Below are 140,140 nucleotides of genomic sequence, written 5' to 3' on the forward strand. Positions count from 1 at the left end.
CAAGATAAAGATACCCTTATTACTTATCGTAGCTGCACATACAATATAGCCGATTAAAGCTGAGACTCCACTGATTATTTAGGTATAGTATCATCACTGAGCGATCCGAACTTGCGACAGGGGAAGCAAACACAGACATCACAACACGTACCTTTACGGAGCTTTTACGGCAGATCGTCTCACCGTAGCTGTCAATTAGGTCAAAAGACGTGTTCAATGGCATTAAAACGAAAAAAAAAAATGCTACAACTGTTGATCCATAGGTTGATAATGTACCTGTGCCTTTGAAGAAATTATTTATAATCCATAATTCCATCTTTTATGTAAAAATCGGAGCGGAAAAGTTAGCTGCTAATGGTAGCCACCAGAGTGTATGCAGCTTCCGGTTTTGGTAACGCGTCACTCTCACTCCTTATTTGTTAACGTTTTGGTGTGTATATAACTTTCCCTCGATTCCATTGGCTCTAGCGGTTATAAAGAGATTTCATTCATCAAAATCGAGCAAGGGGGGCCAGAGATAGGTCAAATCCACCCAAATGACCCCAGAAGTGGGGGTTTTTGGCTAAATCTCTCTAAAAAGGTCAAATTTCACTTGTTTTGCATCAATCTTGATACAGGGTACTTATTATATGTTGTACTTTGGATTCCTAAAGCTTTTAGTCTACTAACCCATCATCCAAGGGTAGTTTTCACTATAAGTAAAAAATAATTTTTGGACGGACACTATAATTTACAGTTTTTTACTATGTAAAATCTGAATTTTCTTTAAAATAAAAAACATCTATATTGATTCTGACTTTTCTACATCCAACTCACAGGTTTATCATTACTTTGAGAATAAAGATTATTAATTTAACCCTTTTAGAAGGGAAGATATGGTCATTTGTTCTGGGAATGTCATTTTCGAGCCTGAGACCTGAAAAACAGGCTCAGGGCTTAATGCTGCGTTCACACCGGACTAGGGATGCCAGCGATTATTCGATTATTCGAATATTCGTTACAGTCTCCATAATCGAAGATTATTTTTTAAATTCGATTTTATTTATATATTTTTTTATTAATATTTATGTTTTTCTTTTTATTTTCCTGGTTTGGTTTCAACCAAAATATAGACTAATGCTAATAATAGTAATAGTATTAATAATTGTAAATGACCATTGATCACACCACCAGTTTGTTTTACTGTAAACTTGGAGGAAGCCAGCAGCGCAGAGTGCAGACTGCTGCTGCAGCCTGCTCCACACCGACCCCGCCCCCCCCCCCCCCCCCCCTCTCCGTCACCCGTGCGATTGATTTATTGGTGACAGAACAGTGAGAACACAACTAAAGATGAACAGAGCGGCACATCCACAGAAGTTCGAAGAGTACTTCCAACTGACAAGTGCAAATGAAGTCAAATGCAAGCTCTGCGAAAATACTTTTTTTTTTTTCTCTCCCGCGCGGGGGGGGGGGGGTTGAATAATCGATTAATATTCGCCAGGGCTGTCCGATTTTCGATTTTGATCATGGTCAGTTTCTGGCATCCCTACACCGGACGCGATGCGAATATTCGCTTCGCTCTAATCGCTCCTATCGCATCGCTCTAAACGCTGGAGGTTCACCGCGGCTGCCAGCTGTGTTTACTCGCATCATTCAAACAAGACGCGCTGGCTTGGGAGCTACAACTACAACAAAATGAACATATTTTACCGTGATTAAATTGTAATATACGTTTCTAAATGATGCCGAAGTAACAACATACTGATACCGGTTAGTAAAAACCATGAATTAATGCTTTGACAAGTCTGCAGACAAGACGGCAGGCGAAACATCTTTTAAAATGCTTGTTTTCTGAATGAAGATCGGGTCGACCAGGCTAAGCTAACGTTGTATATGCTCATTCCACACTCACAACAACGGCCTACAGACATAAATAAAGCAGCGACTGTATTCGCCATGACACAGACAGTCTGTGGTTTGTACTTGTTTCACTTTTGTCCAGTTTCTGAACAGATATGAGGAGCTGTGAGCTCTGTGTGCTAAATGCTAACAGCTAACGGCTGATGTTGTGTGGTTGAACGTCAGTAACGGCGGCTGAGACAGTAGGTAAATCCTCTGGAGATATGTATGTGATAAATGCCGTCTGTCCTGCATTATGTCATCAACAGGCTTTAAGACGAACAGTCATTTTTTATCAGATTTGAGTTTCTCATATGAGCTCATTGTTTATCCATTTATCTGCGTCTCCGCTCGGGGCAATATCGTGCATTTCAAATGTTTCACATTCCCAGCTGGAATAATATTATTACCATGTATCTGCACCACAGCTGTAATTAAACACAGGGTTTACAGCAGTAGATCTGTGACCAGGAAGTGCAGATTAAAGCATGAAATGATAACTCCATGTCTGCGGTGACGGAGTGTGTCACACTGAAGATGCTTGCAGTGTGCATGTTTGTGTGTGTAAACATAATAAACGATGCCACTGGCCACTCTTATGTAACAGCCCTGTCGACCCTGATGCTAAATCGTCACCATGGAAACAAAATTAGCTGCTGCAAAGCCCCCCCCCCTCCCTCCTCAGCTTTATTATCCTCCGTCCTCACTTTGTCACCTCTCTAAGTTTGAATTCAATATACGAGCTTCGATTACACTCAACATGCAAGTCCACTCTGCCTCTCTCTCTCCCCCATTATCGTCTACTTTCCTCACTTCCAACTGGTTTCTCTCTCCTCACCCCTCCTCCCCTGTGTCCTACTCCCTCAGGTCTGTTTCATCACATCTCTCTCTCTCTCGCCCGCCCACCAGGTCTCTCCACCGCTCATGTCTGCTCCTCTCCTTCCCTATTCACTATTCACCTGTCAATCCATCTCCCTTTGAACAACATCTTAATTAATGGATTCATTATAATTGTTAACAGTTTTCAGACTCCTCTCCCCTTGCCCCCCCTTTACCTGTCAATCCTGCTCTCAATCTCCCTGACTGACTATGTGATAGATTTAATTAACGGGAGATAAAACGCCAAATATTTCTCTGCATGCTTTCCATTCTTTCTCCACTTCCTTCCCTCTCCCTCTGTCTCACACTTCCACCCACCATCCTTTTCTCGTTTTTGTCTCACTATTAGTCTCCGGCAGCTCTAATCTCTCTGAACACACTTTGTCATTCCCCTTTTCCATTACAATCGCAGGCAGATTTATGTATAAGAGATTTGATTCCTTCTCCTAATTTGCGTTCCCTCAACCTGAGACCTGTCAATCTCATTATATCGCAGACTGACAGCTAATTACCGTTACATTTAATTTGTCATTATCGCCCTCACTTTTGTCCTTCTCCTTCATGCCAGCTTAACAGTTAGGCATCAGGACATGCTGTCAGAGAGAGAACGAGCAGTATTGAACAGTGTGTGCTCTAATGTATGTGCGAGGGGAACATTGGACTCATTTCCTCTTTCTGTCTCTCTCTGCTCGTCTTTGTCTGACCGCTCATTCTCCTCGGTGTGCTTTCTACGCTTTTCAAGCCTGGATTTTTGCTCTGCTCTTTCCTTATTCATGCTCTGCTGAAAACTGGCAGAAACAGCCAAAGGGCAAACTGTGTAAACAGAACGGATTGAAGAGTGAGATGTCATGAAAGAGAACCAACATAGACGTATATGTACTACAGTAAAAGAAAATACAACTTATCATTGAAGATTAAGTATTCTGATCACTTTCCAATACGCTAACATGCGGCTGGGCAATACATCCATATTATATTGATGTCGGGTTATGAGACTAGATATTGAAATCGTTGATATCTTAAGTGTAGTCTTTTCCTGGTTTTAAATAATGCATTAAAGGGGACCTATCATGCAAAATGCACTTTTGTACGTCTTTTATACATGAATATGTGTCCCCGGTGTTCCAGGGAACTCACCAAGTGTCAGAAAACACAACCCTCTCTATTTTCCTCCATACCCAAATCTAAAAAAAAAGGGGCTGCAACGGATCTGATAAAAACTGATCCAGATTTGAACACTGTCCTGACGTCAGGACAGTGGCGCTACGGCTATTGGGCCAACTCCACCAATCAGGAGGAGACAGCCAAGGCCATTGCCGTTCGAAAGCGCTGGAGACGCTGTAGTACATATGCCAGGCCTGTAGGTGGTGCTGTTCTCACTAAATCAGCCCTTGCAAAAACAGGGATAAAAAAGTGAAAATTGAGCGAAATGAGGCATGGCTAAAATGCATGATCTGTTTGGTATTTTGAAAAAAAAAAAGTATAAATATGCCTTATATAGGTATGGTCCTACACTATATTATTCAAATATAGCATGATAGGTCCACTTTAAAGTACAACGATTTTCAGAATTGACTAGACTCTTCTAGCTGTATACTATTCATTACTTCACAAGCGAGTCTTTAAATCCACAGAACTGTGATCATGTATCAAACTCTCAGTGTGTAAATATTCTGTCAAAGCATTGATGGTCAACACTATGATATTGTTACATAACCAATATTGATGTAATTAGTAAAAAATAACATGATATATCATTTTCTTCATATTGCCCAGCCCTAGATTAATATGTAAATAAGTGAAAAGGAGGTTTAGAGACGAAGAGGTGTGATTTGTATCTGTTGCAGTACTTACATTTAGATGGAGGATTCAAATCAAATAAACTTTTATTCATCCCACATGCACACATTACCGCACACATGGTGACATTTGGTGGTGTGGGGGTCCGGTGCATTGCTAAAGGGCACCTCGGCAGGTGTCAAACTTGTATCTCTCAAAGTATCGGTCAACACTACATACATGGTCCGTTCGGAGACTTGAACTGGCAAGCGTTTGGTTTCCAAGCTCAGTCTGTACGGACTGAGCTACTACTGCATAGATCAAAGTAACAGTTGTCTAAACACAAGGAGATCAAAGAAGAAGCATCTTTATATGACTTAATGATGTAAAACACATCATAAATATCAGCAACCAGGAGGAGTTGCATCAACACTGACAAAACAACACTTTTTTTACTGAGCTAATTACCGCAGAGATTGACAGATAAGTCTGGCTTATATAGAACATTTCATCATCTCTAAGTGCTGAAGTGAATATACCTTCTTTCATGTAGTTTGATGGCGTGACAACAAGAAACCAACACTCAGTACATTTCAGAGCGGCTGTTTGTTCACACGCCACTCAAAGCTCTGCAGTTACACTGGAGCTGTTGAGTTCATCAAACAGTCTCATGGTAACACCGAGATAACACAGAGACAATAACTGTGATCAATCAGGGAGGGAAGCTTATTTTGTTTTACATTTCTGATGCCAGTAGAGACAGTAGGAGGATTTAATTTCATATTGCAATAGTTATATGCATGTTGTTGAGGATCAACTTGTTAAGGATAACATAACAGACAGGAATTCTGGTTGAACCAACAATAAAAACCTGGATAATCAGGGCACTTCATATTGATGCAACAATTTTTAAAGTGATATGCAACCTTTCCCACAATAACACAACAAGACAAGCGTTTCTGTTCAACGGTCATCCGGGAAGATTTCAATGTCGGGTTGATTATTTTATAATTGAGCTTGAAAACAATTGATAGGAGGACTGTATAACGAATTCAATCTCCATCAATAGAATTATGCATAACACAAAAACACTGAACCCAACATACATTATGGCAAATCTGTGATTGGTTCACAACTTTATATCGATGCAGAAAGAATCATCACTCTATGCAGCATGCTGAAGAGAAATATATTATCTCTGATGTAAGAGCAAGTGAATACACTAATGTATAAAAGTAATTACTCGAGATATATGACGTCAAATCTGGCAGAGGCAATCCATCAATTAGCATGTTAAATCCCACCCTGAACGATAAATCAGTTCCTGCGCTGGAGGCTTCTTCAGAGAGAGAGAGAGAGAGAGCAAATGAATGTTAAACCCTTGAGGCATTCACTGACAGCAGCTATACTGTAGGGAATATGAATGTGCTCCTGTGTGTGTGTGTGTGTGTGTGTGTGTGTGTGTGTGTGTGTGTGTGTGTGTGTGTGTGTGTGTGTGTGTGTGTGTGTCAATACCCATCAATACATTAGTGGGCACACACTCCAGCTGAGTGTCTGTGATTGTAGGTAAATGTCACATCTCTTACATAATGCCGGAAGCTCCAAATCTCATTAACAAAGCCCCGGTAACTATGGAAATGAGCATCATCGGCGTCCACCGATGTAACTTATGCTAAAAAGGCCAAGAGGTTGCTATGACAACTGGAAGGAAAACAAGAGAGAGAAGGAAGAAAGTAAGAGACACTCAAACACAAGTAAAGAAACACCCTCTGTAAGCTATAAAAACATTACTGGGCGATGGGAAAATATAACTACAATTACTTTGAGTGATATTGCAATTTGAATAATGATTCACGATATTTCAGAGATTGATTATTTTTCTTATGATGATTGAAAAATAGGTTTAAAATTGTCATGATGTGAATTTTTAAAGGGGATCTATACCAAAAAAATGCATTTGATTTAGTAGGTTGAATACGATTTGTAGGCCGACACGTCTATGCAAAACGATCCTTAATTCAGAAAGGTTACATATATTTGACCTGTAGCAAACATATCGCCCCCTGCCATATACATTTAATATATAACTCAAAATTGGGTTTTTGATTGCATTTTAATAATCCTTTAAGCCCTAATAAGAAGTTAATCTATGATAGAATTAACATTTGTATTAGCTGTTCACAGTCGATATATCAACATTTATAATCTTTGAATACACAATGTATGTGGTCTATGATCCTCAGCCATCGCCATCATGCATCGGCCCAAATGTCCACTTCCAGTCCCTTTCCATCATCATCATCATCATCATTCTGTGCTCCAGGTCCATCCTCAAACATGTATACCCCCCCTCTCCTCCACACCCACACAGACACACTCACTGCAGTGAGACTGTAGTGACAGTCTGACTGCAGCTTGGCGGAGCAAATTCACAATGCATGCTGATCAGGAATAACATCTGAACATTTTGTTCTGTTTTGTCAGAACCTGATCCATCCTGCCATCAGTTCCTGGAAAACCCCCTGTTTTTTATTCCTGCAGTATATCAGTCCATCTCCATGTCCTCTACTGAGCGTAAATGCACTCTCTAACCTCTGCTCTCTGGTCAGGTGTCTGCAGTCTCCTGGCAACTGTGTGTGCCCATTTGGAGTGAAACAAGTGTCTCCGTTCTCTATCTTGTAATAATTCACTCTGAAAATGCTATGTATCAATCAATCAATCAATGTTTATTTATATAGCCCAATATCACAAATGTTACATTTGTCTCAGTGGACTTCACACTTTGTACAGAATATCAGTATGACAATACGACACCCTCTGTCCTTAGACCCTCACATCGTACAAGGAAAACTTCCAGAGAAAAAACCCCACAGTTTAAAGGGGAAAATGGGAGAAACCTCAGGGAGAGCAACAGAGGAGGGATCCCTCTCCCAGGACGGACAGACGTGCAATAGATGCCGTGTGTAAATCGAAGAGATAATACATTTTACAGCATAGGTAGACCAAATGTTTGGAAATGCATGTGTCTATAATAAGAAGATGAATCCACGAGGATGTCAACAGTCCTGTGGGAGCCATCAGGGAAGTAGTATGATGAGAGTCAGGCAGGACCACAGTGATAGGTTCAGCCACGACTCGAAATCCAGGACTCAAATCCAGAACTCAGGATAGAGGATACAGGACACAGGACCGCAGCAACAGGATCAGCCGCGACTCAGGATCCAAAGAAGATAGACACCAAAAAGAAATTTGGGGGAAGCTGGGTTATTCGGAACATGAGAGTACACGGGTACAGACAGACAGAAGGAAGAAGTAAGGTGTCCCCCGACAGTCTAAGCCTATAGCAGCTAAACTAACGTGTCTACGTACATGGACTCCCTTAGGATAGGTTGAGGGAAAAGGGTAGCAAGTAAGAAGTAAGGAACAGAGGTGGAGAGGCACAACGTGTCTACGTACATGCACTCCCTTAGGATAGGTTGAGGGAAAAGGGTAGCAAGTAAGAAGTAAGGAACAGAGGTGGAGAGGCACAACGTGTCTACGTACATGCACTCCCTTAGGATAGGGTGAGGGAAAAGAGTAGGAACTAAGATGTATGCGCCACATCTATACCATGAGCGCATTGCTCCTAAAAAGTTTTTGGCACTGACACCAATCAACAGTTGTGCGTCGACTCGGCAGGGATCAAGGCACGTATATGCCTCTCCCTGCTTCCACCGTCTACACACACAACCAAATGACATACCATCAGTAAGGAAAAAGAGTAAGAACTCAAATGTATAGGTGAAGAGGCACAACGTGTCTACGTCAATGCACTCTTAGTATATTATGTATTGTTGTAAGTGGGCATATTATTGATTTCTGCCCCTACTTAACTTTAGCGGCTTCAACTCAAATATACATGTGATTCACAGCTACAACTCTAGAAAAGGATATAAACCAGACGGGCTAAAAACCCATTTTATGAAAACCAATGAACGTTTTTTCTCCAAAGAAAAGCTGGGAAGAGAGGTCATTTGAGATAAATATCATTAAAATTAGAGGCCTGTGTTTTCTTCTAATATCTGTATTTAGTACGGACTATATACAATTGATTTTTACATGATAGAAAAGGCACAGTTACATTGTTAATGAATTCCTTTTAAAACATAGACTTTTTTTTATAATGCTTAATCCACTATCAGTGGAATTGTCTGTTGATTGACTAATTCATAAATGAACTACTCTGTAAACTCAGTACTTGAATAATTAGACAAAATGGTAGAAAGACAGACGGACAAACCACCTCTGTCTTTTAAAAACATCATTCCTAACAGGAATACTAAATGACTAAAGCATTTATTGAAACAATAGCCAGGGGCATGAAAACATTACTCAAGCTACTAAACATGGCACTTATTTTCACTTCAAAGAAATCCATAACTTTCCCTGCAGCGAATTGTCCCATCCTGCGAGTAAACAGCAACTACGGGAGGCTGCAAAAAAATAACACTTTCTACACGGTCTGTGTGGATAAACTCATTCACATCCACATCCATCCTGTGCCAGTTCTATCTCCAAGAGGACTTTGAGTTTCCCTCTAGTAGATTTGGACGAGTACAACATTTTGGGTCCAAATCAGCGTTTTATCAAGTTAAAGCTCCCATGTCATGCTTTTCCGGTTATTACCCGTCCCCTTGTGTGTTATGAAGGTTTTTATGCATGTAAACGGTGTGCAGAGTCAAAACCCTCAAAGTACACCCTGTAGCGAGTAAAACTCTAACACAGAAAATACCTCCCCAAAACGCCTCGTTGGAGATACGTCACTGCCCATTTGATTCTTCCGGGTACCGCCTGATGTCATGCGGTACCCGGAACGAAATGGACCAATCCCGAAGAGCTATGGCCACACCAGCAGCGTCCTGTTCCTCCTCCAGAGGTTCGAAGAACCGGCATTTCACAGACGAAAGCTTCCAAAACATTGCCCAGTTTGAGGCCGGATATGCACAGCTTGTTTGGACCGTTTGGAGCAGGGGAAGATCTGGGTATACAACCTGTAAGTTTGCATTGTTATTTGTGTATTTATCAAACAAGACTGTTTAAATGTGTAAACTGTGTTGGACTGCTAAGCCATTGACACAGTGCTAACTAAGTTGCTAGAGTTTCCATATATCAACTCTAATATCAGCAGATGGCCTTGCATACATGTATCTCATAGCAGGAGAATGTCTGCATTCACACACAAAATACCTATTGACAGTATACTCCGGGTGATTTGCCGGTCAGTCGCGAAACGTAATTACATTATAGCTGGCGTAGCGATCTAACACACGGAGCTAGAGCTAGTTTCGGTCAGAAAAACATTTTTGTGATGCTACGTTGCTAGCGTTTAAATATATCAACTACAATGTCAGCAGATGGCCTTACATGTTTGTCATAGCAGGAGAATGTCTGCATTCACACACAAAATACCTATTGACAGTATACTCCGGGTGATTTGCCGGTCAGTCGCGAAACGTAATTACATTATAGCTGGCGTAGCGATCTAACACACGGAGCTAGAGCTAGTTTCGGTCAGAAAAACATTTTTGTGATGCTACGTTGCTAGCGTTTAAATATATCAACTACAATGTCAGCAGATGGCCTTACATGTTTGTCATGGCAGGAGAATGTCTGCAGTCACACACACGGAATACTCATACAGTATACTGTACTGTGATTTACCGTACATTGTGACCGTACATATACTGCATGTAGCTAACGAGGCTAGCTGTATGCTAGCGCAAAACAATGTATTCATGCAAGTTACATTGTATGACCGAACGTAGCAGAATACCCGTATACGATTGCAATTATAAACACGTTATTGCTAGCCTAATATGAACCACTAGCTTTTGTTCATAGTAGTTTTATTACACTGCATTATAGTTGCCTTTCCTCCAAGCTAACGTTCATATCGTGTTAGCTACCAAGGTAAACAAAGCTAGGTTAGCATATTAGCAGGCAAGCTGTTCATTACACAACTACTACTAACGAATCTAAAACAACTAAGTTTCTCTAATATTTTATGATTTGCATTTGATTTCGTCCAGCCAGATCCTGGCGGACAATCCATGACGGGGAAGGGATTCTACTACTACTGAGGGTGCTAAAAGGCACCGCACCGACTGTGCGCAGGCAAGATGCGAGGAGGAGGAATGAATGATATACCGTGTGTATATATGTATATTTATGTTCATTTTGTACATTTCTAAAAATAAAGTTTAATGGAAATACTTAGTAGGCCTATCCTTTCTTCCTGAATTCATATATAGCAAACCATGATTTGATTTCTCATCAAACAGTAGTAGTTTATAACGGGTAAAAATAACTTACTCTTTGTTATGAGAGTAGCTCGTAGGCCACAACGGAAAGACAAGGAGACATACACGAGTTTACAAAACCACGGCACATTTATTGTAGTAAATGCAGAGACAGGTGGTCGAGGGGAGAGGGTCGCTCAGTTCGTCCTTCTGCAGCCGCTTTGGAGAGACTCCGGGCCGCTGGGATTAATAGCACCGGCTACGGAGGTGTCCGTGATCGCGCTGATTACCCTCTTCAGCTCCACCCCACCGTAAGACAAAGGCCCTGAGGCCGTCACACTCTTCTATAACAACAGTTAAAAATATATATGTATATAAAATATACCGCTGTACCGACGCCATGATAAGACTGATGTTACGCTGAGAGCAGCCGGGAAGGAAAAGCACTGACATGGGCGCAGCCTCTCTGGTGGTTGACTAATCAGAACGAGTGGCCGAGCTGACCAATCGGAGCACACTAGGCTCACAGGGAGGGGGGGGCAAGAGCTCCAACGAGTCGTTTAGTGGAGAAAGTGAATACTGCTGAATACACATGCTTGACAGAGATGCTGTATGCGAAACCAATGTGAGTTTGGAAAATTGCACAGTATAAATCTATTTTAGTATACCTCAACAATGTAATTATGATCAGTGGAAATGGCCATGACATGGGCCCTTTAAGACAGTACAGAGAATCAATCAAAGTGGGAACTCATCCATAACTGAAAGCAAGTTTGGAGAGGATAACCTAGTTGTGTTAGTCGTGCAGGAAATATAAATGCATTATTCTTTACACGATTAAATAGTGTTCCAAAATATTTATCAAACAGAAATCTGTTAAGAACAGGGCTCTCCAACACGTCAATAATCGAGCGGCGAGCTACTGAAAAGCTTTTCAGTAGCTCGCCGCTCGATTATCGATTATAGCGTAGTAAGGATGCTTCTTGATTTTTCGGCCGCGGCTGGACAATAACGTTTTTTTATTTTAGAATTGTTTCTGTCACACGAATATCAAATTGGTCGGTGACGCAGAGATCAAGGAACAGACGTGACAGCGGCACCACACACGGAGCAATCTGCTTTCTCCACCAACACCAGTCCAGAACCAACAGCAGAGTGACCCGCTCTGAATCAGTCCGTGTCGCTGCGGCTCAGAGACACACAGGGGGGGATTTGTGTTTTTTGTCAGGTTTTTGGTGGATTTAATCAAGTCTTGGATTGCAGAGTATGAATGTCCTCTTGCTATTTTCAGTTGATAAATACGTGTGTAAAGTTTGTGGAGGCAGGAGGAAAGCTTCCGCGATCACCGTCTCCTCTGTTCCTCCAACCCCCCCCCCCTGAAAATAATGAGTGACAGGCTGATAGTGACCTGATTGAAACTTTATTATTCACTTAATCACTGATTGAGATATGATGAAGCTAACTTAATCTCCTACATTCATGGGATTTATGTAACAGTAAGACAGAGAATGTAAGTGTGCACCCACATGCACTATTTTTGTTTTTATAATGCTGTTGTAAATACTCCTGTTGTCTGCTGTGTTCAGACTCAAGTCATGTTTGTGATGCCACATTCAGGACCTTCAGTGTCCTTTTTTTAACAGAAGATCGTTGCTAGAAGCTGCAGCTAGACTGCAGAAGTATTCGTTTTTTGTTTTTGAGGATGGAACAATTTCACACACAGATATAGGGAGGCTGACCTATACAATTGATTTATTATGGTTTATAATTTAATGTCAAGACAAAGAAGAAGAAGAAAAAGATGGCTGAGATGGAGGTTATAAATCTCCAAAATCATGTTCAGCTTAAGTCTCAGCAAAACTCACAACATTTCTGGAGCCTTGTAGATCCAGAAAACGATAAGAACATTCACCAAGCAGCACTGAAAATGTCTGCTTTATTTGGCTCTACATACCTTTGTGAAGCAGCTTTTTCTGACATGAATGTCATGAAATCTAAATACAGAACAAAGCTGAGTGATGAACATTTAAATGACTCTATTAGAGTGAACCTAAGTGGGTACACTCCAGCACACACCTGTATGGTGGACTCCATGCAGTGCCAGTCGTCTCACTGACTGTAAAAAAGAGTGAATGCACTTATTTTACACATGTGCCATAAAATGCTTGTAAGGTGGTGATTAAGGACATTTATGTGAATCTTCAGTGATGTACTTACTCTGTGGGCCATAATAATATGTGAGAAATGTTTGTTTTCTTGGACCTTGATGTGAAGTTAAGATTTGTGATAAGCTTTAGGTATTGCAATTTCACACGTGTACAAAAGTATAGCTTAATTCAACTGATGAGGACTATGTGAATAAATGGAAGCGATGTGATGCAAGTAGCTCTTGGCCACTTTCATTTTTTTCAAAGTAGCTCTCAGATGAAGAAAGGTTGGAGACCCCTGGTTTAGGACAATAATTAGCATTTGGGGTTTTGGAGGATGCATATCACAAATTAAAATCAAACTCAAACTGAAATGTAGCATTACCTGGGACAGCAAGATGTGATTTGTGCACATGTAGGTCTGATATTTGAACAATCAACAGCCACGATAAACACAAAGCAAATGTCTCTTTAGCGAGTGGGCAGAAGGGATTTGTCTAAATCGGGTAACGGGCACTGTGCCCTCTTACTTTCAGCGTGCGATTTTAAAGTGATGCCAAAAACAATATTTCTGTTAGTCAAAAACGGTATAATTACTCCAAAAATGTGACAAATAGAATGTTAGACACAAAGACAGCTTTGTTTTTACGGGGCTCCGACGTAGCATTGTTGTTCACGTCATCAGCTTGTATACAAGATCAGCGCCACAGTATTGCCCTCATTATATTTTTCTAGAAAAACCCCTGGGCTGTATTCATTTCTATTTGTGTTTTCTATCAATTAAACAGCCTTGGTATCATGAGGAAGAGACGGAGGGAGTTGAGGTGATATCATCTGTTTACAATCAATGAAACCCAGGATCCGTTCCCACAGTGCTGAAGACATACGCAGACAACCATCCACCCACACATCGGACTGCACAAACACACACATAAACACAGATACAAAGTGGAAACGGCAGCCTAACTACACCAGCAGACACACAAGGAGAAGGGAGGATTAGGATTCTGAGCGTTGGCAACCATAAAAAAGATACGGGGTAAAAAGCCTGAGAAAAGTGTTGAGGTTAACACTGAGGGCAAGCGCTCTTTCTCCATCACTCAACAGTCCTGATCCTGCAGCAGCTTCATATCTGCTTTATTTTGTTCTCCAAACTTTTGTCAGTAAATAACTTATAAGTTGAAAGTGTGGTTCTGTTTTGTGGCGCGAGTACACCAGAGAGAATAGGAGAGAGAGAAGAAAAGCCCAATAGAAACACTGGAGCTGCAGAGAAACAGAAACACTTTCGTTGTTCTTCGCAGACAAGCTTGGTAAACGCTCCAAGAGTCCTCCCCGGGCATCATGGGAGAAGTCTAATCTGATCTGGAGGAAACATTTAGCCAGAGTTATGGCTGCTCAGAAGAGATTTACAGAGAGAGTTTCACTTCCTGTATCCGCAAGAGCCCCTTAAATGTTTTATCAGTCATGTTTCATAAATAACGCTAAGTTGTCTCTTTTGTGGGTATTTACTTTCTTACTCTACGGCTTTAATTAAAACATGCCATTTTGGAATATAAAGGCAACTAAATAAGTTTAGAAATCACATAAAAACACCTTTCTATCTATCTCTCACAAGCCTCCATTAAGCTGATCAATGAGAGCCCCCACACACACACACAATAATGATGTCTTTGATCATAGAAAAACACGGAGCGGTGTGTGTAAATCCTCCAGAAATAGCTGCATTGTGACCCAGTCAATCAGAAAACAAACACAAAAGAAGACAGAGACACACATGCTCTTCTTCTCCGAGAATAAACCCTTTATCTCGTGATCATTCGGAGAAACAACAAAGCGGATCGATACCATTGATGTGGATGACAGCATCTCTTGAATAGCCGGCCCTTCTCAGCAACCAGAGCCAAATTAGGCTTGTTTGATTGGATCACATATAAAGCCTGCTTTCTCTCCTCTGAGAAAAGACTAATGGTGTGTTTTTAAATCGGTCTTCCCATGACAGGAGAGCTGATGCTGGGATCTGAGCGGGTGTCAGACCACACCGAGGGCAGAGATACGTGCTGCGAGAACTAAGACGTGTTGGCAGCGAATATAAAAACCACAGGCTCCTGACGTTCCCGGAGGACTTCAGAGGGAACACAACCTGCGTTTGGTTTCCTGCCAGCTTGTTAGCTTGTTAAGATGTGGTCAAATAAAACTGCAGGTGGAAACCAGCAGTGTGTCAGTATGTAGAGACTTCTAGCAGCATCATAACATCAAGGTGGTTAGCCTGGTATAGCCACAAAGCTAGGAAGAGTTGAAGAATCTACATTTGTATTAATAAAATGCCTTCTTAGATATTCATACGTTTTCCAGTACAACTTTTAGTACTTTATAAACTGAACTGAAAACGATTTGATCTCCATGATAAGATACGAAAATAAGAAATGATGTAACTCCAGATGTAAAAGTACAAAATAAACTGGACTTAAAGTCATACTGTTCATTTCACACCTTTATTTAATTCAATATTCCATTCCTCACACACTTAATGTATATAATATCCTGCTTTATATTTTGTTTACTGTAAATTGGGATTTCAACGTGTATATTTTCTACTTTTTTTATTGCCGTTTTATTTCTATTTTGAGATGTTTACATTTTAGAATTGTTTTTTTCTACTCTTAATTTCTCTTATGTGCAATGTCTTGTGTTTTATGCTGCTGCAACGCAAACATTTCCCAAATTGGGATCAATAAAGTACATCTTATCTTGTTTTATCTTATACAAAAATGGCAGGAAATGTTGGTTACTTTAAGCAAACAATAAATTGGACAGTCCAATGCAAATATGTGAGAGAGAAAAAGCTACTGGTTCAATTTGCTCTTATCCTTATTTGTATTTCAACAATTGATACATGTTTTTGACAAAGGAAAGGTCAAATACACAAGGTACGCTAACTGGCCGGCACCAACTGGTGGACAGACACAGTTAGCATAGCTGGTGAACATTGTGGAGCATTAGGCAGCTATAGTCAGATTTTTCCCTAGGAGGAGATGGTGGAGACCAAAAGGGAGCAAATAGGAGAGCGTGTAATGTACTTACCTTCGCTGGGTGGTCTGATACACGACTCCAAATCAATGTCTATGTTGCTCCATGCCTGTTGGATGAGTAAAATCAGTGTTAGCTGAGAATATGGTGACACCAGCAGGATCAATAAACTGATCAGGAAAGCTGGGTCAGTTATCGGCATCAAGCTGGACCCCTTTGAAGCTGTGGTGGAGAGGAGGACACTGAACAGGCTGTTGTCCATCATGGATAACTCCACCCATCCTCTCCACCTGCAGATGGACAGTCAACGGAGCTCCTTCTCCAACAGACTGCTGCAGCTCCCCTGCCACAAGGACAGATACTGGAAAACATTCCTGCCCACTGCAATAACACTGTCCAACAAATCACCTCTGGCTGGGAGAGAACTCTCTGCTCCAGAGTTTCTCTAGAAATAAAACCACGTTGTACATTTTACTCATACATAATCTGTTCAATATTTAATACTCCATATTCCATATATTTTTGATATGGTAAATATATATATATATTTGTATATATAATATATGCATGTATATTTTCTATTTCAACATGTATATTTTCTATTTTCTTTTTCTTTCTATTCTTGTTTATTTTGTAGTTTTGTTTTATTGTAAAATGCCTTGTCTTTTATGCTGCTGTAACAAAAACAATTTCCCAAATTGGGATCAATAAAGTACCATCTTATCTTATCTTATCTTTTATATATATATATATATAGGACAATGTGCGGTTTAAACTCATATTAATCCATCTCATATCCACATTTCCCAAACTAATAGTGGGGTATCTTTTGGGGAGTTTTTACTAGTTCATTAAAAGGTTTTAAGGACAGTCATTTGCTGTACAGATTGAAAAATCCCCTGAGGCAAATTTGTAGTTTGGGATATTGGGTTGTATAATTAAAATGTGCTTTGATTTGATATCTGTGCTCATTAAAAATATTTTCAGCAACCTTAAAAGTAATGTGTTCATGTGACTTCCAACAGGGTGTAACACTACAGTTAGTATGTAAGCTTAAGTGTCAAACTGATTGCCCCCCCCCCCTCCCTTTTTGTTGTGACAACTGTGTCAAGGTTGATGCCATCAGTGCTCTTTTAAAGTATTCATTAGATTCACTGAAAAGGTGTCAGTTTCTGTTGGTAAAGATAAGTAGACAAAGGGAAAAAGGCAGGGAGTGAGACTTCTCTTTTCAATCTGAGGGGGAATCATGTGTGTGTGTCAGTGAGTAGTGTGTGTTTTATGACACAGTGAGAGCAAAGGTCTAAGGTTCAATGACCAAAACATAACTCAAGCTCCCAAAGCACACGTACACAAAAAAGTATTGGATTTAGACACATTTTCCCGTTTGGATTAACCTGCAGTAACACTCTCTCTGTACTGTAACACACACATATTCACACACTCAGACCTGGCCAGTAGAGCTAATCTTCTTAGCAATCACAAGGTTTGACCGTTGAAAGAGAACAAAGTTCACATCGTCAACAACAACAGTGGGGGCATTTCTGCCAATGAGAGAGAGGGACGGGAGCAAAAGAAAGACAGAACGAGAGAAAATCACAGTACCTGCTTTACCTCTGGATTACACCCACCATATTTCTCCCTGAGGAATTATTCTGTGGATTATCTCACTTCCTTCACCGGTGAAACCTGATGTGACACCCCGACGCTGACTGAGTTTTAAAACTTTTAGGTCTTGAAGTTATGTGACAGCCATTGCAAATATGTCACCTTTGACCTCCACTTAATTCCTGGCTATGATACCATTTCATTTGAGTACCGACAGCTGCCAGGACAACTATGTTTTAGCTCACTGATAATATTTGGCAGCCATCTGTAAATCATTACCATCTGCATCCCTTCAAACCTGTCTCTGGGGAACCTGAAACTGTAAGTAGATATTTTTGATTTATACTAATAACCGTCTATGCTGTGTCTTTAATAATTCACAAACGTTTTCTGTGAATGGAGCTGCTTGTTTTGGGGTACTCTGAGCTGTGTTTTCCTTTTGTGTTTCCATTCAAACATAAAGGAAATGACACACATGACTTGACCATCAGCAAAAACAGATAGGGTTGAAATTATTAGCCTGATTAATGATTAATTTTTAACTCAGAATGTTTTAATTTACCATATATGGACACATTGAACTGATCTGCATGCTAATGTTAGCGAACATCGAAACAAAGAATGTAAATGCATTCTTTAAAATGTCTCATACCGCATTTTCCTTTGAAAATAACTTTACATCATGTGTCACCACTATTGAAAACAGAATGGTAATTGTATGATTAATGTGCATATACAAAAACTACATTATTTTCTCCATCTCACTTTAAATTGTAAATACATTTGGGATTTTCAAAAAACAATGGGCAAGCCTGCAAGAGCTCTGACTTTTTTCCTTATTTAACAATTACTGTTGAAATGCTGAAATTACTCAAATTGATTATAGTACACTCAAAAAGATTTGGTTTGTTTAACTTAATTAACTCTTGCTATAGTACATTCTTACAAATACTATAAGGTACTTTGAAGGAGGTACTACCATGTTACCAACTCTACTAATAACTACATTGTATGTCAACATGAAGGAAAGACCTCATCCAATTTAAAGTTAGCTTTTACATGATATTAGAACAACTGTAGTATATGACATAAAAGTATAAGAAACGTTGACTTACTTGCTATTAAAACTAAGTCTTATATGTGAGAGAATTGGACTTTTAAAGCATTTAATCCCTTTTGTAACCTTGATGTCATTTGGTGCTCCCATTTCTTAATCAAATCAAATCAAATCAAATCAGGTTTTATTTATATAGCACATTTAAAAGCGATTTTTGGTCGAGCCAAAGTGCTGTACATGTAATAAAAACATTACTACAAACACAGTAAACGACAATTAATTACAACAGATATATCTTAAAAACAAAATAAAAATAAAACACACAAAAGTCAGGAGTCGTGCTCCGCTCTAACTAGAAAGCCAGAGAGAAGAAGTGTGTTTTTAGTTTAGATTTAAAAACCCCTAGGGTCTGGGCCGACCTCACATGGAGGGGCAGAGTGTTCCAGAGCCTAGGGCCAGCTGCTGCGAAGGCTCGGTGCCCTCGGGTTTTTAGCCTGGTCTTGGGCACTACCAGCAGCAGCTGGTCAGCAGACCTTAAAGCTCTGGCTGGGGTGTAGCGCTGGAGCAGTTCAGTTATATAGGCCGGAGCCAGCCCATTTAGTGCTTTAAAAACAAATAAAAGGATTTTAAAATCAATTCTGAACCGAACTGGAAGACAGTGTAGTGAGGCCAGAATAGGGGTGATGTGGTCACGCTTTTTGTGGCCAGTCAGCAAACGTGCAGCAGCGTTTTGGACTAGCTGTAGGCGTTTAATTGAGGCCTGGTCCATACCCACATACAGAGCGTTACAATAGTCCAGTCTCGAGGTTACAAAGGCGTTAATAACCCTTTCTAAGTCATTAAAAGATAAATACGACTTGGTTTTGGCCAATAGTCTTATTTTAAAAAAGCAGGATTTTACTACGGTGCTGACCTGCTTGTCGAATTTAAAAGTGTCAGTGAAGGTCACTCCAAGGTTCATGACCGAGGGGAGGATGTTTTTTTTTATAGAGCCCAGAATATCAACCGGAGAGGCTGGAGGTTGCGGTCCAAAAAAGATGACCTCAGTCTTGCTCTCATTAATGAATGATTAAGTGTCAATCTGATTGTGCCTCAGTTGTCATATAATCACATTAATCTGGCACCCTCTTTTAAAATGTTTCCTCCCATGCAACAGCAGCATGGAGGTGCTGAGCGGCCCCTGGGCTGATTTGGCTCTGCTCCTTCGACAGACCATGGTGCAGACAGACAGAGAGACAGACAGCTTCTTCCCTCTCTGGCTGTTTGGTCTGCTGCTGTTCCTGTCTGTCTGCCTGATGCTGCTGCAACTGATCGTCTACCTCAGCTGGAAGATCAGACAGGGTAGGCAACGTCATTAACTTTAAATGTCTAGGCCATGTCCACATCTCTTGCTAATGTTATATTTACCATGGTGCTGTGTAACTAAATGGACGTGTCTTTCTCCGGGGCTACGCTAACTATAAATAAACACATCAACACATTGAAAGGATTTCTAGATAAAAGAGTACTCCAAAGAGGAGGTTTTATCGCATGCTATCAATCACTAAAACTACCACTATCAGTCCAATGTCACGCACATATTTGTATTCATACCAGTATCTACAGAAAAAATAATACATGAATTGCACTATACTTTCTGCAAACGCACTCATACACTGTCTTTTTAACAATGCCCGACGGCTCATGTCATGTAGAAAAATGTCTTGAGGCCCCGAAAACAAGCTACACTCTAAATAATGAAAAAGATCCAAAATAGGCTGCAAGAAGAAGAAAAACAACTTGGCAAAATGACATTTATATGATGAAACTAAGAGTGACTAAGGACCAGGTCACTGATTTGATTAGCTATAGTGGCCTGATTTGTCTGTGTGTTTATATGTGAATGTATGAAAGACACAGTGTGTGTTAAAGAGGGTCAGAGCATCAAAGCGTGGAAACATTGCAGAAATTGCTTCTCTTTCATCTGTGTGAGTGTGTGTGAGTGTGAGTGTGAGTGTGAGTGTGAGTGTGTGTGTGTGTTCTGATAACAAGCGTTGTTTTGATAAGTGAACTTGACCCCTTTGGGCTTTGCTTTGACACAACGTTCAGGCACTCAGTCATCAACACATCCAGCAAAGGTTATAGGTCTACCGAAATCATCCTCTCCCACTACCACAGACAGGATATATGAAAGTAAAGATTTATTTTATTGAGATTTTCACTAGATAAGCCTCAAATTCTGTTTAAAAAAGGACTGCAGCCTTATGTCAGCTCACAGTTTGGCTGTGTGCAGCCATCTATATAAAGAAGATGTGTTCATCAATTTCTTGGTGAGTGCTGGCATTTTATTTAGTATTTTGTGACCTGTTTTTAAAGATTAAGTTATCCTATGGCCATGTAGTAAAACTAGGAAGTGTGGCTGTGTGAGTGGTTCTCTGTTCATCAACTGCTGTTTATTCTCAGGCAAATTATAATCAATTAAGACTAGTGTTATTTTTACACTAGGAGTTTACTGTTTGTCAATGTTTCTATACGACTTTCTCTTTAAGCCTTCAGTATTAACTGACTTTATAGGAAACATGGCTGCATCTGTCGTCCAGTCATTAAATCACCATAAGATAGAGCCTAAAGCTGCATTTCAGGATGTTAATTGATGCGTTAAATAGCACATTAATGCAATTTAACTATAAACGTACTCAGTAATATGGTGGTCCTCCTAGCTCCCTCTGCCCGGTTAATGTTTACAAGGAGACGTCCATCTTCAACAATCCAAAGGGGAAACTCTGCAACACAGTTAACACCTTTTTTTACAACTTTCTAATACTACAGGTCTTTTTTCAGAAACAGGAAGTGAACAACATAATTTTAGTTGATAATGTAAGCTCCAAAATGTATAAAACAATGAGTTGAAAACATTGTTTACGTTTTCCGAGCTAGCCTAGCTGTAAGCAATAGCTAAGCTAACTTGTTAACAACGCTAGCTAAGTGGATTTCTGATATCAAAGCAGTATAGCCTATTAAAGTTAGCTAGCACAAATTTCTAGGGTAGCTTATGAATGGAAAAAAACGATATATATTAAAATGTTCATAATGGTAAGTTGATTTTCACAATGTTTTCATTAACTTTTGACACACCTGTGCGTGATGAGGACGAGTCGAGTGATTAACACTGCGCATGCGCACAATGGAATGGACAGTTTTCAAAACTCGTTTCCTTCGTAATGAAACACATAAAATCAAGGATTGGCAGACCTAAAGGATGACTGCATTTGTAATTTGACGATAACATAAATTGTTAGTTCATTATTAATTTAGCAAAGTTTCAAACAATAGCAACAAGCAATATACCAAAGGAAAAGGGTATGAAACAGTGTGTAGGTAGGCCTATGACTAAAGAGGTAAATACCTCCATTTCTCCTGTGTAACCACATCTATGCAAGAAAAAACATGTATGAGGACTATTATCCGTCTGTTTTGTATTTTGTCCTTGATTTTATGTTTCAAACAGTGCTCAAGTTTGTTCTCCTACTATTTTCCAGTTGAGGAGGATGTGGTGGTAGAAAACAGAAGCGCCATCTACCGGCAGATGAACAGGAGTGCAGACCGGAGCAGGAGGAGTGTTGGGTAGCGCTCAGCTGACGGCACACACGCACGCACACACTCTGACAGCACAGCACACACACACATTTTCTTCACCAACCACACTGAAAACAGAAGCATAAACCTTCTGAAATCATCACTTTTCTGTCACATTGCACGGACATCTCTACAAATCAGTGTGATAATAAATATCAACTCAATCAGGAAGACTTTATCTCAGCCATCATAAAAGTGCCTTAAGATGATGAATGTTGAAGCGTCTAAAGAAAAACCATTAACTCTGAAAAAAGATGTGATAATGACGACAGTTCTTTTAAACTTCATGTTAATCTTGAATATTACCTTTTCTGTCATCGTTATGAAGCTAAAAGCATCATAAAGCTTTCTTTAAAGCTTGGGAGAAAGTTTGAGAAACTGTGTTGAAAAGATAATTTGTTTGTATTACTGTACCTTTATGTTTCATTATTAGAATATCTCAACCGAGAAAACTAGTTTTATGAGAATTAGCATACAGGATTGACATTTTATACAACAAATTAACCTATGAAAGAATAAAAAATGATGTGACCAACAGATTTCAGAGTATAACAATCCTTTATTTAAACAGTGTTACACAGGGGAGGAGTGGCTGTGCGTGGGGGACACAAGACAATAAGCTGCTAGATAGAAAAACCCTTCCGATGATCATTGGTTGGCTAAAGAGAGAACAATGAGGCAGCTGTGGTTGGTTTTCCAAAGTGTTTTTTGTTTTATACAAAGTTTTTCTTTTGAGATTTTAAGTCATTGAAATACAAAATGATGCTGGTTGTATTGGTCATTGAAATGGTCAAATCTGTGGTACAAAGCATGAGATAATCATCTACTTCATCAGCCTCATACAAGAAAACAACAACATACTGTCTTTTGATTATATATTATTAATACCATCTCTTTCTGTTATTAATGTTACCATGTTTGTATGGAGCTGCCACTGGTTACATACTGATAACTTTCATCGGTTTGTCTATAATGTGTTTAATGTTAATAAAATTACTTATAGAAACACGTTCATTTGAGACAATTCTTTAATGAACCTCAAATAAAATGTCCACATTTTGGAAAACCAGACCCCGCAGCCCCCCCAAAGCCCCTGTGATTGGTTAAAAGAGCCCAGACCCCCGAAAAAGAGGTTAAACCCGGGGCTAGAAGTACAAAAAATAAATGGTGGCTTGTAGTGGTGTGTTCCTTCAATGTCAAAAACACTGAGACAATATTAAAAATATCAGAGAGGGCGCCATTAGATCCCAACTACATCAATTTCACAGAGATAAGACAATGAGCAAATCTACAAATATAGCTGTTGTGATACAAGCAATTCCTTTTTCAAAGTGTGATTTTTCTTTTGATAGCGAAAGTTTCCAAAGCTGCCTAGCGTTTCACGGTTGTTTTTATAAAATGTTTTTCTGCTGCTTTGTGGCGTTAGGGGGTTAAAGGTTGAAGCTTCCCCCTCATCTGGAATGTAAATTAACTGCATAGAAAAGGTCAGACCATTGTGTCCCCATAGAAAGCCCAGGCATTCATTACCACTCAATCAAGTGGTACGTGGAGAATGTGTGTTAACATTTCCTAACGATAAAAGTCTCCAATTCAAAATGCCTCTATGTCCAGTTAGTCGGGAAGTGTTTTCAAATCAATCTCTGGCACTTCTTAGTTAAAAATCGTGTACATTTCAGGACAATTTGTTTTTCCGCAGCTCACACTGAAAATCTTTGTCGACCTCTTGCTCTATCCCATTTAATGCCACCAATATTTACACAGTCACATTTTTGTGGAATATTTGCGGTAAAATGACACCAAAAACTGAATAAAACATGAGATTCAAGGGGTTTCAAGAGCACTTCAAACCCTCGGATAAGTTTCCCTTTAAGCAGCATTTTACTTTTTGGTTGTAACTGTCCGATTGTAGTGTACTGGCTACTGATTGTAAAATAGCTTTAATGCTGAAGAATATTTTGGTTGCGGTGAAACAGTTACGACATAAGCCGCTGTTGAGAATCTTATCTCTACGTACTGTAGGATAATCTGTTATCTACACACTCTCAAACCAATCAAACACATTAGCCTTCCACCTAGTCTCGCTTAAGATACAAATATGTGAAGACATGCTCAATTAAATCCCAGATCTTATTTTATCTGGCAGGGTTGGTTGGCTTTTTATGAAACGAAGCTGGGAATGAAATGAAGTGCTGAACTATGATGGCAAACTGCTGCAAAATTAGCAAAAATAAATCTGAATTTTCCTCCGTTTGGTACCTGTGCTTAATTTGCAGATTTTGTATTAAAGATTGTCCTAAAAGTATTCAAATTAAATCATGAGTGAATAACATTCCCTTGTCAGAGAGTAAAGGCCAATATCCTTTAAATGTATTTTCCCAAAGTTGTTAGTTGGCACTGCGCAGCGCCACCTCTATCTCCCAATTATCTTTCAGTTTACTGGTCCTCTCTCCCAATCAAAAGACTGCTCCCTTGCTTCCCTGCGGCCCAATAGGAATGGCTAGTGTCGTACAGTGGGCGGGCCCAGGGAGAGCATTTAGCTAACGAAAAGCTGCATCCCGTCTAATAACCTTTAGTTTTACTGTACAGAGTTGTATAGCTTTAAAGTCAGTTCATTTTCAGTCAATTTAGTAAAATTGAATTCTTAAATACAGTAAAACTTACAAATATATCACAAGGAAGTAATTCCACCTGTCTGGTGTCACGTTTAATAAATGTTCCTTTTCTTTCCCGTCCACAGTGAATGGCAAAATGTAAATTCTCTTCTTAGATTTAAGTGGATTTAACTGAAAATGAACTCACTCAGCAGCCAGTCAACACACAAGGAATGTGGATGAATAACAACTATACTTACAGAAAAAAAAGACACAATCATAAAAATTTGAAACAAAACGTTGTTGATTTGTTTTTACTGCGATAGATTAAGTTACAGCTCCCTACTTTTTTTCTTTTTATAATTGTTAGTGTTAAAATGTGATAACGTGACACGCCTGGTTCTTCATTTGACTGTGAAAGTGATTTTATGAGTAAGACTGTTTGATTTTGTTGAAAAACGAGCAGTTCTTACTTGTTATTGTTAAATATTTAAGTACTTTGTTACATTGTGTCCCTCTCCATTTACACCACAGTCAGTGAGGGAGGGAGCTGTAATTTAAAACAGAACTTTTTTTTTACTTTTTTCTAAGGAATGCACCAATTCCACTTTTCCACTGCTGATACAGTAAAAAAAGTACAAAGCTTTAGCGTCATATTTATTCCTTTTTAGAAAAAAAAATGATAAAGATATTTGTGATTGTCAGTACCTTTACATCTAAAAAAAAACTGGAAAACATACTTTGACTTTTGAGAAATAATCAATGCGTTCACTCATTTTTTGGTTATCGGTGCATCCCTTAAGCTTTTGAGTTTGAAATACATGACAGACACACTACCTCTCTTTTTGTAAAACAGTTAAAAGAAAAAAACACTATTTAAAAAAAATTAAAACACGCTACAAATGTTAAGCTAACAAAGTGGTTCTTTTTTTTGTTCCCTCGGAAGTTGTATTTTTTTTTCTTTTTTTCTCGTTTTGGGAGTGAGGGATTCAGATGCACCACAGAAATGTAAGAACGATGGACAGGGAAGAGGTGAGCGACTTCTCTCTGTTTGTCTCCTTTCTGTTTCTCCAGCTCTCCTCCTCTTCCTCCTCTTCAGTCAGTCAGGGTTGTCGTAGGGTGATGAAGGTCGCTCGACGTCAGCGGAGAAAACAGTCACGATGGGTCCTTCAGCTCTGGGAACACAGAGGGGGGGGGCAGTGAGCCGGGGCGGTGGGATGATGGCATTCAACATCAGTTTTCCGACTCAAAATATTTCCTTTGTGCTCCATCAGTCACTGCCTGCCTTCCTTAAATGTAATATTCCTTTTTCTTTCAAATCTTTTCATGTTTCATGATGGCTTTAGCAGCTTCATGTGTGGGATCATTTGTTCCTTCAGTTTTCGTAAATTAACCACTTTATGCACCCCACTTCTAAGATTACATTGTATTTTGGTGACATATTTGTGTTAATCATCTATAAATGATTAATTAGCATTTTTTGTAATCTTTTTTCTCTTTCGCCTTAATTTCTCTATTAGTATTTTTATTAATTTATTATTTCACATGTTTCAATATTTAATTCTCATGTGTTTTGTAAACAGATGTGTTTAACCAAAGTGACTTACAGCAGGTGCAATCAACAGTAAAGATACACAAAATCCTGAAAGTACATTTGCTTCAAATAAGCTTAATTATTTTAAGTAAAAAAAACTTTTTTGTTAGATTTGAATGACCAAGGTGCAGCGAAAACAGGTGAGTCTTAAATGTACAACAGAAAAAAATATATACTTTTTTCATTCCTGATATAAATGGAAAGTTCACTGCAACATTTTTGAGCAACACAAAGACCTCCAGCACTTTCACCGTGAATAATAATAATAATAATGCCTTACTACTATTATTATTATTACCTGCGTTCAGTCAATCCTCCTCAGCCAGCTCAGTTTCTTTATGAACCACCACTCTGGTAACAGACATGTCAGGATGCTGCTCTTTGGCCTCCTTAATAGCCTGGGCCAGTGCCTGCAGTACCGAGGGGTAACCACACAGAGGCAGCACCGAGCAGGGCGTGCAGTGGAGGATGTGATGGGGGGGGGAGGGGAGGAGGAGGGAAGGGTGGAAAAACGATGGAGTTAAATGAAAAATTAAATAAGAAGCATAAAGAAAAAGGACAAGAATGCTGGATTTACGATCGATGCGCTATTTCACTTCTTCGAGTTGAAGTAAAATGGCTTTGGACACATCAAGTGGAAATAAAATACTTTTGTATCTTATTTCCAAAAAATGTAAATCCAGCGTCTCAAATGAAACAGGCAACTTAAACAAAGCAGTGGATGAGGGATCATGCATAAAGATCCAGACCTGAGCTAAATACATTTATTTTGTCAAATATTCGAGATATATGTAGACATTGTATATTTGATTGGGTCTTTAAACTAACTTAGGGCAGGGTTTATCAATCTTCTTTTTCCTAAATGAGAAGGTCAGTGTGTACAGGGACAGTGTGTACAGGGTCAGTGTGTACAGGGTCAGTGTGTACAGGGACAGTGTGTACAGGGACAGTGTGTACAGGGACAGTGTGTACAGGGACAGTGTAACATCTTGTTGTTTAAAGAGTGTTTCCCCTTATATTGAATGAACATTGTGGGAGCTTTCGCCCATTTTCTTACAATTCGGTGACAAAGGGACTAATAGTTGGTTATTATTAGGGGAATTCACTCTAAGCTCATAATGATCTGTTATTTAAAATCCAACAGGACTTTGTACAGAGGTGTTCTGTATTTATTAAATCTAGGACAACATATAATCTGACAGACAATCTTAGACAAAGACACAAACGAGCAACACAATCAGACATGGGGTGGCCATTGTCCAGCAGTATGGATGAATACGTGATGAGAAGGATGCAGCGGATAATTGCATGTCGGCGTCTCTATTATGCGATTTATAAATCAAATGTAGCATTCAGACTATAAGCAACACGATGGACATGTCACCAGACCTCTCTTTGTTCATTTAACAGAAAGCTTTAGCTGATTTAGTAAAGAAACGAGATTGGGTTTCGCGACTGGAACACTAACCTGGTCGTGGTCGATGTCACAGTCTCCAGTGATGACGATGCGTTTCTCAATTCTCGTCTCTGATAAGCCGCCCTTTAACGTCTGCAACAAAATACACAACAACAATAAGCCTTTGATGTTTGGTAAAATTGGTTAATCCTCCCCTGGGGGATATAACAGGTCAAAACTATGGAAGCCCTGAGAGGCGCACGAGTCTGAATTAAAGTCCGAGTCTGAATACATTTCTGTTTATGAAAAATTGGGACTTCAAAATAAGGTAAAAGAGATTTTGCAAGGATAATCTTTTGAGGTTACGTTGTTTTCATCCAAAAAAATTGCCAGTTGTATTTTTTTGTCTGGATCCTTTTTAAGTGTTTGTTGTTGTAATACTTATTTTGGCCACAAGAGATAAAAGTGTACCACAACCAATTGTTTTTAAATAGGAATAAAAGTATACATCTTTAAGTCGTTTTTCATTTCTATTCTGTATATATTAGTGGGTTGGAAAGCTATTTCAATTCAAACATACCAGTAAGACAATGCTTTTAGTCTAAATTAGAAGATAGGATTGTTGTACCATGAATGAAATTAGTATTACAACACACACTTGATCCTGAAAACAACAAAGAAAACACCAAAACATGTTTTCCCACCTGTTTTTAAAATGAAATAAAAAGAGAAAAGAAAACTGTTAAATGATCCTATTTTTTCCCAACTGTTCTGAAGTCTTAAGCTTGTTTCTCAAACTTACCTACCCCACCTTTAAGCATGGGGGAGAACATTTCTTTTTTTCCCGCTCTTGCTTACCTTCCATACGAAGCAGAAAAGAGACCGAAAAACACAGAGGCGCAAGAATAATTGTGTGTGTCTGTGTGTGTACCTTGGTAATGTGTGTGGTTGTAGTAGTACACAGAGATTCAGAGGTGATTGTCTGAGCTGTCATCAGCACACCGGGCTCGCCATCGCCGTTACCATCCAACTGATAACAGAGGAGACAAAAAGAGATCATTAGCTGAACTTCAACAGAATATCCCTGTTGCTCCAAAGAAAGTTTTGTTCCAAACTAAAACATGATTTCCCTGAGGAAGAAGAAGTGAAATAACCACAGCATGCACTGTTTCTAGGAAGGAAGCTTTTTGGGGCGTGCTTTTTAAAACAAAAACATTTCAATAATGATACAATTTCACACAAATACAAGAATACTGACACACGAAAGGACACAAATAAACACAAAAACTCCCTTGTGTTTCTTAAATGTGCACCTGTGCGGCTTCGTATGTGATGGTCTTGGTTTCCGTGTGTACGATGGGAACTTCTTTTGTAGCTATCTCAGTTTTCTGGGCTGCAAACGTGTCTGATATAGTCACCATTTCTGTCTTTACCACAGGTGGCTAGGGAGGGACGAGAGAGAGAAGTGAGGGAGGAGTTAATACAAAGAGGGTCAATTAATACTGAGACAGTTAAGGAGACATAAAGACACATGTACTAGCACTAGCTTAGGAAATCACTTCCAAATCAATGTTTGAGGGTTTTTTTTTGGTAAAATATCGTAAAAGTGTAAATGTGTGATTTGTTAATGTCAAATAAAGTACTTATTGTACTGAAAGGGAAGTGATTCAGTTGTTCAGTGGTACATATAGCAGTAGTTGTAGATATATAAAACAGTTGAGTCAATGCAGCAAAACTCATGCAAGTTTTTTCAATCTTGTGCCACAACAAAACGCAGAATACGACAACGACTATTTCCAGCAATGCACAGGCGACAGCTACAACAGCAGCACACAACTACGACAACAGATTTGGCTTCGACTCAAAAGTACGACACGGCACAAACATGCATAAAACATGAGCCGGTAAGGTTTTTTGTTTTTTAAAAAGCCATGCTAATATAACAAGACGGGCAAACTGATGTTTAGACGGCATGCAAAAAAAGACATTCAGATGAGCGGGTGGCATTTCCTGAGTGGTTGGCAATGATGATTTCCACAATAGCGTTACCATGGTGACCATGACGAGCCAATTAAACACTCACAGAGAGAAGCATCACTGCCAAAACACGTGGAGGACACACACAAGTACACACACCAAAAAGTGGAATACGGCATGCAGAGTAAGTGTACACCTAAAAGCATCATGCAGGCCCCATTTACTTCACAACACTAACAAATACAGAGAAGGAGGAAGTTACACCACACTATGGTAATGTTGATAATGATGTGGAGTATGATGATGTCACAGAACTTATATGAATATGGGAAATCCACATAAAGACTGAAATTAACGGTGTAGTGGATGGTAACTTGACACCAACGCACAACAACAAAAACTCCTCAGTCGGTTTTAACTCTATAGGACAATCAGGAAGTGTAAGGATGTACATGGGGCTTTAATATTCACGCAAAAGCAGGAAGGAAACCGGCACTGTGGAAAGCAGGAAGGAGAAAGTTTCTACGGCTGGTAGGTTGGATGAAAGCCCAGAGGGGGGGGGGGGGGCTCTGCAGTCGGCAAAGTGAAGACTTTACCTCGGAGCAACAAATAACCAGCGGCCGGGGTTCTGCTTCTATCACAGAGGCTTCTCCGTTCATTTTCAGCTCTTCCTCTTCCTCCTCCTCCTCCTCCTCTTCTTCTTCTTCCGGGGCGAGACCACTTTCCTCCGGCAGGGTGTGACCGTTTGTAGCCTGTGTTGTGATTGGATCATCGTTGCTCTTAGCTTCTACTTCCTCCTCTACATTCTTCTTCTTCTTCTCGATCTCCTCTTCTTCTACTTCAGCGGGAAGGGAAGGACCATCTGGAACCGACACACCCTTTTCCTCCTCCTTCTTTTCCTCCTCCTTCTCTTCCTCCTCCTCCTCCTCTTCCTCCTCTGGTATTTGTGTGTGGCAGATAGACACGGAAACATTCGGATGGTACTCCGCTTCTTCCTCGCTCTCGCTTTCCGATGAAACGCTCTCCTGCTTCGCCTCTTTCGTTTCCACCGTTACGACTACTTCCTTTTCCACCGTCACTTCCTGTGGGCTCGTAACCGAGACGGGTCCAGGTTTGGGCGCTATGGAAACCTCTTGGACGACAACGGTTTCTTCGATTTCAACTTCGGCCGTCTATACACATGCATACACACACACACACACACACACACACACACACACACGTACACGAAGTGCACGGACACACGCAATGGAAGTGCACACACATACACAACAAACGCATGGGGACACAAAAATAAAATAAGCATAACAAGATCATTGAACATAAATAAAAAGATAAATAATACACAACGGAAATAAAAGAAGATGAAGATGTTCAACTGTGGATAAAGAGACACAAAGACAGTGAGCGGAACAGATATGAAGACAAATGAAAAGTCATAAATTGATGATTGTAGAGGCAGCATGGCATTTCAAGCTGCCAGGAGGAAATGGAGGAAAAGGATCGTGAATGGAAGGCTGGATGGATTAATACAAGTTAATTTAGGACCACCTTTGCAGGTTCTTTGGTTTCAGAGATCAAGTTTTCTGCGGCGGGGACATCTTCCAGTTGGGGCGCACTCTCCTGCGTGACAGAAAGTTACCATGACAACCATCAATCACACACACTGACCGTGACAAAGCATAGAATTTGTAACTTAGCCGTATAGAGTGCCACAGTGACGCGTCCTAAAACCCAGAAGTAAGTTAGCATTTTACCACGTCCGGTTCCTTCGACAAAAAGCAATGCAATTTCTCCATAGGATTTTGGAAAATAGCTCGAAATAAGGTCTGTGTTTGACACAAATTGAAGAGACAGATCACGTTTTGTTCTACGACATTAAATACATCAGCAGTGACCCCACTGGTGATTTTTGAAGAGTTTATGTGTCGATGGTTGTTAATATGTGGCTGAATAGGACTACAGAAGTTGTCGAGGCCGTTTTACGTCATTACACCAAACACGTAAAACACTCCAGCTAAGTTTGTTTTTCCCCCTGTTCTGCTTGAAAGCAAGTACCTGCCTCCTGCAAACTGTTCAAACAAACGCTTCAACTTGTACCATTTAGAATCTGTATGTTTGAATATGGATCTTAAAGTGGACCTATCATGCTATATTTGAATAATATAGTGTAGGACCATACCTATATAAGGCATATTTATACTTTTTTTTTTTCAAAATACCAAACAGATCATGCATTTTAGCCATGCCTCATTTTGCTCAATTTGACATTTTTTAGCTCTGTTTTTGCAAGGGCTGATTCTATGAGAACAGCGCCATCTACTGGCCTGGCATATGTACTACAGCGTCTCCAGCGCTTTCGAACGGCAATGGCCGTGGCTGTCTCCTCCTGATTGGTGGAGTTGGCCCGATAGCTGTAGCGCCACCGTCCTGACGTCAGGACAGTGTTCAAATCTGGATCAGTTTTTATCAGATCCGTTGCAGCCCCTTTTTTAGAGATTTGGGTATGGAGGAAAATAGAGAGGGTTGTATTTTCTGACACTTGGTGAGTTCCCTGGAACACCGGGGACACATATTCATGTATAAAAGACGTACAAAAGTGCATTTTGCATGATAGGTCCCCTTTAAGTTGGCGTGACGTTGAAGCAGCGACCCTGCTGTAGTTCGTTTATAGCATAACGTTAGCATTTTGCTTCTGGCGATTAGATTTACGATTAGAAAATTATAAAAGTAGGGTAGACGTGTGGATATTATCCGGCTGAACAAAGCGTGATCCGTCTCTTAAATGTGTGTCAACCACAGACCTTATTTCGAGCTATTTTCCAAAATCCTATGGAGAAATTGCATTGCTTTGTTGTCGAAGGAACCGGAAGGAGATAACTTCCGGGTTTTAGGACGCGTCACGGTGGCACTCTATAGCGATGCTTGCACAAGGGAGAAAGGGTTGAATATGTTAGTTGGATTCTCCATCTTTCATGCAAAGTGATCAATCGATGAGGAATCGGGTTTGCAGGCAGCAGGGATGAAAAGAGTTTAAGATGAGGAGAAGATAAGAAGATCCCTGGTAGGTTTAAAGAGAATATCCCATCAATTTGAAAGATAAAAGAGCCTTGTATTGAAGTCAGCAGTTTCTCTGAGATGAATGACCTTAGAAAACCTGGGATACTTAAATGAATTTAGTTCAAATCATGGACATTGTTTCTGTTCATGCCATCATCAGTTTGTCCATGTAGTTTTATATTTTTTGTACTTTTTAATCTTTTATTCAACCGATGTTACATGTAATGTAAGCGGTTTTGTGTGCCATTTAAAAAAAAGGAGAACACTGTGAATCTAATTTGATTTATTTTAAGCTTGGTGCAAACTACTGCTTCAATACTTGCTGATTTTGTAGCAAAAAGTATTAAAAATAAACCTGTTGTTCCTAAAGTAGCTGGTAAAGAAGATATTTATATTTAAATGGAGCGGATTTGCATTCAATCCACAAACAGAAGTACCACAACAAAACAAACAGGGGATGTCCTATCATCTGTTATATACTTTACATTAGATTTACCATGCCTATTATTCAGGATGAATGGTCTCTGTTACAAACCATTCATCCACCATCCACAGCAGGCGATATGGACAGCTTGCATGTATTTAGTGTTTGATGAACACAAGCATCTACAGTTAGATGGATTGACTTTCATCGACTGAACTGAAAGTAGAGTGACTCCTAAAGGTTCAGTGGCAGCACCTCAGTGGCAGCGAGTGTGGAAGTAGAGCCTGGGGTTATATCAGCATCTAGAGTGGGTTCAGGCGTACAGCAGGCAGGAGGAGCTGAACAATAGCCAGAGTGTCTACTGAGGAGTACAGAAGCTATCTCCTCCTCGAGACTCTACAGCAACACACAGCACGTAGAGAAGAAGAGAAGAAATGAAACTTTTGAGAGGAGACAGAGAAGAAATAAAGGAACACAAAGAGCAGCCATGCTTCACACCTCCGCCTCTAATACTGATTATATCAAGCAGAACAGATTAAGAGAGCAGATACCACATCATTGACAAAATAAAACAGTTGTACTGCAGGAATAAGATGTACAAAGTGAGTCCAGCTGAAACAAAATAAAGAAATGGAGCAAAGCGAGAGTTCCTCGAGAAGAAGAAACCCATATAGTGCATCAAGTGGAGAATGAGGTAAAAACAGGAGATGAAAACCGCAACAAAGCAAAAGCATCGAATGAAAATGCCCACTTAAGACTCAAGAAACTGACTTTGTTGTTTCTTTGCAACAGTTTTGCAGCACTGCAACGAAAACCTTCCACCAGACAAAAGTTTGAAAGTAAAAATGCCCCATGCTTCCTCTCGGACAGACACACCCAGACAGACGTACCACTTGCTGTTGCTGCTGAATACGTATCGTTGGAGCGGGGGAGGAGGTGAGACGGTTCTCCCACTGGTTGGGCTGAGGAGGAGAGGGAGGTGGCGCCTCCATAAAGGAGCGCTTTAGCTGGCTAATGCTCGCTTGGTGTTTCAGAACCTCGTCCGTGGTCTTATCATGGTCCTAATGAGGGGAGGGGGAGGAGGACAGGAGGGTGGGGTACAAGAGTGGAGAGTAAATAGGATGAGTATGGATACGTGAGGGATGGTAGGGGGAAAAAGATAACATTTTGGAATGTGGGATAGAGGTGGGGAGTGGAGGATCATGGGAAAGATGAGGGGAAAGGTCGAAGGAACAGAAACGAAATAGAGAAGAAAAATGACAAAAAGAGAGTATGATAAGTAAAGGTGGAAGTACAAAAAGGTTTTAAAAGAAAAGAAGGAAGAATGAATACAACAAAACAAATGTAAGGGAAGGAGGAAGGAGGAAAAGGGGGAGGAAGGAGGGAAGGATTAAACAAGAGAGGGAGGGGGACATTTGGTTCAACAGGTCATAGGAACATTAGTCTGTCAATCAGGAGGAGGAGGACATGGATGCCATGCCTCACTGGAGCCTTGTTTGCGGTTCAATCTTAAATCATGCATTTTCTCTATCTATATTTGGTTGAAATATGTGTGAATGTGGATTGAAATAAGCAGGCTGCAGTGAAACAGGGCCTCTCCATCGCTCTGAGGAACAGCAGTGCAGGCTGCAGAGCATGGAGCTGATAGTGGTGATGAAACTGCACTATTTCTTTCTCCTTCACTGCACTCCCATCTGACTCTTTATCCATATTTAGTCATTTAGCACATTCTCATTTATTAATATGGTTATTTTCTTTTTCCTCTCTCTTATATTTTCTGTCTTTCTGTCAGAGATCACAGGATACAATTAGACACCGTTGAAAATGTGCCGTTTTTGTCGCTTCATAAGTTGACTGATTGGACCAGAAATGAAGGAGATTTTTCTTCTTGAAACTAACTTGTTCTCTTTATACCGTAAATAAAATATGAGTCTCTCTTTCAACCCCTCAGCTTAGAATATCACTATCACTATCAGTCCCACGTTGCATAAATAAAGTATTGTTGTTTTAGTACAAACCAAGCATCACACAACGCTGGCAACCAATCACCAGAAACAAGGAAAGCTCCTGGTGTTTGTTAGCGAGGCAGCAGGGTTAGTCGGGGTTAGTCGCAGCTGCCTGGCAATAATCAAACTCTTTGAACAATCGAGGATTGGAACAAGATAAAAACAAAGCTCACAAAACATGCACGGAGCATGCATAGAGTCACGTTCACACAACGCCGACCCCACACACAGAGCAGCCATTGTGAACAGCTTGGGAAATGTCCTGGAGGAGAAGGACCGTACTGTTGTGTGGAAAGATACACATCAAATACATATTTGGCATTTCAGAGATTAAACACTGGAAATGCCTTTGGTTCACCGATTTCTGTACAAAACATCAGTGTGGGGAGAAAATATGGTTTGTATGGATTTCTTAAGATTTGTTAGAGCTTGAATGGCTGATATGGCTAACGTGCTACATTAGCTTTCATTATATCTGTGTTTCTGGCCACTCAAGCTCGATACACTATATAAGCAATAAAGTATCCTATATTTATATATTCTTTAATAGTAGGTTGGTTGATTACAGTAGATTCTAACTTATTCTATACATTTTATATTCTATAGATACTATGTTTTATTACATTTTTAACCTATATGCAATGCCTTGTTACATGCTGTCAATTAGGAATCAATAATATATATTTAATCTAGTCCAATTTAATCTAATATTTAAACTTTTTCTCCCTCAAAACTTTAGTAAAATATCTGGCTAGAGTATAAACATGTTGATTAGTACAGCTTTAAGTGACATTCGTTGCATATATAATTTATAACAATGTTTCCAGGCCCATGTGTTCAGAAAGGCTGCCATGTGAATTAGGACGATGAGCACTGAAACCACTTTAAACCAAAACAATTTCAATCATACCACAACAACAGGAAATAGCTGGCATTGAGTGTACACTTCCACACACATAAACACACGCAGGCATGCAACAGAGCCTGAGAGTGCGAGAGGGCAGCAGTCCTGTACAGTGTAGTACAGCACAGAGGGAGTTGTAGTTCTGATGGCGTCAGAGTACACAGAAACATGTAGTTCTTATATTCGGCCATCAGGCGACGCCAGTACCAACCTCCAACATTAAATTACTGTGCCTCACATAAATATTGTCCCCATGCACTCTGTTTGGACTCTGGAAGGCAGACATACAGCAAGAAATAATAAATGGAAAAATTAATTAAAAAATAGAAGTAAAATAAAATAAATTAAATGCATTTTGTTTTTACTCTATAAAAATAACAAAATCTGTAATAAAAAAAAAAAGTAAATAAAATTAATAAGAAAACAAAAAATAAATCATAATACAAAATATATAAAATGAAGTATACAACAAAAAAATGGAATACAAATAAAATGCGGTGACACAGCCAACATGTCTCAGACTGTGATGAAGGCTGGAAGATGGGTACAAGCACAAATTAACAACATTTTGGGGTTCATTGAATGTCATTATGCTCGCACTCGTACCCATGTTGACTCATGCAAAAATCCAAAACAACACCAACAGACATGTGTAGAAACCCACAAAACCGTGCATTCAGGAAAACCCCAAAACATAACAAACCACAAATATGAACCAGCAACCAAACAGAAAGTGGAAACCAAAAACCCACAGCAGAGCAACCGAAAGTGAGGATTTCTCACGTTCAGTGTTTACACTCAGACCCAATCTGGAAACAAAGGGTCTCATCTCAAACATATTTATAACTTTATATCATCGGTAGTCAATGTTACTTAGATATTTATTCGGTGCAAATTCCAGATTGGGTCGAGAAATAAAAAAAAACTGACTGTATGATCGTGTTAGATCACCGTAAAAGAGGCGTGAACCAAACCAACGCGTGCCGGGCAAATGATTGACAGACCAAAAGAATCAAACAACCAATAATAATGTGTGAACCTGAGAGGGGGCGGGCTCACTGGCTCCCAGTGACTGTTGATGGGGTGAAGTAAGGGAGAGAGGAAGGACAGGTTACACTATAACCACCTTTACAATACTCCTTAGTAATTCATTCCTATGTTTAATTCTCGATATTTTGCAAAGCATGCTGGGTAAAGTCGGACCCTACAGACCTGGGTGGGCGTGGCTTCCGCATCACCAGGGCTTAAGTCCACCTCCATAACCTTTAATGTTGCGGCGAACGGCAGTCATGAGACAATGAGCAGGGTAATGGGGCACGGAGAAAGAAAAAGGTGAAATGGATGATGGGAAACGTTTCTTCCCTTTAGCAGCTGTAGGGAGGTCATGTGACCTTTGCCCCAGTAACATGAAAAAAGTCTGAGATGGTCAATAAATGAATTTCCTCATCGTATAATACAAAATAGATTCGCAGTCCGTCATACATGACACAAAGTTCAGCTTTTTCAAGTACAATTCTATCAATACTTTAGAGATAGTATGTGTATTTATGACACAAACGCTACTTTGTAGTCAAATTATTCTGATATTATTTAGAACTGTCTTATGATAATGTGTCCGTTTTATCTGCATCTACAGCTTTATCGAGCAGGAAAAAGACAAAAGGCCACCATGAAAATGCCAATACATTTTGACTTAAAACTAAGCGAACAACGTATGGGGGTTAGAGAGGGACCTTAGGGATCAGGACGAGTGTAACACTGTTTACTCTTAACATTTATTCGCAATAATATACAAATGAATAAGCTTTAAGTGCTCCGCCTTGATGTAGTACTGTAACGAACTGTATGTACAGTTATATCATGTATTCTACAAAGGCAAAATGCAGCAATGCACGTTTCTCGCTTGATTATCTTGCATCATACCCATTTACACCACGATGTTGCTTTATTTGAAGAGCATGACATTAATATTCTGCGTGTCAAACACATAGGGGATGTATAATGACTATTTTAAAAGATCTGAAACACGTTAAGCATTTGAAATAACTCGTAAAGTGTGTTTTGTGCATCGCTAAAAGTCTCTGTACAGTTTTTAGATAACTTAATAAGCCTACTATAACTCTTCTCTACTTTATTCCTTATATATACTTTAACATTGTTTATCCTTTATAAACTCTGAGTTTTATACTTTGTTTAATATAACTGGTTCTAATCTTTATTATAAACAATACAGTGGCAGGGTGCAGGGATGGTAAGCGATAAGAAAATATTCAGGGGAAGAAGGGGGTGGTGACGAGAATGATTGTAGAGATAAGAGTTTAAACATTTATAAATAGTAAACGGAGAGGGGAAAGGATTTGTCGGGGGGTTTCTGTTCATCTATGCGGCGGGATCGCACATCTCTTGCGTCCTGGTAGCGCTCGTGTGGTGCCTGATGCGCGGAGGTGTGTGTGTCGGCGTGAGAGGAAAGCTTAGCGGATGCTCGGACTGATCGTTTTCCGTTTCAGGGTTAAAAGTTGGCAAAACTGCCTTTCGCTGACTGGACACAAGGTTCTCTAGGTAACACAGGGTCAGGCCGAGGGGTGTGGCTAAAACTAAGGCTAGGACTAAAGACTGGCTCGCTGTTAGCATCACGACCAACAGGAAGACGACGAGCAGGCAGGGCAAGAAGAGAGGGGAAGGATTTAGGAGGTAGCGATGGATGGACGGGGATACATTGGAGCAGGAGAAGGAGGAAAGAGATGGAACAGAAAATAAATAAGAGGGAAGAGAGGAAAGCGCGGGGAGGGAGGATAAGGAAGAGGCAATTGGAGGACAGGAAAGAGAAGAAATGGAGGGCAGGTGCAGTCGTTTTGGCCGCCAAAGAACAGCAGGAACCAAGCTAGTAGCTTTAGCCGGCAGATAGCTTGTTAGGAACGCCCAGAAACTGGTCCAATTTAGAACCAAACCATTACGAATTTGGCGTAAACTGGGAGTGACGATATCTCTAGGAGTGAGTTTTAGGGTTAAAAAGCGTATTTTCTTCGTTAATCCTGAAATGAGCTTTTTGAGCAGAAACCTGTTGCCATTTTTCCCCTCGATGGAGAGAAAACACAGGACGAAAGAGACATATTTAACGACACCCCTGAGGGAGAACCAGCTGCACCAATTTGTAAATGGAGGTTTAGTTTCAGCCAGACAGCCTTCCTCAACGCAGGAAACCTCGGACATGATCGTTTGGGAGCTTCTAGGGGAGGCCGGAGGGTTTAGTGCGAGATCGGCAGACTGTTGATCGGAGAAAAGAGAGAAGGTGTTCGAGGGGAGAGCCCACAGCGAGTGAGACGCTGTGAGGTCGTCGGTAAGGTCGTCGTCTTCGGAAATGTCGGAAAGGCCGCGGTCGAACTCGGAGATGGTGTCGAGGGAAGGGGGGAGGGACGAGAGGGAGGATGACGAGGAGAAAGAGAGAGGGAACATGAAGATGGACTGATGGGGGCGGATTGCAGGAGAGAAGAGGGAGAGGAAGAAAGAAAGGGAAGAAGAGGAAACAGTGGAGCAGTGCACACACATCCAGAGTGTATCAGCAAGCAGTGAAGAAGTTCAACCAAAACAACCGACGCATGTTCAGAACATCATTTCATTGTATCATGAAATGACATCAATGACAGCATGCAAAGGGAAAGTGAAATAAACAAAAGAAAGGGTGTGATTGAAAAAAGAGAGAGGGAAAGAGACATAACATTAGTCAGTGAACACCAAGAACAGGTTCAAGTGAACATAGCAGGGCGGAGAACAGTGTGCAGAAACAGTGTCACTACTGGAAAAAGGCTAAGACAGAGGTCAGCTCCACAGTGCCGGGTGAGAGCAGGGAGGAAAGGGAAAGAGGGGGGGAGGGGTTGGAACAGGACGCATGCATAATATATACACTTTATACTGTATGTACCAAGTAGTGGGCATAAATCCCTGTTGAGGTACAGAACATCCCTCAGTTATTAGCTCCAGAAAATGTCAACGTGGTGTACACCTGCCTATAATAACTGCTGTCAAATGAGGTTAACATCCGAAGGAAGATGTTCAAATGAAGATAATCATATTTATCTGGGAAGATTCAATTGAAGACGTGAACATTTCTCTGTGAGTGTTGTTGGTCTGTGTTGCCGATTTCTCTCGCTAAAATGTTTACAGCATAAAGGGAGACCCTACAGGCAACACATTGTTACATTTGGAGAACAATGAGAGCATTTTGCGACTATTGGATAGAAAAACTTAAACATTCAAATGTAAAACAAAGAGATTTTTGAAAATCTGTTAGAAACCTCTAATATGTCAAGAAAATGAACAAAAATGTATTAAATGCTTTTATCTAATATTAAAATGTAGTCCTGAATATGTATGCAAATTAATAAGACCATGTATGCCTAATTTGCATATTCAAATAACATTTAACAATTACTTGCAACAAAATAAAGCATTGTCTTCATGTAGGTTATCAACTTGGGAAGTTTCATGGTTCGTCTATTATTTAAAATATTTGACACATTCCCCTTAATGGGGGAAATGTTAGAAACCTCGTGGTCCCAGAGGAGGCAAAGTTAAGTATCTAAATGTGTTACCACTTATAACAATATAAATGTAGTCACCCAGGAAAAAGGCATGACAAATATAATGTTGATTTGAACACACTCCTGGATGCTAAATGTATCAGGATTCTTCTATAAACACTAGGATGGGCAAAAAAAGGGTCCCATCTAGAGACATGGGGTTTTCCCATCACCCACAGTCATGAAATGTCTCTCTCTGTAACGCAAACATATAAACAGTTCCCGGGGGGATACAGCCCCCCATCTATAGTATAATGACAACAAGGAAACATGACTTGCTGTAAAAACATTAATAAATACTTTTTTTGCATTCTTTCTTTTTCGACACACGGAAATGCATATCTACACAGGATGAAATCATCACACACACTCACACACACACACCTTAGAGTCAGAGTGGAGATCCAGGTGGGGATCATGTCCATTCTCAGATGTGGCTTCAGTAATGCTGATCCTTGGTGCTGAAAAATGAGAAACAAGAAAAAACCTTGATTATTTAACTTCATTATTAAACCCTTTTCCACTGGCAGCTGCTGTATGTACTTGTTCAGATCAAGATCTGGTTGTTTTACAACTGGAACTACGTTTTGTTTTTTCTAAACATGAGTGAGATTGAGCATTGTACAAAGTAGATATTTGGTATAGAAAAAAAATACTTAATTTGATTTATAAAAAACAATAAGAAAGATGTTGGCTTGCAGTGGAATAATGTGTCCAGCAGGGGGCGATGTAAGATCGTTAAGTAACCGCACAGATGTGAAACAGCAGTGCACAGCTGCATCAAGTGGGCTCTTTAGGCCAAACAAATAACGAAGAAACAGTGCACCTTCAACCAAAGACATTCAAATATGTATTTGATATGAATTATTTAAATATTTAATCAGCAACGATCTTATTCAGGTGTTCATCCATGTGCATTATTAAATGTTATCACTGCTAAGCTTTCTCTCTCCACCATGACATGTGTGTGACCCGAGAGTGACTTCATGCTCTATTTCTTTCATTTTTTTTTCCCTTTAAAAAGATACACAAAACATTCTTTCTTTCCATCTCTTTCTCTCGCCCCTCTGTCTCTCACCGTGTGACAGGAAACATATGCTGCAGCTATTTCCTGTATCTGGTCAGACACTAGCGTTTTACATCCAAACACACACAGAAACACACGCACACACACACACACACACACACACAGCAAACCCACCATCCACGCCCCCACTTCCATCTGCCTGTCATTCCTTCCACTAAATCTTTTTCGTGTGTCTGTCCATTCATTTAAATAGTTCAGAGTGAAGCTGTAATGCCATGTTTCTGTTACCTCCATCCAGACTGCGGCTGCTGCGTTTGGACGCGGTGCGTTCGAAGCAGGGTTCGGGGCGGTCTATGAGGGAGCTGGCCACGCGGGTCTGGGCCTGGGTCCGCCCGCTGTAACGGAACTTGGAGCCCAGGGTCAAGAAGCGGGCCTTGGCAGGGGGCTCGGGTGCGTTCAATCTACAGACAGACAGAGAGAGAAGGAGGAAGGGATGGGAGAAAAGGAGAGAGGAGAGTGAATTTAAAAAAAGGCACAGTAGTAGTAGGATGAGACCTAAAGAAACCATGTATAGACTAGTCACAAAAATGATCTCTCCGGCTGCCACATAGCTCACTGGTAGAGATGGATGTCCATGTACAGACTTGAATCCGGCCTGCAGTCCTTTTACACATGTGATGCCCTCTATCTCCCCCATCCATATCGATCTCTCTCTAATAAAAGCTTAACTAGAAGTGTGAGGCAGGATTTTTCTTCTTTTGCTTAGTTAAAAAAGTAGGTCTAAACCTCTATAAGAACACAGCAAGCTGTTGCTATATCGTAAGCAGAGGAAACTACAAACATATTGGCAAAATTACTGAGAAAAACACAAAAGATTTTCCCAGTGGCGAGAAACTTAAAGCAAGGATTGTGATCTTGAGGGATTAGCAAGAGGAGGGTACATTTAGAAATAACCCAAAATAGCCATAACTAATCTGTTGAAAATATTGCAAACTTGGCAAAACTGACTCTTTAGGCCTTCCTCCAACGCCACTCCCCCAAAATAATCATTATTAATGACAACAAACAAACATGGCTAATATAAGTACTCATAGCTATCAAGCTGGCAGCGTGGGAAGAAATAATTGCACGGGAAGATTGCACGCAGGTAGACAGACAGGTAGGTTGAAGGATGACATGATTGGACGGTTAATATTTTTGTCAGAGTGTAAAGACAGTTTAAACAAATAGAACAAAATAATTGTTTATAGGTTACCACCCATAGCTTACACCTGGGTCAAAGGAGGAAGGGCCAACAGTAAGAGTGTTTACAAAAAGCAACTAATAAATCGGAATCATTTTGTTTTCAAAACGTTTTGTTATGTAACTACATGTGCAGTAGAGGGAAACAACATGTTTGCGACTCTTCAACAGGATATTAAAGCTTATCCCTCTTCTCTCCTGCACACACAGACACACACACACACTCGCGGCGACTACAAACGCAACATTGATGAGCACCTGGTTGGTCTTTTGTGTGTGTGTGTGTGAGTGTGTATGCATCGCCCCAGGCATCAGACTGGTTAAACAACCACGAGATACACGCTCTGGACTTCTTTTCTGGAAGGAGAGGCAGCCTTTTGTTGAGCCTGATAAAGCACACATTCCTTTATTGAACGCTACCCAACAAGCCGTTTCAATATCCTCAACTCCAGACAGGCAGTCTCTGAAACCCACGTGCATTCACAGGACGTGTGTGTGTGTGTGTGTGTGTAACAGAGTGTGTGTTTGTACCTGAAGAAGCTGTGATTCTCCACACAGACTTTCCACAGCCTTTTGGCAGAGCGGTGATTCTGGAGTTTGAATCCCACCGTGCTCTCAAACTGCTCCGTCTGTCAAAGGAACATGAAACGGGGTTAATACAGACATCGGAAAAATGAAGTTCAAAGACTAACGAGTACTTTGTAAAGCACTATGTTTTCACTCAGAGTTCACACAATATAACTTTTTACTAAACATACATTAATAGGTGATCGATATCCTTCTTTCTTAAATCTAGCTATGTACGTTTTGAATTAGCCTATTTTGAGGTTATATAAAATAATATATATATATATATAATAAAAGAGGCTATTTTTAGGGGATTCCAGAACTAGATTTGTTCCCTTAAAATGTAAGTACAACAGAAAATATGTCATTTTATCCACCGCAAAAGAAACTCACGCTTCGTGCAGTACAGAATTATTTTGTGTAGGACCGAGTAAATCTAAGTATGTTGTGTTGTTTTGACTTAAGTCAGAGGGCCAGCTAGGTTTCTCTCCTGGAATTTAAGATTGTTAGTCACATTTAGTTTTAGTTTTCAGAAATGTTTACACCAAATCTTTCAGATGGAACAAATAACAGACACTTTGAGGATGTTTGGGTCCCGCCATAACGGTGCTGATCCAGTGAGTTGATTCTTCCACATCTTCTGAACCATCCCAGTGTCTCAACCTCCTGACCAAGGTATATCCTAACTTTTGTTTAACTTAGTGCTTTTTAATGCATGTAACACATGTAACATTAAGCTGTCAGTGGCTCTTTTTCTGCTGTAACAACGTACATTTCCCCTCTGTGGGACTAATAAAGGTATTCTAATTCTGAAGATCCCCCCCCCCCCCCCCACCCCTTTTATTTTTGTATTAAATGTTCTTTTATCTTATTTTCTTTTTCATATCTACCTTTTGGGATATTTTTCGACTTATTTATTTATTTCAATTGGTATTATATACTTTCATGTCTTTCTTTCATAAATGGAGCTGAATGAAAATGGAGAAAAACTTAGAAACCATTGCCCATTAAGGACAACACAAACCTACAAATATTTGTGCGAAAACCAAAATACGTATATTCAAGACTCTCCAAAGCACCAAGAATCCAATAGTTAACACAATGAATATCAAACTCAAATTTCTCCTATGGGTTTTTCATTTCACACTTTTTGTGTTTGGTCCAGGTCATTTTGTCGTGTAGAAAACATGTGCAGGAGTCTCTGAGCACATACCTCTCCTGGTCTGATCTTAATGTAGAAGTTGTTCCTCTTGTATGAAATCTTGAGGATTTTGGGCCAGGCGAATCGGTTTATCCGCAGCCTGTCTTTGTAAACCAGGAGTCCGTTAGCGCACACACCTAGCATGATGTCCACGCCCTCAGAATCCTGTAGGAATCAAAAACACACATTATATCATGAAATAGTTCATGAATCCCTGTGAAACATGTGTGTGTGCCACCTGCTTTTCTATATCAGATCATGCTGCACACAGATTGATTTTTAAAGTAGTCTGCTTAAGCTCAACAGGAGCTCAATTAGCACACACACACAACATTCAGTACAACTCTAACATGGTTACAGACAGACTAACTCACTGACAAAGCTTTTAAGTCCAAGGCCGTGTGGTAATGGTATTGATTACAGTAGTGCATGCACACAGGGAAAATCTGTTGGGACTAATGGAGGAAGTTGATAATGGCCAGTTTGACCGAGACACATAAACACATCACATGGCCTTCACATGCTGTCAGCGGCTCATCGATCGCTGCCATGGAACATATACATGTTAGCACTTTGGCACAGACAGAATGGAAATCAAATTGACCACTTGCTTTTTGTGAGTAAATAAGGACTGCACAGTTACTTCACAGTCTGTCCTCAACTCTTTATATATTTACTTGCCAGCTATGGTGTAACAATCTAAATTGACATAAATGAATAAATATTGATAAATAGTATTAAAAACTGAACTGAAATATGAAACATCCACCCTAGAATATTTGCAGATAGCATGGCTTGAGTTTTCAGTGCAGTCATTTTCTGTAATAAAGACAGTGAAAAGATTTGTTTCACTAATGCACATATTGTTATAAGGTAAAAAAAAAATGTATTGTATTTGTACAGCGCTTTATCTAGTCTTTACGACTTCTCAAAGCGCTTTACATTTACAACTCATCATTCCCCCATCAACCTGATTCATACATTTAAATCGAGATAAATTGAACCAGCAAAACCAATATTTTGAAAAAAATGTTGGTTGAAACACACATTTTATGATGACCAATGTTACTTTCCGATGTGTCGTAATGTGATTGAACCGGTTCAGAATGGGGCCAATTTCAGTTTTTTTATTTGAATTAAACATATCGAAGTGCATTAGTGTTTGTTTCAATATGATTGATAATTTAGTATGACATATAGCGTTTGAAAGGGTTCATCTGTGGGTCTTGGCGTCATGAAACTTGCAAAAACACAAATTGATGACACGGGACAGAAATAGCTCTGCCCCCTGAATTCCCACAACTTTGCTTTGCCAGAAAAAAGATTTGCAACATTGGAAACGCTGTCTGTGCTGCTCTCATTTCCCCCCCCGGTTGTCCCTCTGTGTTGCAAACAAGTGGAGCATGCTCTTAAAGGGCACTCGCCTCTTTCTTTCTTTCAAGGATCTGTCCCCATGTTATGTCTTTGTCTCCTCTGCATCCTCCGCCTCACATCCTCTCCTTCTATTTTCAGAGTCTCCCCCTCTCTCTCTTCTCATGCATATTTCCCCCATTTTTCAGACACAAAAATACTCAGACGCACATGGAAACATGCACACACTCTGCTGATGACCTGCTATCCCAGTGAGAGAGAGACTGGCTGTTCCCATGGCAATGGCCTCCATGTTTGTACAGCTGACACGCACATACACTCACACACAGATGCAGTGACACGAACATGCAGACACACTCTTTCGACATCAAAGAAATGGTGCTACTCCCCTGATGTACTAATGGAGGGGAGAGGAGAGGTGAGGAAAGGACAAGGAAAGGACAAGAAGAGGAGAGGAAGAACAGTAGGAGAGATAGATGAGAGAAGAGGAACAGGCAGAGAAGCAGGTCAAAAAGATGAGAAGAAGATGAGAGGAGCAAAAGATGAGGAAATATGAGGGGTGAAAGGAGAAGAGAAAAGGAGGAGGACAAGAGAGGTAAAAGAGGAGATGGGGGGAAGAAGAGGAAAGGAGAGGAAAAGGAGGAAGGTCAGAGGATATCAAGAGGAAAAGAAGAGGAAAAGATAGGAGAAGAAAGTAAAACCTAAATGGAGGGTAAGAAAAAAAAGGAAAAGAGATAAGAGATGGAGGAGAAGCGAAGGAGAGAAAAAACATAGCAGGAGGAGAGGAGGAAAAGGAGATGGTATGTATTTCTTCAAACCTTAGCATGGTGCAGGTCCACCCCGTACATGGAAAGCTTCTTGGCATTTTCCAAAAACTGGATGTCTGCTAGTGCCGGTGTCATTCCCCTAAACACCCAGACAAAAAGCAAATGACTATAAACACCCAAACATTTACAATAGTATGGTAGCTTAAATCCATACATTTGGAATATATGGAACAGGGACATAACCGAGTCATGGTCCATTTACTACAATAAGGAAACGATGTACAGCTTTAAAATAACACACAAAAAACATACATCCTTGTCCCGGTCTACTTTCGACAACCTGTATCTCTGACCTGTGAGACTTGTGGAGTTCAAGAATCTTCTCCTCCATCTCTTTGTTCTGATTGGGCGCAAAGGTCAGCTGACCGACGTTGTCCAGAGGCAGAGGCTGGTCGGGTTCATAGTCACCGGCTTCTGCCTGAAAAACCAAAAGGAGGCGGTAAAATAATACTTACTGACACCTAAAACGATACAATGATATTTGCAGTTCAGAAGAAGGGCGTTGGGGTCATAGCCAGTGTTGTGGGCAAGCCATTACATGTTATTATGGTATGTTGATTCACAGAGTTTGAGCAGATTTTTAAGATTGTAGGTAAACCCTTTGAAAACATGTGGAAACTTGTATCCATACACGATGTATTGTACCTGCAGTGTGTACGACCCCAGCAGAGCGTGAGTGACAAAGGAGCAAGGCAGTCGTCCTGAAGCCACATCTTCACGGAGCTGCAGACACAACAGGTACCTGCATGAGAGGAAAGAAGGGAATCAGGCTGGGTTTAAGTCTAATCAAAAACTCTAATCCAGTCTTTGGACTGAAACCGGCTCCATTGTTCGTGATAATGATAAAAAGATCAGCCAAATTTCCTCCTGTGAGGCCCGAGCAGACGGGGTCAGCTGGTGCAGATTAAATGTCTTTGTTGGTGCCGTGTCTGTTGTAGGATTTATTTTAGTTTGCTGGTACACTGGTTTGTTGGTATAACTTTGCGTCTAATCCTCGCCATGACATGCCCAAACTCGTAACGTGCAGTTAGTGAATTGTCCGGCACTGTGAGCTGCCCCCCTACAGTACAACCTCTGTGGAAGAGTTCATTATGTGAATAGAGTTTCTGTGTGAATGAGTGATTCAGACACCTCAGGGTGCTGGTAAATGAGTCTGAAAATCTCATTCAAAGTCACCTTGGCGGGACTTGCTGATATGGAGGCTTTAACACCAGTCATCCAAATACAGGGCTTCTTTATACTTAGTAATATGTGGCCTCAGGACTTTAACCCATCATGTTAATATGGTGTAAAACATATTGATTCTTTAATATGATAATGTACAATTACAAAGCCTGTAGCAAACCCTGTGAAAAGAGACATTGAATGGGGCCATAAAATGTTTTTTCGGCTTTCCCATCGTATGTTTTAAAGTTTTTTTTGTATGTAAATGGTCTGCAACGGCTAAAATCCAAAAGTTTCTCATGCCTGAAACACTTTGTTACAGAATAAATCTAAGGATTACAATCAAAGTGACATCACTATGTAACACACCATTTATTTTGGCTAGCGATCAAACACATTGTATGTGATAGGCCAAGGGGCGGCACATCTCTAAGCAGTTGACCAATCATACCAGAAGCATTAAAGCATGGAACCACAAATAGGAACCTGAAAATGAGCGTAATACGGCCCCTTTAAATAAAAGTGTATTGAAAAAACACTCTAGGTGAGTGTATGCGATTTAGTGAGTGTGTGTCCTCAATTAGCCTTCAGCCACAACCATCAGAGAAAATGTTCGCCCCATTAGCCGAACACTCCAACCTAAATGCTGAGTGCCCTGAGCATGCCCAGGTTTGTGTGTGTGCATTTAAATGTACAAATATAAATGAATTAGCAATGTGCGCCATGCCAACTTGTGTTTTTCTTAACTTTTGCTATAGGCCTTATAAAACATTTTCAAAGTGACATTTTAATGCTGCAGCTAAAGATTTAGTAAAGACCATAAAAGGAGCTGAAAGAAAAAGTGTATGTTGGACTTAAAATCACCAGGTAGACAGGAAACAGAACTCCAAATAAATGTTACTCCGTGTCTGCTGAATGTCTAAATAGAACTGTCTGCTAAAGAATTCACTTAAAAAGGGTTTTCCTTTTTTTCTTTACATTGTCTCATAAGAAACTACTTATGTAGCTTTAGGGAAAAGGTGGTACAAATCTAAGATGGGCGTGTGTGTGTGTGTGTGTGTATGTGTATGTGTATGTGTGTGTGTGTGTGTGTGTGTGTGTGTGTGTGTGTGTGTGTGTGTGTGTGTGTGTGTGTGTACCTGGTAATGTCTTCAGTGAGCAGTGAGGGGTCGGGGGGGTAAAACTTGACGTTGAATGCAAACTGCCAGTTGTTACCTGGAGGAAGAGAGATTATTAATTAGATTATTGATTTACAGCACAGCATCATTACTTATTTAAAAAGTACAATGGAAGTAAGTATATATGAGAACAAGAAAGACAGTGTAAAATGGTAAACCCAGCATTACGTTTTATATTTGTATTTCTATGCTAATCCATCCATTCATCCCTCTGCCCATATCAGCGGTGTGTGTGTGTGTGTGTGTGTGTGTGTGTGTGTGTGTGTGTGTGTGTGTGTGTGTGTGTGTGCGTGTGAGTGTGTGTGTGAAAGTGTGAAAGTGTGTGTGAGTGAGGGCAGCTAATGCAAAACAGCTTTTAGATAGTGCTAAGCCTGGTCCATCACACACACATATACACACAAAAATACAGCAGCAGATCAAAACTGGTATTGCATAACCTCATTCTGTCTTTATCTTAAAAAAATAAATAACATAATCTCCATCATCATCATAAACAAAAGTCTCCCCCCCCCTTCTTTCTGCGTCCCTCTGCCTAACAACAACACACACATGTACCAATGCATGCCCACACACTCAATATAATAATAGTCATGTGTAAAATTCCGTCAGGGGGAAGCTGCCATCACATCGAGACCATTTCATCCTCCAAGGAGAGACACACACACACACACACACACACACACACACACACACACACACACACACACACACACACACACACACACACACACACACACACACACACACACACACACACACACACACACACACACACACACACACACACACACACACACACACACACACACACACACACACACACACACACACACACACACACACACACACACACACACACACACACACACACACACACACACACACACACACACACACACACACACACACACACACACACACACACACACACACACACACACACACACACACACACACACACACACACACAGTTTGGCTTTATTAATACAAAATGTCACTTTATTGAATAAATGCTCGCATTTTGCCTTTCAAAAACATCATTTTTAACTGACTGGATAGTGGTGGTCTAATGGATAGTGAGGTGGGCTGAAGATCGGAAGGTTGTGAGTTCAAATCCCGCCAGGACCACCACCACTAGTGTGCCCTTGAGTAAGGCACTTAGTCCTTAGTTACTCCAGGGAGAATGTCCCTGTAATTGTAAGTCATTTTGGATAAAAAGCGTCAGCTAAATGTAATGTAATGTAACAGCGGTCAAAAAGTGATCCTATATCTGCTGGCTGTACACAAAACAAAGCACTCATCTGGTAAAACTGGGCAGTAAAGTGCCAATCTCACAGCACCATAAATACATATTATATTTCTTTTTTTATTCCTTCATTTTTTAGGCTGATGACATTTAAAGCTTCATTCTAACAGATGGTTCAAATGAAAACCCTTGGTACAGCACTATTCCATTTCATGCTAATAAAACATATTTTATTATCACGTATTCTTTCCACAGATTCCATTTTAGTCTCTTAACGTACAGAAATGGAAAATATCGAGTGCGTCTGGGTGTATGGATGTGTGTCGGTGTGTGGGAGTGAATTGAGTTTGTATGTTTTGTTGGCAGCGTTAAGTGCTTTGTGAGTCTCTCCTGTCCGTTATCTTCCTCCACAACCACGTGCCGCCCATCAATACTCCCCATGACGCATAGAATACACACATGCTATCCCTCCCCCCCCCCCTCCTACATCCACTACTCTCTTCCTGGCAACAATTCATCCTGTGTCATCCACAGGTCGTTCCCACTCAGGCTTCTTTGGGTTACTTTCAAAATAGATTCTGCGTATGTTTGAGTATATTGACAACTTGTCACAGAAAATAGAGGAACACTGTTTTGTTGAAAATGGTATTGCACAGAAATTAAATAATCTGTAGGAAGTACGATGTAAAACAGAAAAGATTATTTGAAAACGGATTTTACTGGACATCAAACTTTTTCTGTTGGGTTTATATCCAGAGAAGGACTGCATTGTTTGGAAATAGGTTAACAGTCCAAGCAGTATTATTAGTTACGACTGATATTATCAAGCCTTCCCTTAAAAATAATATCTAACATATTACATTCAAGCCAGCATATATTTGAGAATATACGGAGGTCGGAGGCCATTTATATTTATGTGAATTTCTGGATTTAACTGACAATCAAATGGGCAACCAATTGCAGTGACAATGCACTTTGCAAGCTTGTTTATATTTTATTATAAACATATTATATTTTCAATCTTTAACGATTATTATATTCCATTAAAATAGTCCACTATGAACCCAATTACCATTTGTAATACAGATTTAGCATTTGTGATTTGATCTAACTTTTTGTGGGTCCCCCTTTGTAAGTGAATGCAGCAACTCTGATTCGTGGTACATGTATATCATATGAATGTAAAAGGCTGTAGTTTATATTCTTACAAATGTAAAGAAAAATGTATACCTTGCAAAAAATATAGGATTTTAGTGAAGCACACTTTCACTTATGATCCTATACTTTAGACGGTTGCTGTTTGCTTTTATAACTGAATTGGCTGCTAAAGTACTTCCTGTATGAGCACAGTAAGACACCAAACACCATAAAGGTTGGCTGTGGAGAGTAAATGCGCGCTGCTGTTAAACATTAACAACAGACACACGCACTGGACTAAATCCAGAGTCTCCAGCCTTTCTGCTCGGCTGCCAGGGACTGTCAGCCCGACTCAGAGAGCGAGAGGAAATCTTGTTCTCATTATCCGTCAAAGTGACATCTTAGAAGGGGCTCACTGGCTGGGATTAATATTTGACTGCTCTGAATGTTTTTTGTGTTACAATGGATTTGACTTCAGACAGCTCAGATTTGTGGGTTCAAGTTTCTTGGAAGCAAGTTTTTCTCTCTTATTTTTCCAATTTCTTTTTCAAGTTGTATTCGTTTTTCCTTCATCCTCTCTCTATTTAGCTCATGTATTTTCCTTGGATCAAACCTAAGTTTTACATGATTTTTCTCTATTGTTTGACCTAATGCTCAAGTCATGATTCCACAGACACAAACAACAGACACACCCACAAAGTGTTGGTCATGATAATGTGAATTGTGGGAAGGAGTCTAACCAAACAACAAACCCTGTAGACTGACTTTTTTTTCATTTGTCAGTCCACCAAAATGACAATTTCGGAAAGCTCTCTTTTAAATCCTTACATCATAAGGTTTAAGGCTTGCACGTGGTACAGCTTAAAATAGTTCCAAAAATGAAACAAGGACCCAAAAAAACCAACTGTTTAGGTCCCAGCTGGGTATGTAGTGACGTAGCTTGGCGACTGCTGGGTGTAAACCGATGGTAGTTTAGAGCAGATTGGCGTCAAACCTGTCATTTGTGTGGTGCTGTGTCTGTACACACACGGGCACAAATATACAACTCGCATGATACAGCCGTTCAGTATAAACACACACACACACAGAAAAATGCACACAAATGAAGGCCAGTTGCATATCGCTGATCCACAAACCACAGGCACACACAGTGAAACAGCCACAAGCCAATGAGGCATGCATGTTCACCACACGCTCACACACACACAGCCAACTACCTCACATACACTCATTCAAAAATAACACTTTATGAGCCAAAAGTATATGTTTTTACAAAGCCTTTCCCTTAAAAGTGCAACTTGGAAGTTTGAGGCTGGGTGTTAAAGCCTGTTTTTACTTCAAATAGGAAGACCAAGATAAAAACAGCAAGAGTTAAGCTTTTCCTGAAGAGAAGTCAGCTAAAGTTTTGGGCATTTTCTTCAAAACCCTTCTAAAGAGAAAGACATTGTACAGCAAGAAGTACCAAAAGAAGTTCACAACTTCTAATTAAATCCTCAACAAATACAATGACAAAGTGGAGACACACCAACCTAATTTGTCGTGATTCTAAAAAGATGTCATTTGTAATTGTGCTCTGAACGCAATATAGAGACGTCATCTCACCTTTTTTTATTGTTACCAACACATGCGTCCATTCAAAAACCAAACAAAGCTTTGACTATGCTTGGTTGCTCCACACACTTGATAGCGGTTGATCAACAACAGACACCACACCGCACCTTGCCCCGCATTTATAAATGAACAGCTGTTCATAAAGCGAGCGATAAATAATGAAGTAAACAGGTCACACCTTGGTAACTGCATCTATTCTGCCAACTTTGCAAAGACCGCTGTCGTGAGGTTTCAAATGTCTCCGGCTTTGTTTGTCTTTATTGTGAAGCGGTTTGTTTTGAATTTTTTAATTAATTCATTATATATATTTAATGTATCGCCTTTTGGCAGAGAAGTTGGGGCTACCGTTTTATGTGAAATATATTGTTGATAAAGGCAGAGGGAGACATGGATGGATGGATGGATGGATGGGTTAATAAATGGATAGATGAATGTGTGTATGGTTGGATGAATGGATAATGGATGGACAATTTGTCGATGGAAGATTGATGGCTTGATGGATGGATGGCGGGCGGGATGGATGGATGGTCGATAAATGGATTGATAGATGGGTGGATGGATGGATGGATTGGTCGATAAATGGATAGATGTGTGTATGGTTGGATGGATTGGTCGATGAATGGATAGATGTGTGTATGGTTGGATGAATGGATAATGGATGGACAACTGGTAGATGGAAGATTGATGGCTTGATGGATGGATGGCGGAAGGGATGGATGGATTGATGGATTGTTAGATGGGTGGGTGGATGGATGGATTGGTCGATAAATGGATAGATGTGTGTATGAAACTTTAAAGAAGGCAAAAAAAGAAACTTACTGCGTATCTGTCTCTTGATTTCCTTAGTGGGATCCAACCAACACTGTAGAGAGGTAGAGAGACACAGAGCAGGAAGAAAGGAAAATCACTGTGAAATAATGTATGTTACAACAAGACACTGTACAGACATCCATGTCTGGAGTTCCTTTATGTGTACATTACTGACTTTTTGGGCATACAGTACATCCTGTGTGTGTGTGTGTGTGTGTGTGTGTGTGTGTGTGTGTGTGTGTGTGTGTGTGTGTGTACCTTCTGTTCATGGCTGTCAATGTAAGCGAGTCCAAAGTAGTCTTTCTCCATGAGGTTAAGGTGCTCACACACCTTAAAGAAGAGGAATTGGCCCTTGGCACGTTTCTGCAGCAAGAGAGAGAGAGAGGATTATAGATTAGAGTGTGTACTGTACTGTATCATTTGATGGGAAAACAATATTTAAAAAAAGGGACATATTATGCTCATTTTCAGGTCATATGTAAATGTTTGGTTATAACCAGAACATGTCTACATGATTTAACTTTAGAGAACAAACTGTTGCTGTCAAGTGTCATTATACAGCTTGAGAAGACCCATTTAAAAACTCGTAAAGAAACACATTTTGAATAGCAGTTAAACACTTGTTCAATCCTCTCAATGCGTCCTTGTTTCTTCTGTTTCATTACATCGGTCCCATTTTTCTCTTCCTTTATTTCCCTGTTTCCCTGTCTGTCTCCGGGCAACACATTCCTTCAAAGGCCCGATAGGGGCTTTAGCCATAAAATCCTCCACACTCAGCTATGACAATGACATTTAGCACACATCCATGCACCCGAACACACACACACACACACACACACAGCTGCAACCTTTAGACGGATAGAAGGTCAGACAGAGAGCGGGTGGAGAGAGGGAAAAAAAGATGAGAAAATAATGAAATAATGTTCATTTAATTTCAATAAGTCAGCACAGCTTCAGTCCAACGCTCGGCGCACACGCATACACACACACAGACAGAGTTGCAGACAGAGTTGCAGACAGGGCAGGGAGCGTGGTGAAAGTGGAAAGGAAAGAGGATGAAAGACAGCATTTTTCTTCTCGTCCTTGGACAGCTGAAAACATCTGCGGTATTTTCCTATACTCGGTCGCATTCACGCTCTCACAGTGTAGTTGCATTATGAACGCCCAAAGAATGTGACCTTTCTGTGCCAGCGTGCCTCCAAGCAAGGCACAGCGTAACAGCAATTGTCACAAAATCTGTAGATGCCTATCATTCAGACATTATCAAGGGAGAGGTTTTGGGAAATTAGCATGATTTCCCATATCAGGACATATTGCCAAGGGAACTGTTGATGTACTCTGGACTACATGCAAAAACGTATTTCACCCTTTTAAAAATGATACAGCGTGCCAGGGGGCAGAGCTGACATTTTGTTTTGGGCTCCATTGGTACCAACCAGCTAGTGTTTGTCAGGAAGGAGGAAAAACAATGCTCCAAAGAAAGGCTACATTTAGCCAAGGATAAAAAGGGGCCCACTCACCTCGAGATATCAGAGAACATTTATTGAAATCCTACTAAGTTTGGGGCAAAGAATGATATTTTTGCTTTCCCCACAGTGGGTTCACCAAGCGGTCTTGGAGACTCTTGTGAGTTCACCGAGCCCAACTGCATTCATATGTGATGATGTTATCCCATAGTAGCTATTTAATTGTATTGAGAGCAGTTTTGAAACCTGAACTCACTGTATACATGGAGCTGTTTTGACCTCTTGGATAATCACAGCCTTATGAAACTTTACAATCACAAACTCGAGACAAAGCACATACAGAGACATGGCTATATTTACAATAAGGGGGATTCTGAGCAGTTTACAGAACTGAAAAGTTTACCCCCAATCACAGAAATTAGATGTCTTGCAGAAGTCTCCACATTGTTTTAAGTTCTTGATACAAAATCCCAGCATGATATTTTCTGTGGGTTTTTCTCAGATTCTTAATGTCCTTAATGTCTTAATTTGATGGGGTATTTTGATCCAATCAAATGGTTACATTTGTTAACTAATCTATATAATAAAACGGCATCTACTCAAAAATGGCTAAAACAAATTACTAGACATAATTAAGAATGGGAATGACCATCACATACCTTCATTGTAATGTTATAAGCCTTTATGCAATTTGACAGCTTTTTAAATAATCTTTATTTCTATATGTATGTCTCGAACAACTTGACACAAAGTGCTGTATCTCAAAATAAACTTCAGAGTCTCAGCTTCCTGATAATGTTCACCACATCTATGCCAAAATGGTGCGGGAATGGTCAAAGAGGTCAAACACTACTTCGCATTCTACAGCTTGTATCCCTAGCAACATTCATTCCTGACATCACCAGTACCAAACTGCTTGACTTGTGAAATTCAGTGATGGTGTAAGAGCTAGAGAGATGCAGTGCTTGTCCGCATTTTATTTATCAGTGAGGCAGTAAAGGCCCCTCTGTGTCAAACCCAAAGTAAGTGCACCTAATATACACAAACACTACTTGACTCATGTCTGAAACCTAATGAATTCTATGAAGAGCTACTTAACCGTGTGACACCCAAATCCTGCTGAAAGCAATACTAATGACATTCTTAGAAACAGCATTAAGACCATGTGACACTAAAGGCCCTGACACACCAAACTGACACCAAAGAACACGTCCCGACGGAACATGACTGTTGTGTCGCCTCACGTCTCCTGCGTCTTGGCCAACAGTCGCACTGGAACACACCGCAAAGACTTCAGCCGACGGCCAAGTAGCACGTACGAACTGCGCATGCGTGAGTGGCAATAACTCTCCTTACCAGCAGGCGGCAGTAGTGTGTATTCAAAAGAGGCAACAACCGGAAGAAAGACTGCATGATACACCGAGAGAAGAAGAACAGACTGCGTGATATAAACAAATAACAAATAGCGTGTGCGTTCCATTTTCACTCTACAGCGAGAAGCTCATGGGGCTTTCCCGAACCTGTGTCGAGAGCTGGAGTTAAATAAAATCTCAGATTTGCCTTCTTAATCGTTTGTTTGGGTCCCTCACTTACGTTTCGCTTCTCATGCACTGATTCGCAAAGCTGAACAGCCAATCAGAGTGATTTATTTTGCCGACGGCCTTTAGCCGACAGCCTACCGATTCAACATGTTGAATCGGCGGCGGAAGGTGTCTGCACGGCCGAAAAGACACGACGGTGCGGGACACACCAATCTGAGTAGAGCGACACGACGCTCATCGATGGCCAGACATCTATCGACACCGAAAATCGGCCCGGTGTGTCCGGGCCTTAATACTCCCCTTTGAAAACACACACTGTTAAAAAGAGGCAGAAAAAAGTCTGGACAAGATTAAGTTATTACATTGGAATACATTTTATGCCATCATCGGAGGACAGATGGATGATAGAAGAATGGACACGGAAAGTAGGAACTGATGTGTGTGTGTGTGTGTGTGTGTGTGTGTGTGTGTGTGTGTGTGTGTGTGTGTGTGTGTGAGAGTGTGTGTGTGTTTGGTATTGTGTGTGTTGGAGGCCTGCTGGGCAAAACATAAAATGTAATCTCTGGAATGCATTGTGCATCTCTCCCTCTAACTATGCCAGTGTGTTGAGAGATAGAGATAGATGGATGTGGATAGATGGGTGTGAGTGTGTGTGTGCATGTGTATGCGTGTGTGTGTGTGTGTGTGCGTGCGTGTGTACTCCAGGACAATAGCAGTTAGTCGCAGTATCAGCGTTTTCTGTTTGGGAGACAAAGCAGCTACTGTTCAAACGACCGTGGACACTGTTGGGCGTTGGCACGCTGCAGATTAGGAAAAAAGATTCTCGGGTAAAGTTGCCAGTTGAAATCCCTAAAACCCCAACAAAGTTATAGAGAAATTGCTCACTATTCTTTCGCAGGGCCATTGAATTAGACCCATAACTTCTACAAGCTCCTTGACTGTGGCTATTCCTGGCATCTCCCCTTGTGAGTGAGTGTGGGAATGTGAGCAGGGGGTATTGCTAGAAACAAATAGAATACTGCTTGGGAAACAGACGTTTTTAACCACAACTATGGTAATAACGAGAAAACCTCAAGATATAAAGTTGGTTCAATTCCATAGCTAAAGCATTTTTGGTTTCTCAGTTTTTTGTTTTGTTTCTCAAGCTATTGTTTGAATCACTTGCTAATAAATTGTTACACGAGAGCCTGTGACATTAGCACGTGATGGCTCCGTATGAGTATGTCCGAGAGTGTGTGTAGAGGAGTCTGGGACACGTGCTTGTTAGGGAGCAGCAGACTCAGAAAACTAATCCGGTGGGACCCCCATAATCTGCCAGGTTTGTGTGTGTGTGTGTGTGTGTGTGTGTGTGTGTGTGTGTGTGTGTGTGTGTTCTGGTCACCAGACAAGCCCCCGTAGCGTGCTCTGCTTTACTCTGCATTTATCCCCTAAACCCCGCCCTAAACTATGTGGTGCTTCTGCCGTGGCTGCACTATTGAGGCAGAAAGTTAAAGAGCCCCACACTCAAAATCACACACACTCACAAACACAACACACACACACAACAGATCTGATCCTATTAGCGATCACATCATTGACACGCTGCCAGTCACGTATGGCTGACATGACTAGCAAGATAACTCACACGGAGAATGTGTCAATAATTTCTGAGACAACAACAACTTGTTGATGTTTCCATTATCATGTTAATCAGTGTCTAATCAGTCAGACTTACACTCTGAGGCTACATCACATGCAGAAATAACAGGGTCTTCCTTTTTGCACACAAGCAGTTTTTGGGCACCACTTAGGCCAAATGGTTGTAAAACCAATGTTGATAACAACTAGCTAAACGACTTGCCAGATCTAACAGATGTAGTCCACAGTAGACTTCTTTAGTAAGTTTGGTCATTACGCTTTTAGATGTTTTTTTTATTCTGTATTGTCTGATCTAGCTTTTCCACATTTTTCTAAACAGTTACTGTATGTCAAGAATAAAATGGTCTAAAATGATGAGGAATGTAATATTTAAATTATAAAATGTAAGATTTTCTAAATAAAACAATAAGGATATTAATAGGGAATATTTTCTTTTTCCAGGAAAACATTTAAGTGGAGAATAACATACACATTCTGCAATGGTGTACACGTCAACCATGACACATTGGTTTGATCCCATGTGATCAGAACAGAACTAACATCCAATAATGATCTAAAAAGATAAATGTGGAAAGGCTGCTTTAACATTCTGCAGCAGCAATGCAGAACAGGAATGTCAGAGTCATGTAAGGCAAATGAATTCAAACACGTCATGATACACATTTTTCGCTGCATGATAGAATATGAAACTCTTAGAGTTATCATTGACCAGTGGCGATCCGTCAGGGCCCTCTAGGCCCTCCGCTGTGACGGACCGGTGAGCGGAGCAAAACACACACTAAGAGTTAGACCTAACACACTCAGCTATTTTATCTACCTCTGGAACAAGCTAAACTAGTTATAAATATATTTATTCTTCACTGTCGGGTCACTCATTACTGGATCAGCGAGCTGCATGAGACGGATACTGACAGGCTGTCAGGAGAGAGAGAGAGAGGGAGAGAGGAAAAGAGAGCGCTTCCGCTAATGTCTCCCGTGTTATTATCCAAAGTTAATGTAAACTTGAATAATGTACTTCATTTGAATGTAATAATTATGTTGGTTGTTGTTTGTGGAAGCGCCAGTGAATGAGCCCCATTAACTGAGTTTTAAACATCACTTTAAATGGAAGATCCCTATCGGCCCCGTCCACTTGATCGGATCGGTGATCGGTATCGGTTGATACTGATTCCGGCGATCGGAGCATCCCTAGTTAAAAAGGAGGTTACTTCTCTTGAGGCCATGCATGCTGAGAATCCAACTCTTCTCAATAAAACATTTAAAACGAGCTCAGAATCTGCAGATATTATCCAATAGTAAACCTTCCCCATCTTCTGTTCTCCTCCATGTTTATGCTCTACGTTGCGACTATCAACAACAAAATGTGGAGTCTTACCTCCACCTCGCAGGTGAAGTCTGTCCCGTCCAGGAGCGTCACGAGACACACCGCCAGTTTCATCTTGTTCTTCCTCACCAGTCGAAGAGGAGACTGGAAAATAGATGTATGGCCCTCCTCTCCTCCTCCTTCTTCTCCCTGTGCTTCACCTTCTCCTTCCTGCTCCTTCTTCTCCTCCTCCGCTCCCTCTCCTTCTTCTGTCACTGCGGTCTCCTCTGGACTTTTCTCAGCACTCTCTTCCACCTTCTCCTCCTTTGCAGGCTTGAAGGAGATAGCGATTTGCAAAGTAAAAAAAGGAGATCAATTGTGTTAAAACAGATACACACATGGTTTCCCACTGAAAAACCACTCCATCTTCTATACAAAAGCCACTTTTTGCTTCGTGGTGAAAGAAAAATCATATAAAATGTGACCGTTTGTTCAAAACTAAGTAGGAAAGAGTACTGCTCTCTCTATCACTCTCCTTTTTCTAATCTGAATTTGCTCTTAGAATCTGCAGGCGTTCCTTTTGTCCTGATTACTGAAATGTTGATGTCACTGGGTGGGCCTGGGTGGCTTAATGCGATCACTGGATGGAACAGTTTATGTGTGCACGTGTGTAAGAGGGAGAATGGCTGTGTGTCTCTCTCTCTTTCTCTCCTTGGCCGAGCAACAGTTTTAAACAGATGGACTGTGCTGCTGTGAGTTTGTCAGCGTACCTTCTATCGTGTGAGATGCTATTTGACTAAGTAACAACATATCAACACTGGCTTATTGTTAAATCTAAAAATGAGAGTGTGTGTCAGCAGCAATATGTCTGACTGACAAAGGAAGACATTTGTTTAGGCAAAGTACCATTCACCAGCTTGCTGTGTGTGGTCCATTAACATCTATGGTTATGTGCTACCTGTCAGCAGTGCATATTCTCATTTTGACATGGGAAATCAACATTAACCCCCTTAGATCTACAATAGCCGCTTACCTATTCATTTATTTTTTTGGACAAATAAAATCTAAATAGGTGTGATTTAAATTGGTGGTAAGGTGGATTTGTTAAAGATTTTTTTTCAAAATACCAAACAGATCACCCATTGTAGCCATGCCTCTTACTGATCAAACCCTTCTTTTGCAGCCCTGTTAGAGAAACGCAGATTTGGGGTCCTTAGCTTGAAATAAATAAATAAGAGGAGGCGGAGCTAATGCCTGATCAGAATTATACTGGAGATAAAGTTAAATTCGGTTAAACGCCATCCTGTTTAAACCACGTCAAGGATTATTTCTGAAACAGTATGGAGCTCAAATGCTTTTTCTCTTGCAGGTTTCATCACAAGGTGAGTTCTTTTTTTATTTCCTGCTTTTTAAAAACACATGCGCTCTACAGTACAGGTTAGCTCTGAGTGTTAGCGAGGCTTGCTAATGTAAACAAAGACGAGATTACGTCCAAAACACGTCAGGCATTGTTTCTGATAGCAACTTTCTGTGGGTCCATGACGTCACAGCGGATGGACACGTCACAGCAGATGGAAATCTGTATCCGCTTGTTGTAGCCCCGTTTTTAGAGATTTGGGTACGGAGGAAAAGAGAGAGGGTTGTATTTTCTGACGCTGCGTGAGTTCCCCGACGCACCGGGGACACATATTTATGTATAAAAGACATCACAAAGTGCATTTTGCATGATAGGTCCCCTTTAAAGTAGTATTAATAATCCCATTTTACATTCCAAATATTTTACGCAACAAGTACAGGGTATTTTTGCTGTAAATAACTATGTTTTTGTTTTAAATATATTTGATGTTTTTGTTTAGTTTGTCATTTTGCTTCCACAGTTCTAACCTTATCCATGTTGTTTAATTACCAATATTTTGGGAGAATAAATAGTGAGAGATCATGCCTCAACCAAAACTTTTATCATGTGTGATCTTGCATGTAGACTAGATGGAGACCCCCCTTTGTACTTATTAAGTTTGCTACGTATGAGCCTTACCTCGGTGTCTGCGCTGGCTGTGGAATGAGATTCTGCTTCTTTTTCCTTCACTTGGTCCGACTTTACTGCCTCGTTATCTTCCTCTGCGTGACCGTTCACTTCTGGGACAGGCCCGTCCTCTTCCTGTGCATCCTTGCTATCGCTTTCCCCGGTGGTTGGCTCCTCCTTGGTCGGGGAGGTCTTTGAGAGTAAGGGGAGAAAAAAACAGACATTTAAAACCCAACTAAATATAGGTGTGCTGGAATGAGTCCGTAATCCGAGAATGAGTTAGCATTGTAGAATTTCTGGGTTCTATCATCCAGATAAAATGAATGAAATAACATCAGACGGTAACATAAGCTAACGAAATGTTCATGTTGTGTTTTAGGACATAACTCATGTCAGTAAATACCACACTTGTACATTTCTGAAGCTTTTGCCTAAAAAAGGGGTTTACCTCATTAAAAGTGACAAAAAAGCCAACTAATCATCACGCCACCACGAGTTCGCCTTCAGTCCAGTGTTGGTGACAAGAAGCTTTGTGATTGGATGTGGTTTGTTTATGGCATTACGTTTGTTATTTACTTCTGACAATTCTTTTTGTGCTTCAAAATGTCTAAAAGTGATGTGTGGAGATGATACTGCTGAACAAAAACACGAAAAGTATTTCAAAATTCTAAAATCGAATGGAAAAAGAAAGCAAGCGATCTCTTGCCATGCTATCTTCAATGAAGTACATTTTAGAAGATAAATAGTAAAGTATAGAAGGTGTATGTAAGGGTTTTACCTGAGACTTCTGCTTCTTAAGCCATGTTGGCAGGTATCGAGCTATTCCTTTTCCCTCCTTCCCGTCTTTCTCCTTCTCTTTCTCCTTCTCCTCTCCCTCGGCGGCAGTTACTTCCGGAGCTTCTTCTGAGGCCTTCTCCGATTGGTCGGTCTCAGCGGCTGACTCCTCGGCTTTCTCCTTCACCTCTGTCTCAGAGCCCACTTCTGTCGTCATGGTGACGCGTCAACCTGCAGAGCGAGGAAGGAGAGCGATAGACAAGCATTAGATTTGAAGTATTACAGGAAAAAGAATGATAAAAACTAAGACTTTTATCAGGAATAATACATAGATCTAATTCTGGGTTTATTTACTTGGATCTTTAAATATATGCCCAAAGGGAAAATGTATTTAAAAAATACATGTTTTTTCCAATCTTTATTTTATACTTAGTATAATGATATCACTATCTTTGGGCTACTGGTACAGTATATCACAGAGAGATGGAGGAAAATCAGACTGCTCCACTGAATTTGGCACAAATATAAATCTTTCATGGCACGCAACTGCAATTTTAGTCTGGAGTATATTTTATAAATGAGCCACATGGTCTCTTTCTTTACCGAGCTATCAATGTTTCCCTTCAAATGGGAGGAAGACAGAATGGAAGATAAAGAAAATATATAATATATATAACACATATATTAAATCTATGGCAGTGTTATCAGTTTCTCAATGCAGCCTTCTAGTTCACAGCTGTTTGCACCTGAGCTCATGGCAGTTTGAAACATTAGCTGTTGTTAGCTCTTTTTACAAAAGAACACAAGAGTTGAGGATGTCATTATGTCACACAACGAGTTTCATCTGGGTCAGCAGCTGGTTACAAGGAGTGTCTCACACACACACACACACACACACATACACACAGAGTGAAAGAGGGGAAATGACTCAATTCTTTATATGCGAGTCATTGTTTTTACCCTGCAGCTGTGGTCAACACACAGACACACACTCTTCAACCCAAATATATTTGGCAGCGCTGTCCACACACACCCTCTCAACGCACATAGTAATTTGGCGTGACACTAATTTCATGATAACACTAGTTGACCCGTGAAATTGGTCTTGAGGGGAAGACGAGGTCAGAATGTGCGAACCTGCCCGCTAAGGGAGTCCACCTACATACACATTACACACAGTCTGCTTTTAAGTGTTTTTGATTGAGTTTCCACACGAGTGCCTTCAGGCTGAGGGTTAAGCATGATTCATACTCTATTGAGTCATTGTCATCCACTGTCCTTTCAATTCCTTCTGAATCATTGTCTCTCTGGCCCTCTCCTCTAATTCCCTTATTCATTACGTCGTCTGCATTTTACTTTCTGACCGTCTCCCACTTTCTCTTTTATGCCTTGCCACCTTCAATAAGAACACACACACACACACACACACACACACACACACACACACACACACACACACACACACACACACACACACACACACACACACACACACACACACACACACACACACACACACACACACACACACACACACACACACACACACACACACACACACACACACACACACACACACACACACACACACACACACACACACACACACACACACACACACACACACACACACACACACACACACACACACACACACACACCACACACACACACACACCACACACACACACACACACACACACACACACACACACACACACACACACACACACACACACACACACACACACACACACACACACACACACACACACACACACGTCAGTAGGGGGGGTGGAGGAGGGGAGTCAAAATAGAACAGGTCTCCTTACGCATGATTGGCTAATGAGGCAGGGTGGGGAGGAAGGGATGGAGAGAGAGAGAGAGGTGTGTGTAGGTGTGTGCAAATGTCAGACAGGCAATATAAGTGTGTTCTTTTGCAGATGAGGAGAAAAAAAACAAATACCATCGTTTTTCAGGAAGGAATCTTAGTGATAAAACACAACAAACCGCAATCAGCACTAAGCCCTCTGGTTCTTAATAATGATATTTACCTAAAATCAGGTCACAGATGCATTTGGGGATTTTTCCACTTTAAGGATGGACACATCCGTCTCTAGGTCAGAAGATTATTATGTTGGTGCACACTGGAATATTTTAAGATGGATTAGCGTGACATTTGCTCAAATCATTCATGATCCCCACAGGATGAATCCTATTGACTTCATTGATTATTTTACTTTCAGTCTAGTACCAACAGCAGGCTAAAGTTTTGAGAGAGAAATGTCTTTACTTCGCACATTTGTTTATTTACATTTCATGGATGATTCTGAATGGCTCTGCTGAATTCTGCTGAGTCATCTTGGCATTGACCCAAGTGTAGCGCTGTTCCCTCACTGTTGAACAGTTGCATCTTTTGGGAAATATTAAACTATGGTAAGTACATATTTTTTTAAATGCTCTTTTAATGGGTTACATTTACAGAGGGACCTTTAAAGAACAAAGGTAAACATAATAAATACATACATAGATCGAAATATTACCCATTTTGTACAAAAGCCAATGTTTCGGCAGATTCATTATTATATCAATAAACTGACATGCATTATAAGACTAAGTCTCTTGTATTTTTTAAACGTATTTGACATCAATTAAACATTATTTACAATATGTTTGCACTATTGAAGCTTTAATTATGAAAATCAATAACATGTATACTCAATGCATTGTATAACATTTTTCAATAAAGTTGGGGATAGTTGTGTGCAGTGCAGGCATGATGACACTGTTACACAAGCTTTAAAAGAGCAATCATTCTGAAGTATTAAGAGTGTGCAGGTTGTTTTTATCTGCGCAGGCGATCTGAATACATTATTAATCCATTTGAGCATATTTGTCTCCCTATTTATGAGGATTGGGGTCACGCTCAATGTGCTCCTTCAACCCTTCAGTAGAGTCACCATACATACGGCAGTTCCCCTCCTCAGGGACACCGTGTTTCTCAACGGACTAGCTAGCAGTGTATCTGTGAGTGTTTGTGCGAGTTGGCATCAGAGTGCAGCTTTATGCAAGACGTTCGTCACGGCCTCCTCTTTAAACCGGCCCTCTGTCTGTAAAACGGGGAGCCTTGTTTACCTCCCTCACAACTTTATAACTCACCCTCTCCTCTCTTTCTATCTTCCACTCTGCAGCCCAGGGTGCCTCTTTCTCGTTTTCACTAAATCTCTGCACTCATCTCTCTCTCAATCCCTTCCTTCCGGGCCTCCATTCAATCGTCCACTCACATCATCTCCCCCTAAACCCCCTCCTCTGTCTCTCTTCTTCCCACAGTCCATTAACACAATAGGAGTGACATTATTACACGCTCTCTCTTCATATATACATCGTAAAATAGTCTGAATAACATCTAATGCAAGTCCTTCATGGGGGATGGTAGTCATGACACTATTTTTATATTTGACAGTACTATGCAGTGGTGGAAAGTAACTAAGTACATTTACTCAAGTACTGTATTTAAGTATAATTTTCATGAACTTGTCTTGAATATTGAATCACCTACTTCTTTATACTTTTGCTCAACTACATCCCATAACATGATGTGATTATATGATCTATACTCAATATATTCACAGTAGTATAGAAAGTATTGAAACATTACTACATTAAACAACGTTGACATGTAAATGTAAAAAAAAAAATATTCTACCAGAATAACTCAACATTTTGAATAAGGAATACCTCTATATTTGATATATTTAGCTGATAATACTCATGTATTATACTTTTTTGGTATTACTGTACGGTAATACTTTTGATTTAAGTAAAGGATTCGAGTACTTTTTTCACCACTGGTCATATGAATGGGTTAAACATGATTTTAGCAGACCTGCGTCATAAACTCACTTCTGTATGAAAGAGGTTAACAGATGTTTTCTTGTATCATCAAGAAAGTATGTCTTTGTTTCAGACGAGCCCTGTACTATTACACAGTCAATTAGCAGCGTTCAAGTAACCCAGTTGTCTAAATAGGCAGAGAAAAGCCTGCAGAGTCCTGACACACACAAACTCAGACACTCACTCTCAACACCGATCTTTCTTTATATCTGTTCCTCTCACTTAGCATATCTTAAGGTATTTCCTCATCTTATTATCTGTAGACGTACATAATTGCAAGCTACATCAAAGCAGCCATCAGTATATATTTTAGTTGTAGTTGGTATTCTTTAATGTTATTATTTGTTTGACTCGATCAGATTAGAATGTTCTGTTTTCTTGCTGCAAATTCCACCTGCTGTAAGTACACTACAAACAGCCTTTGCACATGACCGTCACAAGACACTAAATCCATCACTTTACCACCTGTTGTGTTAGTTTCTGTTTTTCAAAATAAGAGTTGAATGAATGATTAAACAAACTGATGGACACCAAACTAATGTCCTTACCTATCGTTGCTTCTGTTGCTCTCTTATTCCCCGTAACTCCTTTTCTTTGGTCTCTTCTTTACACCACTTTCCCTTCTAATAGTCCTCACTTTCTTTCACTCTTCTTCTCTCTCCTTTTGCCTACATCTGCCTTACTCACTTCCCACGTCTTAGAAAATGCCTGCCCTACAAACCATCATTGCCATTTTCTCTCTCCCATCCTCCCTCTCTCGTCTCTCCCTCGGAGCTCTGCTTCCCCTCGGGACGTTCGCTCACAGAAACAAGGGCAGAGAAGTAGAGGGTGGGGGGGGGGGGGGGGGGGAGTGTGAAAGAGAGGAGCAGAGGCTCAGGGAGTGCTGGAGGAAGAGATATGGCGAGAGGTGAAAGAAGGATGGATGAAGGAGAAAGGAGAAGGAGAGAAACCACACCTACTGTGCCAGAGTGCTAATGGACGCTAGCATGGACTATATGTTTCAGAAGCATCTCTACAACACAGAGTCATTAGTATTACCCCACTGGCTTCTCATATTTTGCAATGTCATTCTTCTGAGGATAGACATCATTAGTAAAAAAATATATATATATCAATTAAACAGAGACCTCTTAAACAATCACCAGAGAAGATGCCGCGGCCAGATATTCTATTTTGGTTCAAACTGCCTGTGGCTAGAGTGCTGTCTTTTATATACACTTGTACAGATTCCCCCTATGAGTCCATGTCCTAATTTCCAAATGTAGTCTGTTTTCATCCCTCAACAGGGCTTGAACTTCAGGTCTTGAGGATGGAAAAGAAAAAGGTAAGGGACGATAGAAAATACTTGTTAGGATGGTCACAACACAGAAGGTAGACCTAGCCCCAAACAAACACAGCTGTGTTTAAAGGTCCCCTATTATACTGTTTTTCATCAATATATTATAGGTCTCAGATATATACAAAACATGTCTCTGAAGTGTTTGCCTCCAAACACCAAACAGATCATTGTAGCATCCCATAATCCCCTCTGTTTCCGCCCTGTTTCAAAAGTGCTGATTCTCTGTCTGTTACTTTAGGCTGCCTTTACACGGGAACGTTTGCGTTTACGCACCGTATGCGTTTTCAAAAAAGTATTCCGTTCACACGCATTCGATTCATTTAACGTGTCTGTTCACACGAGACCGCTCGACCCGCTGTAGTACATATGCCAGGCCTGTAAGTGGCGCTGCTGCCGCCACAAAATACACCGAAAGCAGCGAAGAAGACCCCGGAGCATGGTTGCCCTTCTGTTTATGCCCCGCGGTGGATTTAGCAACATGTAGTAGTTAATGTAATTCTCCATGTCCACTTGTTGCTGATGGTTGTGGTAGAGGAGCTGTAGATTTTGCACTAACATCTGTAGCATGGTCGAGCTGTAGATTTTGTACTAACATCTGTAGCATGGTCAGTAGCAGTAGCACTAGCAGTAGCTACTGACAGTAGCTACTGACCATGCTACAGCAGTGAGCAGCAGAGGTGGGGAGAGGCGGGGCTATGGCTTCATCTATCGGGAAATGATCGTATAGAGGCGATTACACGGAGCCGTTTGACCCCCCAGAGCGGTCCGTTTGCAGATCTATCCACCTTGGGACCCGTTATCGTTTGCGGGGTCCGTTTCTATCATTTTGTTACGGCCTCGTGTAAATGAAAGGGCTATACGCAAGAGAAACTATGCGGATACAACCCGTTTCGTTCCCGTGTAAATGGGGTCTTAGATGAAAATAAGGAACCACTCCCAACGCCCCTCTGAGAGATTAAAAAAAAAAAGAACACAAAGGTGCTCTAGGAGGAGATTCAGGTGATAAGGGGGGGGGGGGGGTCATAACGATTTTGTGATGTCATAAAATCGTTATGACATCACAAAGTGGCGAAAATCTGATCAGCTCATTTTCAGACAGGTTTTTATATAAATGGCTCAGGACAAAAAGTGAGCAAATATTTTTTCCTGAAACTTTCAGAATGTCTTTACACAGAGGGGACACATGTTTATGTAGAAGAGACATGACAACGTGAATTTTGCACAATAGGTGCCCTTTAAATAATCACGTTAATGTCTCAGAAAGCCGTCAACACTTTATTTGTAACAAATAAAATGTGAGCCATCTCCATGGTGTTTTATTTATGACACATAACTTTTTGTTTAGTAAATCATTTCATGATGTAGATATTTTAATTCTTTTTATTTGGTTCAAATTTAAAGGTTAAAAAAAAGCGAAAAATATATCATACAGGCAAAAGATTGATATAATTCTTATTTTTAACAATCCCAAATTTTCAGCCGGCAAATTAATATATAATATTAATTACACGATTCAACCACCTTTCTTTGATTTTTTTAGAGATAACAAATAATATGTGCGCTAATCATTTCCATGGTGTTTTATTTATGACACACAAACATTTTAGCTTTGGAAAATAATTTGATTTTAGAACAACTTTTTTTACAGCCAGCATTTACTTTGGAACGGATTTAATTACATTTCGAGATGATTGGGAAGGAGGTGAAGAAAAGTTTGAGCCCTGCCCCTCACACTGTCACAACCACTATCGTGCACAGACACAAGCACTAAAGCTTGGCTACTTACAACTTTATTGCCGTCTGTCTGGCTCTTTAGGGGTTGTCGTCCTAGCAACAACAACTTCCTGAACCAGCCTGTGCCCGGGAGATAACATGTTATGGAGGAACGGTCACAGGAGTGAGTGCAAAAGTCAAAAAGGTTGTTTTTGACATCTATGTTATTTTTACCAAAAGGATAAAGGGCATATGACAACTGTCCAATAAAAAAATACAAAAACAATATCCATACCCACTCACCCAATTCTTAGGGGCGGAACGGGGGAAGGGAGGGGAGGAACTGGTTTCCATGACAACGGCATTCATAGACTACAACAATAAATCCCCATGGAGACAAGAGATTACCACAGGAAAAATACAGATTAGTGGACGAGCGCGGAAGTGACAATGGGGATTATTACCGTGCCTAAACCCATTTCAAACCACATCCAATACAGTAGATATTACAGGCAGGACATGAGGAACTGCACCCCCCCTCCCCCCAAACCCACTCCTCGCTGAGGGACAACACCCACTGAAGACAGGGGTGATTCCCCATTAAATTACAAATTACAAATATGTTCAAAGGATGTTTGTTTTGAACACTTAGGCGCCGTTTACACAAGGACAAAACTGCTTGTATCTGCATAGTTTCGCGTGCGTATAGCCCTATTATTTACACGAGGCCGATAGAAACGGACCCCACAAACGATAACGGGTCCCAAGGTGGATAGATTTGCAAACGAAATGCTCTGGGGGGTCAACCGAGTCCGTGTAATCACCTCTATACGAATATTTCCTGAAAAAATAACGATAGCCCCACCTCTCCTGCTCACTGCTGTAGCATTAAACAAAATAAACAGAGTCAGATTTCATGCATTGATCCATTATATTGACAATTTTCCAGCCAAACAACACAAACAAAATTAAACTGTCCGCTCTGCGATACACCAAACTTGTCTTTACTGCCTAATCCAGGCCATTATTGTTCATTGCTCCTGCGCCCGTCGGCGGCAAAAAGAGAAATGTTTGTAGGCAGAGGACCGGCGTGTCCCAGAGGAGCGATCTCACCCGGTGTTTGTAGAGAATATCTCTCTTTCTGAGCGCGTCCTCTCCACGGAGACGTGCTTCTTGGTCGATCGATGCAATATCCACAGATTCGGTTTCTTTCAGTTAACTTCCCCGTTGCATTTATCCATATGCTGAGGAAATTACTATATCCCGCTGAATACCAGCAATCGCCACACACACTTCCTCCTGTCAGTAGCTACTGCTAGTGCTACTGCTACTGACCATGCTACAGATATTAGTGCAAAATCTACAGCTCCTCTACCACAACCATCAGCAACAAGTGGACATGGAGAATTACATGAACTACATGTTGCTAAATACACCGCGGGGCATAAACAGAAGGGTAGCCATGGCAACATTGCTGCGGGGCTGCTCGAGAGTCTTCTTCGCTGCTTTTGGTGTATTTTGGCGGAAGTTACAGCGCCACTTACAGTCCCGGCATATGTACTACAGCGTTTCCAGCGGTCTCGTTTGAACAGACACGTTAAATGAAACGAATGCATGTGAACGGAAGACTTTTTTGAATACGCATACTGTGCATAAACGCAAACGTTCCCGTGTGCACAACGCCTCAAACATGTGTAGCTATAGTTTCCACCTCGTGTCACAACAGCCCAAGAGAAGCGGAAAAAACTGACAATAATATTAAAACTTTGAGGTTGTCATTTGTTTTACTGGATAAACCACTTCTTACATTGTTGTAATATATAGTCAAATGTGCTTGTTTTTACTCAAATGTATTATGTTTATACATCTATTTGTATTCTTTTTTTTACAGTACAGATCCTACTTATGTTTAAATAAATGTGTTTTTTTTATTATTCTATCTTTTGAAATGCACATTTTAACCTTAACTTCCATTTTAGCTTTTGATTTTATTCAATTATGAAGCAAATATCCCAAAACCATTGTAAAATTGTGTTGAAATAAATGCAACATAACCATTTAACCCTAAAGCTGCAATGCTTACTGTCAGTGAATTACTGTTTGTCTGTGTCACCCCATGGTTCACTTGATCCAATGTTGTATTTGTTAAACAGTTAAGTGTTTTAATGGCGCTACAAAGGTTGTTTCTGACAGCAGGTGTACACGGGGGTGCAATGGCATCAAATAAACTAAGCATTATAAATGTAATGGTCTTCATTCAGCTGAAACTAATGAATTAAAAGGAATCCAATCCAGCAGATCACACTGGGACCTCCCGAATGTAAACAGTGACGCAACAAGCTAACAGCTTTTCAAACTGTTTCGCCCAGCGCGGTCCAACAGCTGACTGTCACTGAGCCCCAGTTTGGTTTTCAAATAACCACACGCGTACAGGCAGAGTGCAGAATCCTAATCTGTGCTGTTCTCTTGTACGATCTGCCCATCTGTCACGCAATGACCAACACACACACAAACGGATTCCAAAGCATGTAAACACACACAAGCGAAACTAGTGATAACCACATCGGATATGGGATTGTAATTCGCGCATTTACACACACAGGATGTTGGTGTGAACATTTTCAACATGCCTGACTGTCCCTACACTGCACTCTAACCCTCACACTGAGGATTACACAAAGGATAATCCCTGTGTATGTTTGAGTGTCTGCCTGCCTGTCTATCTACTCATCTCTTCTCCATCGCTGTCTGTCTCTCGCAGCTACACCGAACAAAAACGTCACCGCCCGTAAAGAACACCTACATCTTAACTTTTTGCTGCCTTCAGTTTGAGCTCATCTTAAATGAATTGTCACCTCATGGTGTTTAAATGACCAATACTATGTCATTACTTTTGTACCGTATCATTACTGTCAGCTCATAACTGCTATTGTCACCTGCAGAAATATGTCAAGAAAATGACTTTTTACTCTCAAAAAGATGCCAGGATGCTCCATTCTTTATATATGCTACATTAACGAATATTCATGACTTTACAGTTCACTTACTTTACTGGCTCGACATAATTTAACTTTGTTAGCATGTCCTAAAATGACAATACTATGCCTTATTTTGCACTACATTAGCATTTCACTTAGCATTTTTATAATGCTTTACTGCAAAGGTAAAAATAAACATAGTTTTTTGCATTACTGTGAAAACATGTGATGTGAATCTGCGGAAATTGTAGGCGACAGAATGGTGTATTAGCACCTAATAGTAGTAAAATAAAAATAAAACATATTTTATAAACCCTATCTTGTAACGTTTAAGTATCTCTCTCTCTCTCTCTCTTTCTGTGCGCGTGTGTGTGTGTGTGTGTGTGTGTATGTGTGTGTGTGTGTGTGTGTGTGACAATAATGGGTAAGCTCATAACTACCATTGTTAGCAACTAAACACCCCTATTCAGCGATTAAAGCAGTCAGGCGCAACTGCCCTGTCTCTGTGAATGTGTGAATGACTGTGTGTGCATGCATCAAGTGTGTGTGTGTGTGTGTGTGCGTGTGTGTATGGGCGGGTCACAAGAGTGCATGAGAGGAGATACTGTTTGCTGTGTGTACGTGAGAGAGAAAGAGGGAGTGAGAAAGACGGGAAAGAAGAGAGGCATTAGTTGAGAAGAGAGAAAGAGGTAGCGAGTGAAAGAAGAAACAAAGACGGCGAATCTCGTGGTGAAAACGTGTCGCTCGGCGTGGTCTCTCGAGTACCAGAGACAGCCGTGGGTGTGGTGTTACTATGACAACGGACATCCCATAGAGGGTGATAACAACAGGTGCCACGGCAAAACAAATGACTTCATTGGCATCGTGGCTCCTTACTACAGCTGCCAAGAGGCAACTTGATACACACGATGCTAGGGAATAGCATCTTCAGGCTAGGGCGGGGCATTGTTTTGATATCACATATGTAATGAGTAAAAAAAATCATCTTGTGGTGTCTTTTCTAAGTCTTAAAGGCTTCATTATAGTAAAGTGATGTACTTTTCTGAACCAATAAAACAGTTAAAGCTATTCTATTGTTTTCATTTAGCCACTTAAATCAACATTACTGATGATTATACATCAACATCTCATTGTGTGAATGTTAGGGTTAATAAGTACCAATAGTCAACCCTTAAAGTTCTTCACAATATCAATATCAAGAATTTGGTTACAAATATTTAAGAAATGTATTTTCTCCATGTCACTTAACCATAGCTCTGGCGCAGATGGATTTCATTTCAAATTGGTCTACGCATGGTATCTTGATATCATGTTTACCTTCATTATCCAGCCCTGCGTCTCCGCCAGGGGGGCGTCTTGCCGTCATTGGCGTCCAAAAATATAAATAATTCGAGAGAAGATCGAGAGTTTTTAATCGCTTGAAATGACGCAAAGGAAAAAGGACAAGGACGGGTGGGATTATTTTCACTGCCAGCAAAGCGTGTTCCTGTGACGGAAAGCGTACTGCCGACGAGCCTTGACGGGGGGTGCTAGTGGAGCACGCGCATGAACTGCGAGCGCCGGAGCCTCGCAGCGGCGAAACTGAGGCTCCGTGGTAAACTGTGGTAAAATGAAGAGCCGTTTAGGAGCCGACTCTTCTTAGTGAGCCGAGCCAAATGAATTCCCATCACTAATATGTAAAGAGATAGTATCTATAAAGGACGGCTCAATTCAAAATTCAAGTCACGTGACCAGACATAACGTCACACACGCTCTCGGGGTGGACGCCCTCTCAGCCCTGGTCTGGCGGAAACACTGATCCAGCCTAATATCAGTAACAGTGGATAAACTGCAACAAGCATTAAGCATGGTCAGCAGCACTTGTTCTTTAAAGACAACTAAAGCCCTCCACACGCAGAACTGCCTGACATTAATTTTCTAAATACTACCCTTGACCCTCAACTCTAAAATTAGACAGCCCCCTTGTGAACGCAGTGAGATGTCCTCGTTTCTAGGACATCATCCTGTTTTCCCAATTACCGTGAGGAGAGGACTCCTCTAAAGTCCAGACGCACACTCACACGTCACCAAGTGAAATATGTTACAGCAACTGGCTCTTCCCATTAGGTCAATGACAGGACCAGACAAATTATTTAAACCCCCAGTATCAGCTAATCCCAGACCGCCAACCTTTGACCCCTAACCAGGAAACAGGAAGTGCGGCAAAGGGGGCAACTTCAAACCCCTTCTCCTGTTTCACTCGGTTAATCCTTCTCTTTATCTCCAGTTCTCATTTTTAGCCCTACATACGTCTCGGTATCTGTGTGTTTATCACAAAGAACCCGTCAAAATAAAGACAGGAAGTGACAGAGTGGAAAACATCCGTAAAGTCATGTTTATTATCAATCTGAACAAGTAAAATTCACATATGTTTTTGGAGGTTTTCCCACACATGTCCCACCCACTCTCCTTGTTTTCCAACTGGGGTAACTTGATAGTTATTCTCAGTTTCGAGCTGTGGGAAACACCTTCTATTGACCCTAAAATCTGCCACCCCCCCTCAACATACAAACACAAAGTTCACAGGGTACTTTATACCCTTTCCAAGATATTTTTCCAAACGTCTGAGTCTCTCAAAGGCTACTAATGAGAAGAAGTTAGTTGCTCTGCACTCCCTCTCACCCTCGTAATCCCCAGACACTCCTCTCCTCTCCTCTCACTTCCGTTTCCTCCCCTCATCCCTTCCTCTTTGCCCTGGTATCCCCCCTCCTCTGTGCTCCCCACTTCTTCTCCTCTCAAGCCTTCCCCTGTTATTGTGACACTCCAATGAATGGTTGACATAATGAATAAGGTAACTTAATGGTTCAAATTAATGAAACGCTAAATTAATGAATCCATCACAGTGACTTTATAATGGAGAATTTTCATTTATAGACAAAATGATCCATCAATAATGAAAACAGTAAGTTGGACCCTTTGGTGTTGGCTTTTAAAATGTTTTTTTGGAGTATACAATGTGTATTCCTTTAGTTTGACATAATTATGTAGGCCCATTTTTGGGGCTCTTGTCCATTGTTGTATACATTTGGATTTCTAAGGAAGGTTGATGTTGCTAGGAGAAGTAGTTTTGTTTATCACATTGAGAGGAATATCTTGATCTTCTGAACTTGCAAATATTTGCAAACGTACATATTTTTCAAAACATATTGGTTCTGGTTTCAATACTCATTTTCCACCCCTCAAAAAATGTTTTGCCCACATTGTTGTGTCAAGTTTTTCCTGTGGTATCAAAGAAGGCTTCAATGTTTTTTTTATCAAAGCTAGAGATTTGACTTGCGCGACACAACACTACTTCACAGTACAAAGACTGAGTGGGATCAGACATGAGTATTATAAAATATAATACATTAGCAAACATTGCCTCTTGTTCCTCCCAAAGAAGTGGCATTTAAAAGATGAAGGCTCGTCCTGCTCTGTTCAGCCTCTCTGTGTGAGAATGTGACCCTATGCTGATTAATCTGTTTTTAACCACCTCTGGCCCCCTGCCAAAGCCACAGGCCCACGCTCTCTCCCTTGTTTTTTTATTCTATCGCTTCTTTCAGAGCTGGGCACTTGCTGGGGGAAAGCAGTGTGCGCTCTCTTTATCCCTCTCTTGTGTAAAATGTTACCTTTCAACTCAAGGGGTTTCTACTCTTCTCTAATAGACCCTTTAAACAACAAAAATATAACTTTTAATCTTCCAAAAAAGACTTTCGCTTGTTGCTTCAACACAATTATAATTCCTCACTTAAAGGATCTTTGAATACAGTGTTCACTACCTCTTGTTTTGACATTTTAGTTTTTTTGACATTTAGCTGACCCTCTTACCTCCCTCCCCAACATCACCCACGTCCTCTTCATCTCTAACCTCCTTTCACTCACCCCACCTTACCCTCTCCCCCCGCTCTCCTTCTCCCCACTGTCTCTCTAGCGGTAATAAGCTGAACATTGCATTACAGTTTCCATTCATGCGCGCCCCTCTGATCTTCTCTGCGTGAATTTGAGTCCTGTGGCGCCCGCTGGACTCGCAGAACCCTGAAAGCTAGAGGCTTACACCCGCCGGTCACGGCCCACTGCTACACTGTAGAATATGTCCACCTTTAGTAATTGTTGTGACAATCATGGAGGAGAGGAGCGTGTTGTATTGTGATTATAGAATTAAAACCGCCTTAATAGAGGAGAAGATGGGGATTGATTCTGCTAATCTACACAACTGGAAATCTTACTCGGAAAGAAACATTTGAGAGATGTTTTTTTGTTTGTATGTTTCTTTATAGTACTCTTCGCCCAATGTGGGACAGTAGGGCTATCTGTGTGTGCCTGAGTTGATGTGACGTGTTATGCTCCTGTTGAACCGACAGGGTCACACACAAACACACACTCAGGGATGTTCCCATAGCCTTTCCGAATGGTTAAGCAATATCTCTCACTCTCTCCGTCGCTCTCACTCAGCCTCTCTTTTTCTCTTCTCGTGTCCGACTCGCTTCCTCCATGCTTGTATGTGTTTTCCCTCCTTTCTGCTTGTGGCACTCCTTCTCTACTTTCATTTTTGTGTTGCCTTGTGAATCACCAACCTGTCCTTTAAACTCTCAAAAGGTGAGATAGACAGAAAGGTACAAATAGAGTACTGCGCCTGCACAAAATATGAAAATAAAAGAAGCATGATTTGCTTTCACTTTCCCCTTAAGGGTAGTGACAAATGTGTGTTTTTTCATCACAGTTGAAGCACAACACCTAGGGAAGACTTGTTAGTTATTAATACACTTGTTTAAGGTCCAAAAGTATCACCTGGTACCACTGTCACATTGTCACAGGGTTTTTATCAGTTCTAAAGACTTTAATTTCCATTCCTAGAGCACCCCAGTTTTGTGAAATTGGAAAGAACCATATCACAGGAAATAACTCAGATCCAAATATGACTGGAAATGAACAATGGTCATATTAAGTTGTTTTTTTAAACAGATTCATGCATTCATTCTGGCTAACACAGAGTTAGTTCCATCCAGCTTTAATGAGCGGATACTCTAACCAGAACACCCAATTAGGGCTTCTCATTAGTGGCTTTGACAGAGCTGCCACTGTTCTACTCATCCTGAGAGTCTGAGAATGAACATGATGGTACTGATGATTATACTGTAGATAAACTACACAGAGAGAGGGCCCGACAGGAAAAACACAACAGCGTTCACTGCTGGATTTCCCTTATATTTTACCAAACCAAGTGATTGGTCCATTAAAAGTAAACAGGTGGGTATACTTATTTTGTCGTCAATGTACTGTATCTGGTAAGCTTAGTGGATGATGACTTTTATGTAACTTGTTCAATCCTACATACTTCCCCCCAGCTCTTAGAGAGCTTTAGATGGTATGGGGTTTTTGCATACAGATTATAGTCTTGTCATCATATATTTAAAAAAAACACACATGCGTAAACATATGTAGGGAAAATGTCCTGTTGTGTAGTTTATGCCCATCACATCAGAATAAGTGATAATGCAAAGGTAAACAGAGGTTATGTACTTTGTCAATTGATGACAAATGGGACCGGGTGTTTGTTTTGCGCTAATTATTTTTGGGAAGCCTCCAATGCATTGGTTACAATGACATAAAAATAAACCATGACCATATCTGATTCTGAAGTCCCACATGCACCACATGTCCATGACATTGTCCCTGCCCTGAAGTCCTCCATTTCTATCTAACCTACCTTCCTTTCCCAGAGGAAAAAAAACTAAAAGTGGGTGGCACTAGACACATTCAACTCTGAATTGCAAATAGCACCCAGCTAGTTCATGATCAAGTTGTATGTATGCATAATAAGGAGACAAATGGCTTTAGTATTACATTTGGAATAAATCTGTGGCACCACACAGACATTGATTATGTTCAGCAAAATTGAATTTTAGGATGTAACCGATGTGTTCACCAACTTCCACTGACTTTTTACACGTCAGCACAATCTCAGCTCAGTCCAGTATGTTTGTCAGTTTGTCAGTTTGCATATCTGCCTGTGAACTATTTGAACCTTTGCCATCTGTCAAACAAAGTATGACTTCTAAAGGCTCTGCCTGGGAAATACACGCACATGTTAAATTCTGAATGCACACAAAGTTCAAATAGTATTAAAAGTATGATGAACATTCTGGAGAAAATGTGGTGAGGCAGATCCAACAATACTAAAACTTTAGAAGGTTCAAAAATCAATTTTAAGCCAATAAAATCAATAATTTTCAAAAGGAATGTACCAAGCATGATATGCTTTAAATCTCTTTCTTCACGTGAGTTTGGACAACAGTTTAAAGGTCAATTGTGGCCGAAAATGTTCACTTAAAAATGAAACAAAAAAGGATCCCTTTTCAGTGTTCATATGTGAATAAATTGATTAATATCTTTTATGGGTTTTTGTCAAACAAAAAGTAACAACCACCTCAGTTTTGGCTCTGATAAGTTGGTATGGGTTGTCATGGCCTTAACTTTTAAATACATAAAAGACTCATTGAGAATGGATATTAATAATATAACAAGAATAGTGTAAACCATCATTTAGATTAATGTTCTTTTTTGAAATTCAAGAATTCCTTGGTTGCCACAGCCCCACCTGGGACTAAAACATATATTTTAAATCCCGAAAACAAACCAGACTGCATTTCCCAGACATCAGAGAGAACCACTTTCCAGAATGAAAGCATATGATTCCTTGGAAAACAGTTAAACCATAAAACAACGTGTTCCCGTGATACTAACTTTACTACTGGCGGAAACACCGTTTAAACACAAGGGAACACGACGACCACAGTCGATAAAACGGCTTTAAATAAAATAATGTCGTCATTCTCAACAGATGTGTGTCTTTATCCCAGAAAAACGGACGGGACGGATGTTTGAATAGTCTTCAAACGTTAGCATCATTACCGCCAACGGTAAGGTAACATAGCGGAGGGATTCACCTACACCAGGAAATACAGGCACCACTAGCAACGTAACGAGGTCTATTCATTTTCAAAATGACTTTTTAACATGCCATTTACGCTGGTTTTGTACTAAGCGTTTCCACGCAATCTTTAATGCTACCCACATAAAAACCATCCGAGCGTTATACGGCGCGGCACATGAAAGTAGTTTAGGTGATGGGGTAATGTGGAGGAAGATAGGCGCCATGAAGAACATTATATCGGAGGTATGACTGCGACTCCAGATAACGGATTTGATTGGCAAGCATGCAGTTTGCTTGACCATTTTCAAAAAACTGCTTTTGGTAATGTGTTTGTGGGTACAGGTTGAGCAGCTAGTCCTATTAAATGCAACTAAATCGACATTTAAACCATTTAAATACCCGACAAGCATTAAAGCAGCCGCGGTTGCTGATGTAAATATCACGTGATTAAAAAAAAGGTGGTCAAATTGAACGTTACCTGTTGTATTTTTCAACGATGCGTGTTGAGAACTTTTCCAAACGTGGCCTCTCACTCTGTTCTCCTCCAAAAAATAACGTACGTCCCACTATCTCAGCCTGCAAAAATCTCCACTACAGTCCCCACCGAAAATCTGGCTAGGGCTCAAAGCAGACGTGTCCATCATCCCCAAGACCCGCCCCTTACAGTGAAAAATATCTTTTAGCGGTCTCTCATTGGCTCAGAGGGGCCAACTGTATTAGAATCTAAGATGTGATTGGTCGCCAGCGCTGTCCATCTGATTTGGAGGGAGGTTTGATGCAGATGTGGCAGTACTAGCGTGGCGAGGCAGCCCCCTCTAGAGGACGAATAGCAATACTGCACTGAGGTTGACTGTTTTTATTTGTTCTTATATTTTAAGGCCCAAAATTAGAATAGAAAATGTGTGATCCCAAGAGCTGGTCATATTTGTATTATTTAAAATAACAAGTTGAGGGTTTACTTACACACAACGGACACATTAGTCATTGTATAACTTAAGGCACTTCAATGGCACACACACACACACACACACACACACACACACACACACACGCACACACACACACACACACACACACACACACACACACACACACACACACACACACACACACACACACATATTGCATACTGTATATACCCACACCCAGATTAGGGAAGCTCAAGTAATAAGCTTATAGCGTAAGGGAGCGTGGAGATTTGACATGCACAAAAGAGAAGGAGTAAACAACCACATAAGAACAACATCAATGTATACAATAACACAAGCAACTACAAGAGAACGTTGAGTGAGTGAAATACTAAATAAAATCATAAAAGCAAAGGATCATTTGTAAGTAGAAAGAATCACATTATTCACACAAAAGGCTTATTTCAGTGGACTCACCATTAGTAGTGTCCAGCAGAAAGGCCAGTAGAGACACACAAACATAGAAGAATGGAGACAAGCAGAACAGAAAATCAGATATTTCTTTCAACCATTGGTCTATCAACATGTTTATTTTAAGTGCATATGCTAAGGTTGCTTTCTCTAAATCTGTTTTATAACCAAACGTAAGTAATGAGAGATCAAAATATAGACTTATCTAATAACAATATATTGATGAATTACATTTGACTGACTGTTGTAGGGGGAGTTAAAGGAAACACACCCACGCTAGAACATTTAATCACAGAAATAATGCACGGCTGAGTGAATTAAGGTCTCCTCCGTCTGTTTCTGAAGACCCTTTGGCCTCACCAGTCCTTAAATTGAATTGCAAGCTGCTGAGGAGGACACACGGAGAACAGCTTGACCTTTTATGAGTCTCAGTTTGGATCATGATAAGATCAACACATGGTGCCTAGAGCATAATATCAAATGATGAATGCTGATAAATGTGACATCTCCAAAGCAGGATAAAGAGAACTGAATAAATGCTAAAAATTCTGATAAATAAGTGGCTTATATTTTCCAACCTGTATGTTTTTTGTGACTCAAAACCACATGAACTTAACTTTCATCAATGAGTATATGGGTATACCATTTCCAACTGTTTCTATTCTACTATGCTTCTCTTCTATTCACAAGCTATAACATCTAGAACACATAAGGTCACAACAAAGACAGTACTGACAGAAATGTGAGGTCCCTACAGAGCTTCTGCATGTTTTTCCTAATATCTAATATCATACAAAACAAGCCATGAAATCAGAAAGGTGTACCTGATAGTCAAAGGTCCCATACTGCAGAAATAGTTCCCACTCTGAGAATACGTCTTGGCTCTTCACCTAATCAGCCTGACCTGATCTAAGATCTCTCCCTTCTCCGCTGAAGTGTGTCTCTCCGCCTCCTGCTTTTCCCTACAGTAACCTCTCAACAGTTGCCTTATTCTTAACGCCGAGTGTCTTTACTTTAACCAACAGATTGTGCTAGTGTCGATAAGCTAAACAGGCTTGGCTATCAGCGTTCTTCATGCGGTTTCCCATGCAGGCATGAGATCAAGCCAGTACAGATTCTCTGGAGGATTAGTGGCCAGCCCTTCTGAGGGGAATTACCCTGACACAGCCATCTGGACAGCGAAACATTGCCCACTGGACCAGCTACAGTCCTGCCAACTCTGGGCCCTGATCAGAAGATATTGCTCAGTCATTCTCTCACCCTGACCAGAGAACAGCGCAAGAATTCAGCCCTTACCCTCCATTGTTCCAAAAACTATCATATCAAGTTATGCTTAAACTAGGTGATCTGCACTCTTTTTGTGATGTTGATTGCAGCCAAAAATGAGTTATTGGATTTTGTAGAACTCTTTCAGAGATTGAGATTAATTGAATTATTTGTGATTGCAATATAAATAGAAACTTATTATCCGCCTGGGCTATTTGATATGAGATTTTAGAGATTGTTGAATTATATTTGAAGATTATAAGGTAATATTGCTCTACCAAAAACAATAATGTTTTTATTCATATTTTCTTCTTTTTCATGGCATGTGTATTCGTCATACTTAAAAAAGAATGATCCACAATTTTAAAAGTGAGATCATACTTCTGCTGGGGTATGCAACAAATTAACAAACGTTGTCATTGAAGTAGACACGATCAAAACATTTTACTTGAGAGAAGCCTTTGAGATGATTTTAATCAGCTTATCAAATAAGTCTCCTTAAATATATTTAATTTGACTATTTACATTGTGAAGGTGTGGCAAAGAGGCTTCGTGGGCTTGTTTTTCTCTGCAAAAATTATGCACATACAAACCACAATATGCGGAAGCAAAACATGTATTAAACTGTCATGTATTACTTCAGACACCACTATGATGGAGGAAATGTATATCTGGGAAATCATGTTCAACAGAAATATACTGAAACCGTCACCACACATGCAGGCTGGAATGCAAACCGCCTTATGTCACGGGTGAAAGAAACTTATTGCGCATTATGTCTGACACATTACTGCTAATAAACATTAAAGCTGCAAACTAAGTGATATTTAGTATTACTTTATTAACAAAACAATTTCTGTGCTATTATCTGAACACATTCTACATTTTGAAAATATTATATTCAACAATTGCCTGCAAAGATAGCCAGACACATGCACACATGTACAGTAGACACCCAGGCTAGAGACAGGCACATGCTTTAAAATACATAATACTTGTAAAAAATACACATAAATACATAAAACTCTCTGTTACCTGTCAACTAGTCGATAGCCAAGCTGCTCGACTGCAGTGAGCATTTCCTTATATTACTCCTCTTCTCTCGTACGTTAATGAGTGTCGAACAAATACCAAGATACTGAACAAATACTTCTCTTACTTCACACCTGTTTGTTTAATGTAATGTCAACCATCAGCCCCCCCCCCCCCCCCTCCCCTCCCTCTCTGTCTCTTCTTCTTGCACGTCTTTCAATGTTGTAACTCTACACTCCAGGATCATGTGTCAGCTAAGGAAGTAAAGAACAAAGAGGAAGAACATATTAATGAGAAACAGAGCGATGATGTTGTACATAGCTTGAAGAGGCAAGATATTGATAGTTTTTTATGCAGGGTGCACCCATGGGTGGCACCTCTACCTTATCACTTTGGGTAAGGTGATCAGATGTAGAGACGGAAACAACTTATGTATTAAATTGAAGGTTTCAGCTGTGTGTGTACTTGAATAAGTGACACTGGGTCTCTGTACAATGTATTTTCGATGAGTCCTCCTCTGTGACACAAACAAGTGTGTGTGTGTGTGTGTGTGTGTGTGTGTGTGTGTGTGTGTGTGTGTGTGTGTGTGTGTGTGTGTGTGTGTGTGTGTGTGTGTGTGTGTGTGTGTGTGTGTGTGTGTGTATTTGTATGGAGTAAATAGTCATAGGTGTGCCTTGACTTAAGAAGCGTCAAGCAGAAAAATACACATTGTATTTCGTGATCACATGTGTGAGTATGGAAACTGACCAGTTACTCACACCCACAAACGATGAACTGCTCCTAAAATGGCTCTGTGTTGTCATGTGTTGTACGATGTTAGCATGTATTCGAAACTGGTAATTGAGAGCATTTTCAGTCAGAACTATAATACACATGAATGACCAATTAAAATTGAAAAAATAAATGCTTAGGAGGTTTTACATATAGAATAGAAACATATAGAACAGTTATGTTCTGGTACCTGAATGCACCACGAAAGAGAGGCAGTGGTGAAAGAAGTGCATATATATTTTAAAGTAGAAGTACACTATAAAAACCTTGAAGCAAGCATTGTCTTTCATTTTATGTATTTTGTCAACAGGTTCCACATAATTGTATGAGTTGAACGTATAAAAAACGTTATTAAAACTTAACTTTATTGCTTTCAACTTATCTAATACAGTTATGTGAAATATGTTGACATAATAAATTGAATTAAAGTCAACGTTTCACTTTTTTCAGTGTAGCAATACCACAGTGTAGAAATACATACCATAAAGCTGTACTTTTGAAATATATATATATATATAAAAAATGACCAATTTAAGAATGATGCATATTGTATTTTCTTTATTCCATTTTTACAAAAGCTCTGTGCAGTGGTAAATATAGTGGCAGTGCCTATGATCTATAATACTGAGAAACCACTAGAGGACAGCAGCTCCTTTTCGCATTAAAGGAAGTATCTTCTGAATCATGACAGAAAAACTAAACTCTTGTTTCACTGCATGTGGGCACAGTGTACAACTATTAACTCTGAAATAAATGTTTGGGAAAAAAGCAGATGATCTTAGTAAAGGTTATTTTCTGTGGGAAGAGCCTTGTAGATCATGTGTTGTTACTTGGTTTTCCATTCTTTTGCACTGTCTCACATAGTCATGTCGAAACTTAACAGAAAAATGTTAGGAATTTGGTGTATTTCATACAAAGAAAGCTAAGAGGAAGCTCATCTCATGCCTATTAAATACTGTAGCTGATTATACTTGTAGGAATCCCTGACACGAGTCATTAGATGGTCCGGTAACTGACTTAAAACTTTATGAAATTACATTTTAAGAACGTTGATGTTGTTGGATAATGTCAAAACGTAACAGTGTGCCAGATATTACTTCACAAATGTTTAACATGACTTTGACTATCAATTTTATTATACTTATACTTTCTGACAGCGTTAAACTGACAACTTTTAATTCGTTTTTCTGGTAGTTTCCAAGTTTCCATCACATTCAGTTTGATTTAAGTTTCATTAGTAAACATTCTGCGAACAGAGGCAATGCAATTCCTTAAAATGCTCTGACTGCATTATAAACTTCAATGATTCATTATTTCCAAAGGTGGATATTTCCAGTAATAGTTCAGTTTTGTTTCAGTTTTTTTTAATAAATCATCTTAAAATCTGGAAGAACTCTCAAAGATTTGTCCAGCAACCACCCATCTCATCTTCCAGTATCCATGGTTACAAGCTCATCCATTGTTGCAACATCCACAACAAAGATTGAATCTTGATTTATTGGGTTTTAATATCTATTCTAGTCCCAGTGTGATTGCAGTGTGATTTACTTTGAAGGATACTTGCTTAGCGTTCTTCGAAAACAATAAAAAGTGAACTACTATACCAAACACTAACACATATCTACAGTACAATATTGAAGAGGTGTGTCCGTCCTTGAAGTGTTTCTTGAGTCAAAAGGTCTACATCCACACCTGTCGTCAACATTTCTCCACCCCTGATAAAAACTGCCTGAGCAAAGCCATATTTCGCCCTCATGAGTTATCTGATGTTGTAGCAGGACCTCTTTAGAAACAAATCCTTTTATGTGGCCTTCCAGCCTATAAGTACACATTTTAAATGGTGGACAAAAGGAACAAAACACTGGAACATAAATTCAACGACATTGGCCTTCTTAAATATATTTCAGTTATAGATATTGTCTCACATAAAAAGTAACAATTTGATTGCCAAATGGAGGAGAAACAACTTGAGGGGGATTTTTGTTCATCCATTTTCTTCTATGGTTTTTCAAACATTAGTATTTGCTAAACTACATCTTGCTAATTAAATTATTAGTAAAAAGTGTTTTTCTTTCATTACTCAGGCCCAGGGGCAAATAATGGGATCGTTATTTGGATAGCAATACCGGTATTGACAATAACCGTAAATCGATATGTTAATGTAAAACATTACTACTAAGTAGTAATGTTTACTTGAGTAAATGTATAGGCCTACTTCACCACATTACACGACTGATAACACCTGTCTATGTTAAATATTTATCATAGCATACCCAATTAATGTAACTTTAAAAGTCTAGATAATATCTGTCACGGTAGCATTTTACATAGTGTTTATTCTATTAAGTTTCCCCATGAGCTTGTGCAGGCTTCCAATAACTAAGGGCTTCCCCGAGGTGCACGTGCTTGTTTACACTGGCGACTACATAAAGCGTGCGCACAGTTTTTCATTTTTTATCCTTTCCGAGAGAGAGAGAGAAAGAGAGGGGAGAGAGGGGGAGAGAGACTGGAAGAAAGAGAGAGGGGGAGAGAGAGAAAGTGTGTTCCTTGTAAAAAAAAATTGTACTTGAGCTTTGGCAATACTGTATGTAATTATGGTCATGCTTGTAAATCTATTTGAATTTAATTGAAAGAGAGAGTGAAAGGGGGGAGAGAGAGAGAGAGAGAGAGAGAGAGAGAGAGAGAGAGAGAGAGAGAGAGAGAGAGAGAGAGAGAGAGAGAGAGAGAGAGAGAGAGAGAGAGAGAGAGAGAGAGAGAGAGAGAGAGAGAGAGAGAGAGCGAGAGGCTGTCTTGTCGCTTCCGGCTTCCAGCTCACAGACAAACAGCGCTTTACTACGAGCTGCAGCACTCATGACAACAGAAACCTCCCCACAAAGTATGAGAGCAAGCTGCGAGAGCATTTCACTGCTCGGTACGACAAGCTTTGAAGTTTTCGTGTAATCAACAGAGCGAAAACCCTCCCGGGAAACCAAACTACATTTTGAAATCTTCTTCTTCTTTTTTAGAGGAGGCTTTTTTGGGTGAAAAGGTGAAAAATCGGGAAAAAAAGCACCGGCGGCAGCGTCGAAAAAGTTCGTTTTTTTGGAAGAAACCAAGAACACCACAGAAGAAGAGCACATTAAATTGTTGTAGTGCACACGGAGCAGCGTATTCCTATGAGTCGCGTTACAAGTGTCAGACACAGAGACAGAGAAGAGTCATCCTCGGGATTATAGCTGCTGGCATCTGGCTGTAATATCACTCAGACCAATAAAAGTGTCCCGGAGAAGCCTTGGAGAGGACGGGACCTCGGGGAGGTAAGACAACCAGGGCCTGCTCATTTCATTTCTGGAGATAATTGCTGTTCCAGAGAGGTTATGACACTTTAATACCACCTCCTCTTGTGTAGATGGAGAGGTTAGAGTGAAAGTTGTCAGGATTAGGCCTAGTCATCCATCCAGAGAGTGTGGAAATGTTGACTATTTAAGTATTTTTTCCATTTAAAATGTATCTATAGTACTCAATCAGTATGAAGTCCTATTGTGCCAAATTAATTTGCTTATTAATACATATGTTGTTGTTATAAATGCTTCAATCTTCAAATAACCACTGCTTTACAATGATGTGCTGCACTAAGACTGAATACTAATTTAAAGCATAATATAGTTTAGAATTCAGTAGACTTGGACAGGATTGTATGGCACCTGAATTCAGTATTAAATCCATGTATTACAGCAGGATCAATTCAAATACCTTAACAAATCAATTTATATTTCGCTTTCAACAACTCTAGGCTATTCTAGGCTATCAGCTACCTGAATGCTTTGCACATCACTATTTAACGACAGCTGGAGGAGACAACACGTGTCAGACTTAATTCATTATTCTACCAGCTTTCAACCATGACCCAAAATGCACTTAGAGAACCCAGCACTTTTCATTATGTTAGCATTAGTTAAACAGAATACGTTTAAATAGAGGTTACTTTTAGGACTGCAGCTAATTATTATTTTCATTAAAATGTCAAATGGTCATTACATTTTTCAAGATGTCAGCATGTTTTGCCCCAAAGACATTCTTCTAACATGACCATTGGAAAAGAACTGTTGATGTTATACATAAAAATGACTTCGATGAATCCATCCAAAAAATCGACTCATGGGTTGATCGACTAATTGTTGATTATCTAAGTCTTTCTCAAGACCCTCTTGAGGCTGCCTCCTCTCCTGGGAACCATTACGCTCTAAGTGGGGTTCTCTGCTTTGTGTATCCCATCTGCTTAGGTCTATTGGTTTAGCCATTTAAGTTTGCTGTATTGATTGTGACTAGAGCTGAACAAATAAAATAAAAACTATCGTCATTGTGATGTAAATTTGTGCGATTTACACATTGGAACAATCTGCGCTATTGCACACAGGGATTATGTGGGTTTGTTGGAAGATTAATGTATCCCAATGTCACTTAAAAAGTCAATATTATTTTGTGCAGCAGAAAAGCAGAACTAAGTGCCCTTTAATATTTATTTGTTTATCGCAAGTTATATTGTTTATGCAATATTAAAAAAAAGTTGAGGCAGATCCAATTGTGATATAACAGCGTTTCCAGAAACTATAAATAGATAAATAAATAGGAATGTTGTTTTTTAGCTACATATAAAGCCACATCACAATGTTCTAAACATCATGTTAAAAGCCAATATTACCATAAATATGTCCTGCCTATTTATTTGTAACATTGCCAATCTAATATGAATGCAACAAGTCGAATATCAAGTCAAGTTGATATCATCTCACTGTTAAAAGGCGTCAAAATGCCTGTCCTGCCATCTGCCTTTAAACTTGATGGAAAAATCTGCATCAGCACCTTTGAATCTTTATCTCTGCTGAGTACTAGTGCACTGTACGTAGGTTTATTGCCCACTTGTGTAGGCAAGTGGACAGTTTGAATACTCATACAGTCCCACTCAATCTGACATTAGACTGCGCTGAAACACCGACAGCTTTTGGAGGTTGTTATCAGTACATCAAGCTCTTCTTAACCAGCAGCTGTTGGTTACATTTCAAGTACTCTGTTTTTTAAGTATCAGGATAATCAGGATTATCAGCAAGAATAAGCAGAAAAAAGACTGGTCAACACTTCTTTATCCCTCCTCATGATCTTTCTTTCTCCTTTGGTCCTTTTCCTGCATTCTCCTTCCCTCCCTCTTTCTCTCGCTTTATCTTCCCCAGACCTGAATGGTTGTTGTTTTGACAGAAACCTTGGGGACATAAGTGTCGAATAAGCAGATAGAAGTGATTACACAGTGTGAAAGAAGCTGCTCTGGTGGTTTGTAAACTACCCGAGAGACAGGCCATTAAGATTGTTTCCTGCATCTCTCTAACTGCGTCACTCCCCAACAAGGAAACCCCATGTTTACGCCGTAGTTCATGACCTGATGTCTTAACTTATCCAGAATCAAAACACATCCCAGGGCAGTTTAGGGAGCTCAGCGCATGACGAGAATAGCAATATGCATGAATGAGCCCGAGAACTGGACTGAGAAGGACTTGTTTTCAAGATGTTGGAGCTTCAGTTTGAGTGTCCTGCAAGATAGAAAGGATTCTATGTTGTGCAAAAATATCAACTATATTTCCAATTATGCACCAAGTTTTCTGAAATATTTATTTTAAATATGACAGGAATAATACAAGATATTCACTCTAATTCCTGCATAGGATGATCACTCCGCATTTGAAATGCCATGGTGTATAAAATGATTTGCCTGCAGTCTAGACGCCAGCAATGACTTATCTCACTTTGAACAATGCAGGCTGTGAGTCAGCCAATCAGAAACAAGGCACTGAAGTTGTGGCTTAAAACGATTTTTTTTTTTTTGACTGAGTTCAAACCGAACCCACAAGTACGACATTTGGAAATTGGACGTTTCTGCAAGTGTTGTGCAGTCTGACCACGGTAAGGCACAGCGCAGCTCATTTGCATAACTTATTTCAGCTGTCACTACCTGTTTTGAGCAGATACTACAACCAGTTGCTTTTGTTCCTAGTGTGAACCACAAAAAGCACTAAAACGATGATAGACGTCTGCATTCGGCTCTATTGTGAGTGGAGCCCAAGTGCGTCCAAGTCAATTGACTCTTTAAGCAGATCTTTAGAGTGGTCCATCTTCCAACAGGAACTAAAATGACCATTTTCGTTTCTGCAAAGCCTGTTTCTTATAAGAGTTCTACCCTCAGATGAAACAGAAAGCACACTACCTATTTGTTGTGAAGTCAAACACAGAAAAGGTACATGTTGCTTGTTCTTGTAAGAAGCATTGAGCAACCAATATTTAAAAAAAATATATATTTGAACATAAGAACAAACAGCAAATGAGTCTTCTGTGGCATCATAATAAAATGTTGTGATCAATCTGAATACAATAAAGAAGCTATAGTGTACATGTGTGTCACTAGAAGTGCTCTTTCATTAACTTTGGGTGTCTCAACACAACTTTATCTGCATTGAAAAGATTCCACAGCGTGTTTTTCTAACTCTAACTCTCCTTTTTCTTTTTGTTTAATTCTGCTGCCACTTATTATCTGCCTCGTTCTAAGATCAAATTGACCTTTATTAATCCCTGTTGGAAAATGCAGGAGTTTAAAGCAGCAACAGAGTGAGAGTGAAAAACAGGACAGTACAGATTCACACGAGGCTAATACAATTAGAAATACAATTATATAAGTAAGTAAAACAAGATATCACTGTCAAATGTTCTCTCCACGTTCTTCCATGTCTGCACGTTTCTCCGTATCCCCTTCCCCTTTCCATGTGCCTCCCACAATGTATTCCCCTGAAAGTGTAAAGAAGCACATTTCAAACTGTGTTGCTGCAGGGTTCAGTGGAGCTGCTCTTATTGGAACAGACACGTTTGCTACAGCTATGACACAAGAGCACCACAAATGTTCATACACTCAAATATGTGAAACTGAGAGATTTCTTTATGACATTCTGGTGTAGATTTAGCAGTTGCTTAGTTGAGGAGGAGAAGTCAACCACTAACATTGTAATAAAACGGCTCTTTGATATAAATATCTATGAAACATTAACAGAAGAAGTGGAGCTTGTCCATTTGTAATTTTCTTCAAATAGTAATCCTTGAATCAGAAATACTTGATTCTTCCCCGGGGGAATTTTGACTTTGTGACAGTCGCTCCATTGTAGAATTAAAATAATTTAATAAAAACAGTTATATTACAATGAATACAGTAGTTTGAATCTTGCTGCCCCCTTTCACTTTCCTTCTTTTTATTTTATTTAATCCCAGCAGGAACAATGATACCATTTATTCTGACATGACAACATGTCCACATGTCCACATGAATAATCTTCTTTGTCCATGACGCAGTTATGGATGGCTTTCCAGGAATCCAAAATTGAATTTCCAGTGTCTGTCCTTTTTGAAATAGTGCTTTTATTGAGAATGTTCCTCAGAAAGAATGTCTTCGGGTGGCTTTTGATAATTGGAAGGGTTAGACCAGGGGTGTCCAAACTACGGCCCGGGGGCCAAATGCGGCCCGTGAACCATTTTGAATCGGCCCTCAGAAAATTCAAAAAGTATAATGGAATATGGCCCACAAATGAAACTCGTGCTCGTCTTATATTGTACTTCTTAAATATGAATGTAAAAATATATTACACAGTAGTATTCATGTGTTAATAAGACCACCTTTCAAATAAATTCAGTCAATTCAGTTAAACATTTTCTAACATATCTTAGTTGATGAGCCCAATGACTTATTAACATAACAAGCTGAAATACACCCTTTCCTATTTCTCCTTATTATAATCAATCTGAGGCTTCTGTTTTAAGGGATGAGCTGCCAACACTCACGAGCATCATTTACCTACATTTGATTGATTTTGCTAACTTAAAACCGAACTTATGAGGCAATATACCTCAAGTGAGTGGCCCAGCCCTTCGTCTATTTTTCTGTATGTGGCCCTCGGTGAAAGAAGTTTGGACACCCCTGGGTTAGACACAGTAAAATGAACTGTCTGTATTATTTCTTTCTTCAGTGGCGGGTGCAGGGAGCGGTGTGGAGCTGTTGCTGCGGACTGAAGACTGAAGAAACTCTGAGAGCCGTCCTCCACCCTTCCCTGCTGCTCCAGGGGAGATAGTCAGATGTGCACCCGGCACTCAAAGCCCCTGGCCTGGCCGCAGGGATGGCAGCCTCTGCCCTGAACGGCCTTGGAGTCATGAACAGGTATGTTTTTCTTATTTTCTTTTACAGTGTATGACACGTTGTTGTAAGACAATGCTGCTTTCTTTGAGAGTTGTAGAGGAAATGCATAGTTAAAAAACATGTTTGTTGCCCATGAGAACCTGTTAGACCGGACTAGAAGATTCGTTTTCATTTATAGAACATTACAAAACAATTTATAATGCCTTCCTGCTTCACAACACTTAAGGAATATACTATATGAATAAAATATCTGTCTATTTAGCCAGCACTTTCTTTTTTCTTTTTATGTGTAATCTAATAAGAGATAAAAGCTGTGAAAATATGATGTAATGGTTGTTTAGTTGTAATCAGATTACAGATTCATCGGGTAATGCTTAGACATGTTGTTTTATTAAAGTTGCATAACCTACTCATGTAAAACATATATTACCAGTAGTTTTTTAACTAAATGTAGCAGCAGTAGTGGAAGAAGTACCCAGGTATTTCCCTAAGTAAAAGTAGCAATAATACATTGTAAAAATAATCTGTCACAAGTAAAAGTCCTGAATTCAAAAAGTCTTACTTACTGTAAGTAAAAGACCATAAGAACAGGCATCAAAATATACAAAAATACGAAAATTAAAAGAGAAATGGCCCATTTTGGGGTCATGAATTACTGTATTATGATTATTGATGCATTAATGTTTCACAACTTGTAAAGGTGGATTCTAATTACTTTATTTAGTGCTGTTGCTCAATGTTGATATATGATGTGATTTATATTTTTTATTAGCTAATATTCCCATTTGTAAAGTAACTAAATCTGTCAAATAATTGTACTGGAGTACAGAAAAATGCAGTGCAGTGCTTTAGAAAATGTAGTTCATTCCACCACTGCAGAGTACTTTACTTTCCAGTCTTCATGCTTAGATTTGTTACTATGTGATACTGACATGTGGTATGACCTACCACAGTATGACATCACTGGGTGTATTTTATCAGTGAATAGGCAACAACATGTAACAGTTGTATCACTATGGTAATTATACCCACATTCCAACCCTCTCCTCTCCGCAGCAGTAATCAGTTTCACACACAGCAAGGCTCCTCTAGCACCGCCTCTCGATCTAGAACCAGTCCAGTGGGCCGTCCTGTGCTTCCCGTTCCTGATCGGAGCACCTTCTGTCCGGGTGGAGGTCTCTACAGCCCAACCAGCCCCAAGGTAACTTGTCCAAGAGCTGTTGTGTTGATTTTGGGCACTGATATTTGTAAGGCTTATTTGTTGTTATCAAAAATAGGTTATTAAAAACTAAAATTATACATTGTTCTGTTTTCCATGTCAACGCTACAGTTTTTGCGTTTTTTGTGGAGCAAATACAGAAGGATCTAGCTCAGTTTGAGTTTAAAGACTCATATATATTTAGTTATTTTTTGTGATCAAATTTGTATTGAGATTAATACACAACATGTACAACCAAAAGCACAACATTTTTTTTTTTTTTTAAATAAAATAACTAAAAGTACATAATAAAAAGAAAAATTAGACAACAGAAATTACTTACAAAATATACAAAATGCAGAATACATGTAAGCTAAAAATAATACTCATATATATTTTATGAAACGGGACACCCTGATAAACTACCCATATATTTCGAATAGGGGCCCAGACACTAAACAGAAAGCATTTACAACACATTACTAACACATCTGTAATTGGGGACAGTTCATGTATTTTACATAGACACCTTCAAAAAAACTAACCACATACCCCAATCTAACCCTAACTGCTAATTTGTCCCAAAATAGTAAACAAATCGTTATCTCTCGACAAACTTGAATAGATAGAGTCATTTTCGCCCCTAATCCTGTTTTGTGTCTCCCCCCCCCTCAGAGCCCTCGAACCCTGGGAGGGACTTTTGTCTTCCCTCCTTCGTCCTCTCTCTCCCCCAGCCCCACACACCACGCTCGCTCCCCCTCCCCACGAAGCCCGGAGCTCCTGGGAGTCAATGTGGGCCAGCGGGTCCGCCGACTGAGCTCCTCCGGGGGTGAGGAGAGAGGGGAAGGAGAAGGGCAGGAGGAGAAGGGAGGAGGAGAGACGGGAGGAGGCGAGAAGCGAGAGGACAGGAGACGCCAGGCGCAGCTGCTGCAGATAAACAGAGAGCTGCAGAACGTGGAGGTGATTATAATGTGCCTCTCTTCTTTTCTCTATTTATCTGTGTCTTTGTCTTCCTCTCTATCATTTTCTATTCTCCGTCTCACTCGCCACCTCTCTGTCTTTATCTAGGAATGCAATACGTAAGCAATGTTTTCAAACTCCGGAGAATTGATGTACTACTTCATTTTGATTTGTTGGGCATGTCAGAACAATGCCAGTAGGAACTCCTCTCACCCCGCTCCACTGATCTCAAAATCTACAACTCCTTTAGCTTTGAAAGCTGAAAAACGAAAGGAAATTGAGTTTGGACTGACATTAATACAGAATTAACTGTATTCTTTAGCTTTGTGAAAGCTGGCAAGTTGGACCTCTAGTCTCTGTCTTTCTGATAAAGGGCTTTTATTCTGAAATGTCTATTTTTAAGAATGTTAGTCAGTTAGATAATGCTTCAGTTACTCAATTCATTTCGAGCCAACTATTACAACTATCTTCATCCTTCATGTGCAAACTTAATAATCATTCCATTAATTATATTTGTGAGTCCATTTGACTTCTGTTATTTGTCCAAGGTTAATATGTATGTGTCTATTATCAGTATCATTACAGATTATTCAAATTTGCATGTAAAGCATCTCAATAAGATTTTACAAAAGCAGTTCATCGGTTTGATTTCTGTTTTATATTTGGACTCTTTTTCTTCTCTGTGTTTAGTTGAAAGTCAACCCACACTTGTTCTGTGCGTACTGCAGACAATCACACATTGAATTTGCAGCTTGCCAACACTTTTAACATTTTTCAGTTTAGTCCATTTAATGCCAAATATTGGAGAATTCTAGACTTGAGGCTGATTTTAATACTTTGAGTATATTATCATGATATTGATGTGCTCCGAACTATAAAAAAAAGAATAAAAGTAAACGGTTATAGTTGCGATGAGACAATTTCTTTCTCTGTTTTTTCCAGGTCAGGGGAAAAGTAGGCATTTTCGAGGCTCACATTTCCGGGATTCGTGCCCAAGTGCTTAACACTGAGCTCCAGCGCAGCCCTCGGCCTCCAAGACGATCGCCTAGCCAAACCCCCTCCGATCCCAACCAAGGAAACACAGACTTTAAATTCCCGATGACCCACCCGCAAGAGAGTAAAGTTCCTGCTGTGGTCCAAAATGGAAGAGAACAGGAGGAAGAAACTATGGAAGTAGGAAGGAGAGGAGATGAGGAGGATAAAACAACAAAAACAGACAACAACACACTGATTGGTCAAAATGGCAGCCATTCAGAAACAACAATGCAAACTCCATGTTTAGACGGAGCGTTTGTCGTTCGAGGCTCCCTGGAGACGTTAAACCCAGATGAAGGGGAGGAAACTGAGGGAGAAAAAGACCAAGGGGAGGTAGAAAACAAACAAATGTTGGGAGACGAAAGAGAACGGACAGAGGGAGAAGTAAGAGATGAGAAAGAGGACCGATCTTGCCTTGAGATGTCGCTCCAGACAGAGGGGGACAGGTCGGAGGTTAACCCAGGAATGGATGCTTTCCCTTGGGCACAAAGCAGTGAGAGCGCCCCCTGTTTAATGGACACCGATAACACCTCCAACCACGGTCCCTCCATCCCTGCTGTCATTATAACTGACCCCGGGTTGGACAGCCAGGTTCAAACTTTTGAAGACCCCGGCTCAGACCAGGGGTTAGGCTGCACCCCCAGCCCCAGTTCCAGCCCCGTCCCCGGATCAAACTTCTCCACCCGCTCCCTGAGGAAGCTGTCGTCCTCCTCGGCCTCTTCGGCCGGGTTCTCCTCCTCCTGGGAAGAGTCGGAGGAGGACATTTCCAGCGATACAGAGAAGGGAGAGCAGCTCCTCAACCCTGAAGTCCTCACTTCTCAACAGAGAGCGGTAAGTACAGAGAAGTGAGAGTGTGTGTGCCCCTGCGACCTTTTGTAGTTATGAATGGCAATGACCTTTGGAAAGTGCACTTGCTGGAAATGCCAAATATTCACACGGGAAAAGTCTTAGAAATGGATCATCTTGGAAAGTCGAGGGATATCTGAGAGTTTTACAAAGACGTCTTTGGTCCACATTGAAATAACCCAACAAATATTGAATGGATTCCTATTTTATTTCTGTAAGGACATTCATGATCCCCAGAGGATGAATCTTACTGACCTCTCCTATAGCACATTTAGATCAAAGTTACAGTACTAGTTAGCCAACAGTACCACGCTAAACTATGATGAGGAACATAGTACTTGATAAGCATTAACATGTTAGCATTGTCAATGCGTAGCATGTTGGCAAACTGATGTTAGCATTTAGCTCAAAGCACCACTAAGTACATACAGTGTTGTTTTCCATTCATTTGATACATTTGTTGCATTAGATCATAGTTTTCAGCTGCCACCTTGTATATTTTAATTTTGACAGTAAATTCAGCTATATTTGAATACAGACATGAATATGTTTTATATATGACACATTTTCTCCAATTTTTATTTGGAATGAGCATTGAGGTTCTTTGAGGATTTTGTTATAATCTCAGTAATTTGACAAACCTCTTTTACCAAATCCAACATTGACCTAGGGCAAAACTGGTGATTCTGCAACATATCTTGCCAGATCTGTGAAAAATGTTACCTGTGGATCTCTTTTTATTATTTTGCCTTAAAATGTGTTTATGTCATTGTGCATTGTTGTGTGTTTGAATGTGCCTGTGCATGTTGATGGGTTCTCTTGTTTTAAATTAGCCAGAGCTCTCTGCCTGAGTAATGGTTGACATTCAGAGTAACAAAGCTAGCTCTGTGCCCCGACCTGTGTGTGTGTGTGTGTGTGTGTGTGTGTGTGTGTGTGTGTGTGTGTGTGTGTGTGTGTGTGTGTGTGTGTGTGTGTGTGTGTGTGTGTGTGTGTGTGTGTGTGTGTGTGTGTGTGTGTGTGTGTGTGTGTGTGTGTGTGTGTGTGTGTGTGTGTGTGTGTGTGTGTGTGTGGTGGAGGGGTGTTTTGTAGTGTTTGGCTAATGTGAAGTTGTGTGTGAGGGAAAGCACGGGTGATAGAAAAAGGGACAGCAAGAGAATTTGCTAGTCACACACACTTAGGTTCTGCCTGCATTTGGACGGTGTTCAAAGAGGTGTGTGTGTGTGTGTGTGTGTGTGTGTGTGTGTGTGTAGGTGGGTGGGTGGATGTGTTTTTATATGTAGCCGGGATGAGTTCACAGGGCCATCTCCCTTCTGCTTTGAAACACGATTTAACAAAACATTGTATAACAACGTTTCTGAAACATTGTGTCCCGTAAGTGTCCCGTAAATCTTTGACACATTGTTGCATATGGAGGGATGTTTTAATATTGAAATAACATGACCCATGCATACGCTTTAAAACTGTGTCCCCCATGAGTGTAAAAGACTGAACATGCAAACATTTGAATAATCATCACCCTACTTATTCCCATACAAATTGGAGTGATATGGTTCATCATTATTATCTAATTTTCCATCTTTGATCTCCTGTCGTGATTAATGAAAAAGATGCTTCTTTAACCAAACAACCCCTCCCTAAACCAATTCCCCGGCTCTCCCAGATGGCATGGTTTCCAAACTATTTGTTTAAATGAATTTGGCTGATAGATTTGAATAGTGTTTGTATTGCTCTTTGCATATTTCCGGTCATTGTTTTTCGCTTCATCCAGGCAGAGAAAAAGAAGGAAGCTCCTGCTAGCAGACGAGGTATATAGTCGCTAGTAAAAGTCTGCTTTTCCCCCATCGTAGCACAAAGATGTCAAACATGCAGGTTATTATACTATCATGTCTTCGTCTGCAGCTTCTCACAGCTCCTGAGAGGTAGTATTAAGGAAACCTGGTGTATGTATGCAAGAGGGAAACATGCAGAAACACATACAGCATGCTTGCTTGTGTGGGAGGTGTGTAGGAAAGAGGATAGGGACAGAGAGAAGAGGAGTGGAAGAACAGAGTGAGCTTGAAAGTAGCACAATGAGAGAAGTAGAGACGAAAACTTGTACATTTTAGGCAGGTTTTCTTGACGCTAAGAAATCATATATCTGCTTTTCGTCGCTATTTATTACAGGAGTGACTTTATTTGGCATCTAACATTGAACACAACACCTTAAAGACATCAATCATACTAGGATAGAAGTCGCTCTGGAAAAACTAAATGCAAAGCAAGTTATTATAATAGTATTGATTGTATACATGGTGAAAGGATTAAGAATAGTTAATAAATAAGTGCAGGATACATTTATCACATTTAACGGTGAGAGCTCTGCATTTATTTTTATCCTGACGACTGACTTTCCCCTCATCAGTTTAATCATTAAAGCTCCTTTGTGTTATCCATCCAAGTAAGCGTGACATGTTCATTTGTTCTGTATTATAAACACATCTGCGTTGCTATGGTCATCAGCTTTTGGATTATATCAACTCATTTCTGAAGAAAGTACACGCTTTAACGGGTAGAGGCTGAATCCAAACAGAGCCATATATAGTCACTTTTTGGCTGATCTTTTGACTTTTTTTGGGCATCTTTCCAAAGTTAGAAGGCACATGTACGGCAAGTGTTTTCCTACTTTGAGTCAATTGGCAGCGAAGGAGACACCTGCAATAGATTGGCATCTCTTTTTTTCTTCTACTGAATTTCAGTTGAGCTCTGGGCGAGGAGAAGAGAAGAATCTGCCCGCAGCAGAGTAATCGTTGCTAAGGTGACACACAATATCTGTGGAGCTTTACTTTCAAGTAAAGCTCCACACCCCATCAGTGGTTTTAAAGGGGCTCTATTAAGCTCATTTTCAGGTTTCATATTTGTATTGTGTGCCTCTACTGTGACATGTTTACAAGCTTTTTGTTCCAAAAGGTCTTCATTTTCTCATACTGCCTGTGCTGGAGCACCTCTTTTCACCCTCTGTCTGAAACCAGAGCCCAGTCTGCTCTGATTGGTTAGCTGGCTGGCTTTGTTGCGATTGTTCAATGTGTTGGAGCGCTAGCCAAAAGAAGTGCAAGTGTTACATTGTGATGTAACTATGTTACAGAAGTAAACAAAGTTCACGGAGTTCAAACGAGGCATTTCAGGCAGTGGGAGAGAAACTCCCTCTGGAGGGAACGTTGGGATTTTAGCCTTTGCAGACCATTGACATGCACAATAACCTATACAACACACTACAGGAAAGGGAAAACTCAAACAAATAGGGCCCCTTTAAACTGAACAGCTTCAGTTAAGACTTCCAAGACATTTACAGACATGCAAAACAATTAGCTGCAGGATATAAAACAGTGTTTGACAAAAAAAATCCTCACATCATAAAGAAAAAGCTATCTGAGTATCATCAAAACTGACAACATTTTGCCCAGACTTGAGTTCAAGTCTATTAGAATTCATGCTCAAAGTTGGCAAATGTCCTAAAACTAAATAAAAAATGGAACAAACTATACATCTGTCTATGTACACACTTGCATCCATACATTTATACTCATAAATACACTTTTACAAAAATAACAAAAAACGTACATACATACAACCTTGCATACTTAATAAAATACCAACACAAGCAAACTAGAGAGAGAAGAACGAGCAGAACAAACAAACCTCGCTGTCCATCTTTTGTGAGCAAATGTTTTTGTTTTTTGAATCGTACAATTGAATTAGGTTAACAATTAATCGATCAGCAATTAAAGAAGATAACTTGTAAGTGACGATGTACAGAAACACACACTTTGTTTGAAACATGGATGAAAGCAAGTAAAGCTAGAAGATCAGAAACGACAGTATTACGGAAGTGGGGCTGGGCTCATGAGGCTCTCGCTTATTATGTTATTGAAGCCAAAGGTGGAAGTCATCCTGTCTGTACTGTAATGTAAGCAAGGCTCACGGCGCATCACACATTTTGGACACATTTCAATACACCTGTTGGTTCTTGAAAATAAATGCATCCATTATATAAACAGATGTGTTTAGGAATGCAGACTGCACCTATACTGAGAAACACACACTCACATACGATAACACAGACACACCCTCTGCACACGCACTTGCGCTCTGCAGAACAACACGCTACTGTATACACACAGTTTTGCTTCTAACTGAACTGTAACTATAACTAATGTCACGCTGACTCGCGTCCCTTTTTTGTGATGTTTTGAAATGACCAATCAGATCTCTTATATCCGAAAAAAGTTTTGTAGTGCACAGGATAAAAAAAGAATTGAACTGAACTTTAACTCAAGTGGGTCGACACAAGAAATATCAGCACACCAACTAAAACACATACTGAGACACACACACACACACACACACACACACACACACACACACACACGCACACACACTGAGACACACACACACACACGCACACACACAATGTGTTTGTACTGCAGTGGAAAATCTTCTCTACCACGGCGGCCGGTTGCCTAGCGACTTTGTGACGTCAAACCGAGTTTCCCTCTCACAGCTGTGTGTGTGTGTGTGTGTGTGTGTGTGTGTGTGTGTGTGTGTGTGTGTGTGTGTGTGTGTGTGTGTGTGTGTGTGTGTGTGTGTGTGTGTGTGTGTGTGTGTGTGTGTGTGTGTGTGTGTGTGTGTGTGTGTGTGTGTGTGTGTGTGTGTGTGTGTGTGTGTGTGTGTGTGTGTGTGTGTGTGTGTGACTGAGACTGAGACTGAGAGTCTTTAAGTTCATGTGTGTCTAACTTGTGTGTGTGTGTGTTACAAAGTGCCTGCTTAAGTGTGAAAGGGGAAACACCGGTCAGTTCTTCTTTTGGTGTTATTGTGTGAGATTGCCTGTAAGAGTGTGCGAGTTTAAGCCCCCCCCCCCCCCCAAGAGGAGCCCGGTTGGCCTGCAGTTAATGAAGCTGACATTAAAGAGCTCTGGGATGCAGAGCAGAAGTGAAGTGTGGTTTCACATGGTTTCAGAGCTGTGAGAGAAGCACTGGGGAAACCCTACTGAACGCATGAATGCAACACTGACACAACTGAAACCTTGACTTTAATTGAATGTTTTATGTCAACAGATTTGTATTAGGTTAGTTGAAAGCAATAACATTACGTTTGAAAAAACTCAACTCAATAATATTGCTTTCAACTAACCTTATACAGTTGATCTGTTGACAGAATACATTTAATCTAAGTCAATGTTTCAGTTTTTCAGTGGAGCGTTTTTGCAGAGATAGTGATTCATGGGTTTGCAATTGAAATGCAATGGCTAAATTAACATATTTTATACTCTTTGATTAATTTCAATGGCTGAGGGTGTAAACGGTTGTCTTCCACGACTGTTGGCCAGGCGATAATGGGGCATCTTCAGTTATTTTGAGCAGTGATACTTAACCCGTATTGCAGTGTGTGTTAATTGCTTTGGATAAAAACATCAGAGGAATAACATGTATTGTTAGTATTACCAATTCGAGGGTCTGTGGTTTAATCCTTGGCCACTTTGGTCAACATGTCAAAGTGTCCATCTGCAAGATATTTCCCCCGGTAGGCATGGCCAACGGTGCGTGAACTCTTTATAAGTCTTTGTAAGTCGCTTAGAATAAAAGCATGACCTAAATTAAATGTAGTTGATTGTAATATTTTTACATTTGAATTCTATCATGACCTTGCATTTTCAGGTCACTCTGCTTGTTTAGTGAGCAAGAGAAGAAACACCCCTGAGATAATTCTGCTTTATTTAATTTACAGGTGTTTCCGAGTCGCGGTTAGATGTGAAATCAGATGTGCTCTTTTATTTTCCATATGACCTCAATTTGGAAACAAGCCATCCTTATCAGACTCAATTATTTAGTACAACATAACTGAATAACCACAAGACAAGTATCTAAACCTCAAGTGTCCCTTTTTTCTCTCACCGCCAATTTTGCAAAGCTATCTTTTTTCCACTGGCCAGCCTTGGTTACTTAAAGATTCCTCGTGCACTCTGCAAGCAAATGGTTTACCCTGGGTTACGCTCCCTGCAGTTTAATTGTGTCTGTATGTGGTGTGTGTGTGTGTGTGTGTGTGTGTGTGTGTGTGTGTGTGTGTGTGTGTGTGTGTGTGACTCTCTTAACTTTGCAGACTCAGACAGTTGCATTATTTGTATCTGCACGAGGACCTTGTGGTGAGCGCTATCAGGCTTGTTGTTTCCTCAGCACTTCTCCGTTGAAAACATCAGCATGCCTCAGTGTTTCCCCGGCTTCTTCACATTAGACATTTGTAACCCAGAGTTACCCTTTGCCTCTATTACCATCTCACCACTCACCACCACACCTCTTTTCTTTCCTCCCTGCATGCAAATTATCGATATCTGCTTCTAAGTAACCCTAGTTCTCATGGTGAAAAAGACATTACCTTACATCTGTGCACATGGCAACGCCCTTTTCAAAACTACATGTAACACTTTCAATATATTGTCCTCTGCATTACATATTTGAAAAGCTGTGATGCACATCTCTGAAAGATCATTTCAAAAAATTTCAAAAAATTCACAGTAGCCAGTAGAAACTCTTTGCCTCACTCTTTGTGTTATTTACAGAGGGCAAGGCCTTTTTTTCTTCTTTTGTTTGTAGTCAGCGGCGGATGTGGAAAATACTGTCGCTGAGGCAAGCGGCAAACCCCCCCACTTCCTGTCTGCAAGAAGTTCCTTCTCTTACCATTTCCTCTCTCTCTCTCTTTCCCTCTCTCTCTCTCTCTCAATGGAAACTTTACTGCTTTCCCTCTCTTCTTGTCGTCCAGCTGGTCTGGGGATAGAGATAGGAAAAACTCACTTTGAGGGAAGTCCTAGTTAGAGAGGGAAGGAGCAGACTTTGGTCTTATATTACAATTTAAGATGATTTGTTCTGCGTTTTTTAACGTTTTCTCATAGGAGCAGTTTAAATCACCATACAAAAAAATAATGAACTACCTGTAAAGGGGCCCTATTCTGCTTTTTGGGCTGTTCCCTTTCCTGTAGTGTGATTTTTGTGCATGTAAATGGTCTGCAAAGGCTAAAATCTCAAAGGGACTTTCTCCCCCACACCCTGCCTAAAATGCTTCGATTGTAAAGACCTTTAGGCACATTAAAGCATGTAAACATGTCACACTAGAGGCACAAAATGCACTTATGAAACCTGCAAATGTGCATGATATGTCCTCTTTTAAAGAAAAACTCACTGAAAGTCCCTGAATTAGCAATTTTTCTGACCATTTAACATGACTTATTTTGAGCTAAGGAGTCTTGAGGAATTATTTCCGGGTGGAGACATCCATTTCCTGTCTGTATCCGATGATTGACAGCCAGCACAGCGTCATTTAATGCACACACTGGTATGGAAAAACACACAGACACTGACAATAACCACGTTAAGGCTTGGTGTTTATTGAGATGGATCATCATATCTGTCCAAATTAGTTTTTATACTGTATGGTGAACAGAAGCAAATGACTCCTGTAAAGGTAGGAAGATCTCTTAGAATATTATACTATATATTGATAAACAGCAAGAGTGAGCTCTCTTTTAGATTCAACACATTTGGAAATATTGAATTTATTTGTCCTGAATTCTGATAGGATATTTAATATGTACTGCTTTCATTTACCACAATTCAGCTTTAACGCAGATTACATTTTAAATTTCAAAGAAAATCTAATTTGCCTAAAATGTATAAAACTGCATTATTATTCTTAATTCTTATCCTAACCTCTTTTGCTGTAAATATTGAAAATTATGAAACAATATTGCGCAAAGAACACATTTAAACACTCCTAAATTGTTTCTACAACTGCAAATTTGTTACACAAACCTTCCCTGGCAACGCATTTAAAAAACATTTGCTATGTACATGTCAAGCGTTCCGACACATTTATGCAAATTATATTTTCACAGTCTCACAAAATGTGATAGTCATCTGCGAAATTATTGTTTCACAAGTTTAGAGTCTTAAGTGCTTAGAGTTTTTTAAGTGCATGACTTGTTTTAACTTTATTAAAACTCATAGTAACTCACCATAGTTTGCGTGTTTACAGTTGTAGAGTTTCCTTTTGTCTTTTTAAGCTTGTGTTAAAAGCTTGCCATCACACTTCTTCTGTTTCTCACACACATAAACGCAGTCATATTTAAGACAAGGTTACCCATACATAAACACACATGAAAACTAAATCGTATATAAGCAGAAAAACATCTATGTACTTAGTTTGCTTTTTCCCCGCCGCCTCTACATTTTCCTAGTGTTTATCCACACTTACTCACACACACTTAGCTCCGTCTGACTTTCGAACGCTGTGACCTGTGGGGAGATTTGCATGTCCAGATTATGTTTGTCCTCTGTTTTGCCAATCAAATGATGCACGATTGTTGATCCCTGCGCACACACACAAACACACAAACACGTGAAATAGGAGCCTGCGTGCCTGAGTTTTTAAAAGCAGAGAGTTCAGGTGCGCTGCAGGAGAACTGGAAAGATATCAGTGTTGTTAGTTAGCCTGACAGAAAGCCCCGTCATCCATGATGTGGTCTGCATGTCTGTGTTCAGTGTGGAGTGTTGTTGTGTCGGTGGGAGCCATCTTGATCCTTACCATCATCCTCCGCACCAGCCACCTGCAGGTACTGTCACCCAGGTTTTGCAATTACTGTCACAGAGTGCTTTTTAACCCTGGATTTAGTCTTTGTTTATGTAAGTTTGACATCTCTACTTTTGGAAATAGATTTCATTGTAATGATAACCCTGCTAATAGTTTTTGTTTCGCGACACTCAAACCAAACTTCTTCTCTCCTCCTCATCCTGATTACATTTTAATGTCTCCTGCCACACAATCTACACACTTTGACAACGTCTGTTATTACTCACACTTGAGGCAGTCCAGACTTTCTCTTTTCTTTTTTCTCCTCTTGAACAGTCCACAGCTCAAACTCACACACACACACACACTCACACACACACCAGCTGTATATGGGCAACACGGGAGAAGAGCAGACCCTGGCTCCTCACCAAGCTGTAGCCTGATACGCTTGTAAAGATGGTGGAAGAAATGAGAAGGGAAACACCATTCAGTTTGACTTATTGTTTCCTAATTGATAGTCTAGAGAAGCTAATTGGCTGTTGCATGTTTCCTAACTAGAAGCCAGAAACTGATTGAAATTGATAGATTGTAAAGAGTTTTCAATTCAACCTTCATTTACTCCGTTAAAACTGACTGAGTGCATTATGTATATAGTCGCACCTGCACATAGACTCGTGGCTTCTGCTGGCCTGCGTCATCTTACTCTAAACCATATTGAATCTCTTCATTTCTTTTCTGAAATTACAAAGAAACAAGTTTATTAGTGAGTTACAGAATTGTTTTAAACAGATATTTGCAGATCAACTAAATTCATAGACTTCTAGAAAAAAGGAACGTTGCTACCTACCTTTTTGTTTTGGTTTCAATATTATGTGATTTGTGTGTTGCTCTTAACTACTAGATAAGGGGAATAAAGAAAAGTACATTTTGGATTGCTTCAATTTTCAACTATTAAACTTTCAACTTAAACTTTAAAAGTTGAGTTCACTTGTGAGTTACAGAATTATTTGTAAAGGATTTGCAGATTAAATACATTTCATATACTTCTAGAAAAAATCAACGTTACTGTAGCTGCTTTTAAAAGGCTGGTGACAATAACTCTGATGATATTCCGGTTCATGGTCACTCTGACCTATCCTACATCAGTTTCCATGATGTGCTTCCTCAGGTCCAGATTATGTGACATTGGTTGTATATCTCCTTCTATGGTTCTCCTCTTCTCTCTTATCTTATCCTTCCTCTCCTCCTCTTCTCTCTTCTCTCTCCTCTCATCCCTCTTCCTCTCTCCTTCGGTTATTTGCAGACATAATATTATTTCTCCTGGTATTTGGAGACCAGATGGAAATCCTCTGTGTGTGAGGTCATTAACAGATATGTTGCACCTGTGCAGGATTAGGAATTTCAGCAAAGATATTATATTACACAAGATATGATCATTTATGGAAGGATTTCCATTTATTATAACGTCTATTATGCTCCAATCAATTAAAAAAGCTGTACGAAACCTTTTTCATGTGTTTTTAAGCAAAAAAAGGAAGGATTTTAGATGTATTATTACATATATTGGATTCATGTAATCAGTCATTTTTTTATTTTAGATGCTGCGGCATCCAAAAACAGCTCTGTTACAATGTTGCACAGCCAAGCATTGTTTCAAACCCACAGAACCAGACATCTGAAGTTTTTCCAATCTGACGTAATGCTGCAGGCAGAATAGTGTTTTCAATAAGCATTTGATTTATTGTTGCCTGTGTCTACTAACAAGATAAATTAGGAAAATAAAGAAAAGTACATTTGGGGAACAGGGAACAGACAGGTCTTGTAGAGAGTTTAACAATTAAATATTAAAATATCTGTAAAAGAAAAGTCTTTCTATCACTAAGACGATAGGAGAAAGTGTGAACAAAACTTGTAACACTCTGTAGTCAGTGAAAAACAACTAGGTGTGTGTGTGTGTGGAAGGAGTACCGCAGTTCTGTGTCCTTGCCAGGGGACAGGGAAAGCCCTTGGATAAACTGTGTGTGTGTGTGTGTGTGTGTGTGTGTGTGTGTGTGTGTGTGTGTGTGTGTGTGTGTGTGTGTGTGTGTGTGTGTGTGTGTGTGTGTGTGTGTGTGTGTGTGTGTGTGTGTGTGTGTGTGTGTGTGTGTGTGTGTGTGTTTGTTACCAGGGGAAACCCCAGCGGGATCATCCAGAGTTTAGTTAAAATGTTGTCGAACGGTGAAAGCAACAAAAAAGAGGAGAGTGGGAGAACCAAAAAGACACAGGCAGAAAGAGACGAGAGACACATTTGCATAACTATGAATACAACGACTCACATCAAGTTTAAGAACTGTTTGTTTTAAACATGTTTATTAATAGTTAACCTTAGATCAATGATCATACATATCTTAACTGAAACAAGTCAAGCAGGAAGCATTACAGTAACACTGATTCGGGTGCAGCATACCGTTGTTGTTAAAGGATAATCACCTACTGTATGTTGTGTGTGTTTGTAGCACAAGTCTTGGAAGAAGATAAAGAACATGGTGCACTGGTCCCCGTTTGTCATGTCTTTCAAGAAGAAATATCCCTGGATACAACTGGCAGGGCATGCAGGTATGTAGAAATAACATCGTTCATAAGACATTCTCCAGCTCAGAACCGGTTATTGTGCATTTTTTAATTAATAATGGGAGGTGTGTGTGAGGACGGTGAGATATAGGATTGGGAAACACTTGGTGTTGCCTCCTTTGAATAAGTAATGGTTAAAGGGGCCGAATAATGCACATTTTCAGTGTGTATCAGTCTGCTCTGATTGGTTAGCTGGCTGGCTCTGTTGTGATTGGTCAGCCCCTTAGCCTATCACGTACAATGTGTTGAGCGCTAGCCAATAGAGCAAATCAATCAGCATAGAGACACATTTACACATAAACACACTACAGGAAATGGAAAATACCAAAAAGCCTAATTTAACCAATGAATTTGTGTGAAGCTACTAAGAAAAGAAGAAATGAAATTCCCGATTGTAGATTATGAACAACTTCTCACCTCACTTTAACCCTGACTAACTTAATCTAAGCTAGCTTCAGTTACCTGTATCGTTACACTTTCTTCTGCTTTACAGTAAATGTTTTTTTGCTTTTCCAGGGAGTTTCAAGGCGGGAGCTAACGGCCGTATACTAAAAGTAAGACTCTTTCACACCAACCACACATTCTTCTTGGTCATTGCACAGGAAGTAGTTGTGATACATTCTACTTTAGAAAAGGTTCCACATGTTGTTGATGCAGAATAAATGTTGGCCAGGCTATATAATGCTAATAATGTGTTGTTGGTATCCTTTAGAAACACTGTGAATGTGAGCAGCGCTGTTTGTCCCTCCTGATGAAGGACGTGCTGCGCCCGTACGTCCCTGGTTACCACGGAGACGTAGAGAAAGACGGCCAGAAATACAACCAGATGGAGGACCTGCTGGCTGAGTTCGACTTCCCGTGTGTGATGGACTGCAAGTTGGGAGTAAGGTGAGGAGACACATGACAAAAAAAAATCTTAGATACCGTAGCAGGGTGGTGGGTGTTTGCATAGAAAAATATAAATTAGCTTTTATGTTCTTACATGTGATTAATTCAAACATTTACAACAAACTTCAAGCATTTCTGTGTTTATTTAATCTACAAGGAAATGATGTTAAAGGTGTGATTTAAATGTATTGGTCATAAAATAATAAACATAATAACTTAATAACTAACTTTAAGTACATTTTGATACTAATACTTTTGTACTTAAGTTACTTACAGTAAGTACAAAAAATGTAATCAGGACTTTTACTAGTGGTGCCATATTTTAAGACCATATTATTTGTACTTTTAGTTAAGTAAAGGATCTGAGTACTTCTTCTAACACTGATAAGATCTGGAAATGAGGTGACAATGTTCCAACAAACTGCAACAGGACAACAAATTGAAGAGTTACCTTCTCATTTGGAGTTTAAGGCCAAGTCTGAGCACAAAAATCTCTGTAAAAAGAAAATCCAAATTGTATTCAAAAGCTACGGCAAGTGATTTACATCAAAGTTAAGTCAGTTTGTGTACATTTTTCCATTGGCTTTTGGTTTTCTCTTCCAAATAAGTGATCTTATTCACTCTTATCTTATTGGCTCACGTTTCTTTTGCAGCTATTGATGTCTTTGCGTTCCCAGATTTGAGCATTTAACAGCTGCACCATGCTGTTAGTAGAGAGATGTCCTCTTCACACCTTGAGTTGACCCTCTCCCCTCATCTTTACCTCGACCTTCTACCTCTCTGATTCCATGCCTCTCACACTTTTTCTTCATATTCATCAACCACCACTGTTGTTGTTTCTCATGCTTTAGGACCTACCTCGAGGAAGAGCTGACCAAGGCTCGTAAGAAACCCTCCCCGAGACCGGACATGTATCAGAAAATGGTGGAGGTTGAGCCTGATGCGCCTACGCCCGAGGAAAACCTCCAGAAAGTGGTGTCCAAACCCAGATACATGCAGTGGAGAGAGACCATAAGCTCAACCGCCACCCTGGGATTCAGGATAGAGGGCGTCAAGGTAAGACTCACAGAGAGAAGGGTGGTGTGTGTGTGTGTGTCCTTCCTTCCCTCCTTTCTTCTATAATTCTGTTTGTTTGTGTCGGGGCGTGTGTCCTTCAAGGTCATGATCTCACTTCCTGTTTTGAACACGAACTCCCACTGAAGGGTACGTTTGTGCAGGAGATGCCTTTGTGGCACAAGAGGCCTGTCCGTGGCAGCTCTACATGCCTTGGCATCTGCCACTGACATTTTACACACACACACACACACACACACACACACACACACACACACACACACACACACACACACACACACACACACACACACACACACACACACACACACACACACACACACACACACACACACACATAAGGGTTGTGGCTATATAAGGACATTCACGGCCTCCCGGTGTTCTGTTGCCATGACACTGAGGGTTATCCCCAGAAACCGAAATGTGTGTTTGTATGTGTGTGTATGTGAAGTTCATGTGGTTCATGTACAGTTCAACCTCTTTTTTGTAAAGGTGCTTCTCTGTAACAGTGTGTATAGTATACACTGTATAAGCTCCTATGTATATGAAAGCATGGGGTTATTAGGTATGTAAGGAAGAGATAATAAGTCTCTGAACCATAAAGGGAAAACGACTTTTCTCTTCCAAATAGTATCTTGTTGCCTGGCAGCGAGCAGAATAAGAAACTCATGTATTCCTTTCAACCCAGCAACTGGTACTTGATCATCAGAGAAAGTCCTCCCCATGGTCACACTCACCTTGTAAATCTGCCTCCTGTTGCAGCTGGGAATGAGCTGTGCTTTATTTACATGTTTGAACATACTTTTAAATCACTTTACAGAACGATGTTGCTGCATTTATTTGCAACTATTCTTTTATTATTTTACCCTCTGATTTCTTTTTGTGTCTGTTCTGTCTTAATGGGAACCTAAACTGATGCTTATCTACTTTATATTTGTTACTAGTGTTGATGCTCTACTAATTACTATTAATACAATAACTCCATTTCTGCTATTACTTTTGTTCCACTACTCCTTTTACTCGTGCTACTATAATTGCTAATGCTTTTACTTTCTATGACCAAAATTGAATAGTTAATAAACGATGTTTTGTTATGCTAGTTTGCTTGATTTTATGCTGAATGTGAGATTTTATATTTATTTATTTAACAGCTCTACAACAGATGGGATGGCCATTTTCAACTATTTTCTGAAAATGTATAAATAAAACAATTTACAAGAATTGGTTAATTTTTTACAACAGGAATGACAACTTCCTGAGATTTCACAAAGTGTTCTGTATATATAGAACACTTTGCTCCCCTCATTGTTTGTTCCTTTACTCAGCTCCTTGTCCTTCCTCCCTTCACATCCTTTGCTACTCCCTTGTCTGCCTTACATACTTAGTGTCTCTCTACAAGAAGCCTGAAAGTTGTAGTTCAGGATTTTAATATTTGACCTTTAACTACAAGTATAAAGTCAGTTCTCATGGTCTCTCCTCTCCTCTCCTCTCCTCTCCTCTCCTCTCCTCTCCTCTCCTCTCCTCTTTAGAAGGAGGACGGGACGGTGAACAGAGATTTTAAGAAGACGAAAACGAGAGAGCAAGTTACTGCGGCCTTCCATGACTTTGTCAAAGGAAATAAAGACGTACTGGTGAGTGTGTTTGTACTTCATGTGTATGCAAACACCATGTTACCTTAAGCTTCCTGAGCCTGAGAGAAAAGGAAAGGAAACCCTTGGGAACTCCCTCCTGGCCCACACACACACACTGTTGTATTTGACAGCATTGGAAACACTTGTTAACTTGTGACTGTGTTCATTATTTTATATTTGAATACATAAAGACAGGTCTTATTTAATCCATCACGGCAACAGTCATGTTTTTTATTGTGAAAAGCTGTACTGTGCAGCAGGCTGGGCTGAGAGTAGATCACATTCTGTTCTAACACAGTGAACAGAATGTGGTACGGGTGAACAGGTAATAAAAGCTTTTGTGTTTTTTATTTATTTACAGAACCTTTATCTAAGTAGGCTGGAGGAAGTCAAAAACACTCTGGAGATCTCCCCATTCTTCAAAACGCACGAGGTAAAGACAGACCACTCCAAGACGGACATAAGTATATGTCCGTATAAATTGACAAAACATTATTATGTGACAAATGTATGCAATATCATAGATACGTTTTTTTTTCTTCGACTTTGTCGTCTCTGCACAGATTTTTAGCTTCTTAATGCTGTATAAAATGCGTCCCATTGAATACTGCCAAATCTCAACCAATATTTGAGGATTTCAGCAAATGTTTGAAAATTACGCAAGTCTTGTTTTGACCTCATAGGGTTCATGTGGTTTTGCGTTCAGGCAAATACTTCAGGAACTGAGAATTTCCATATTTTTGTCTAGAGACATGTTAACTATAATTACATTTGATTTATAGGATTCTTTGTTTAATTCCTGGTCAATATTTATTTTGTGTCACTGTACACATACATTTACATTTATTGATTTAGTAATTAAGTGACTCTAATTCACTTGAGCAAACACACCGGTGCACATACTGACATACCAGGTCTCGTCATGGAAAATTGGACGCAGCCACAACGCTGACCACATACACACACATTTGGTTTCACACACACACACACACACACACACACACACACACACACACACACACACACACACACACACACACACACACACACACACACACACACACACACACACACACACACACACACACACACACACACACACAAACATACCAGTAGATGTAAATGTAAGAAGTGACCGAAACAAAACAGGAAGTGAGATCATGTTTTTGACTCACACAAACACACACATAGTTAGGTTTTGAATAAAACAAAGTATACTCTTTTAGTAATCATTTCCTGTTTTCTTATTCATACCATTGTCTTGCTGTGTGTCTGCAGGTGATTGGCAGCTCCTTGTTATTTGTTCACGACAGTAAGGGGCGGGCCAAAGTCTGGATGATCGACTTTGGGAAAACCACGCCTCTTCCTGAGGGGCAGGAACTGACCCACCGAGCATCGTGGGTAGAGGGCAACCGAGAAGATGGATACCTGACTGGACTTGAAAGTTTGGTGAACATCATTTTATCCATGGCGAACTCTGAACCTGAAGTCTGAGGGTTTAGAAAAGTTAACCAAGTTAACTTTTGGACACACGACAAACACTTCCTTTCATTCTTCCTCTCCCTCGGGAACACTTTGGACTTCCTCAAGGATTCCTCCACCGACATTTGTCCGTTTGTTGGAAACCACATCATCCCATAACAATGTTTGGCCTAATCCATTCATGGACACAACCTTTTTTATTAATATCCAGACCCCTCAAGGGATAGGCCTTTTTCACAACACTTTTTTCTGTATTTGTTCTACTATGACAAAGAAATGTCTGCTCTGAAAAAAATCTCTTCTTACAAGAAATAAGTAGATTACGTAATCCAAATTGAAAGCTAAGGCTAATGATATTTCATATTTTTAATATTTTTAACAAAAACAAACAAACATAAAAAGACCAAAATCAACAATGTTAGTTTGTCTTTCAATATCTGCCCAGCATGTACGTTTTTCTCAGCCCGAAGCCAATTGAGTCCTGACGAAGACATAAATATGTACAAAAATGATGACATTGATCACAACATTTTTAATTTTTTAATTTTTTTAACTTTTTAAAAACAGCTTGGTTCTAGTTTTTAGCAAAAAATACTCAAACAGGAGTAAATATTCAATTTGATGGAGACCTTTTAGCAGCGGAATATCAACTAAAAACAAGGGCCGAAACTGTGGCCGCCAAAATTGTGGGGAACAACGTTTCATATACAGTCACAAAGAGGGAGTACTAAGGCAAAGAGAATGTGCTTTATAGGGCTTTTGAGAGACAGGCAATATTTTCACAAAATCAATTAATTGTTGTTGTTGGTCTTTTGTGGGGATTTGTTGATGATAATAAGAAAGAAGGAAGCCACTGTGTGTGGAATTTCTACATTTCTGACCATGGCGCCCCCTGGTGGTTGCAGAAAAAAAAAAAACTTTTTCTATATTATGCTATCCAAATTTACCATAATCACATATAAATTGTACATGCAGTCACTTTAAAAATGCAAGTTCAACCCCCCAAATGTTATGTCAAATGTGTTGATCCAGGAACACTTCAGCTCTCATGACTGTTAAACAGATTCCAACGTAACATAGACGTACCGCCATTCAGTCAGACTTTGATTGTAATTCTTCCTCAGCAATTCTGAATTGAATTGTATTGGATTGTTTGTCTGTTTTGACCACAACAGCACATTGCCACTATCCTTTAAAAAAAAAAAAGTGCACTTGATTCGGTTTCACCATTAGAGGTTGTACAGTTGAGTGTGTTTTACATTGTCTTTTAGCTCATTTTAACCTGTGTTTAACCAGCCACAGTTAGAATTTAGATGTGGAGCTAAATTATAAATCTCACAGCAGTTTCAGTGTGTTATGGAGATAATTGTTTCATATTTAACATTTTTTTCAGCCATCTTGGTGTCTATACTGTAGTTCTTCCCTGGCCAAACACTTCTTCTCACCATTGTTACACTCTGTATGTTGGGATTGTTCACATTGTACAATAAGATTTATTATGTTTGATTGTAGATTTTGTAACATTATTTTAGTGAACTCAAATCCTGTGGAACACTTACAGCCATGAACAATCTTATTTAAGCTATACAGTGCCTTGACATTACAAAGCCAAGTGAAAATATGTTATATTTTTTATGTTATGACAGACTTTTCTTCAAGTCTTAACTGTTACTGTACGTAGTTTTGGGTGCATGTTTATTATTCTCTTGAAGTGTGGGCTTAATTTGTATTTCATTCTGTCTTTATTTATAACATTATATTATGTTTTTTTTTAGTTAATGGGATACTGTGACATCTTGAATTTCGGGCTGTTATGCTGTTTTGTCTTCAGGCATGTGTTACAATATGAGTGGAAGTCAAACTGTGGGGCGAGTAGCTGACATTGAGAACGTTATTCAGAACATTGGATGTGGCTATAGAAAAGATCAATGATGTTAAGATGCAATGCAACAGTTCATTTGGCAGATAAGGTAGAAAAATATGTCTCATAATGTAACAGGTTCTTGATGAACAATAAAAACAAAATAGTATATAGCTTCCACTTCACCATATATTTAAAGTGCCTTGTTTTGTTACTTGATGTTTGCATTGACAGTAGACAGAGAAACAGAATGATTATAATTCCATGAAGTGCCTTCCTAAGAAAGTAGTATTTTGTGAAATATACTGTATATAAATATTATATTCGTTTTTTTTGCTGAGAATTAGATGAGATGATTAATACCTTGCTCATTCCTGTATGCTAAACATGTAGCATTTGCTAGCAGCTTGTTAGCTTAGCTGTACTTTAACTGAAGAATGAAGAGTGCAAACAGGATAACAAAACTAGGTATTTTTATCAAACATTTAAGATATAACATGTTAATGTGTGAGCTTTAATGTTACAAGTAGGTATATTCTACACCTTTGGGCAGAGGTTAGTGGTTTTCCCCTGTTGCAGTCTTTATGCTAAGCTAAGCTAACTGGCTTCTGACTGTTGATTAATTTAATACTGAGAGATTTGTGTGGTATTTTTTAAAATAATAAAATATTTATTTAAGACAAACCATCTAAGCTATAGGCTCCCCTATAAGCACTTACAAGTATGCTTGGGAGGTTTTTTAGTAGCCATTAGACCTACATTGTTCTGGTTTTCTGGCGTGTGTATTTATTAGAATTGCTCCCTTCAAAAAAGTGTGTAGCCTATCTGGTAAACAAAAAACTCTCTGGGATCTTTTCATATTGGCCTTTAGATTAATCAGTTAAAAAAAACAAATATCAAGATTTTGGGTAATACATTATTAAACTTGTAGTAAATGTGAGTTTTCTTTATACACGAGGAAGGACTCAACCTCTCGTCCTGACCTGAGAAGCCCTCAGTGACCCCACGCTGCTGCTGCTTCTTTGCCACAATAATTGTTGTGTTTGCATGGGGGTAATTTGCCATTCAAATCACACCTATCCACAACAGCAGCAGCATCCGGAGCTGGTGAGGGAAGAAAAGGATATGATTCAGGAGCTGAGAGATTGTGAATACAGAGATGTGTCTCTTCTCCCTTTTTTCATGGAGGGTGGCTGGGAAGGTTGAACCCTTTAGGGTGTTTTTGAACATGCAGCAGCTGCTACTCTACACATTTCATAAATGTTTTAACTTTTTCCTACTCTTTCTACCCTTTTGCACACTTTTTATTTTATCTACGTGATTGTTTTATACATGCTAAACAAATAATGTGTACAGATATATTCACTTACAAAAATCAGTGAGTTCATTTAATCTGGCAAATAGTTATAACCTCCTTTACATATGCAATAGAATATGTGCTGTGTGGAACAGCGGCACACACACTGTTATTCTGATGGCATTGCAGAGAGACAATCATCCATAAAAGTCAGAGTAAGGACCTAGGATGAGGACCCCAAATACAGTATGCATAATGACAGGAGTTAAAAAAAAAGTATACCTGTATTCATCCTTTGTGTAGTCTGTAAATGAGGTACCATTTCATCACTTGTTCATGTGAATGAGCTCCAGACTGAGCTGCGAGGCAGTGGGATTAAAGAATTGATAGTGCACATGCTCTACAGGACATAGGCCCTTGGATGTTGAAGGCTGGTACATTTTATAACCAGAGGTCCAACTTTTTTGATTATGCGCCTCTGATCCACTTCCTTAGGAATGAACAAGACTCCAATGCTTTATCCAGTTCTCTTATACATCCATGGTGGAGATCCTCAGATGAGGGGCAATATATTCTAATGTGCTAGCATGTGAGATAAGAAAGGGAGCCAATCTGAATGGCATGTTGAGTCCTGTTTCCTTATCTAGACAGCCCCCAAATTCAGGTTGTGAATTGACAGGGACTCCAGATACCTTGGCCCTTTCTCATGTCATCAAATGTCCCATCCTCGACTCCTCGACTCCTCGGTCCTCCGGTAGTGACCCGGAAATGAATTTTAGCGCGCCATGTTGAAGGACATCTCATTTCTCGAAATGCACATCGAGGACCGAGCATCGAGCGTCGAGGAGGCTCTCTGGAGGAGCTATAACCGAGGATACACTGATGGGTCCTCCACAGTCCTCCACGGCTCCTTCGTGGATGCATTTCCGGCAACAGTCAGTGATGTTTCAAGGAGTCGAGACGCACGGCCGGACTTATCTCAGCCAATGACAGCTTTGCATGCATCCCCTGGATATTATTTTATTAACTGCTTTCATCGCGACGCGATGTTTACAGTGAGAACAGCTGTGAGGTCCGTGCAGAAAGCAGAGCAGTGTGTATAATATATATCATATCACTCAGTATAACAGACCTACTCTCTTTATTTGCTTTAGTTTAGTAGATATCTACAAACAAAGTCGATATTTTTCTAAAACCATTTAGTGCTTCACATAATAAAATACACAACGGCTGTAGCCTGATTATATGCTTTAGGAGCTGTAGGTGCGTGTGTGTGGTGTAGGTGTGTGTGGTACAGTGTGTGCGTAGATGCAGCGGACAGACAGGTCTCAGTTGGTTTGGTGTCCTCTGCTTAATTGTAATACTTGTAAATACAACTTTTGGCCCGTCATTTATTTCCTTCATTGTAGCGACCAGAGAGGGGAGGGGGGATATATCCAGTCTCTGATAGTGTTACGTTATTATGAGAGTGCTCTGTTTGATTCTGAAATTGTATATATTTATATAAATATATACATATATGTGTGTGTGTGTCTGTGTGTATGTCCGCATCTGTAGCCTGTTATTGTCTCATTATACCGCACTGTGAATGAATTAAAAGTAAATATATAAGTCGTCATGAACACATCTGTCCATCAGACATAGTGCTGCTGTGCCTCCTGTCATCATTAATGGACGTCTCTTTAACCGCCTGCTGCTTCCCCTCCTCTCTCCTCGGTTCCCCTCCTCGGCTCCTCCGCTCGCATCTCCTGTGGGCGGGACTAAGTCTCGAGGATAGGAGTCGAGGAGGGGAGTCGAGGAGGAACATTTGAAGACATGAGAAAGGGCCCTTATGTGCACAGAAAAGCACCAAGCAAGCACAGAAAGGGTAATTTGTTTTACTATATCAATTGCATTTGTGCGTTTTGTTTTTAAATTGTACTTGAGATTTTATGTTCTTTCTAATCGATATTTAATTGATCACAAAATAACATTGTTATTATGATTTTGGCTGTGTCACGTGCAACACATGGCAGTGACAGGGTGCTGTTCAGCAACAGCAGGTGGCAGCAGAGGCCCATTTCAAAGCCGAGGTACATGTATTTTTATGGTTTGCACTTTATGTGTTTGTGTGTAATGTGTCAATTACTGCATGTAACTGGCCGAGTGTCCCTTCTTGTAAAACTGGATTTCATGCTTAGGGATGCAGAACAAACCTGCACTTTGTTTTTCATTTGTGATTAACCAATGAGAAGCCACAGTTCTCTCCTCTCCTCCTGTCAACAGACGACGAGGACCAATAGGAGCAGAGGATGGGCAGGAGGGAGGAGAAACCCCAGAATCATGCTTAAATAAAGTTTGGTATAGCAGATTGCTGCATGTCTGCGTACTGTACTTTCCCTACAATGTGAAATTAAGCCATATTATAATTGAAGGGCTTTGACATGGCTGATGATTGCATGGTGAAAAAGACAAACATAAAAACACATGTAATGCTTTATTAGTGTCCAAAACGTGTGCCAGTGTGTAATGAGCAACAGGGGGCAGGTATGAGTGAAGCTTTCTCATTTCTCTAATTCCCCTCCTCGACTCCCCTCCTCGACTCCTATCCTCGTGTCTTAGAAGGTTTCTCAATTCTCTAATTTCTCCTCCTCGACTCCTCGAATCCTCGGTCCTCCGGTAGTGACCCGGAAATGGATTTCAGCACGCCATGTTGAAGGACATTTCATTTATCTAAATGCACATCGAGGACCGAGGATCGAGCGTCGAGGAGGCTCTCTGGAGGAGCTATAATCGAGGATACACTGATGGTTCCTCCGCGGAGGTATTTCCGGCAACAGTGATGTTTCAAAGAGTCGTGACGCACGGCCGGACTTATCTCAGCCAATGACAGCTCTGCATGCATCCCCTGGATATTATGTTATTAACTGCTTTCATCACAACGCAATGTTTACAGTGAGAACAGCTGTGAGGTCCGTGCAGAAAGCAGAGCAGTGTGTATAATATATATCACTCAGTATAACAGGCCTACATTACTCTCTTTATTTGTATGCTTTAGTTTAGTAGATATCTACAAACAAAGAGTCGATATTTTTCTAAAACCATTTAGTGCTTCACACAACGGCTGTATCCTGATATATTATATGCTTTAGGAGCTGTAGGTGTGTGTGTGGTACAGTGTGTAGGTGTGTGTTGTACAGTGTGTGTGTTGTACTGTGTGTGTGTGTGTTGTACTGTGTGTGTGTGTGTGTGTGTGTGTGTGTGTGTGTGTGTGTGTGTGTGTGTGTGTGTGTGTGTGTGTGTGTGTGTGTGTGTGTGTGTGTTGTGTGTGTGTGTGTGTAAAAGGCACAATCACCACGAACACGGCTAAAGGGTCAAGTACAGTAACTACAACTAGCTAACGTTGTAGCCTAGCAGAGTGGACAAAGTTGCTGTTAGCTGACAGTGAGGCACGTACCTGTCCATCAAAGTGACCACGCCCTAATTTATGCAAAAACGTTAAGACCTAATATAAATAAAAGGGTTGCGTTATAAAACAATTCACTCAACAATTAATAATCATTAAGGTGGAATCTAACTATATCCCAAATAATTTGTATTGCATCCAGGGGAGAGAGAGAGAGAGAGAGAGAGAGAGAGAGAGAGAGAGAGAGAGAGAGAGAGAGAGAGAGAGAGAGAGAGAGAGAGAGAGAGAGAGAGAGAGAGAGAAACTGGATTAAACTACCAACAGCAGCAGGAGGAGTGTGAACCACACACAACACAACCTGCAACTGTACACACTGTGCCTTGTGCAAAAGAAAGCCCCACGTAAACGTGCTGCTATATGCATTTATACCAAAGAAAGATTAGGTTAGGTTGACTCGCAGTTGTTGTTGACCTCGTCTGACAGAGACAAGCCGAGACGACAGCTGCTGGTGAGTAATTTAAATGCTAATACACATTAAAACGCATTAAATATGAAATATGCGCATTCATTTAGTATGTTATGAGAAGCTTTTCGACATACAATTATTTCGATAATTCCTCTGCAGCGTGCTGACGAACACATCCTCTATGGCTGTTCTGTCACTTCTGTAAACTACCCACCCGCCAATGTAGCGATTATTTATTCATTTAATTTAACATTAAAGTATTTATTACACATGCCTTCTCTTTTTGATAGTCTTTGTAGTCGTTTTTAAGCAGGTGTAAAGCTAGCTTAAACTAGTGCCAGTTTACAGCGTGGCATGCGTTTGTTATTGCTGTCTACGCCCACGAGGAAGTTTATAATCACAGATTTTAAAAACAGCTTGCTAAGCAACATTTGAAAGATTTATGTCGCACGAATATCATAAAGTGAAGCTTAAATTGCAGTACTTAACTGCGCTGAATGTTTATTAAAAAAAGTTTACACTGTACGTCTGAAAAGCTATACTGACTGAGTACGTAGCCAGCTAACTTTTTCCACTTGTGTAACTCTATTATACTGCCTTGACTGTAGTCAAATGTTGCATACATCTTTATGTTTTGATTTAATATTTACCTTAAAACATTGTTAATAGTTTCAAGTACTAATGACATATGTCTACCCTTTACATTGTGTGTTGTGTACACTGTGTATCTGCACTATTTTTACGCCTAAGTGTCTATAATCTGCCTAGGAACAACAACTAATAGGGTATAAAAAGGCTTTTGGCTAACTCGGACACATTAAAATAAACGCATTCCCTTTACAACCAGTAATAAACGTATGCATGTGTATATTTACACTGCATTTATGTATAGAGTATGTCAATAACTGTCTTTCATAAACCTGGATATCATAGATGTATGTGGTGATAGGGTTTTCCTTTACATAGTTTGCCTAATATACAACACTGACAAGTTTATTTTTTCCTAAAATGCCAAGATATGGGATCCTTATCAACATGTTATGTTTATATTATTTGATGTTCTGCCTGTGACGGAAATATTATTTTTGTGTTTATTTATGGTCACAGAAGACTCACAGTTATAAGGCGTGATGTCATCTGATACTATTACATTTTCCATTATTGGAACTATAAAAAACATTTTTTTCCTATTCATTGAAGGTCAATTGTTCCTCCTGCATCCTTACCTTAACACTTCTCTCAGTTTCAGTACAGGTTTAATCAGAAACTCTTTGAAATTGGTTGATTTAATAAAAAAAAATATAGCCTCTCTGTAATACAGTCTTGCAGGAAACATGGTTTTCCTCACGTTTCCCCTGTTCGTGGTGATTCACCGCTGCTCAGTAAATGGGGAAATATGTCCTCCTTTTGGCTGAGGATCAGCACTGAAGGGCAGCGACTGGGGGCTTTTAGATATAGACGCACACTCAGGCTGTGTTGCCTGGCAATTTTTATAACGGTGAGTCAACAGCTTGTGCAGGGACATCACTAAAGCCCAGACAACAACTGAGGCTTAAGTGTGTGTGTGTGCGCACTATGTGTAATCACAAGCTGGCTTCTCTCAAATACCTTGTGGTGACCTCTCGCCCACTAGGCATCAAAAACTGCCCTTTTACTTATCTTCTCCTCTTCTTATTACAAGTGTCCTTTCGACTGTTTCTGATAGTTGAAAGTGACACAATGTACAGAAGACGAAGAAGAAAGCCCCGTGTAAACACTCACTGAGGCAACATGCCCACATTAACAAATGGGAAGTTGCTCAATCTATTACATTAAGCAATGAACTGTCTGTTTTCAGATTTTGCTAATTGAATTCATTCAACACTGATCACAGTTCTGAATCATCTAGACATGCATATTGATTGGAATGTGTTTTACATGTTAAGTATGCTGTTGTAGCCATGCCTCCAGCTCGGAATTAAATATTTCCCATGAGTTTTGCACCTCGGTGTGCAGCTTTGTGTTGGTTTTTACTTGGTACAAAATCATACATAAATTCCCAGCCAATCATAAAAGCATGAAGCCTCTTGCTCCAATACTGAGCTGATTCAGCATTGTGATAATTGTTACAAAGATCCACCATTTAATTGATCGTTGAAACATGCCGATACCTGCAGCATCATCACACACTACTCACAGTAATCTGTTTGTTTTGCAAAGCACTGACTGATTAGTATTTCTTTGGGTCCAAAGTCAATCATTCCTCTTTTAGCTCATCCAACTATTGATTGTTCAATGCACTTACTCTGTGCTGTTATGGGAACATAGTCACCCGATGATATCGTTGTATAAATCTGTGTGTCGTCTGAATAATTATGGTAAGATATTCTTGTTGACGGCACTGGTGAGAGCTTGTTGATGTTGAACAGAAGAGGCCTGAGAATGTCCTTACATGTTAAGACCCTTGGGAATAGGTCCAGTGTGTGCCTCTTATTGTGTGTACGCTCCGTCACATGCCGAGTCAGCCCGTAGTTATCCAGAATACAACGCAGTTATTTAGTGCTGCTGTCCTGGGGGTTGTCAACATGAATGCTAAAATCCCCACAGAGAGAGTTGTTTTTTTGCTAATTATCTCTAGGGTAAATTAATGACACTAAGAAAACACCTAGACACAAATCAGAAAATATTTAAATGTAGGTACAAATCAGTGTTTGTAATGTTTCTAAAATATGCATGGTCCCTTTTTTATCACAAAGTATGCTAACCCCGTATTTCAGTTTTGCGTCTAAAACCACAAAGCAGCCTAAAGCTGGACGAATGACCCGTGTGTGTGTGTGTGTGTGTGTGTGTGTGTGTGTGTGTGTGTGTGTGTGTGTGTGTGTGTGTGTGTGTGTGTGTGTGTGTGTGTGTGTGTGTGTGTGTGTGTGTGTGTGTGTGTGTGTGTGTGTGTGTGTGTGTGTGTGTGTGTGTGTGTGTGTGTGTGTGTGTGTGTGTGTGTGTGTGTGTGTGTGTGTGTGTGTGTGTGTTTTCCATTGGCCTGTATCCCATTGGCCTCAATCCCAGCTGAGACGTGTTGGAGCATGCGTCACACCCACCAAACAGCACTTGTAGTACACACACACACACACACACTTGAGAATTATGCAGATTGCAACAGGGAGGAATGCAGTCAGAGCTCTTTCGTTTAGATAAGCTATGGATAGATGAGAGCAATCTAAATGAACTTTGACACTAGCATTATCCCATAACAATTAGCTATTTATTAAAAGACACACCGGATTGATTCTTGGAAAGATATTTTGATATATGCCTTTTAATAGAAAACAATCTCACAGTCATTTCAGTTGCAGTGAAATTCAATCGGGAGAGGTATGCGTAACGGCAAACCTTGTAAGTGACCCAAACATGTGCACCCACAGTGACTCATGCACAGAAATAGCTGGATCAAACAGCCAACTCTAGAATCTTCTCCCCCTAGGCTCCGGTGACATTTACACATCCAGTCCTGTACCACAGGCAGATAACTACACCGCACACAGGCGTGCACGGCATACTCCTTTATTTTCTTGTATGTGTGTGTTGGGTGCTCACGCAGGGATTGGAGGTCATAAGTATTTTTAGACAAAGTATCAACGTCACCTCTAGATTTGAAAGCTGTGCATGTTTCTGTTTGGAAGCAGACCTTGTGTTAACGGCAGGTTTTATGTTCCTTTCCTCTGCCTTCTAGTGTGTCTGTACGTCTTTGTCTGTGCTCTTCTCATCTTTACTGACAAGTTGTTACACATTTAGATATCTGAACTAATCCCTGTCTTTTTAGTCGGTGAACAGTATGTACCTCTTTGTGCTACCAGCATACTTTGTTTTTAAGGAGATATAGAATAACTAACTATAATGTTTCTTCTTTTTTTCCTGTTTTTTCTGTCTTTGTCTGTAGTCCATCATGGCGGGCGATATGATATTAGTGATGCGCGGCTTGGCTAAATTGAGCCAGGCTGTTGTAGAGACTCAGAGCAGCACCCTGCGCACTGGAGCAGGTAAGTTCAACACACCTGCTTATTTTCTAAATTGAACTTTGTCAAGAAAATAAAAGTTCTGTCATTTAACTGTCTTGTTAGCAGCCATAGTGTTCTGCATTAAAACCCCTAAATAACATACTTGTTAGCTCACATTATGACAAGCTAGCTTGTGATAAGATTTACACATTGGTTGAAAAGTCATGTTAGCAAATATACTAATATGCCTACATGTGTATACATATAAAAGACTGTAAAATAAAGTGTTAAGTATTCAGTTTTTGATAAAGAGTGGTCTGAATCCATCAGGTTGTCTAACCTGCTAACTCCTATACCGTACAAACAGTAGACTGTTAACTTGTGGCTAGTGTTTCACATTGGTTGAAAAGTAATGTAAACAAAAAGACTAAGAAGCGTAAAGAACTGATAAAACACTATTTTCTACATTGTAGCCTGTTTATACAAATAAATGCCCTTTTATTTAAAAAAACATTAGTATTACATTAAATTAGTTTTTGAAAAGGAAGTAGTAACTACCATTAAGTTAGCTAGCTTGCTAATTCAATTACAAAACACTAAATTGTGGCTAGCATTGGTTGAAAGATAATGTAAGCGAAATGCTACCATTCTATTTTTCAGCTTAAAGACGAAATAATAATAATGTTCTATTGTGCATTATACTGTTCCATATGAATGAAAGACTATACCATTTAAAGTCAAATTGATTTTTTTCTTAACGATTAATATGTAGTTTAATGGTAAGCTCTTTAATCTAATAACAGTATATTTGATAATTGTGCCCCAGGTGTTGCTGCTGCTGTCCAGAGTGTCCAATCAGCTGCTGAGCAGAGCCTCTCAGCTGCTATGATGAAAATGCAGGTGTGTGTAGGTGTATGTGTAAATACTACTTTTTACAGTAAATAAGCTGCTGTATTTCAAAAGAAAAGAATACTATGAAATGTGTTTTCATGTTATGCCTTTGTGTTTCTGTCTAGGAGATGACTGGCCAGCAGCAGACCTCTTCAACGGAGTCAGAATTTGACTTTCCTCAGGATGACAGTGCATTCGCAGAGTTCAAGGACGAAGGTGTGGACTTTACAGTGGCTCACCAAGGAATGAGTGAAGACATCGCAGCAGCAGGAGCGAGCCATGTCAGCGGCAAACAGTCGTTGTTCGATGGATACAAAGATCCCAGCAAACAGTTTAGCGGACACACCAGATCTTACCACCAAGACATCAGGTACAAATATTCTCTTTCTCAATTACAATCTACAGTAAACATGTTTTTGGAGGATAAAGGTAATGATTTCTGCTTTGGGTGTGTCAGACATTTCTACAGCCACGGTCTAAACAGGCATGTGTGGGGACAGCTATACTGCCAGCATCAGCTCAGGAGCTACCATCAGGACCCGTCCACAGTTGGAGGGCTGACGGCCGAAGACATCGAGAAAGCAAGACAGGGCAAGAAGGTGGAGATCAAATCACACAAACAGATGGTAACTATTGTTCCTCCGTTCCTAATCTTAAACACACATAGATATTAACGTTAAAATGTACCTTTCCAATCACATTTTAATCAAATATTTACCGGTTTGTCTTCCTTAGTTGAGTGAGAGAGCCAGAGAGAGGAAAGTGCCAGTGTCTCGGCTCAGCAGACTGGCCAACTTTGGAGGTACAGTAAAAACAACCACAACAACTCTTTGTTTATCTAAATATGGGATTTTTGTTTGCTTTTTGTCTGACTGTGTCTGAATGCAAGTCAGCAAGTACAACTTCCTGTCTTTTCTCGTACATTTAAATAACTCCACTCTTTCAGCAAGTCAGTAAAATAATGATTCTAGTTTTATAATCGTCAATAGTCAATATATTATAGGTCTCAGATATATACAAAACATGTCTCTGAAGTGTTTGGCTTGAAATACCAAACAGATCATTGTAGCATCCCATAATCTCCTCTGTTTCAGCCCTGTTTCAAAAGTGCTGATTCTCTGTCTGTTACTTTAGATGAAAATAAGGAGCCACTCCCCACGCCCCTCTGAGAGATATTTGGTTAAAAAGAACACAATGTTGCTCCAGGAGGAAATTCAGGTGATAAGGTGTGGAGGGGGGGGGGGGGGGGGTTACCTTGGTTGGTTATTGGCTAATGGTTACTCTCTCGATATGCCGGTGTCACTGGGTTCAGGGCGGTCGTGTTGTTGTGTCAGCACATGTCCTTCGCAAAGTCAATTGTCAAAACAACACCTCTCTGTGTACATACATAATGTAGGCACATATTTAAATGCCAACAAACACAAAAGGAAATGGGAAAACGTAACAAACAGGAATGTAACTAACATGAGTGTTTATCGAGATTCAGAGCCTGGACGCGCTCTTAAACAAAAACTTAAATTAGGTCAAGTCTATCTAGCCTTTACAAATGGCACATTGAGATAAAACTCCTTGACAATCAGCTACAAACTAAGACAGAGGACAGCAGCAGTTGTACTCAAATCCTTTAGCTGTGACATATTCAAACACAAGAAATTACTGCCAAGTCCAAATGAAAGTATACAAAGGATAAAAGATTTAGTATGGTACCAAATGAAAATATAAAAATGTAACAGTTGCTACTACCAGTTATTTTTGGTTCTATATGTCACCCACGATTGAAAGATGTTGGTTGTGATAATGACATGTGGCCACATTAAGGCAGGTACAGAGTTAATGGTATCCTAATGTCATATCTAGACAGGATGTTATTTCAGCGATAAGCTTATTTAAAGGCCTCAGCACTTGTAAATCAGAAGATTATTGCTTAATTTCAGACTTTTACAGGGGGCATAAAGTTGGTCAAAGAAGCTAAAGCACAGGGTAAACAAACTTGTGAACACAGAACAGAGGGTGTTTCTCAATGTCGAGTACGCTTGCTTGGTAGCACATGTCTTCCGAGTCACTTGCTTCAGAAGCGAGGCAAGAATACTTCCTGGCATTCGGAAAAGGAAGAGTGGAACAGGCGAGCAAGTGTGCAGGTGTGCGTCATATGAGAGGCCCCGCCTTACATTTTCCGCCACAGATTTGGGGAAATTGGTCCGTGCGCAAAGCATTGTGGGGATTTTAAGACCGCAGAGTCTACACATGTGCAGCCTCGAAATTTCTCGCTACGAAGTACGCCGGGCTCGGTAGAATTCCAAGTATGCTTGACATAGGAACAGTCCTTCGGCGGCACTCGATGACGTAGTATGCTTGAAACAGTGGCTCTGGAGCAGCTTTACTCGACATTGAGAAACACCCACAGTCTCGGATGGACAGGACTGCCAACAGAAATGACAGGTAGCAGAATTTAGCCACAGCTCATATCAAACATATGGACCTTGTGGGGGAAACTTCTGAAGCAATGGAGACAGGACTCAGAGAGACACGAGGAGAGCTGGAGCTTTGATGGCAAACACTGACGGTTTATTTGGAGTTTCGGCCGGAGAATTCACAAGACATGTCATAGGGCATGTCATGTCCTGGTCTGACCACACGGATGAGATGCCACAATCAATTCTAAAGAAACCGTCCTCTCGTAGAGGTTTTAACTAGTTTGCTTGAGAGTAATCAACATTCTTCACTAGATAGACTAAACAGCTGGCGCTTATGGCCTCGAAGATTTCACACCTTGGGTTCATCAAGCCCCGAGAAGGAGTTGTTCCATACTGTATGTCCTCATAACAATAAACTATCTTTGACCGAAAGTTGCCCGGTCATAAACTGACAATAACAAATGGCTAAAGCAGCCCCCTCCTTAAGGGAGATAACAGAGGCCAAGGTTGGTCATCTGTGTCAGAGGGCAAAAGGTAAACATCTATGGAAATGATTCCCTGACAGACCTTACATACTGTAGGCTACAATGAGACCATAGCCGTGTTGATTCAGCATGTTGACAGTGGTAACATTTAGAAGGTGTCGGAGAAAGTAAGGGGAGGAGGGGGAGGAAAGTGTCCTCTCTCTGCCCTTCACTTTCCTGTAACTTGTTGACAACGTTTTTCAACTGGTCGTGTTTCATTATCAGGTGCGATGTGAGAAAATAAATGCACACTTCATGTGCAACAAACTAATTTAAAGAATCATAACTCTGTTGCTGTGTTTCATGTCAACAGCGTTTATAGCTACATTGCTTGAAAAGGTCATCAATGTTAACTACTTTAAGTTTTGTATCTTTTTATCATCAAATTAAAGGAACATAAACCATCTTTTAAAGCTTGTAAGAAGTGTGCAGCAGAGTACGATGATGCTGTAACCGGTTACACGAGATGACACACAAAGCTCCACACATTTCCTGGAAAATGTGAATCCTTCTTGTCAAACCTGTCTCCGAAAATGAAGGTGTCGACACGTCTTTGACCGATTAAGAGACGCTCAGCTAAGACACTGAAGCAGGTTGTGTGCTGATATGTCTTTTGAGTGTTGGATCTCAGATTCATCACTTCATAGGACCGCTGACTAACGGATTATGTAACGCTGAGTTATGTAAGGCAGAGACAAGGCAGGGAGGAACTCGCTCACTAACAGTACATGACTCGCTTCCTTTTTCACTTTATTTATGATTAGACGTATTTCTCTTTTCCTCCTGTGATTATGATTGTTCTACAGAATCATAATACTATATGATACAAGTGTTTCTCCCGCATAAAATGTAGTGTTTACCAAATAAACTATTTGATTTAGGCACTCTTTTGTGCACCAGTCACTCCCAAAAATAAATAAAAAGGTTAATCCTGGATCAGATATTTTGAAGGCTTTTGGTCTGTGTTGTTGCAAACGGAGCTGATGTAATGCAATAAAAATTTCCTATTTACAAAATGATATTATCATCTGCTAAAATTACCCTCTGAGGATTAAGTATTTTGAGAGCTTAATTGTGAATATTACTAGATGAGGGATATGATTTACAAGTGCTTTGTTATGTTAGCGGTGCAGCTGTTACTGTTCTCTCTTTGCACACTGCCAAGTTAATCAAGTGCTTATCTGACCATATTGTTTTGTTCCATATGTTCTCTTGATGGGAATAGCATCGTTTCAAGGCAACAGCTGTCATCATGTATTCAAGTCATCTATTCATAGACACTGAGACATAACATAACAGGAATGACTGGTGCTTTTATATCTCTGTGTTGTGTTGTGATAGAGGTGTGTCCTTATGATGGAAAAACTTGTATTTTGTTTGTATATTCCATTTTTATTGTGTTTTTCTAATGTCTGTGTGTTTCCTCCAGGTCTAGCTGTAGGTCTGGGGATTGGAGCACTTGCAGAAGTTGCCAAGAAGGGCATGAGACAGAATACCGAAGGTAAGACAGACAGACAGATATCAACATTTTGTGTCTGAATTCTAAAATGTTCGAGGCTTATAAGCCATTCCTGTCTAGGATATTGAATCATGCACAATGCCAGTTACACTGTTATGCTACTTCTTCCTGAATGCATTGTACTACAGATTTGTGCAGAAGAAATACTTTGATAAAGTAATCATTTGCAACATTTGAGAGTTGAGTTGTGCCTGGAAGGACAGGTAGTTCTGGTTGTGTTTATTATGAGATTTTGCAACTGAGTTCCTGAACAGCACTAGAAAAGCTATCCTCTTTTTTCAGTACCCCTCCCTGATGCATGTTTATACACGCAACACACATTTTGTATGTCAACGGAGCATAATTACACCACCTCCCGCACCAACCTGCCATCAGGACACACATTCCTGCTCTGCGAGCCTGCTAATCCCACAAACAGAGCTAATCTGAAACAGCATACCGCGGAAATCTGTGGCATTTGTGCGTCTGTGTGTGGCTGTTTATATGTGTGTATTTATCTTTGGACAGACTCAAGCGCACTAACTTGCAACCTTCTGACACATATCCTCACAGACACACAATAAACACAGAGATGTTTGTTGTTCGTTTTGAATGTTTGAATGAATTGCTGTTAAGTACATTAAAACGGTATTATGTAGTCTTTCCTGTAGTGTGTTTATATAGGTTTTGGGCATGTAAATGATCTGCAAAGGCTAATATCTAAAAGTTAAAGCCAGAGGGAGTTTCTCTCCCTCACACTCCCCCCCTGCCTGAAACACCTCCATTGGACTCCTTTGTTCACCTCTGGAAGAGGGTGAAATCATTACGTAATAAACTTGCACTTCTGTTGGCTAGCGCTCCAACACATTAAATGCTAAGGGATGGGACATCTCTAAGCGGTTGACCAATCACAACAGAGCCGGCCGGCTAACCGATCAGAGCAGACTGGGTTCTGATTTCAGACAGAGGGTGAAAAGAGGACAGGAAGTATGAGAAAAACAAGCACTTATGAACATTTAAGCCTGTAAACATGTCACAGTAGAGGCACAAAATACAAATAATTACTGATTATAATGAAACCCGCAAGTAAGCCTAATAGTGCCCCTTTAACTAATGATGTTGATTCATCCCAATGACATGAAATAAAATGGTTGTGTACGTTACAGCATGCTCTCTTTTTTTGTGTGTTCTCCAGGTGATAAGAAACGTGTCCTGGACTCCAGCCCCTTCCTGTCCGAGGCCAACGCTGAGCGCATCGTCAGAACCCTGTGTAAAGTCAGAGGAGCTGCGTTGAAAGTGGGACAGATGCTCAGTATTCAAGGTGTGCCATGTTTTCAATTACAGGTAGTTTGACTCGATAAAGATGTAGTGGAAATGTGTTGAGCTGTTGATGGTTTTCCACGTGCCGTTCCACAGTTGTGACGTTCGCCTGTTGCTGTCACTCAAACACACAGGTAGCAGCAGCTGAGAATAACTTGTTGTGTCATTAGATGCTTATGTGTTTTGCACACACTAGCCAGACAAAGTTCAAGAGCGTACCACCAGAGGCAGTACATATCTTGACACAGATTAGGTTACAGCAGTAAACAGATCATCAATTTAGTTTGTCACTGTTGTTGCTGCTGCCTGACCTTGGCTTATGACCATTGGCTTTTACTTTTCAGAATATGTTTGTGTAAACCTAGACATAACACTGTAGTAAATGAAATCAGCCACCAAAACAGTAATAGCTTAGAAAAGGACATTTGCTTTGTTTGCTAAGTAGGTTTAAACACAGTGGATTGACCTTGTTGTGTTCATGTGTGTTGTTATTTAGAGAACTGGCATTGCTTTACTCTGACTCTACAGTGGTGACAAGTGTATTCTTAAATCTAAAATGGACTTAAAGGTCACAGTAGTCTTCCGTAGCTCAGCATACACAGAAATTGAACTGCTCCTACTACATAAAATAAGACATAGAGATAATTTTCTTATAACATTTAATAGAATTGCATTCAATTGAGACCACTAAAACCTGTGGTTGAATAATGACGTTTTTGGTGGTAAAATGCATAGACAGTCAGTATTGTAACTGTATTCCTTTTAGTACATTTATACACCCATATTTAAAGGGACAGCCCAGCCTCAAAACATAAATACATAATTTTCCTTTTTCCTGTAGCACCTTTTTTCTTGATTGTTGTGCAGTGATTTGCTGATAGTTGGAGATATCACCTTCAGAGATGCCTTTAAAAAAATATATATTTACGAATCTCCATGTGAAATGTCACAAGTACAGTAACCTTGTCATGATTTGTGGGAAGAATCAATGCTGATGAATTTTTCATAAGTATTTTCCTGCGCTTTGAGCACCACAAGGCAAACAGGCAGAGATCTCTACGACTCACACCAGAACAATGTTGAACAAGTATTTTAGATTTTGGGTTGAGCTCGCCATTTAAGTCTGCAAACACACCTGGAGTCAAATTAAAGCCATTTGCTTTCACAGCTGTATTTTATGGCACTTCGAAATGTGCCTAATTCAGAATGATTGTAAAATATGCCAGACTTGCCGACTGACCTGCATTTCTGTCCTATTGAGACCAACCTATGTATGTTTCTGTATTTCAGATGATGCATTCATCAACCCTCAACTCGCCAAGATCTTTGACCGTGTCAGACAGAGCGCTGACTTCATGCCAATCAAGCAAATGACGGTAAGGGTGTTTCTTTATTTGAGCTGGCATTTATAACGGGATAATGGGATAATAGCTGAAGCTGATTTTTACATGAGAAATAAAATAAGTATTACAATATTGGTTATACCTATTTTTAATATGGATGTTTTTTTCTCAAGCCTCGTGTAAATCTACTGGTGACAAACTTACATTGAAAACGCCAAATGCATTTAAAACATATGGAAATATAACAATAACTCCTTGCGATTTGTGTCTTTCTGTAGAAAGCACTTAACGGCGACCTTGGTCCTAACTGGCGAGACAAGCTGGAATCGTTTGAGGAGCGTCCGTTCGCTGCGGCGTCGATCGGACAAGTTCACCTGGCCCGGATGAAGGACGGCAGGGAGGTGGCCATGAAAATACAGGTAGGCCGTGCACATGTGTGTGTACCCAGAACATTCTCATGTTGTTAAGATAAACACTGAAACTGGAGAGTGTTTCTCACACCAATCTCTGTGGTCTGCTTACAGACTTTGTTCGGATGTAGGTCAGAGAAGAAAAGTGTCAAAGTGTTTAGCTTCTTAGAGAAATCTGACAAGTTATTTTGTCCCTTCACAGTATTTACAAGCTGTCTTAATCGTTTAAAATGTTTTCGGAATTTATGGAGGATTTGCCAATAAATTCAAACTAATGGCATTGTTATAATCTTAATACAAATGATAATTGAAATACCTGTAAAATATGTTATTCTGGTATTCTGTAAACATAAATAAAATGACATCAAAGATGGTGCCCCTGCTTCATTTTATGACATTTTGTTATAAATTATCCAAGACAAACAAACCAAGAATGCTTTTTCACAAACAATGCATTCTCTTGATGGATTCTATTGATAATATTGAAACCCAGAGTGAATTTCATGATCAAGTTGAGGTAACACATTCTCTGTTTGTTTATCCCCAGTACCCCGGTGTGGCTCAGAGTATCGACAGTGACGTCAACAACCTGATGACAGTGCTGAATATTAGCAATGCCCTGCCTGAAGGTGAGCTCATTTTCATGCATGCAGACACCACGAGCTAACCTGCTAAGTCATACGCAAAAGACAAACACATGCACAACTGCACTCAACTTCCCTGTGTGTCTCTTTAGGTCTGTTTCCAGAGCACCTGATAGACGTTATGAGAAGAGAGCTAGCATTAGAGTGCGATTATATAAGAGAAGCCCAGTGTGCAAAGAAATTCAGGTGAGTCACATGTGTTTTTATTGTAATTCACATCATACATTACCAGCCTTTTTCACCTGGATTTATTTATTTGTATTTTCATCCTGTTCTGATCCAGGGAGTTTCTAAAGGACCAAACGTTCTTCTACGTACCAGAGGTGATAGAGGAGCTGAGCAGCGCCCACGTCCTGACCACAGAGCTGGTCCCCGGGTTCCCCCTGGACCAGGCTGACGGCCTCACACAGGACCTGAAGAACGAGGTACACAGCTGCCAAAACCAGACAGATCGATGGATGTCTAGCTGGCTAATGTGTCTATTTATCTGGCGAGAAACGCATTAGTTAATGTGCTCAGAGGGGGTTTGTGTAGTGTTAGGGGGGGACCAAATTAGTTTCTTCCTGATCAATAAACACATCGATGGATGGGTCTCCAGTGGCAGGAAAGGGAACAACCCGTTTCCCCTCTGTCCTTTCATTTTCCTCCCACAAGTCCCTGCTCTCCTCACCTCCTCACTTTTGTTTGTGCATTAGATCTGTGAGAACATCTTGAAGTTGTGCCTCAGAGAGCTGTTTGAGTTCAGGTACATGCAGACGGACCCCAACTGGTCCAACTTCTTCTATGATCCGCAGACACACAGGGTGAGTCTGTCAACTGAATACTGCTCTCACTAGAGATACTTCCACTACAATAATAATGATAATATGGTATTGAGACTAAGCCAAAATGTCATCATGGGATTATTTCCCTCTAGGTGGCGCTGTTGGACTTTGGAGCCACAAGAGGATTTGACAAGAGTTTCACAGATCCCTACATAGAGGTAAGACCAGCCGGCATAATTTTTACTTTTCTTTATTTTGATTTCTAACTATTCATAGACAAAGTCATGTTCTTCATCAAAAATAAAGCCTAAGTTACTGTATACCACCAACACTGTTTTTGTAAAAACTCATAATTGTGATTTAACTTGCAGTGAGTCCTAAAAGTTTTTGAAGTCTTACTTCCATTGGATTTATAGAGAAGACAAAGGCTATTCGTACGCTGCAAGCTTAAAATATTTGACACATTGTGGCCAAAAATCGGATTCCAGTATGTAGTGATCACTTTTATGAAGTGACCGGCATGCACAAAAGAACAATAACACAGACGTCACACTGCAGTCTGAACATAGACAAAGACATTAAAGTGATATTGGTAACAGTCATTCCCTGTTTGTTATCATAGGTAATCCGTTCAGCTGCCGAGGGTGACAGAGAAGGAGTAGCGAAGAAATCTATTGAAATGAAATTCCTGACCGGGTATGAATCCAAGGTAAATATGTCTTTGCTTAACGGCTTGGTTTCACGACACAGGTAAAAAATACCCCAAATATGTTTTTGTTTCTTCAGCAAAATTCCTTTTGCAAAAACTGACTATTTATTCTCATTAGTTAAGAATAATACTATAAAGAAAAATCTTTATTTATAGAACATTTTTCATAAAATAGATGCTGCTTGAAGTGCTTTAGAAAAAGTTGAAAGTGAAAATAAAAAAGTGAGAAATAAATGTAAAATGTGTAACGTATATAGAATGACATTAATTAAAGTCATCTAAATAGGTTTTTAACTCGTTTTTTCTCCCCATGTATCCAGGCGATGATAAACGCCCATGTGGACGCAGTGATGATCCTCGGCGAGGCCTTTAACTCCACAGACACGTTTGAATTTGGCGCCCAGTCCACCACGGAGAGAATCCACAACCTGATCCCTGTGATGCTCAAACAACGGCTCACCCCTCCTCCAGAGGAGACGTACTCCCTGCACCGCAAGATGGGCGGCTCCTTCCTCATCTGCGCACGGCTGAACGCCAAACTGAACTGTAAGGACATGTTCCAAAATACGTATGCAAAGTACTGGGAAGGCCGCACACCCCCTGCTCGCTAAGCCAATCACAAGTGTGAGGCGATGTGATGGATCCCGGGGCCAAGGAGTCGAAGGTGAGGTTGTGGTGTTAAGACGCACAACTGCAGAGCGGAGGCCATGTTTCCCGCCATTAACTGGTCATCGAGCACCAACTTATTTTCCCCATTAAGGGCCACCCACTACAATGAGTTTCTAAAAGGCATTTAAACCTAATAACAGCCATAATGTCTTGTGTGAAACAGACTGAAAAGGGACATAAACAAAAAGCCTTGTATGTCCAGGTAAAAAATGAATGTAAAAAGGTTTGAAATTATCTCTCCTCAGATGATTTGTGCTTTTTGTTTTGTTTTGCATTGCTGTGTTTTGTTTAACTTTTGGAAAATTCACACCAACTGTTGAGTTTTGCCATAAAGGAAATGTCATGGATGAAAAACTGAAAGATTGTACTAAGAAATGCAACTCTTTATGTAATTTATGGTCAGTATGAGGCACAGTGTAGGCGAGGACCAACATATTTGGGAAGTTTTATTAGATTTCTTGACGGCACTTATACTGCTTGGTCTAAATTTAGACGGCTATATAAAAGCAGCAGTCTTGATGAGAACAAAATGGATGATAACCTTTTCCAAGCATTTCAGTTCAGTTTGATTATTTATGTGGTCGTAAAAATGACGAACTGGAATTTGTCGGCATTCACACATACTGTAAGAGGCTGACTTGAAACTAATATAAGTACCTTTTCTGTATCAGTAGAGCCATCCAAATTCCAGTTGCTGTTTGTAGCGTTTAGCTTTTAAATGAGAAACGGTCTGGACAGAATAAAAAATGCTGTTTATCAGCACCAACATGATATTCATTCACGTGTTAACCCACTTTGAGTTAGATCACTTGTATTCTGTTTGTGTCTTGCGACAAAACTCTATAGAGCTTCTGTTCATCTTTTATGTCCCTCCTGATGATGTTTTTTCAAACTGTCTACATGAGCTCATGAATTCCAGTTGATAACTAACACAATGTTAGCATTATCGATCAGAATTTAGATTCTGTTATACATTATTCATTTTTATTTTAGTGCTGTACCAAAGCAGGATTTATCTCTGTTCAATTGTATGTTAAATGAAACCACATGGATCTATGTTTCTCACTGTAAGAAGTCTGAGCATGAAAACCTGTATTTAGACATGAATGGTAATATCCTGGATGGATACGCTCATCACGATATCATACAGTCTATCAGACACGCTAAGTAGGCTCACTTTCCTTCCACAAGACTTACATCTTTCCACTCCTTCTCAGGTGTCAAATCTTCCTTTCCTGGCCTGTGTACAACTGTCAAACTTCTCCCTGCTGTGCTGTTTGAATACGGTTATAATGTTGTAAAAAATGAAAAAAAAGGGGCCTGTAGTTCCCAGTGGAATGCTTTTAGCTTTATAATACATATCAAGACTTGTGATAAGATGGTTTATATTTCTAATCAAACTGAAAGTTGTGATAAAGATATTGTATGGATATTTGGCTCTGTGTTGTTTGTGTTTGTGACCTAAATACATTCAACCCATGTAATAGAACTGCAGCTCTTCAAAGAAATGTCAAATAGTCTGTCAGGGCAGTTGAAGAAAAACATAAATCTAAATGTATATGAAGCCCAGATGTTCTCATGTGTCCCGGTCCTCTACTGTAGGTGAAAGAGGTTGTAGTGTGTCTAGGGGAGATAAAAACAGAGAGAATACAGTAGTGTGTTTAGGGGAGATAAAAACAGAGAGAATACAGTAGTGTGTTTAGGGGAGATAAAAACAGAGAGAATACAGTAGGGAGCGGCAGTATGAGAGGTTGTCTTCCTTATTTAGCAATGTCTTGGCTAACAAAAGGGGAACTGGCACAGTGCCTGAGAAACACATAAATAAGCACCAAATATAAACATGCACATCAATATCCAGGGACATTAATCATGCCAGTACTCATGCACAGGAAATACGGTGTTTTTGAGTTAGTGCATGTAGGTGGAAACCTATAAACACATTTTCCTCCCCCCTTTTCCGCTCTTGAGTCACCATCAATTATAATACTTTTTGAGTGTTCACACTTAATACAATAACTCCAAACTTGTTTTTCAGACACAGTCAGTCATGATTCACCTCAGTGTCCAGCACATGGCGCTGTTGTGTTTCCACACAGTGACTTAACAGGTCATGTTGTGTAAAGCTCCATCCATTGCTAAAATACTGGCAAGCCAATAAAAGACAGAAACATAACCAGCCAGAAGCAAGACGGATAAGTAAATGAAACTCAGCTGGCTTTAAGAGTAATTTCTACTTTATTAGATAATATTCTGTAAGCAGCTGTGGTAGTGAGAATAGCAAAACAAAGCAACAGTGGTCATTAGATGCTCATCGACTCATATTAAACAAACCAGATCCACTTCAGGGTAAACTATACTTCGAGCTGAATAAGCTAATCAAATAAACTGTTCTCATTATATGGCCTGCAAACCTCAACAACTACAGCATCAGTTAAGTATATTTTAACTGCAATAATTTATTATTCTTGTTATAAATAATTGTATTCTTATTATGCTAGAAAATGTATGCAATTTCAATGAATTCTAGTCAAATGCAATCTGCTGTTATTCGCAGAATACATGTTCTAAATCTGTTTTATGGAAACCACAATTGACTGCCATGATGGAAACACTAAGTAACAGTATATTTTCCATAAGGTCAGGAGGACAGTTTAAAGTTGCAAATATTTTGGGATTAGAATACTGTGACTATACCGAGGCTGGGACTGCAGTTTGGGTCCCGGGAGTGGGGGGGGGAGATTTTCTAACCAACATTGCTGTGTTATATCCTGATGACCTAAATTTGTTTTTGACATTGCAACTTGCTGAGCTGAGATGGAAACAACTCGGCACTGGTTGTGTTTACACTGAATAGAGGATGGTGGGAGTGTTAGGAGGGATGTTGTGCACCTACCGTAGTTGTCTGGTGAGAAAGAACAAGCAGTGACAAATCCTTATTTGGCAAGAGAGGACAGTCAAGTCTGGGCACAATTCTTAGGCAAACACCCTCACAACAGTAACTTTAGCAGTTTGCTCCAGTGTGATTTACATCTTTTTTTATCCTCGTCTGTGCAGATTTTTCATGTGACACATTTATTTAATTGCTATGGAAACTGATTTTATACAGCTTTAATGTGGGGTATCTATTCAAGAAATTAACTTCTGGTCCAAATCTGATCAAATTAAACAAGGCCAGTTGAGGTATTGTATTTAGATATGCCAATTTTACTTGAGAGAATTGTCACGAAATGCATTTTTTTCACTGTAGTTTATAGCTTCATAATTTTGAATCATAATTTCCTTCATAACCAACCTTTTTCACAAAACGTTACAATAAAATCACTTTTTATGACCTGCTGCCAAACAAATAGAGAGAATGAAAATGCCAAAAACATAAAGTAGTTCCAATATAAAACAAACGGCTACTACTTCAGTAAAGTATGTTAACTGAATACATGGTCATACTAAATGTAGCCTACCCCTCACATTAACAATTGTCAAAAGTAGGCCTACATCTCTGAGCTAGCCGTAAACAGCACTGTGGGTAGGTATATGATTTTGGCTAAATGCTAACGTGGGTATGCTCACATATGCTCACAATGACAACGATAACAGTGTGTACAAGGTGTAAGGTTTAGTATAAGGTTTAGCACACTCTCTTTCTTTATAGCAGCATCTTTGTTTAGCATGCTAGCTGGCTAACATTCGCTAATTAGCAATTAGCAAGGGTCCATTCTGACAGGAAAGGAAGGAGATAAATGAGATAAATGAGACACCTGTCTGCTGGGGCAACCCAGTCTCAAGGCATTTCATCTATTGATTCGTGTTCACCAACACGATTTCCCCTTTTTTTTCGTGTCACACAGAACGATTTTAAAAGCAATGTATTTCTATTGGTAGTGTGTTTCGTGCCTGCACCACGTCTTTTTGTCCGGTCGGGTCTTGCAAGACCGGAAGCTGTGTGGTTCATAAAAACATGTTCTTACTCAATATCAAGCCACAATTATTGTTTTTTATTTTAAATCGTATAATGTCGGACTTTTTTTGCCGTCCGTGAGGAAAAGAAATGGGGCTCAGAGCCTCAGAATACTGAAATCTGTATTTTTTAAATCTTTTTTTCCTTCTAATTTGTTATTCTTTTCTAAATAACACACTGTTATTTACTCAACAATAACACACAATTATCCTTGTTTTTATTTATTTGTTTAATTCTATAATCTCGGGCTTTTTTGGCGCCCTTCAGGAACTGAATTTCAAATTAAAATAACCGGAAACAGATACACACCCACTGAACTGATTACCCAAGATCCTCAGCTATGGTTTAAGCTCGGTGATTGGATTGTTTAGCCGCAATGCATGTTGGGATATGGTGTTTATGCAAAATGAAATCCAAATCTTTTTTTTTAAAGAAAATAATACTTTATTCCGAGTGTACTTGCTTTTCTCTTTGAAAGTCATCACATAACGGCATTTTAATAACGGCTGCATTAAATATTACACATCTGCCGTAGTTCTCTGATTAGAAGACCTTTGGACAAACTGGAAGAACTGCCGCCGAAACTGAATACGTGACGTGGATCATAAATATATCAGCAATTAAACAACATCTTCACTCTGCTACTGGAGCCTCGCAGTGGCGAAACCGTGCCGCGCCACACTAATTGCGCCGCATAAACGCATAGGTGTGCCGCAGTTGAGGCTCCCTCCGCGAGGTGAGGCCCCAGCATGATCTTCCTGTAGGGAGGGACGGCCCTGCTTATAGGCCTACGTCTGTTTCCGGTTATTTTATTTTGAAATTCAGTTCCTGATGGACGCCAAAAAAGGCAGAGATTATAGAATTAAACAAATAAATAAAAACAAGGATAATTGTGTGAATTAGAAGGAAAAAAAAATTACAAAAATACAGATTTCAGTATTCTGAGGCTCTGAGCCCCATTTATTTTCCTCGCGGACGGCAACAAAAGTCCGACATTATACGTTTTAATATAAAAACAATAATCGTGGCTTGATATTGAGTAAGAACATGTTTTTATGAACCACACAGCTTCCGGTCTTCCAAGACCCGACTGGACAAAAAGACGTGTTGCAGGCACAAAACACACTACCAATAGAAATACATTGCTTTTAAAATCGTTCTGTGTGACACGAAAAAAAGGGGAAAATCGTGTTGGTGAACACGAAAGTTTAATAAAGGTTTCTGGGCATCGTTGCTCTTAAAACAAATCCAAAAAAGTG

General features: G+C 40.0%; 3 protein-coding genes and 1 long non-coding RNA gene across 16 annotated transcripts; 3 read left to right on the top strand and 1 right to left on the bottom strand.

The window, feature by feature from the left end:
- Window positions 1–17,465: 17,465 nt before the first annotated feature.
- On the top strand, window positions 17,466–23,271 carry LOC117498556. Its single transcript, XR_004557589.1, has 3 exons — window positions 17,466–17,914; window positions 19,807–19,991; window positions 22,169–23,271. It is a non-coding gene; the product is annotated as an uncharacterized LOC117498556 (long non-coding RNA).
- A 196-nt stretch (window positions 23,272–23,467) lies between these two features.
- Window positions 23,468–83,625, bottom strand: epb41l2 (erythrocyte membrane protein band 4.1 like 2). 13 transcript variants are annotated; one of them, XM_034150721.1, is made up of 25 exons: window positions 83,477–83,625; window positions 62,925–63,151; window positions 62,159–62,338; window positions 60,196–60,456; window positions 54,434–54,538; window positions 54,185–54,227; window positions 49,333–49,408; window positions 47,675–47,771; window positions 47,323–47,447; window positions 47,021–47,108; window positions 44,844–44,996; window positions 43,595–43,692; window positions 42,110–42,282; window positions 41,179–41,255; window positions 37,430–37,480; window positions 37,257–37,289; window positions 36,429–36,488; window positions 34,198–34,368; window positions 31,375–31,446; window positions 30,420–30,995; window positions 29,160–29,288; window positions 28,778–28,876; window positions 27,919–27,999; window positions 26,749–26,860; window positions 23,957–26,031 (listed from the first exon to the last, which is right to left on the bottom strand). In XM_034150721.1, the coding sequence occupies exons 2-24, from the start codon at window positions 63,135–63,137 to the stop codon at window positions 26,759–26,761; spliced, it is 3,063 nt and encodes a 1,020-aa protein (XP_034006612.1). In that variant the 5' UTR covers window positions 63,138–63,151; window positions 83,477–83,625; the 3' UTR covers window positions 23,957–26,031; window positions 26,749–26,758. The 13 variants fall into 13 exon arrangements, with proteins under 13 accessions (XP_034006617.1, XP_034006612.1, XP_034006613.1 ...); XM_034150722.1 differs by lacking the exon at window positions 83,477–83,625 and adding an exon at window positions 80,275–80,420 and having other exon boundaries at window positions 36,456–36,488; XM_034150719.1 differs by lacking the exon at window positions 83,477–83,625 and adding an exon at window positions 80,275–80,420.
- A 3,428-nt stretch (window positions 83,626–87,053) lies between these two features.
- On the top strand, window positions 87,054–114,819 carry itpkb (inositol-trisphosphate 3-kinase B). Its single transcript, XM_034150461.1, has 12 exons — window positions 87,054–87,540; window positions 92,278–92,465; window positions 93,501–93,645; window positions 94,318–94,602; window positions 95,545–96,468; window positions 107,571–107,670; window positions 108,202–108,239; window positions 108,398–108,573; window positions 109,425–109,629; window positions 111,177–111,278; window positions 111,640–111,711; window positions 112,557–114,819. The coding sequence occupies exons 2-12, from the start codon at window positions 92,425–92,427 to the stop codon at window positions 112,770–112,772; spliced, it is 2,304 nt and encodes a 767-aa protein (XP_034006352.1). The 5' UTR covers window positions 87,054–87,540; window positions 92,278–92,424; the 3' UTR covers window positions 112,773–114,819.
- A 4,788-nt stretch (window positions 114,820–119,607) lies between these two features.
- On the top strand, window positions 119,608–136,358 carry coq8aa (coenzyme Q8A, genome duplicate a). Its single transcript, XM_034150511.1, has 17 exons — window positions 119,608–119,811; window positions 123,683–123,782; window positions 124,567–124,640; window positions 124,757–125,001; window positions 125,089–125,257; window positions 125,367–125,433; window positions 128,999–129,070; window positions 130,263–130,388; window positions 131,678–131,763; window positions 132,009–132,149; window positions 132,688–132,769; window positions 132,877–132,970; window positions 133,068–133,209; window positions 133,480–133,587; window positions 133,701–133,766; window positions 134,171–134,257; window positions 134,578–136,358. The coding sequence occupies exons 2-17, from the start codon at window positions 123,689–123,691 to the stop codon at window positions 134,866–134,868; spliced, it is 1,944 nt and encodes a 647-aa protein (XP_034006402.1). The 5' UTR covers window positions 119,608–119,811; window positions 123,683–123,688; the 3' UTR covers window positions 134,869–136,358.
- The last annotated feature ends 3,782 nt before the right edge of the window (window positions 136,359–140,140 follow it).

This window comes from Trematomus bernacchii, unplaced genomic scaffold (genome assembly GCF_902827165.1).
Source record: "Trematomus bernacchii unplaced genomic scaffold, fTreBer1.1, whole genome shotgun sequence".
Lineage (NCBI taxonomy): Eukaryota > Metazoa > Chordata > Actinopteri > Perciformes > Nototheniidae > Trematomus > Trematomus bernacchii.

Excerpts from the sequence above, each read along its gene's own strand:
- epb41l2 (XM_034150721.1), bottom strand. The coding sequence starts at position 63,137 with ATGACGACAGAAGTGGGCTCTGAGACAGAGGTGAAGGAGAAAGCCGAG. Across the intron at positions 49,409-54,184 it reads AATCAAGAGACAGATACGCA|GTAACAACTGGCAGTTTGCA; the intron begins GTAAGTTTCTTT and ends CTCTTCCTCCAG. Across the intron at positions 34,369-36,428 it reads ACAGTAATTTAATGTTGGAG|GACCATGATAAGACCACGGA; the intron begins GTTGGTACTGGC and ends TCCCCTCATTAG.
- itpkb (XM_034150461.1), top strand. The coding sequence starts at position 92,425 with ATGGCAGCCTCTGCCCTGAACGGCCTTGGAGTCATGAACAG. Across the intron at positions 93,646-94,317 it reads ACAGCCCAACCAGCCCCAAG|AGCCCTCGAACCCTGGGAGG; the intron begins GTAACTTGTCCA and ends CCCCCCCCTCAG. Across the intron at positions 108,240-108,397 it reads CTAACGGCCGTATACTAAAA|AAACACTGTGAATGTGAGCA; the intron begins GTAAGACTCTTT and ends GGTATCCTTTAG.
- coq8aa (XM_034150511.1), top strand. The coding sequence starts at position 123,689 with ATGGCGGGCGATATGATATTAGTGATGCGCGGCTTGGCTAAATTGAGC. Across the intron at positions 125,002-125,088 it reads TCTTACCACCAAGACATCAG|ACATTTCTACAGCCACGGTC; the intron begins GTACAAATATTC and ends TGGGTGTGTCAG. Across the intron at positions 134,258-134,577 it reads TGACCGGGTATGAATCCAAG|GCGATGATAAACGCCCATGT; the intron begins GTAAATATGTCT and ends CCATGTATCCAG.